A 126,858-nucleotide genomic window follows, 5' to 3' on the forward strand; every position below is an offset into this window, starting at 1 on the left:
GTCTCTCTCTGTCCCAAAAATAAATAAACATTGAACTGGGAGAGGATGACATCTGAAGTGGGTTTGGGGGTAAGATCGCTTTGGAACTGGCGACATTAAATTAGAAGTGCCTCTAGGACATCCAGGTGCAGATTTCGGTTGGCCACACAGGGGAGAGGTCAGGGCCAGCTGGGGATAGAAACTTGGCAGTGAACAGCCTTTGGAGGGTACTGAAAACCGGGACACCAGATGCCATTGGCACAGTGTGGAAGTGGTCCAAGGACTGAGGTCTGGGGCAGGTCAGGGTTGAGAAGTCAGGGAGATGAGGCGGAGCCGTGAGGTGGGAGAAAAACCACAGGCGTGTGGTGTTCTGGAAACCAGGAGAAGAAAGGTGTCAGGGAGGAGGGAGCCCTCATGGGATCAGTGGGGTCAGAGGCTGCTTCTGGGCCAGGAAGCAAGAGCTCTGAGAATTACTGCTGGATGCGGCAAGGCTGTTGATGACCTGGCAAGGAGCCCGGGTTGGGGTGAGGGTGGAGGAAGAGGGTAGGCAAGAGAGAATGAGACAGAAGAAACAGAAGCACTGAGTGTAGAGAACTGTCCAGAAGCTTCGCAGTAAAAGGCGGTGGGGGGAGGGGAGCCGGACAATGGGCAAGGACGCGGAAAGTTCCCAGAAACAGAAATACGTGTGGCTTTTAAACATATGGAGAGACGCGGAACTTCATAATCAAATAAACAACAGAGATGTCATTTTATACCTCTTAGACTAGGAGAAATTAACAAGTCAATACTGTGTTATTGGAAGAGCAGAGAAGCCAACTGTCATCCCTTGTTTTAGGACTTTAATTTTTTTTTTTTCAACGTTTATTTTTTTGGGGACAGAGAGAGACAGAGCATGAACAGGGGAGGGGCAGAGAGAGAGGGAGACACAGAATCGGAAACAGGCTCCAGGCTCTGAGCCATCAGCCCAGAGCCTGACGTGGGGCTCGAACTCACGGACCGCGAGATCGTGACCTGGCTGAAGTCGGACGCTTAACCGACTGCGCCACCCAGGCGCCCCAAGGACTTTAAATTAGTACAGCCTTTCTGGTTGGTAAAAATGCACTTACAGGGGCGCCTGGGTGGATTTCGGCTCCAGTCATGATCTCGTAGTTGTGAGAGGGAGCCCTGCATTGGGCCGCGAGCCAGGCATGGAGCCTACTTAAGATTCTCTCCCCTCCCCAGCTCGTGAGCACACACTCTTTATTTCTCTCTCTCTCTCTCTCTCTCTCTCAAAAAAAAAAAAAAAGTACTTACACTTCAGCTCAGTAATTCTACTCGTAGGAATGTCCCAATGCATAAAGTCACACAGATATTCAATGACCATGTACAGGTATACACACAGCATTATTATGTATGATATTTATAATAAAACCCTGGAAGCAATCTAGATGTCTATGAACTGGCCTCATGGTATAGCCATAAAGGGAACACAAGCAGCTGTGTGTACCAGATGGACTAGGAAACATTCTGGATGATCATTCTGGACTAGGAACCAAGGAAAGCAAATGTATATTGTCTCTCATTTGTGATGAAAAGAGGATGCCTACATTCATGCCTGTGCAGGTCTCAGAGATTTCTGGGAGCACACACAAGACACTGAAATCAAGGGTGACCCTGGAAGGGTGGTCTAGGGTTCAAGGTAGAGACATATTTTACTCCACATCCTTTTTCACTGTTTGAAGTTTTACCCATGAACATGTACTGTGTTAAGAATTCACTTTATTATTATTATTATTATATTTGAGAGACAGAGAGCAAGCAGGGGAGAGGTGCAGACAGAAGAGAGAGAGAGAGAAAAAATCTTAAGCAGTCTTCATACTCAGTTGCAGAGGCCCATGTGGGGCTTGATCCCACGACCCTGGGATCATGACCTGAGCTGAAATTAAGAGTCGGACACTCAACCGACTAAGCCACTCAGGCAGCCCAATAATTCACTTTGAAATAAAACTTCTGGGGTGCCTGGGGGCCTAGTCAGTTGAGCATCAGACTTGAGCAACTGGTGATCTAGCAGTTTGTGGATTTGAGCCCCACATCGGGCTTTGCACTGACAGTGCAGAGCCTGCTTTGGATTCTGTGTCTCCCCCTCTCTCTCTCTTACATAAATCAACATTAAAAAAATTTTTTTAGGGCTGCCTGGGTGGCTCAGTCGGTTAAGCATTCAACTTCGGCTCAGGTCATGATCTCACAGTTCGTGGGTTCAAGCCCCGGGTCAGGCTTTGTACTGACAGCTCACAGCCTGGAGCCTGCTTCGGATTCTGTGTCTCCCTCTCTCTCCTCCCCCACTCGTGCTCTGTTTCTCTGTCTCTCAAAAAATAAATAAATGTTAAAAGAAGTTTTTTTTTTTTAATAAAAAAAATCTTGTTAAATAAAACTTCTGCCGTGGAGTCATGTCATGCGGAGTTGGGGGGACTTTCAGGTGATCTAACCCAGTGGTTCTCACACCCCGCCCATGGTCGGGCTGCATCAGAATCACGTGGGGGCTGCAACGACACAGAGCTGATGGGCAGATCACATCTCGTGGGGTTATGTGGCGATAACGTGGGGATAACAGCTCCTCAGGCCATTCCGAAACACAGGCAGGAGAATGCAGTGGGCACCGTGCTCACCGCAGTGTACAATTCTCTGGAAAAACTGACGGCCTTACAAGCGTCAAACATCGTTCTGGCGGCTGTTTTCCCCACAGTGAAGAGTCAGGCAAGAAGATCCCAGCGAGCTTCCCCGTCAGTAAGAAGAGACCGGTGATAAAGCAATATAATGACTTGCACTAATGCCCTTAGCAGCCCTATGAGGACAGGCCCTATTACTATCCCCATTTTATAGATGAGGAAACAGAGGCACGGTGAAGTCACAAGCGAGAGTGAGTGGTCGAGCTATGATGTGAACCCCGACAGTCTAGCTCTTAAGATTAGAAACAGGAGAAAAAGAAAAAAAACACAAGGATTCGGACCGACAGCGCAGAAGCGCACCTCTGGTCGGGTCAGAGCAGCACTCCCCGCAACCTGAAAGTCCGGAGAAACCCTGGGAGTGAGAGACTCGAGGCAACTGCAAGGTCATTTGATGGAGAAGACAGGTGGGGGCACTCATGGGACAGGAAGAAGGTCGATGAGACTGGCTCTGCCGATTGAGAAGGACAGACCGACTGAATATCTGACCACCTTAAAGCAGTACTTCTTTCCTGGTGTGACGACTTCTTTTCTTTTTTTAACGTTTGTTTATTTTTGAGAGAGAGAGAGAGTGCGCGCAAGTGGGGGAGAGGCAGAGAGAGAGAAGGGACAGAGTATCAGAAGCAGGCTCTGTGCTGACAGCAAAGAGCCCGATGCGGGGCTAGAACTCGAGAACTGTGAGATCATGACCTGAGCTGGTCGGTTGTCCAACCAACGGAGCCACCCGGGGGGCCCTGGCCCGACTGCTTTTTTATGTTGTTGGTGCAACCTGGAGCTCCAGCCTGCTCTCTCCACAGTCCGGCTTGGCTAGGCTACAGGAGGAAGGTTGAAATATATCTGAAACCTCACACATGCTCTATTGCAAATATTAATGTGCGTGTGGATCCCTTGGGGCTCCCGTTGAGATGTGGATTCTGACCCGGCAGGTCTGGGGGAGAACCTGACATGCTGCATGGCTGCCCATGTTCCCAGACCAGCAGCCACACTATGAGTGGCAAGGTCTGTGCTTCTCTGCCTTGACTGCCCCTGGAAAACATCCGGGAGCTTTAAAAACTCCCAGTACCTGGGCCCCACACCCAGAGGTTACGAGTTATAGGGCTGGAATGTAGCCTGGCTATTGGCATTTTCTTTCTTTCTTTCTTTTTAAATTTTTAAGCTTTATTTATTTATTTTGAAAAAGAAAGCATGGGCAGGGGAGGGGCAGAGAGAGGAGAAAGACAGAATCCCAAGCAGGTTCCACACTGCCAGCACAGAGCCCAACTCCGGGCTCAAACCCACAAACTGTGAGATCATGACCTGAGCGGAAATCAAGAGTCAGAACTTAACCTACTGAGCCACCCCGGCACCCTTTGGCATTTTCTAAAGGGCCCAGAATTTAAAAAAAAAAAATTATTTATGCTTTATGTTTATTTATTGTTGACAGAGAGAGACAGAGCACAGCGGGGGAGGGGCAGAGAAAGAAGGGCTTCAGGCTCTGAGCTGTCAGCACAGAGCCCTGCCTGCAGCTCAAACTCTCGAGCTGTGAGAGCATGACCTGAGTGAAGTCGGATGTTTAACCGACTGAGCCACCCAGGTGCCCCTAAAAGAAAACATTTTTTAAGTTTATTTATTTAGGAGCAGAGAGAGAGAAAAAGCATGAGTAGGGGAGGGGCAGAGAGAGAGGAGAGAGAGAATGCCAAGCAGGCTCCAGAGCCCAATGCAGGGCTCAAACTCAGGAACAGTGAGATCATGACCTGAGCCAAAGTCGGATGCTTAACTGACTGAGCCACCCAGGTGCCAGTATTTTAAAATGCTCTCAATATAGATAAGAGGTGCTTTAGAATCACCCGGGGAGCTTTTAAATATGTAGGTTTGGGATGCCTGGGTGGCTCAGTCAGTTAAGCCACTCTCGACTTCAGCTCTGGTCATTATCTCACAGTTGGTGGGATAAAGCCCCAACATCTGTGCTGCCAGCCCACAGTCCGCTTGGGATTCTCTCCTTCTCTCTGCCTGTCAGGGCCCGCGCGCGCTCTCTCTCTCTCTCAAAATAAATAAATAAATGTAGGGGGAAAAAATGTAGGTTCTAGGGCAACCATCCCTAAAGCTTTTTTGATTTTTAAATCTTAAAAAAGGTCCCCAAAGAAAGTGTATTTTAGTAAGCACCCCTGGAGATTCTGCTGCAGGTAAATGGTACTTACACTTGGAAGCTTCCCCCAATGCCGATGTCTGAGGGCTGTGATTACAGAGAAAGGGTTGGAGGGCCCCATTATCAGAATTGGCAAGTGCCCCATTGAACCCCAGGCTCCTACGGCAGTAGGGCAACGGGGAGTAAATCACATTTAAAGAAATAATCTCTTTACCTGCCTTTCCCACTAAGGTTAATATACCTGTGTGATTATTTCTGTAGAACAGATCCAGAAATAGACCTGCTTCGGGAAGAGGAATTAGCTTTCCAATACAGACAGATACTGACTAGAGAATTCATTGAAATGCATCCCAGGTAAATCTTTTTGCCATCGAATACAGGAAAAACGGGATTCCCGTTGTGGCTTTCATTTGTATTTCCCTGATGGGTAGCGACGTTGAGTTCTTTGCGTTCATTCGTTCGTTTTAAAATACTTACAACTCACTTGTGATTTGCTTGATTACACCCACGGATGGGGTAAATCCTTAGACTTAGTAACCCTCACTTTCCTCCTCCATAAGACGCGGGCGATAACGTCTCCCAAGGTGGTTGTGAGGCTTAGGGTGCGATTTCATGAAGGTGCAGGACCGGGTGCGCAGCAGGTGGCCCCGAACCGTGTGCCACGGAAAGCCACCAGGGGCCCGTCCTCCCGCCGCGCAGCGCGCCGGGGTCCCGGGCGGAGCCGCACAGCTGGAGGGCGGCGGCGGACAGCGATTACCGACCTGCGAGGACCCGCGGCTCCTGCCACCTCCTCCGGCTCCCGCGCAGCCTCTCCCCCCGCCGCACGCCCCCTTCCCCAACGAGCACCGCCGGCCGCGGCCCCTCCCCCCACCCCACGAAGGGCCCGCAAACCCCGGGCCTTCGCGCGGGAACGCGGAGCCCCAGGCTTCCCCCGGTGTCTTGTCGCCCCCACGTGGCCAGTGTGAGCTCCTCTGCCTCCCGGGGCCGGGTTCTTCCCCGACCTTTCCTGGCGCCGCTCCCGGCTGCGAGCGAGCCAGACGTCCGGCCCCGGCCCGGGGAGTCCGGGGCGCATCCTCACGTCTTTGATCTCCAAACCCTCTGGCCACACCGCGCCCCGGCTCCCCGCGGAGGCAATCGAGGGAAGACTCGCCGGCTGCCCCGTTGACCGGCAGCTTGGGGTCAAAGTCCGGGAAGAAAGAAGGAATTAGCAAACACGAGCCCCTCGCCCTTGCCCTACAGGCAGCGCCAAACCGCCCAGGATAACAACAAAGGGCGCTCCTTGGTTGCTTTAATAATAAGCATACTTTCACATCAGCATAACACGTTATCCTCACGTGATCAAAAGCCAGCCTCTAGTCCTCGTCACACGCATATTCAGTATCTACCCTTTTGCAGACTCGTTTTAGTGCTACATATTTTACTGTGCAGTGGTTTTTCTTTCCTTCTTCACCTCCTGTTTCCTTCCTTTCTGCTCTTTGGGTACCCAACAGGAGTAGCCAGCGGTTCTTTCTCTGTCTTTCTTTCCCTCTGGTCTTACCATTATAGAGTTGCATATATGCACATATTTGTATGGCTCTAACCCACACTTCGGTCATTTTGTCCTTGCAATAAGTCTTGCCCAGTTATGCCCATTCTGGAGTTCAGGAAACTGAGGTGATGATTACACTTATCCATTTACATACTGTTTACTACTTACCAGTTTCTATGCTAAACATTGTATCTCTTCCTGCTGAATGTTCACAATGCTTGCACTTGAGGAAACAGCACAAGGGAAATCAAAAACAAGTAAATAGTAATGTGGCCCAAGGTGATGCCAGAGCCCGCTGAGGTCTTGTCACCTGTCACTCCCCTAAATGCCCTCTGGATTGAAGCGAATTCAGCCAAGTAGAATTGTTATGCTAAGGGGGCCGTGGTCTGGTGAGGGCATTATTACAAGCTTCCTGCTGTGTTCCTGTAGTTATCTGAATCTTTGTGTTCCTTCCTCACGTGCAGAACAGCAGTGAAAATATCTGAGTTGCAGAGGCCTTAGTAGAATTAAATGTGACCACGTTAAATCTTTCTAAACGATAGAGCGGGGTACAAAATGAGATCAATGAACATACGGTAAATGCTATTTATTGGTTTCCTTTCTCTAGTTAATTTAATAGTATTAATTCCGAAAGCAGTGTATCCTGTTGGAAGAAGTCAAACAATACAAAGGAGACTGAAGTTAATAATCTTCCCCTTGCTCCCCCTCCCCCAACTTCACTCTCCTGAGGTAGCCAGTGTGGCCTTGGGTAGGGTGTGGATACTCCTCTTTTTTAAGTTTATTTATTTTTAAAGATTAAAAAAAATTTTTTTTAACATTTATTGATTTTTGAGACAGAGAGAGACAGAGCATGAACGGGGGAGGGTCAGAGAGAGAGGGAGACACAGAATCTGAAACAGGCTCCAGGCTCTGAGCTGTCAGCACAGAGCCCGACGCGGGGCTCGAACTCGCGGACCGCGAGATCATGACCTGAGCCGAAGTCGGACGCCCAACCGACTGAGCCACCCAGGCGCCCCAAGTTTATTTATTTTGAGAGAGAGAGAGAAAACGTGAGCAGGGGCGGACAGAGAGAAGGCGAGAGAGAGGATCCCAAGCTGACAGTGCAGAACCCAACTCGGGGCTCCAACTCACGAACTCATGACCAGAGCTGAAAACAAGTCAGAGGCTTAACCAGCTGAGCTCCCCAGGCGCCCCTGGGTGTGGATACTTTTGAACTTTCTTTATGCCTAAGGAAACATTTCATTTTTTTTTTTTATTTTTTTTTCAACGTTTATTTATTTTTGGGACAGAGAGAGACAGAGCATGAACGGGGGAGGAGCAGAGAGAGAGGGAGACACAGAATCGGAAACAGGCTCCAGGCTCTGAGCCATCAACCCAGAGCCCGACGCGGGGCTCGAACTCACGGACCGCGAGATCGTGACCTGGCTGAAGTCGGACGCTTAACCGACTGCGCCACCCAGGCGCCCCAGGAAACATTTCATTTAAACAGATATAGAGGCTGCTGCTTTTGGTTGCAGTTGTCCCGGTCACACTCCTCTGCGACTTGCAGGTTTGTCGTTTATTTGCTGAATAGACATTTTATAACTCCACTTATGCTGCCGACTCATTTGTATAATGTCCACAGGCTGAATGTATTCTCACTCAGCCGCCCCCCCTGAGGATTTCTTCAACTGGAGAGAGAACATCCTTTAACCTTCATTACTTCTCAGTATCAAACCCCCCTCCCTGCCTCTAGGCAGGTTTGTGACCTTTCTGGATAGTGAGAATTTTCCCAGGATCCTCCCCGGAGGCACCTGAGCTCTGGGCCTGCAGACTCTCCGTTGTTCTTTAACCTTTTCCTACCCACATTCTTCCTGCCAGCAAGACAGGAGTCGATCCTGAAGTCGCTGTCATCCTGACGATGTTCTCTGGGTGCTCTCTAAAAGCTCACGGCATTTCAGATGAAGGCAGATAGGAAGCCAGGCACTGAGGCAGCCCCTTTGGAGAAATCCTTCAGAAGGCAGCAGTACAGAGCAGTGGCAGGGGTCCTCCCCTGGGCTATTGGGGGCCAGCACCGCTGTAATGGCCGGACAAGGGATGTCTTTCAGCTCCCACTGACCTGGCTCAGGGCCTCTGACTCTTGCTGGATGAACGCATCCTGCCTGGTTCTGTCTCCAGCCCCTTCTCCCTCCAGTCAACCCTCTTCCTCACTCGCCACGACGATCTTAAAATTTCAGCAGGTTCTTCTGTTGGTGGGAATGCAAATTGGTGCAGCCGCTCTGGAAAGCAGTGTGGAGGTTCCTCAGAAAATTAAAAATAGACCTACCCTATGACCCAGCAATAGCACTGCTAGGAATTTATCCAAGGGATACAGGAGTACTGATGCATAGGGCCACTTGTACCCCAATGTTCATAGCAGCACTCTCAACAATAGCCAAATTATGGAAAGAGCCTAAATGTCCATCAACTGATGAATGGATAAAGAAATTGTGGTTTATATACACAATGGAGTACTACGTGGCAATGAGAAAGAATGAAATATGGCCCTTTGTAGCAACGTGGATGGAACTGGAGAGTGTGATGCTAAGTGAAATAAGCCATACAGAGAAAGACAGATACCATATGTGTTCACTCTTATGTGGATCCTGAGAAACTTAACAGAAACCCATGGGGAAGGGGAAGGAAAAAAAAAAAAAAAGAGGTTAGAGTGGGAGAGAGCCAAAGCATAAGAGACTGTTAAAAACTGAGAACAAACTGAGGGTTGATGGGGGGTGGGAGGGAGGGGAGGGTGGGCGATGGGCATTAAGGAGGGCACCTTTTGGGATGAGCACTGGGTGATGTATGGAAACAAATTTGACAATAAATTTCATATATTAAAAAAAAAGAAATTGTGGTTTATATACACAATGGAACACTACTTGGCAATGAGAAGGAATGAAACATGACCTTTTGTAGCAATGTGGATGGGACTGGAGAGTGCTCTGCTAAGTGAAATAAGTCATACAGAGAAAGACAGATACCATGTTTTCACCCTTATGTGGATCCTAAGAAACTTCACAGAAGACCATGGGGGAGGGGAAGAAAAGAAAAAGTTAGAGTGAGGGAGCCAAGACATAAGAGACTCTTAAAAACTGAGAATAAACTGAGGGTTGATGGGGGGTGGGAGGGTGTGGAGGGTGGGTGATGGGCATTGAGGAAGGTACCTGTTGGGATGATCACTGGGTGTTGTGTGGAAACCAATTTGACAATAAATTTCATATTAAAAAAAAAAAAATTTCAGCAGGTTCTTTTTCAGCCCAGCAACTGTCAACGGTTTTGCATTTTCTCCGGAATAAGCCCCAAATTTTTAGCATTGACTCCTGGGGAACTCATCATTTTTCAAAGAGCACATCTGTCCCCAAACCACGCCCTTGTTCTTCTGGATTCTATCCAAGTTCCTGCACCCGAAATCTGGGAGCCATCTACTCCTTCGTCTGTATTCATTTAATTCCAGTGTCCTGGCCTTCCTGCCTCAAAAACAGTCCTCAGGGCGCCTGGGTGGCGCAGTCGGTTAAGCGTCCGACTTCAGCCAGGTCACGATCTCGCGGTCCGTGAGTTCGAGCCCCGCGTCAGGCTCTGGGCTGATGGCTCAGAGCCTGGAGCCTGTTTCCGATTCTGTGTCTCCCTCTCTCTGTGCCCCTCCCCCGTTCATGCTCTGTCTCTCTCTGTCCCAAAAATAAAAATAAAACGTTGAAAAAAAAAAATTTAAAAAAAAAAAAAAAACAGTCCTCAAATTCATCTGTTTTCTCCACTACCATGATTGAGAGCTCTCTTATTCCTCCCCTTCTCCATAAGTCTTCCCCTGGGCTGTTTCTGCTGCCTTCTCCAGTCTTTTCTTAGTGCAATCCGGGGCACAGAGCAACCAGAGGAAGCCACTCTGCTGCTCCAGAGAGGGGGTGCTCATGGAGGGATTAGGGATGCCAGGACTGTTGCAAGCAGTCGGCACATATTGTCCCCTGTTTATCGTTTTAAGCCATCGTGCACTTGAATTTAAAGGCGGCTCGTGGCAAAAGCATTGAGACATGCCGTGGTTGAACTTTATCATATCTGGTATGTTCTTGACGGTCATGCGTGGACATGCATGCTGTGTTGTTCTTGTAATGTGTTGTCTCTTTGGGGGGGGGGGGTGATACCCTTACAGGTGCAAGAATGTGTTTTATCCCCACCCTCAACAATTTGCTTCCTGTGGGGGAAAAAGGTGAAAATGAGCCCCCTAGTGGCAGCTACTGTAGTTGCATGGGTAGAATCTGGAGGAGGACGTCTCCTTAAGCAGTGCCTCGCAAATCTAGTTGTGGAAGGAGCAAATGTCCCCAGAGGTGGACTAGAAAACATCCAGCGTTTCTGCTTACTCCTTGACTTCTCCAGGAGTCAGACCGAGTCACTCTATGGCCCATGGTTGGATTGGAAACTTGTTCTGTCTCCACTTTGTTGTAGAAATAGAATTGCTTTTGGTGCAAAAGCATCCAGGGAGAAGGGATCAGTGAGCAACAACAGGGAAAAGGCAGACCACCCCAAACATCATCAGTGTCTGCTTTTTAGTGGACCACTGGGAGGCAGAGGGCAGAGTAGGTGGCCCGTTGATGAAGTTCTCACGTCTTCCCCACCTCTGGACCAGCCCTCACTGGAGTACTGTTGCCTTCGGGGAGGGCAGAACCTGAAAGATGTGCGTGAGCTTCCTCCTGGCTCCGTGTCAGCAGGCATGGGTGGCTCTCCCACCAGAATCCGTGCAGCCTCCCACCAGCCTCCCATGCAGGCTTGGCTGGAGGTGGTGGGTGCACTCTAGTGACAGCTGAGGAAGGAGCTAACTGGGACTGCATCGGACAGAGCCACAAGGTGCCAAGTGTCCCAGCCCATTTCTCCTCTCATTTAAAGCATAGGGCCCCCCCTCTTTCCGGAAACTTCCAGGAATTGAGACTTCTGTCTTTAGCGTTAGGATTGTTCCGCCATCTTGTCTCCATTTTTACCAAGTATTTATTGCAGTGACTGGTACGTTTCTTTGCCTCCTCATTTGGCCACTTCCCGAGGGCTGCAGCTATGCCTGTCATCCCCTTACATCCTCCAAATTCAGCGCCACAACTGTGTGATCAAGTGCCAAGCTTTGTGCCAGATGTTGCTGGGGTGGCGGGGAGGTGCGCCCCTACCCGTGGGGACCTTAGCTACTAAAGAAGGCGGATTTGCACCCGAGGACTGGCTCATCTGCGGCCTGACAACGACAAAGTGCTGGAGGGAGAGGCGAGTGTGGAGGGAGGGGCCCGGAAAAGCGCCAGAAAACACCAGAAGGAACAACTTGAAGGGAGAGGTAGGGTGTGGAGTCAGGACAAAGGGCTCTGGGTGAGGACGCGGGAGACTCTGTTCTGGTTACGCTGAGGACTTGCCAGGAGCCGCTGGCCCAGCCCCTAAACCCCCCATGCCTGCTTTCCTGCTGGTGGCCAACGAAGGCACACGCAGAACGAAAATGGAAGAAGGCCGGATTCTATCATAAAAGAAGTGTGCAAACCCTCAGACAGCTTGGTACAAGGGAGTAGACAAAACCCTGACTAGAAACCGTAATACCTGTGTTTGGTTCCCGGGCACCTAGGTCCAGCGCCTGTCTGGGACCTGAGCGTCACCAGGAGAGGGCACCGATGACAGCCGCCACGGCCAGCTCTCAGGGCTGTGAGGGAGGGAGGGTCCGCAGCTGGGACTGAGCGGCGTGCTGGGAGGATCTCAACAGGATCCCTCGCTGGCGTGAAGAGGCAAGAGGTAAGGGGACAACTAGGCCGGCCAAGAGACGAAGAAGCAAGAGGGCGGCGGGCTGGCCAGGGGCCAAGCGGAACCCAGGAAGGACGGTGATGCTCGAGCCGCCGCGTGAAGCACAAAGGGTTGAGGAGACACACAGATGCCCGTGACGCGCTTTTCCAGCTTACAGATGGCTCCGAACTTTGTGGGGCAGACATTATTTGCGTGCAGAACGGAAGTAATCCTGCATTTTGGCCCCTGAAAGTTGTGCCTGGCTGGCCGGCGCCTCATCTGCCCCGCATGCCATGCGCCTCCCCCTGCAACGTGCCGGACGGACATTCTGTGTCGCCAGCACAGCCGGCGTCTCCCGGGCCCTGTTCTCTGCGATGGCTCCCTTCAGGGCGGGGTCCTCTTTCTGTTCCCAGTGCCTGGCACAGGGTAGGCCCCGAGCAGACGTCTCCTAGTTATGAGTCCCGTGATTTCTGAAAAAGACTAGGTTTTGTCAAGTCTTTGGGAAAGAGAGAAAACACCATTTGAAAAAGGTTAGAGAAAGTTTTTTTTCTTTTTTTTTAACATTTATTTATTTTTGAGACAGAGAGAGACAGAGCATGAACGGGGGAGGGGCAGAGAGAGAGGGAGACACAGAACCGGAAGCAGACTCCAGGCTCCGAGCCGTCAGCCCAGAGCCCGACGCGGGGCTCGAACTCACGGACCGCGAGATCGTGACCTGGCTGAAGTCGGACACTTAACCGACTGAGCCACCCAGGCGCCCCTAGAGAAAGTTTTCTTGAGAGTAGGGCTATGACCCTTCCTAGACCTATGATCCTGTTTTATAAATTTGCAAAACTACCATTGGGAGGCAACTCCCCCGAAGAAGAGCCAACTGTAAATAAGTCTTTAAGGTTTTATTAAATCATTTAGACTTGAAAGAAGTCACAATACTTAACACACTTAAGTGCGTTCTGTACACCACCAACCCAAATGGATTGAGCTCAGAATTTTTATAAATAAAAAATAAACATATTTACAGTGAAAAATAAAAACATGTTAGCTAGTTAGATGATGAAACTGGTACCTATAATCAGTTTGGGGCAAGTACCAGCCTACAGGATTACACCTAAAACATCTGAGATTTCATTAGGTTTAAAAAGTCCATCATTGAAGAAGTTAGTCGTAACATACGATTCATGTCTCACTACAGCTGTTTCCTTCCCCAAACCGGAACTTGTGGCCAATTTACACAAAAAGCTTCATTTTCCCTTTATTGGAGGTAAAAGTACAAAAAGCTCTTAAACTCTCCCTAGAACCATCTAAGGCATAAAGCTGTTCAATACTACAAATGCCACTATAAAACTAGCTATGGACATAAACCATTATTATACAATTTGTGCCACTTGTCCTCCAAAATAGTGCAGATTCTTCATCCACCCACCAGGTCAAAGACGGAGTCAGCTTTTTTGGAAATTAGTTTCAAAATCACCACTGCGTCTCTAGAAAGCATATTTCTAGAACAATATAATTACCACATGTAGGAACTGTCATTCTTCTGAACTATAAAAATATTTCCCTTTAATTCTCTCTTTATATTTTAGGGATTGCTTCTACCCGCCCCCAGACAAAGACGAGGGCTATAAAGCTTGGCCAGCCAGTTTCAAGAGACCCACGAAGAACAAGGACCACACGTGATTTCGTGAGAGCCCTCTTCTGGAGTATAGCAGTACAGAGTTGGCTCAAATTAGGTTATGCCCCCAAATCCAGTTTAAATATGACTTAGAAAGAGCAGTCCAAAATAAGACTGAGCGAAGAACAAACTTTTCAAGTTCACAATTTCGGAAAGCCACATTCCTAAGAGGCCATTCTGTGTCACCTGTTAGGGGTGTGAACATAAGTTAAGGCTAAGTGCTTGGCAAAGGGCTCCAGGAGCTGCTGCAGTGTCTTGAATGTTTTGTTCCTGATGAACTCATGGAGCGAGACCTCTGCCTGAGTACAGTTTTTCCTAGAAATTCCAAGTCTTCAAATACAGCATTTTCAATAATGTTGGTAGCTTCAGGCCGTTCCATGGGGGATGGAGAGAGCATGTCTTGAACCATCACATACTGAAATATAAAAATTGTCTTGTCACGAAGGGCCAGGTTTAGACCGTGAAATAGTCTGCTAAATCAGGAATCAGAAAATGTTTTCTGTAAATATATTCAGTCTCTGGGCTAGTTTCTGACGCAACTTCTCAACTTTGCCAGGAAAGTACAAAAGCAGCCGCAGATCTTAAGTAAATAAATGGGCATGGCTGTGGCCCAATAAAACTTTATTATAAAATTAGACAGAAAGCTGCATTTGGCCCGTGGGACATAGGTTGCTAATCCCTGGTCCAAATAAGCACGGACCATTTCATGGTAATTGAATTGATTGTTTTCTAACATATAATAAAGGGTCTTAAATCATATGCTTGAAACACAGACATAACCTGTCTTTAAAAACAATTCCATCTTGGGGCGTCTGGGTGGCTCAGTTGGTTAAGCGACTGACTTCAGTTCAGGTCATGATCTCGTGGTTCATGAGTTCAAGCCCCGCATCGGGCTCTGTGCTGACAGCTCGGAGCCTGGAGCCTGCTTCCGATCCTGTGTCTCCCTTGTTCACTGCCCCTCCCCTGCTCATGCTCTTTCTCTCTCTCTCTCTCTCTCTCTCAAATAAACATTAAAAAAAAAAAAAATTCCATCTAGGGGTGCCTGGGTGGCTTAGTCAGTTAAGCGACCAACTGCTGATTCCAGCTCAGGTCATGATGTCGGGTTTTGTGAGACTGAGCCCCACGCTGAGCTCCATGCTTACAGCTCCGTGCTGATAGCACAGAGCCTGCTTGGGATTCTCTCTCCCTCTCCCTTGCTCATAGCTCACTCCCTTTCTCAAGATAAACATTACAAAAATAATTCCATCTTATAACTGCATATGAATGTACAATTATCTCAATAAAAATTTCAATTAAAAACAATCACACCAGAGGGGCGCCTGGGTGGCTCAGTCCGTTGAGCATCCGACTTCGGCTCGGGTCATGACCTCGTGGTTCATGAGTTCGAGCCCTGCGTTGGGCTCTGTGCTGACAGCTCGGAGCCTGGAGCCTGCTTTGGATTTTGTGTCTCCCTCTCTCTCTCTGCCCCAACCCACTCACATTCTGTCTCTGTCTCTCTCAAAGATAAATAAAACATTTAAAAAAAAAATTTAAAAAATCACACCAGAGATCAGTACCTAACCCCTTTTCTTGATTTTTTTGAGCTCCCTTAATGTGATTATATATATATATATATATATATATATATATATATATATATTATAACACTTGTTGGTGTGGGTCCTTTTCTTTTTCTTTTTTTCCTAAAGTTTATTTATTTTGAGAGAGAGAGAAAGTGAGCGAGCAGGGGAGGCAGAGAGGGAGGGAAAGAGAGAGAATCCCAAGCAGGCTCTGCACTGTCAGTACAGAGCCCGATGCAGGGCTGGAACTCATGAACCGGGAGATCATGACCCGAGCTGAAACCAAGAGTTAGATGCTTAACCGACGGAGTCACCCAGGTGTCCCAATGTAACATGTATTTTTCCAGGTGCCCCAATGTAATATTCTTATAAGCCACCTTGGAAATTGAATCATCAACTTTGAAAAATATATAACAAAGTAATTTTTAGTAAAATATATTTCATTTTAGCTTAGTGTATCTCTATATTATAAAGATCATTTTTTTTAAGTTTATTTATTTTGAGAGAGAGAGAGAGAGAGAGAGCGGGAGAGAGCACACGAGCAGGAAGGCGCAGAGAGAGAGGGAGTAACAATGCTAAGCAGGCTCCACGTTGCCAGCAGAGAGTATGACCTGGGGCTTGATCCCACAAATTATGAGATCACTACTTAAGCCGAAATCAAGAGGTGGTCAGTTGCTTAACTGACGGAGCCACCCAGACACCCCTATAAAGGTCATTTTTAAAAATTTATTTACTGGGGCACCTGGGTGGCTCCGTCGGTTAAGCGTCCGACTCGGCTCAGGTCATGATCTCACGGTTTGTGAGTTTGAGCCCCATGTCGGGCTCTGTGCTGACAGCTCGGAGCCTGGAGTCTGCTTCAGATTCTGTGTCTCCCTTTCTCTCTGTTCCTCCCCCGCTCACACTCTCTTTCTCTCTCAAAAAATAGAGATTAAAAAAAAATTTTTTTAATTTACTTATTATTTATGAGAGAGAGAGAGAGAGCACAAGTGAGTGAAGGGCAGAGAGAGAGGGAGAGAGAGCGTGGAGCCCAGAGTGGGGCTCGAGTTCACCCGAGAGGGGCTTGAACTCACGTCGAGATCATGCCCTGAGCCAAAGTGGAACACTCAACTAAGCCACCCAGGCACCCCTATAAAGATAATTTTTGAATGCAGTTCTTCACTGACAGATAAAGTTGGACTTTTTTCTAATTTGATAATTAACACCCAGTCTGATTTACTTCAGTTTAATTATTTAAGAAAATTCAAGATTTATAAAATGATGTGTGTGTGGACCAAATATATTATGAAATAAAAATAACAAAAGTAGCAAAAGCAAACTTCAAAGGTTCATTACATACAATTTCTTCCATCAAGACCAGCTTAATTTTCCCTCCCACTCTGCTGAACCATTTTACAGTGTTGCTCTGAGTGCTTTCACTCCAACACACATAATCAATGGAAATTAGTGACACCCCCCCCCCCCGCCCCCCCCGGTGCCCTGCTTTTTAAAGAAATCAGCCAGTTTTTAAGGTCCCTCCCAAATTCACTGAAATAAAGAGATTATTGGCACGGTCCCAGGAGCAGCTCTATGCCCGTGAGTGCGCTTAGGAGTTCAGCCTTACTCAAGCCAAAGGACACACAGGATGCACACACAGGACATCACCCAGCAGGGAACACAGAACACGGGGCTGAGGGCCCCACCAAGGACCCCAGACCCAAGTTCAGTCTGTGATTTTAACAAGTTGTGTACGCTTGGGATCAGGTCCCTTTCTTCTCTAGACCTCTGGCTTCCTCATCTGTAAAATGGGAAACTGATGAATTAATGGCTCAAGACCCTTTAAGTTCTGAATTTGATTCACAAGAAAATAAAAGATTAGAATTATACAAACCTCACGAGGATATTTCTGAGTAAACAGTGGTGGAAATTTGAGATTTCTCACATCAGTTAAGATCTATAAAGAAAGAAAAGTGTTACTGGTTTTTAAATCGGTTTTGACATATGGATTTATTTGTTTAAACGTATTTTTTGATACTCTCACAGAGTGACTAAGAAGAAAATTGAGTATTAAACAGACGGAAAATTTATCAATAGCTTTTCCTGACCTGACAATCTACACAGAAGTGCTTCCAGAGCACAGATCTTACATGCCATCAAATCATCAAAATCTAGAAAATAATTCAGATACAATTATGCTTGAATTGTACATATTATACTGACACCTCGATTTTAACTGAAAACACATTAATTTGTGTAAAAAAAAAACCTCAATCATTCATGAATAAATTATTTGTGACCTTACGTGGGTAACTTTTTCTATTTGTATCTAGCCTCTTTGTATTTGATATGAAAGAGTACATTCTTTCTTCCTCTCTCTCTCTCTCTCTCTCTCTTTTTTTTAGTTATCTCTATCCCCAACGTGGAGCTCAACCTCATGACTTTTGAGATCAAGAGTTTCACGCTCTGCTGACTGAGCCAGCCAGATATCCCTGTTTTTCTTTTTCTTATTTTTTTTATTTTTTATTTAAAAAAATTTTTTTTTTCAACGTTTATTTATTTTTGGGACAGAGAGAGACAGAGCATGAACGGGGGAGGGGCAGAGAGAGAGGGAGACACAGAATCAGAAACAGGCTCCAGGCTCTGAGCCATCAGCCCAGAGCCTGACGCGGGGCTCGAACTCACGGACCGCGAGATCGTGACCTGGCTGAAGTCGGACGCTTAACCGACTGCGCCACCCAGGCGCCCCTCTTATTTTTTTTTGAGTGAAAACAAAACAAAACAAAACAAAACAAACAAACAAAGTTAATTGTGCTGAATCCTGAGTATAAAACGAAGCTTTTCAAAGTTCATTGGGAAATTTTCATACATGTTATCACTCTCTTTATGTTCCAGAGAAAGACATAATAGAGAACAAAACTTTTAAAATAAGATTCTCAGATTTAAGAGAAGATGGTGAATCCACGTAAAAAGAATGGAATGTTCTAAAAAGGAACAATCTTGGACATTAAAAATTGGATTGTCAAAATAAAAACTTAGGAAATTGGAATAACGAGTTAAGGAACTCTTACAAAAGAACCGTACAAACAAATGGGAAATAGGAGGGAAAAAATTAGCCAATTATAGGATTAAGGCAGGAGTTATAGAAAAACAGAAAAGTGGAGAAGAATTTCTAAAGAACTAGCACAAGAAATTTACTAGAACTGAAGGGGTCACATCTTCTAACTGCAAGGACCTACCAGTGTTAAGTACATTAAGTGAGGGGAAAAGAGATCAATGAAAGGACTGAATTTCGTAAGAGCTTCCAGAAAGGAAAACAAAACGGTCCCAAAGATTCCACGTGAAAGAATCAGGTATCACAGAGGCACCAGCTCTGCAACACTGGAAACTGTAAGGCGGAGTCAATGCCCTCAAGGTTCTGAGGAAAATTATTTCCAATCCAGGATTAGAAGCTGGCCAATTCATCAATTACATTTAAAGACGGGAAAAATATTTTTTAGAAACGTGGAGACTCTAAAATTTCTCTCTCATACATTCTTTTTGAGGAATTGGCTGCAGAATGTGCTCTAGCAAAACAAGGGAGTAGTGCAAGGGAAGAGGGGAAACGTGGAATCTGGGAGACAGGGACCCAGGCGGGGAAGGGCAAGTGTGCCCTGGGTGACACCTTATAGAAAGTCCAGGGGGTATTCAGTTCAGATGGGAGGACAAAAGCTTTGAGAAGAAAGACTCTAAGAAAAGGCAAACAAAACAAAACCAAACCCCCAAAACCAGACAGATAAGCTCTACTGAGCACCGAGAAAATACCGTGTGATAGATATGTGACAGATTTTGAACACGTTAAAAATGACAATAAAGGTTCACAGAAAACGAAGCAATTGAGAAAAGGCCATTCTGGGGGGAAAATGTATCAGAAAGAAAACAAAGAGTATGTTATTTGGTGTAGCCCATAGAACAATTTTTCACGGTCAAGATAAATTCTGGCTTCATTTAACTCAAAATTTTTTTACATAACTACATTTTAAAAATATTTTTTATCGAAATAAAATGTAGTTTTAACCGCTTAAAAGTGCCTTCGGTGGTTTTTATTCTGTCCACAATGTTGGACAACTATCACCACTATCTAATTGGAGAACGTTTTCATCACCCCAAAAAGCAGCCCATTAAACAGCCCCTCTCCATCCCCATCTACCCCCAGGTCCTGACAACTACGGATATGCTTTGTCTCTATAGATTTACATATTCTAGATATTTCACATCAGTGGAATCCTACACCAGGTGGCCTTTTGTGTCTGGCTTTTCACTCAGTGTAACACTTTCTTTTTTTTTTTTTTTTTTAAATGTTTATTTATTTTTGAGACAGAGAGAGACAGAGCATGAACGGGGGAGGGTCAGAGAGAGAGGGAGACACAGAATCCGAAGCAGGCTTCAGGCTCTGAGCTGTCAGCACAGAGCCTGACATGGGGCTCGAACTCGCGGACCGTGAGATCATGACCTGAGCCGAAGTCCGATGCTTAACCGACTGAGCCACCCAGGAGCCCCTCAGTGTAACACTTTCGAGGGTCATCGGTGTTGTAGCATTTGTCAGTGTTTCATTTCCTTTCGTGGCTGAATAACATTCCATAGCACAGGCACACCACATCATTTTGTTTTTCATCAGCTGACTCACATTTGGGTTGTCTCTACTTTTTGGCTACAATGAAGATGCTACTGTGAACACTTGCATACAAGTCTGTATGTGGACCTATGTTTTCACTGCTTTTGGGGAAATACCCAGGTGTGGGACTGTTGAGTCACGTGTAACTCTATGCTTAACTTTCTGAGTAACTGACAAACTGCTTTCCCCAGTGGCTGTACCATTTTTCATTCCTACCAGCAAAAGCATGGGACTTCCAATTTCTCTATATCCTTTCTAACATTTGTTATTTTGTTTTGTTTTGTTTATTAACAGTTGTCATAGATGGTGTGAAGTAGTATCTCATTGTGATTTCGATTTGTATTTTTTGTTGCATTTGATTTGTATTCATTTGTATTATTTGTATCCCTTCTTTGGCGAAATGTCTATTCAAGTCCTTTGCTCATTTTTTAATTGAGTTGTCTTTTTGTTCTTGAATTGTAATAGTTCTTTGTATATTCTGAGCACTAGGCCTTATCAGATCTATGGTTCACAAACATTTTTGCCCATTCTGTAGGGGATTTTCACTTTCTTGACAGAGTTCTTTGATATACTTGTAACAACATAAATTTTGATGCCGTATGATTCTGATTCTTTACATATGTTGGACCTGTTTCATATCTTTCTAGAAGTTTTTAGAGTGTTCTGAAATTTAGTCATCCCGGTTTTTTAATTTTCTTCTTTTTTTCCCATTTATTATACAGAGTACTTGGTAGGTCCTTTTGGTTAGAAAATATGAGCCCTTTGATACTATGTGAGAACTATATTCCTCTTCTACCATGGACAGGAGTCAATAAATAAGATCTAAAACTGATATAGAAATGGTGATAAGAACAAACTTTAGAAATACGGAGGTAAGTACTGGGGATAGCAGTTAGAAAAGTTGAGGGTGACCACTTATGAACAATGGGGGAAAATGTGACAATGGCCTCCTTTTAAAAGACTTTCAGTAGTTGGGGCACCTGGTGGCTCAGCTGGTTAAGCATCTGACTCTTGATTTCGGGTCAGGTCATGATCCCAGGGTCGTGGGATGGAGCCCCTCGTAGGGCTCCGCGCTGAGCGTGGAGCCTGCTTGGGATTTTCTCTCCCTCTTTCTCTCTCTCTCTCTCTCTCCCCCTCTCTCACTGCCCCTCCCCCACTCGTGCTTGCCTGCTCTCAATCTAAAGCTTAAAAAAATTTTAAAGACTTTCAGTAGTCTTCCTTAAAAGCCATGGTCATGGCTTATTTTCAGAGAAAACAAACATTATTATGCTTAATTTGCCAGTTTTTAAGTGTATGAGTATGTGGCCACTTGCCCTCAGAAAAACTCTTTTCTGACCAAGGACCACCGTCACTCCCTCTCCGCCCCCATTACTCGTGGTCCTAGCTTTGCACTTATTACAAATTGACTGAGTGTAGGATATTGTTAATGATGAATTTAAGCAACAAGGAATAATCAAATAATTTTTGAAAACTGAGCTTTAAATGGAAGTAAACAGTCTACAAATCATCCCTGTAAAGCTCATGTGACCTTTTCCACTTACAGTCAACTAGTCTGATGGTATCCAGAATAAGTTACTCTCCTTTTAAAATCCTTTCTTTTGTAAACTTGAGTATTTTCTTCTTGCATCTTTTCTGAGTAGGGGGAACTTACCCTGACTCTCTCCATCTGAGTGCCGAATGGGTACAGCAGTTCAAACAGAATGAGGCCTAAAGAAAAGATGTCCACTTTATGAGAGTAGTTGCTTCCATGAATCTGCAATCCCATATAAAGAAGAAATATTAGAAAAAAAATGAACAGAGGTCGTACAAAATTCATATAGCCTTAGTGAATCCCAAAGTTGACCTAGTCACTTCTTGGTTTAAATGTAATCGTATGGGTAAAAACGTCAGCAAAGAGTTAATAATCACTCCCAGCCTCTTTTCTTCAACTCACCACAGCGAGAGTAATTAAACTACTCAGCACTACAGAAGGAAAGCCCAGGTACTGCTCTGAGATATGCATCAGTAAAATAGGCCCCGAAGAAACCTGGAGCCTTGCAGTGCTAAAAAAGTTTGTGGGAGCCAGTAAAAGCTGCTCAACTACCCTCGAGGTGAAGATTTTCAAAGCCAACACTATCTAAAGCAGATCTCTCATTTCGAATCATCTTAGACCTCACCCATTTTTATGAGAAAATCTTCATTACTCCAAACCACTAATCAACTGTGGTTAGCCCTCATTATGGTACTTAATTGTGGACGGCTTTGCATTCTTAGTTGTATTTTACATGCGTATATTTCTTATTGTTCACAACTAGATTATAAAGTCCTGGAGGGAAGGAAACTGCCGCTTTTGTGTGCTTTTGTGTTCTCACCATCAGGCACTGGGCTAAGTATAGAGAAGGCCCTCAATAAAAACTTATTTGTTAAAATGAACAGACGAATTACAGCCCAACTGCTCTATAAAACAAAGCCTCATTCAAATTAAAAGTGACCTCCCGGGACTTAGAAGAACCCTTTTACGTGTGAAAATTACTCTAGGCAGAGAACTTCACGTTTGGCAAACATTAGAGAAGGGCGTTACTCTGAAAGCACTCCATGGTGGCATTTTTTTTTAATTTTTATTTTTTAACGTTTTTTATTTATTTTTGAGACAGAGAGAGACAGAGCATGAACGGGGGAGGGGCAGAGAGAGAGGGAGACACAGAATGGGAAGCAGGCTCCAGGCTCCGAGCCCTCAGCCCGGAGCCCGACGCGGGGCTCGAACCCACGGACCGCGAGATCGTGACCTGAGCTGAAGTCAGACGCTTAACCGACTGCGCCACCCAGGCGCCCCCATGGTGGCATTTCTTAATGGGGGACTCGAAGCCCTCTCCCACCTCCTAAGTGGCAGCTGACACCAGACTCCCAGGCTCCTTCTACCAGCCAGCCTGCCTCTGTGTGTAAAGAGTGTCAGCTCAGGAGAGTGTCAATGCCAACACTGGTGACATTACCTTTCCCTCTTCCCTTCCCTCTTATCTTTGGGGGTTGGGAAGTATTCCAAACTCCCCAAACTCTTCAAAAACAGAGCTTCTAGGGCTACAGTGAAAAGGACGCCCTCACACACTATTTGGAAAATCACACACCTTCATGAAAAGCAACTTGCAGTAAACACTGACTTCCATTTAACAGTCCTATTTTATTTCATCCACCCAAAGGTAGGTGGAAAGGGGGAGATCTGTACACGGGGATAGTTATTTAAGTAATACTCCTAATAGCAAAACTTGTAAGTAAGTAACTAAAATGCCCAAAACGAACATTGAATAAATTGCTTCACAGAGAGAATACTATATACCCAAAGCGATTTTCTAAAAACATTTAATAATGTGGGAAATGCTTAATTTTAATATTTTATCCAAAATCTTATGGACTAGAATCCCAAGTTTCTTTTCCAAAATAAAGTATGTATAAATACGTGTTGTAAAGGGTGTATACATATACGGAAAAAAGAAATCAGAACCACTGTTAATGTTTTAGAGATTTTTTAGTAAGTGATTTAAAATTTTTCTTTATACATTCCTAGATTTCCTACATACAGAATAGATCGATATATAAGGAGGGGGAAAAAGTACGATTACGTACACTTAAAAAACAATGTAGCTTCGTGATCTCTACAAAAAGTGATCATACAAAGTGATCTCTACAAAATATCTAAAAATTAAGGAATTAAGTGTAAAATCTCAAGAGGGGTAGAATATAATATAAATATACCCTTTGAGAGTTTATCACTGTGCAATATTAGAACTTGGACCGTATTTCTTGGTAATTACAACCAAGAAAAAAGTAGCTGGTCTCTGCTCACTTATTTTCTCCTAGAAGGGCAAAAAAAATTGAGAGCTTTGATAAAATATATTTTAAAACAATTTCTTAACACAGCTTCTGAAACTTGGTTAAGACAGTTCATGCAAAGTATTCTGAGAGACTTTTAAAGGGACATTTTTTGCTTTTAAATTTTTTTGGTAACATTTATTTTCTGAGAGACAGAGCATGAGCAGGGGAGGGGCAGAGAGAGGGAGACACAGAATCCGAAGCAGGTTCCAGGCTCTGAGCCGTCAGCACACAGCCCGACGCGGGGCTAAAACCCACAAACTGTGAGATCATGACCTGAGCCGAAGTCAGACAGTTAACTGTTTTTTTTTTGTTTTTTGTTTTTATATATCTATAAAGGGACATTTTAGGAGCACCTGGGTGGTTCCGTGGGTTAAGCGTCTGACTCTTGTTTGACTCAGGTCATGATCTTGCAGTTTGTGAGTTTGAGCCCCACACGGGGCTCTGTACTGACAGTGTGGAGCCTGCTTGGGATTCTCTTTCCTGCTCCCTCTCTCTGCCCCTCCCCTGCTCTCTCTCTCTCACTCTCTCTCACAATAAGTAAATGAACATGTTTAAAAAAAATAAAGGGACATTTTATAAAGTGACAGTGTCTATATTGAAGAGTGTATAATATAGAATAACAACAAGGTAATTGTTAAGAGAATTAAGACTATTTTTAACTACCATATTTTCACTGCAGTGTCAATGGCAAAATTTCTCCGGCTATCCTTGATTTCTAGTATCTTCAACAACAACAAATATGGTATCATTTATGATTGATCTCTTCCTTTCTTAGATGGCAGCCCTTTCCTCCAACCAACACACACCCACACGTGTGCACGTGAGCACACGCATCAGCCGCAAGCCACAATCCAGTCACAGCACAGCAGTGTGGGGTTAGCTGAGTCCATCTAGTGTCTATGCTTCCACTGACGTTCACACTCACTCATTCTATCACGGTTGTAGGTGTTCGGGATAAAGCAAAACAAGACAAAAATTAGGTCTGTCTTCTGATAGCTCGTATTTTACAGGGGAGGAGAAAATTTCAGAGAGTTAGAAATGCTGTGAGAAGCATAAAGAGTACAATGGGATAGATCCTGACAAGGAGCGGAGGGAGAGTCATCTCTTTCAAAGGGTGTCTGGGGGCAGGGGTGGAATGGGATATTGTACAACAGTTAAATAAAGTCTTCCTTCTCAAAGGCAATTCCTATGACTGGTCTCTGATATAACCTTCCAAAGATCATCTAATCCACAGATTCTCAAAGTCTGGCCTACGGATCCCTGAGGATCCCAACATCCTTTCAGGAGGCCTGCAAGGTCAGGACTATTTCCATACTCCTACTAAGGCATGATTTGTCTCCTCTCTATGTTGACATCTGCACTGTGGGAAGCTTAGCGTGAATCAAGGCAGCCACACCGAGCTGTACCAGTGGTAATGATATTCTTCGGTGCCACATACAGTTAAACAACGACAAAAAAGGCAGTTTCCCTGAGAATGTCTTTGCTGAAGCAGTAAAAATCCTTAACTGTATTCCATCTCGACCCTTAGGTACCTATTTTTATAATGGTCTGCATGACAAAATGGGAAATATTCATAAAGCATTTCTGCTCCACATCCAGGCCTAGTGGTTGTCTCAAGAGAAAGCGACCGTGCAGTTGTTGGAGTTATAATATAAACTGGTTGCTTTTCACCTGCCTCCTTAGCACAGCAGGCAGCGCGTCAGCCTCATAAACTGGTTGCTTTTCCCATTTTTTTCACCATTTTGACTTGAAGCAACAACTGGTCGACAAACTATGGTTATTCCAACTTGGTTACCTGACAGGCATTTTCTTTCTTTTTTTTTTTTTTAAAAAAAAATTTTTTTTTTTTCAACGTTTATTTATTTTTGGGACAGAGAGAGACAGAGCATGAACGGGGGAGGGGCAGAGAGAGAGGGAGACACAGAATCGGAAGCAGGCTCCAGGCCCTGAGCCATCAGCCCAGAGCCTAACGCGGGGCTCGAACTCCCGGACCGAGAGATCGTGACCCGGCTGAAGTCGGACGCTTAACCGACTGCGCCACCCAGGCGCCCCTCTTTTTTTTTTTAATTAAAAAAAATGTTTATTTTTGAGAGAGAGAGAGAGAGACAGAGTGAGAGTGGGAGAGGAGCAGAGAGAGAAGGAGACACAGAATCCAAAGCAGGCTCCAAGCTCTGAGCTGTCAGCACAGAGCCCGACACGGGGCTCGAACTCACAAATGGTGAGATCGTGACGTGAGCTGAAGTCTGATGCTTAACCGGCTGAGCCACCCAGACGCCCGAGACATTTTCTTACAGGTGAACAAAGTGAGATTGGCACTTCAAGGAAAACTGACAGTGTTTGTGGCTAATGATAAAAACTGAGCTTTGGCATGAAATCAGAGTTTGGGAAAATTCATATTCACCATGGGGGCTTCTTAATGTCTAAAGCCTTTTCTAGTGAGACTGGTAGAGATATTAATCCAAGTGATTTTTTTAAAATACTACATAATGACTTGTGACAACTTTTGGAAAAGTTGCATAACTTAGGGAACCGACAGTTTTCTTTTTTTTTTTTTAAATTTTTTTTTTTCAACGTTTATTTATTTTTGGGACAGAGAGAGACAGAGCATGAATGGGGGAGGGGAAGAGAGAGAGGGAGACACAGAATCAGAAACAGGCTCCAGGCTCTGAGCCATCAGCCCAGAGCCCGGCGCGGGGCTCGAACTCACGGACCGCGAGATAGTGACCCGGCTGAAGTCGGAATCTTAACCGACTGCGCCACCCAGGCGCCCCGGGAACCGACAGTTTTCAAGTTACCAACACACAATGTGACAAAATCATGCAACAGCGAAAGATCCTTTCAAAGTACAAAAAGGACCAAGGACGTTACAGTAACAGAATACAAACATTTAGTGACACGGTTTTAGACTCCACAGGGCAGATGACTTTTAAGAAACTATCACTTACTAAGTTTTGATGCACTACCAAAGACAAACCCTCACAATTACCTGAAAATGCTATTAAATACTCCTCCCTTTCCAACTATGTATCCGTGTGAGGTCCGATTTTCATTTCCTTCAGCCAAAATAACACAGTGCAACAGATTAAATGCAAAAGCAGATTGAGAATCTAGCTGTTTTATGTCCGATAAGATTTGCAAAAAATGTACACAAATGCCACTCTTCTTGCTAACTTGTTTTTGTTTTGGAAAATACTTATTTCTCATAGAAATGTCTTTGAGATGCGATGGGTTCAATATTGCTATTTTTAGCTAGTAAGATTTTTATGAATTTCTCAATATTAACCTCTAACTTGGCAAATATTGATAGGTAAGATCCCATAAGAAAAACTCTTGGGTTCTCAATCACGTTTACAAGTATAAACAGGTATCGAGACCACAAAGTCCTAGGTCGGCTGTCGCAGAAGCATCTGTAAGCCTGTGAGTATGGTTAGCCTGATGGTGGTTGTGCATGCTTCTCTGATGCTCTCGGGATGCCCTGCTCCCACTACTCTTCTAGGCCCTGTCCGTTCTCAGTGCGTGTCCTTGGGAGACTAAGCATACCACAAGGCAACACATCCTAGCCCATCTACCACTAGTTCCTGCCCTGGTACATTCTAGAAGTTGCTTGTGAATTACTGGAATGAGCAGCCCAGTACAGTACTCTGGCTCTGGCTGGCTCTGAAACCAGTTTCTACATAGTTTACGCAAGACGAACTGGAGTTACGTTTGGGAGAGGGGCATTCCAAGTCTTTTTCTAAATTTCCGGTTGCTGTCAGGTTTTGGTGCAGGGGTGAGTGTGTTTTATGCGCTGTATTTTTCTTAATTCATCCCCAACTCAGGTTGTAGAAATGGCACCCTGGCTGTGCTGTCTGTGAATACTACTATCAGTTTCCATGATTTTCAGATTTTACTGTGTTGTATTTTAAGGAGAATGTGGATGGAGATTCCTGGGGCTCATCTAGTTTGTGGCCATTCTAACTGAAAATCCATTTTCAATTCGGAAAGAAAACAAAAAACTTGCCTGCTCTGGGCTCATATACAGTTTGGTCCCTACTTGTCCTGTGTGTCTGGCACACGCTGGCATTGGGGTCAGAACCATCTGCTCTTCCTCGTCCTGGTCCATTGCAGTCACTAGTCCAAAGTCCCCGACCTTGACCACATCGTCCACTGTAAAGAATATGTTGGAAGGCTGGAAAAAATAAGACAGACAAAGGCATGGTGGGTGTATATGGAGAAGAAGAGAAGTGAAGAGAATTATTTAAATGACTGTAGAAGATATATACAAGAAACTAGATAGTCTCAAACATGTTTCTCTTTAAAATGGACTAATATAAAAATAAAAGCAATCATCCAATGTTGAGTAAGGAAAAGGGAGGGGTGACAAAGGGAGCTAGTATTGATTGACCATCTATTTAAACTCTGAGAGATTCACATTCTCCAGGACCCAGTCCTCAATCTCAGTATTCTGGACTCTCCTTGGGCAGGCTTTTTATGTTTATGACTTAAGCCATGATAGTTAACAGTAATAATAACAGCAAAGGCATACATAACACTGGTAATGCACCAGTTCTAAAGCAGTTCATCACTACTGGGGTGCCTGGGTGGCTCATTCAGTTAAGTGTCCGACTTCAGCTCAGGTCATGATCTCACAGTTTGTGAGTTTGAGCCCCGCACTGGGCTCTCTGCTCTCAGCACAGTGCTCTCTGCTGTCCGGAGCCTGCTTTGGGTCCTCTGTCCCCCCTCTCTCTGCCCACCCACCCGGCTCATGCTTTCTCTCTCTCTCTCAAAAATAAACAAAAATTAAAAAAAAAATAAAGCAGTCTACCACTATTAACTCATGTAATACTTACAACCGTATTAGTCCTTTTAGACCCCCATTTTACAGATATGAAAACTGAGGCCCAGAACAATTCAGTAAATTGCCCAAGGTTACCCATCTAGCAAGTGGTGGATCAGGGATTCAAACCCAGGAAATTCAAGTTCAAGTTTCCCTAAGAAAAAGACTTTTGGGGGCGCCTGGGTGGCTCAGTCGGTTAAGCGGCCGACTTCGGCTCGGGTCATGATCTCACGGTCCGTGAGTTCGAGCCCCACGTCGGGCTCTGTGCTGACAGCTCAGAGCCTGGAGCCTGTTTCGGATTCTGTGTCTCCCTCTCTCTGACCCTCCCCCATTCATGCTCTGTCTCTCTCTGTCTCAAAAATAAATAAACGTTAAAAAAAAAAATTAGAAAAAGACTTCTGGTTCACTGCCACATGGCCAGCATTCAGGACAATCATTGCCCTATGGTAGCTCATCACTTCTATTTGATGAATGAATAAAACAGACTGACCTTTGGGTTTGTGTCTGAGAGGGGGAAGTAGGCTACCAAGGAGAATAAGAGCTCTTCACTACTACCTTGTGCTGCCTCTTCTAATACCCTAGGCTCCCATATATTCCCAGACCACTGTCCTGAGTTCTAAACCCTCACATACAACTATTTGTGGGATATATCCAACCAGATTTCTTGTGGGTTCCTCCAACTGCCCGCGTGAAATACATCATCGTTCCTTCAGCACCTATGCTAACCCTGGCTAACATAAACACTGTCGTAGCCCTTGAAATAAGGAGAAAGGAAGTCATTTAGCTCATGACATTGAATGTCACTGGGCCTCCAATACTGCTAAATAACACTTTACTCCTAAACTGCAAAATACGCTTCTACAGTTTCGACTCCGAAGCAGTAGGTTATTGCACAAAACCCAAAGTCTACAGTAATGGCATCCTGCTCTCCCCCAAATGACTCCATGTGAGAGACAACAATAGACTGTGCTGCCTTAGGTTTCATCTTTCTCCCTCCCTGCTTCTTTTCTGGGGTCAGTTGTTATTTACTAAACACTGTAACGGACTTTTTTTTTTTTTTTTTTTGGTCTTCCAGCATCTCCCCCTGTGCTTCCACCAGAAATATCCTGACTTGCCTTGGGGAACTCCCTTCTTCCCAAGTGTGCAGCAACCCCCGTGGTTCGTGTGGAAGTTGTCCTGAGGCTACTACCCCAGAGGTTATATAAGCCAGTCAGCATGGTTCCATCCCCTGGCTAGGAGACTGGGTTAGGGGTGGATATGTGTCCTTGGCTTATCAATTAGAAAGAAACCCAGGATTCTGATGAATATTGGGGGAAAGAGATACTTTTGTTCCCATGCCCTATGCAACGACCCTCAAAGACTTACAACATGAAGCCCTGAGAACTGCTGATACCTATCCTGAGACCGTGAAGGGAGACCATGCCTGAAAATGGAAACACGAAATGGCGATGGGGTAGGGCCAGGTTCCGGCTATACATCTCTTGATCCTAGATCAAGCTTTACCTGAACCTTGGATAGTTCAGTTATATGGCCAATACATTTCCTTTTTGGTTAAATCGGTACAAATGCTTTTTTCCCATAAACAAAAGAATATTAAAAATAAAATGGTATGAGCATACAGAATGTGCCAGACATTGTACTAAGGAACTAACAAGTGAACAAAACAGACATGGAAACCAAAGGATAAATAATACAAGTGTGATGAGAATTTAAAGGAGAAATACCAGGTTCTATGAGGACACAGTATACCTGAGGAACTGTGAAAAGCCCAGTGTGAAGCCCCAGCTAGAGAGAAGAGACTAGAAGCCTGGAGAACTGGGGGAAGGGGAGCACCAATGACAAAAACTGGGCAAGGAACAAAAGCTGGGGAGTGGAAGGGCCGCCAAGGTTTAACATGGCTCAGAGCCTTGGGTCAGAATGAACAGAACGCAGACCCTTTTACACGGGGAATAAAAATTGTGGGAGTAATTTTTCTGGCACACTGGAAGTCTTTAAAAACAGTAGGTCTTCACAAAGGAACAGACTTTTTGATTTCTAGAAAAACTAAGGGGAAATTGGAACTTTTTTTGGTGGATAGACAAACGCAGAAGAAACCTTTAGACAACACTGTGGCATTAAACAAATATTCACTAATACCTCATTAACATTATAAAATTGGCAGACGGATACATCATCAGTGAAAACATAATTACATTGCCTTTCAACTTGGCATCTTGTGTGTATAGTAAGTGCGAAGTACAAGAAGAATGTGTTTCCCACCAGATGATAAACGTTTACCGTATTCAAATAGCCAGCACCCTTTGGTTAAGGGGATCTGGCTTCCTGGAAGTTGTCTTCTCCCTTTCAACCGAAAGAAATCATCTCTGAACTTTCCCTACAGTGCAAAATAACTCCTGCTCATCAGTGTGGGCCCACCCTAAAAATCACTGAAGCACAGTGATTATATATACCTCAATAAGGATTACTTTGGAAAAGAGGAACTATTCCTAACTCTTATCCCTGTTATTCCAAACTCTTAAAACATATTCAAGGATTAAAAAAACTACTGGTGATTTGAGAAGAAAATAACTTGTCCAAGTAGCTACTTTGGTGCCTGAAACAAAAGTGTGTGGTCACGTGCAACGAAACTGAAAATGCCTGCAATCAATAATTTCAGCTACTTCGTCATCAGGAGAGTATTTACATATTCCCTACACATGTGCTGATGATCGCTATGAACGCATGGAATACGGCCGAAATTAGCCAGGTAAAAGTTCCATATACTTATTTCAGAGACACACGTTGAAGAAATATTGAGTATTTTAGCAAGAATCTTATATAATTTAGCATATCATATTGCCACAATATTCAATACCGTATATACCAAGAATAGAATCAAAAGTTTTAGAGCTAGAAACAATCATGTGGCTATTTGCTTTCTTTCCCCATCCAGCTTCTCACACCCTTCCCCAAATGGCTAATGCGGAACCTATGTCTCCCCTTCCTTCGTGGGTCCTTTCACCATGCTACTCTGGGGCCCTCTGGAACTTATGTCAGGGTTACCCAAAGCCATAGGAAAAACAGGGTATATCTGCTCAGGGTGGATTGGTCCTTTTCATCAGGAGGACCGGGAATACTTTTTACTGTAAAATGAACACAAGCACATTATAGAGGACAGGGTATGCTCTGCCCGAAGTTTTCAAAACACAGGACTTCTTTTTGCAGAGGTTCCTTCAGGCTATTTCCCCTGACCTCTGCTCCCTTCTCTGATGCCTTTACTCTCCTTTGCCCGAGGGCACTTCAGTTAGAGACCGACAAATATCGAAAGAAAGAACTGCTCTCAATCACAGAACGTCAGACTGAAACCCCTGGGCGGTGTTCCCCGAATACAGACCTTGAGGTCCCTGTGCATGAGCCCTTTACTGTGCAGAAACTCTACCGCCTCTGCGATCTGCAGGAAGATGTGCAGACACACGCTCCTCTCTCTCTCCTCTATGGTGCACCGACTGTTCATCCAGTCTTTGAGGTTTTCCTTTCTGCACAGCTGCATCTGAATGTAAAGATATACCTTCGGTGAACTGGGCTGGAGCTTTTCTGCAGTGTTTTTAGTGAGATCTAAACTCAAAGTGGTCGGTCTTGGAGGAGAAATAGAGAAGGTAGGTTCGGAAGAAGATTTGCTACTGGAATGCTTGAAAGGAGTCAGTTTATTAGCACAATGGTTGCCAATATGCAGGCGGTCAGTTTTGTGCTCTTCTTTCCTGGATGCATTATCGCAGCCAGAATCTTCAAACACTATAGAAGAGGATGTTCGCTCCCTTGACCTTCCATAAAGAGAAGCTTCAGAAGGACAAAGTTCAAAGGAGTGCCCCTCCTCATTGCCGTCCATGGTACCGTCTTCCATATCACACTCTGTAAGGCAACTGTCCTGGAGGTTGTAGGCTGCATCCACTGATTCACTGGTATCTCCGTGGTTCGTTCCTGATAATTCCAGTGGAGAGAACTGGCTCTCAGATGAACTTGTCAGGCCACAGGAAATCCCTACTGAAAAAGACCTCCTTTGTGAAGAAGGAGCTATGATCTCAATATGTTCCTTTGTAGAGAAAGGGTCCATTCTGCATATTTTAACGGATGGTCCATCCACTGGACTAGGAGAGCTGAGTGGCCAGTCTGTGCTACAAGTGGGAGAGATACAAAGGGAAGAGAGGGAGTATGTGCTGATTAAATTACGTGAACTATACTCTTTATTCTAAAAGCTTCGTCTGTAAGAAAGCCAGTTACCAAATGACAAACAACACACAGATTAAATAAAAACATGCTGTATGTGACAAAGAAAGGTCATATTCCATCCATTTCTTCTAAGAAATTTAAATTGGAAAGCTTCATTTTATACTCGAAGCCATTATCTGTTGTGCCAGAGCAGCCAAGGCCTTTATGCAAAACACAAGGCACTGAGGGCCCACCAAAGACAGGATTCCTCGGCGGCCGTGATTCTGAATCCCTCGTCCACACTGGGGCAGCAGCTCCCAGGGCCTTGAGCTGAGGACCACCTCACTGGGTCCTTCCATGGTTTGGCTACTGACTGCGTCTATAACAAGTGCCACCTGAACAAATGGCTTCATGTGGATCTGGGGCTGCGTTTGGCACACGTCGGCTGGGATTTAATCCCAGCTATTTGGTAAACAGTCTGTCTGCAGCCTGCCTCTTCTTCGTTCTCATTTAATCCTCTTTACAAGAGCCTTCTTTCCCAAGATATAGGAATTACCTTCAGTAAGTTTAAGTATTTTTAGCTGCAAATATGTATAACCTACTTCGAAAAAGAGTTGTGACTTGTTAACTACTGAGAAACTAAACATCTAAAATTAAAAAAAAACTGGAGACAAAAGCAGACAATCTCTCTTGATGAGAAAAGCCACCATAAATCCCTCAGTGATTTACAACGTGTAGAGCCCTATCTACAAAGAATTTCAAAAATTCAGGTTCTAAAAAATAAACTTTTCAATTAACAAGTGGCTAGAGAACGTTCTAAAACATGACAGAGAACAGCAGTTTTTCCTAAAACAAACAAACAAGACACATCTCTAGTTACAGAAATGATATTTTGTTCACAGAAGGAAAAACTAGCCTAAAAGGAAGTACTAGCTTTTAAGTCTATGTCTAACCAAGTTACCTTTCATCTTTCAGCCAGATTTCATCCATTTTTTCTTGCCACTTCTCTGGTGGTGCCTCCAACCAAGCATTGAAATATCTCACAATTCCTGGATGGTCAAGCTTGGCTAAGGCTTTAACTTCTCGCATTACCTTTTCCCGAGCCAATTCCCTGAAATATAGAAAAAAGACAACACTGAAGGTTGCTCTTATCTGAAAAAGTAATCATATCTAATAGTAAAAAAATAAGAAAATAAAAATCTCGCTTGAATGTAAAACTAGAAACAGAGGAGTTAGGGGCTCCTGTGTAGCTCGTCAGTTAAAAGTCTGACTTTTTATTTCGGCTCAGGTCACAATCCCAGGGTCATGGGATTGAGCTCCATGCTCAGCACGGAGGCTGCTTAAGATGCTCTCTCTCTGTGTCTCTCTCTCTGCCCCTCTACCCCATTCATGCACTCTTTCTCTTAAAAAAAAAAAGAAAAAGAAAAAGAAAGAAAGAAAGAAATGAGTTAGCCTAGTGGCACAATTCTAAAAATCCACGTGGTAGGTTTTGTATTTTAAAAAATACACGTATTTTACGGGCACCTGGGTGGCTCAGTCGGTTAAGTGTCGGACTTCATCTCAGGTCATGATCTCACAGTTCGTGAGTTCAAGCCCCACATCGGGCTCTGCGCTGACAGCTCAGAGCTTGGAGGCTGGACCCAGCTTCAGATTCTGTGTCTCCCTCTCTCTCTGGCCCTACCCCTGCTCATGCCCTGTCTTTGTCTCTCAAAAATAAATAAACATTAAAAAAAATTTTAAAAATACATGTTTTTAGGTTTTTTCTTCTAAAAATAAATGTTACAGACATATCTATTGTCTCTTGGATGACTAAAAATGAATGACTACAGACCGTTAAAGATTAATGTTTAATGTTTGTTAAATCAATAAAAAGAGGAATAGGTGTTAAGTATTCAGAAAAGGGAGCTCAGAATGGCAGCTCAGGAGGATGGAGAACAAACACACTGGTACATACATAATTGGCACAGCACATATTATGATGCAAAAAACCTGTATTAGCATGTTTGTTTGAGGCAAGTCTCACATACTGAATATCACAGGCAATGAAGTGTGTTAGAAAAGCGTCTGCTGGGTCGCCTGGATGGCTCAGTTGGTTAAGTGTCTGACTCTTATCTTGGCTCAGGTCATGATCTCAAGGTTTGGGAGTTCAAGCTCCGCATCAGGCTCTGTGCTGACAGCGCATGGGCTTCTCCTGCTTGGGATTCTCCCTCTCCCTCTCTCTCTCCCCCTCCCCAGCTCACGCTGTCTCTGTCTCTCTCAAAATAAATAAATACAAGCGTAAAAAAATTTTTTAAAAAGAAAAGCATCTGGATTCGATTTTCTGCTGTGACGGCTTTTCTGATGGATCTAATCTCACAAATCTAGGGATCCCACTATCACCTGAAACAACATAATGAATGCAAGTGACGTCCTCCTCCCTCCCCAGGAGATGGATGGCCACTCCCACTCTGCCCTCTGTGCTTGGCTGTTGTTGTCCTACTCTCCCAATCTGAGAATCCTGCTACATTTTTGAATTCTTCAACTTCTAGGTCCCCACCTTCAGTTACCAAGTCCTATCAGCTCTTCCTTTTCAATTCATTACACTCACTCGTTTCTCACCCGTCCCCACTACTGCGCACAAATGTTCCACATCTTAGGACTAAGCTTACAAAAAAAAAAAAACAAAAACCCAAAACACCCAAACCTAGAACCTAACAAACATTTATCTCTGACCCTTTCCTCATCTCAGCCACTTATACGTACCACCTCCAGAGCCACCTCCACTTTGATCGCGTCACCTCTCTACTCAAAGACCCAACTGACTACGAAACAAAGTCTAACCCCCCTTGCTTGGCATATAGGGTCCTGAAACCCACATCTTACATCTCCTCCACACTCCCCCATCCTTACCCTTCACTCCACCCACGCCAGAATGCTCACTGTTCTCTGTGCCACCTCCAAGTGCTTTCCCTAGAGCCCTTCTCGGGCCATCTGTGTAGTGAGACATCCCTCCCTCACACATCCGTCTACTGAGAGACAGGCTACTCTTGAACACCCAGCCCAGATGTCACCACCTCCATAAAGCTGGCCTTCCTTGATTTCAGCTACATCTGCACTTTTGTCATGGGAAGCTATTTACTAATCTAGGCCACCAGGTAACAGTCTTCCTTGTATTGTAATTATCTGTATATACACAAAATTATTTTGTATGTACACAAAAGCTTCAAAGAGTTATTGGTTCTCAGGGACAGAAGTTTTGCTTAATTTCATATCCTATGTGGTAACTTACACATATGAATATGCAAACTACTCAAAAATTATATATCAAAGAGAAGAATTAGTCACACAGTACACAAATCCATCCAGTCCTGTGTCCCTATCTGTTGGACAGAATGTTTAACTACCAGTTACAATGACACTGAGCAATCAGTGCACATTTAATCAAGAACCAATAGGAGCATGCTAAAATAGATGGAAAAGAAGGCATTACTCAAGGGCAATCATCTTAAGCATGACACTGTTCTGAGTCAGAAATCCTACTTCGAGGAATCTATCCTAAGGAAGCAGATGTGGTAAAACATTTATATTAAGGATGAACATGGGGCACCTGGGTGGCTCAGTCGGTTAAGCGTCCAGCTTCGGCTCAGGTCATGATCTCGCAGTTCGTGAGTTCAAGCCCTATGTCGGGCTCTGTGCTGACAGCTCGGAGCCTGGAGCCTGCTTTGGATTCTGTGTCTCCCTCTCTCTCTGCCCCTCCCCCGTTCATGCTCTGTCTCTCTCTATCCCAAAAATAAATAAACGTTGAAAAAAAAATTTAAAAAAAAATAAATAAACATTTAAAAAGACAAATAAATAGGGGCGCCTGGGTGGTGCAGTCGGTTAAGCATCCGACTTCAGCCAGGTCACAATTGCGGTCCGTGAGTTCGAGCCCCGCATCAGGCTCTGGGCTGATGGCTCTGAGCCTGGAGCCTGTTTCCGATTCTGTGTCTCCCTCTCTCTCTGCCCCTCCCCTGTTCATGCTCTTTCTCTGTCCCAAAAATAAATAAACGTTGGAAAAAAAATTTTTTTTAAAAGACAAATAAATAAATAAAGATGAACACTGCAAAGCTATTTTTAACTGCAATAAATTTGAAACACAAATGTTTAAAAAAAAAACAAAAAAAGGAACAGTTAAAATATTTCACATGTATCAGTTGGACTATCATCCAGCCATAAGATACTTTTAGTGTATTTTAGCATTTTAATAAAATACTCTTAATAACATGTAAAACACCAAGAATTAAATGAAGGAAACAACAGATAAAACTGTACTGTACTGGTAACTATGCTACTAAGAAAGTAAATTTGTGATCAGACAAAAAAATCAAAAGGAAACACCCTAAAATGGTAATAATATTTCTGGGGAGAAAAGACACAGATGAGTTTTAATACTTTCTCTATTTCCCACAATAAATAGATTATTTCTAAATGGTGCTATGTAGTAAAGTCTATAGTCATCATAATTCACTGTGGGAAAGCCCTGAGTGGTTAAGAATCGAAAACAAGGGCAGATTTTCTAAGTAGAGACAAAGCAATCTCAATAGATCACCCCAGGGCGTCTGGGTGGCTCAGCTGATTGAATGTCCAACTCTTGGTTTTGGTTCAGGCCATTATCTCACAGTTTGGGGGATCGAGACCCACACTGGTCTCTGTGCTGAAGGTGTGAAGCCTGCTTGGGATCCTTTCTCTTTCTCTCCCTCTCTCTCTTCCTCTCCCTTGCTCATGCTCTCTCTCTCTCAAAATAAACATTAAAAAAATAAATAGATCACCCCTTTTATTAATTTTTTTAAAATTTTTTTATTTTAATGTTTTATTTATTTTTTTTTGAGACAGGGAGAGAGGCAGAGCATGAGCAGGGGAGGGGCAGAGAGAGAGGGAGACACAGAATCAGAAGCAGACTCCAGGCTCTGAGCTGTCAGCACAGAGCCCGATGCAGGGCTCGAACTCACGAACTGTGAGATCATGACCTGAGCCGAAGTCAGATGCTCAACCGACTGAGCCACCCAGGTGCCCCTAGATCACCCCTTTTAGACAGCTGGTTACCTGGTAGCCCTCAGAAGCTAAGATTCAGAAGGTCAGAAATTATGTTTCCTATAGGATCTATCGAATATAGGAAGAAGGATGTATTGCCTGTGGGATGAGTAATATGGTCCTAGCTCCAGGTTCACCATCAGTGCCCCTCCCTTACCTGTTGGGGAGACGGATTCTCTTGATAGCATAATTGCAGTCATCAACTTTATTTCTGGCTTCAAAGACAACTCCAAACCCACCGCGTCCCAGGCACTGAACCGGCTCAAAATCTGTTAGGTATCTTTTAAAAAAAAAAAGAAATTTTAATAAGGTAATAGTTCAATCTTATTTTATGATGTATAAAAGTGTCTAAACTCTGTAAGTCTTGTAGAACTTATTTTAATAGAAAGTGTAGGGTTTTTTTTTTTTTTTAATTTTTAATTATTTATTTGAGTAAATGCTAACCCCAACGTGGGGCTTGAACTCATGACCCTAAGATCAAGAGTCACGTGGTCCACCCACTGACTCAGTCAGGTGCCCTCAGAGTGTAGTTTAAATTCTACTATTAGCATTCTTTGTTCTTCTGTTTATATAAATGAAGCAAACCCATTCTAATTTTTTCCAAGAAAATGTATAAAAAATAAAAAAGCTCCTGTTTAGTTGGGAATCACCTGTTAATCACTTGTTTTTATAGCAACCACACTACTGATCTAACCTGTCTGATACTTTCCATCACCTACCAAAATATTCCATCCTCAATTCTCTAAACTTCTGCCTCCTGTAGCATTCTGCACTCAATGAGAAAAACACAGTTTAATCCTATGTCAGTGCATTTTTATGGCAAAAATGTAATCAATCCTATTATATTTAAGTGTTTTTTTTTGTTTTTTGGGGTTTTTTTTTGCCAGAAATCTTTCTAGGAACCGAAGATGTCTGCAATTGGCTGGGATGCCTCCTGAGTCAGTGTGCTCATCACCGGCTAACTCAGCATCTGTGACTTAAAGGCCGGGCTGCACCCTGTAGTCTGGTCTCCCTTCCGCGCCCGACCTCACCGCTCTGTGCTGTGTTCCAGCCAGCCTGCACGAGGTCTCACAACTTCGGCACTTCTGCTTCTGCTATTTGCTCTGCTGAGATGGCCTACTTCTTTGTACTTAATGAAACTCTTGTTTTTCCTTCATTCTGCTCATCTCGCCATTGCCGTAGGGCCTTCCTACACCCCGTCTTAATGTTCTCACAGCACTGTTCACACAGTACTCTGAACTACTTAAACGTAATCTCGATATTTTGCAGTTATTCGTGCTCAGCTCACTCTCCCCACTGCCGCTGAACTGTGGCGGCCTTGAATGCAGAGAAGCGTTCTTGTTTCTCTTTGTATTTCCAGAGGCTGAGCTTACCTGGCAAACAGAAGATCTAACAAATATCTATCGAACAATATATGAAAAAATAAATGAATGCATGCATGCCTGCTATGAAGTTGTTCTCCAGGCAGATGGGGAGTAGTTGAATTAGATTAGATTATCTTTAGTGTCTCTCATAAGGCTAAGTTTATTACTTTATGATTTGCACACTCCTATTAATTTAGTAGCTGGCTCAGCTGGCTAGAGCATGGAGTTAAGGAGGAGAGGCAATTGATCCAAATCCTCCATGGGCCAATTACCTTCACAGAGAATGAAGAACAATACTCTGTATCCCTAAAAATAGCTAGTCAAGGCACTTTGGTACAAATCCATCTCCCCAGCTACAAAGCCCATGAAATCCATACCCTACTTCTGAAGGGCCAATTGAATTTTGCCCTATATTAAAGAAAACATCCATATGAAAATAAATATATCATCTGAAATGAGAGACATCTTATTTAAGACTATAGACTCTATAAAGGTAAGTATCATCATGCCTAAGGTCCCAACTGATAAATCACAAAGTTGGGTCTTGAACTCATGACCGGACCCAGAGCTCAGGTTCTTTATAATGCCTACAATATAGTAGGCATTCAATAAACATTAGGTATTATTATAGAGCTTATGTATTTGAAAAACAATCAGCTGTACTCTCCATATTGAATAAAGTTAAAGGAAAATAAAGACTAATTCAATTTCAGAGTACATTATTCTAATTCTCTTCACAACAGCCTTACAGATATATATGCTTATTCACTAATCCCCATTCCTCCCTGTGTTTACCTAATTCTTCCTTACTCACAATCTAAGGTTCAATGAAAATGTGACCATATGACATTTGGCCAATGAAAATGGTCGTTTATGACAACCTCTTCTCCACTTACAGAATCATCACAACCAGACTGAGTCATTTATAGTTCATGGCTTTTTTCTTGTATGTTTCCGTTTTGCCCCGTATTATCTTCTCTCATAGATTTTAAGCCCCTTCAGGATAGGACTAGTCCTTTTGTTTTTCCCAAAGCCTGGAATACTTTCCTGTGCTCGGTTGTTTAGAGTAAATGTTGAATGAACAACGAATGGCTTCAGTAGTGGACTCTACCGGATGAAGAGCTGTTGGGTCCCTAGTTCACTCCCTCTCTCTACCTGCTGGTGTTGCTGTCCACTGACATATTGGTTAGCATCTTTATTAGAAGGTTCTTCTTAGTCATTTCTTAGTCACCTAGTAAACTTAGAAGGCCATTTCTTAGTCACCTAGTAAATTCTCCTTTGGGCAACTTGTAGCTAAGACAAATTGATTACAGTCAATTCTCCATTTGTCATAATACAGTATGAATGCACCGTAGATCAATTAGGTCCACAGATAAAGTATCACATATTTTAGCTGTAATTTTCAATCTTTCTGTCATCAAATCATTACCCTAGGTATTCAACAGTGAGGTTCTGTATCTCTTCCTTGTTTCCATATTACCAAGTGTTAAGTATGATATCAAAACAAAGGGAAAACATAGAAATAAACCATGTAATTGAAAAATGAACCACAGTACCATTCCCTGTACCACAAAGCATAAAAAACTATATACCTGATGCTAACAGATTCTCTCTTTTATTTTACTTTCAAATTATTTGAATTGCCTACTTTTCAGGTGACTCACCTCCCTCTTCTATTTTTAAAAATGACCTATTGGTGTATTCCCCCCATTTTTCTATTTCTTATTCTAGACAGAATAAGGATGAAATAAATAATTGAGGATTAAGTAACATATAGAGATTTATACCATACTCTAATAACACAATAACAATTTGGTACTATTAATGACGAGCCCAGTACGTGGTAGATCCTCAATAGCTAAGTTAAGTTCCGGTAAGAACTTAATTTGGCGGCTGAAATTCTGAACTTCTATAACACTCTATTTTTATCTTTCTTAGGGTACATACCACTTTGAATAAGTTTAAGTTACTTGAGGGTTAAATCTATGTTTTACTTACCTGGACATTTGTGCATTAAAAAAAAAAAAGTTAGGGGCACCTGGGTGGCTCAGTGGGTTAAGTGTCCGACTTCGGCTCAGGTCATGATCTCACCGTTTGTGAGTCTGAGCCCCGCATCAGGCTCTGTGCTGTCAATGCAGAGCCTGCTTCAGGTCGTCTGTTCCCCTCTCTCTCTGCCCCTCCCTCGCTTGTTCTCATTTTCTCTCTCTCTCTCTCTCAAAATAAATACACTAAAAAAAAGTTAAACAGGATCTTAGTTTAGGGGTCATTTCTTCTTTGATTCCAACAGTTGCCACCAGAAGCTGCACCACACACACATATACTTTATGGTAAGACTTACCGCGATATATATCCGGAATTTTTTATGTCATTCCAGCTACTGTCCTTGGCGTCTCCACTTACAGAATCGTATTTACTTTCAGTCTGACACTGAGTTTCCGATTCCTTCCTTTGCTGGTAAGGTGGGGAGAAAAATCACTGTCAAAACTGAACTGAAGTTAGCTGACTATCTTAAACTATAAAGTAACATTAAAAAAGTAAACAATGTGGGCAAAAATAAGCGTATTGTGAGAACACAAAATACAGCATTTCCTTGGTCAGTGGGAAGTGAAACGGTAGGGGTGCAAGACAGATTGCAATGGGTCGAGGAGCGAAGGGGTCGTAGGTCAGTGGACAGCAAGGGATGGGCAATAATGATTTCATGGTAAACCTACGTAAATGCAGTACCCTCTTCCCCACCCCCACACATTATTTACCCCACACTTTGAGGTACATCGGAATTCTAAAAAAGGTCTTACTCTGTGAGGATGAGGATGGAAAAGCCTACGCACGATAAAAGTTGTTGCTATGATACAAAATAGAATAGTTCCGACTATTTCTTTCCACCAGTGTAAGAGGAGAACGGGATCCTTTCTGCGAATGTTCTTGTTGTAATTTGGGTTATCGAGAAATCGGACTGTGATCTGTGTGCTCCGCTTGCTCCTCTCCCTCTTGTAGTATGGTAGGTAATAACCATTATCTTCAAAAACAAATGTTAAAAAGTTTTTTTTTTAAAAGACAAACCAATATAGAGCCACCTTTAATTGTTAAAAAATTCTCTATTTTCCTGTCACTTCTATTACCAATTCCTTTTATTAAAGTTTCATCTCTTCTTTAACACATTGCAATAGCCTCATTACCCTACTTTTTCTTTTTTCTTATACAAACCTATTTTCCTTTATTCCATAAGCATCACAGATCTTCCTTGTACTGAATAATAAGACTAGAAAGAAAGCTTAAGGGCCACCCCATTCATTACCTCATTAAATAATTCAATTCTTTAAATTCGGGAGAGTTAGACAGTACTCAGTCTTCCTCCAAGGATTTTAAACTTTACTTCCATTTAGACATCAATGAAATACCATCAGCCATTCTTCGCAAACTGAAAAGAAAACATCTCCAACGCGCTCATTGGTTCATTGCACGCTGTCAGAATGAGGCTGTCCTGGGAAGCAACCTGTCTTTTTGGCTTCTATTTTGTACCACGTGGACAGACTACACAATTCTCTCTTACCTTGTGTTCTGATCAGCATCAGATAAAGACTGATGTTTCTAGGCCAGAGCCTTCTGTTTTTGTCAATTTAAATTCTACAATAACTTCCCAGTTCCAGCATCTAGGGTGACTGATGAGGAATCTATGCTTTGGCCTAATGCAGATTTGAGAGTTTTTCTTAACATGTAACTGTTGGGAATACTTTCATATCTAAATACATCCTAACTTTAAATACCCAGGAATGTAGTTCATGTCAAATTTTACCTCCTCTTACTTTTGCGCTAATTTCCCCTGTCGAAGGACAAAATGAACATCACCTCATTTTATAGCATTTCACACAGTATTATGGGAAACATCTGTTTTCTTCATTATCCAGGCTGATATTATGTAGTTTATATTAAATAGGCTTTTAACTAAATGAGAGCTAATCACCAGAACGAATGCTTATTGAATACTATTTGCAGGACACCATGCTAGCTAAGACTGTATGTGTATTCTCTATCTCATTTAGGCCTCATAACAGCCCAGTAGATAAATACTAGGATTACTATCCTCGCTTTACAGATGAAGGAACGAAGATGCAGATAAGCTGGGTGTGCCCAACCTGGTGTCAGGGGCAAAACTGGGATCTGAACCCTAACAATCTAACTACGGAACCCGTACCCTTGGCCACCATTCACACTATGCCTCCCAAGATATTTTATTTTCTACCTTCCAATGACTACCTTTCATTTGAATTGCAACCATTCATTTCAAAGGAATAAATAAATGCAAAGAAACACCTCAGCATTTTCAATGCAAGCTTCCTCACACTCACCATATGGGTATTGCAAGATTGAAAGTGCACCGTTGCTGTACTCTTCATGAGAAAACTTATCGTTGCTAAGACATTTGTCGAATTCATCAGACCCTACCAAGACAGGAGTTCTGGACGGGGAATCTAAAAGAAAATGGTAAAATCTTACATGTTAAGGCTTCAGGGAAATTGCATGAACCTCATTCATTCCAAACACAGATATTCAGTCACAGTTCTGTTCAAATATGTTAAGTCACACAAATGGCTCAAAGGTCTTTCCCCCCGAAAAGCACAGCCTTGTAGAGAAGCTGAGTCAGTTAAACAAGTAATTAAAATAGGACGCGATGTATGTGATAAAAAACTACACAAGCTACAGAAAGGAGGAAGGAAGGTGGTCTAATATCTGCATTCAACTCATTTAAGTGTCTCATAGAATATGCTGTAATAACCAGATAATGTCTCATAAGTATTCTTCACTTGATCTTAGCCAAAAGGCTGAGAAGCAATTTTTCATAAATATTCTTAGCGTAAATATGTTAAAAGCTAAATGATACTCAGTCACAGTCAGTGAACGGTTAAGAATATTTCTGTTGTCTGGAGAAATATCTTGGTAATGACTGATTTCTCTAGAAGCAGCTGTTATTTCAATGAAATCATGTAAAAGATAATTCAATTTCACTGACATCTCAAATGCCTTCCTAGTTTGTCAGAAAATAAAGAGCACCTATGAGTTGTAATCTCTGTGCTACTCAATACCAGGACAAAGACAGTCATGATTAGGCCTCTGAACACCTCACTAATATTACAAAAGTTCCTAATTCACTTACGAATTAAGGGCTTCCATTTGATTGTTGGCAAAGGAACAATTGCATATTCATTATTGACAGATTCCAAGGCCTTGGGACTTGTAGGAAACTTTTCTGAAATTCTGACTGATGACTGCAGATACAGCTGACCTCTGTACATTCCTGAGTCAATGAAAACAGTATCAATTATGTTGAGAATCAAGCACCAAGGATTTTTTTCCAAAAGGGTCATTTTGATTTAATAAAATTAGATTCACTCCAGGTATTTCTTCATGTGCTACAAAATGCTTTTCAAGGAATCAAGCCCGAAGCACTCAAATGTGACCCCAACAAAAATAGGGGCGGAAAGTTATAATAATTTTCAGCAATTACTGGAAAACTCTTCTAGTAGGGAAGTTCAAAGCAATTAATCCAGATGCAAATACAAACGTAGAAAGTTTTAGACTCAGGATATATGAGTAATTCACAACATACTGTATGATGGCAACATTTCTTTCTTTTTTTTAAAGTTTTTTTCTCTCTTTTTTTTAATGTTTATTTTTGAGAGAGCGAGCACATATGCCCGCACACGTGCACTCGAATGGGGGAGAGGCAGAGAAAGAGAGGGACAGAGGATCCAAAGCAGGGTCTGTGCTGACAGCAGAGAGCCCGAGCCGGGGCTTGAACCCACGAACCATGAGATCATGACCTGAGTCAAAGTCAGACACTTAACCAACTGACCACCCAGGAGCCCCAGCAACATTTCTAAGTCCTTTTTTTTTTTTTTTTAATGTTTATTTATTTTTGAGAGAGAGAGACAGAGTGCAAGCAGGGGAGGGGAAGAGAGACCTGGAGACACAGAATCTGAAGTAGGCTCTGGGCTCTGAGCTGTCAGCACAGAACTCAACATGGGGCTCAAACTCACAGACCGGACTGCGAGATCATGACCTGAGCCTAAGTCAGACGCTTAACTGACTGAGCTGCCCAGGTGCCCCTCTAACCCTTTCTGATATAGGTCTCAGAGGAAAAGAATATGCCATGGTAATTGAAAGTTTCAGAATTGGATAAATGGATGGGGCACCTGTGGCTCGGTCAGTTCAATGTCCGACTTCGATTCGGGTCATGATCTCACAGTTCGTGAATTTGAGTCCCACATTGGGCTCTGTGCTGATAGTGCGGAGCCTGCTTGGATCATCTGTCTCCCTCTCTCTCTGCCCCTTCCCCACTCATGCTCACTCGCTCTCTCTCTCCCCCAAGAATAAATAAACATTAAAAAAAAAAAAAAAAGAAGTGGATAAATGGAAAAAAACAGGAATGTAAATCAAAGTATAAATCTTAAGGGCAACCTAAGCCAGAGACTGTATTTAGGAATTACAACTACTATAGGCACCGCTGAAGTAGAAAGGAATGATGTAGGAATAAAACCTAAATGTCAGTATGTCCTGTCACTAGATAAGAGACATCTACTCACCCAAGTAAACGCTGTTTTCTGTGGCTCCTCGAGCAGCTTCTACAATGTCTTCTTCATCTTCTAAAACTTCATCATTTGATGCATAACTTGTATCATCAAAAAGACTGATGGGAATGACTTTTCCGTCCTTAACCAACCAGGCAGATGCAATGGGAGTACAAAACTAAACAAAAATGGACAAGAAATTTTATAGAATTTCAAGCAGTATTTACATAATTCAACTCCTAAAATGACATTTAAAAATCACAATTGTAAAAATGTTTCCAGCTTAATGAGGTATAATCGACAAATAAAAAATGTATATATTTACAGTATACAATGCCATATTTTGATACAGTATATACACTGTGAGACGATTAGCACAATCAAGCTAATTAACCTATCCATCGCCTCACATCATTATTTTCGCGTCAACATTTGAAATCTACCCTCATTTCACAACATACACATATATCAAATCATCACACTGTGTAGCTCAAATGTACATAGTTTTTATTCATCAATTATACCTCAACAAAGAAAAAAAATTTTTTTAATCTACCCTCAGCAAATTTCAAGTATATGGTACCATTAACTATAGTCACCACACTGTACATTACATCCACAGAACTTATTCATCCTGCATAACCGAAACTCTGTACTCTTTGACCAACATCTCTCGATTTCTCCTGCTCCCCAGCCCCTGGCAACTACCATTCTAGTCTCTGCTCTGTGTGTTCAACTTTTAAAATTCCACATGCAAGAGATCGTGCACTGTTTACCTTTCTGGGCCCGGCTTATTTCACTCAGCATAATGTCCTCCAGGTTCATCCACGATTTCACAAGTGACAGGATCTCCCCCCCTTAAGGCTGAATAATAGCTCACTGCGTATATACACGCACCCCATTTTCCTTACCCATGCCTTACTATGGACGCTTAGACTGCGTCTCTATCTTGGTTATTGTGAATAATGGTGCGCTGAACATGGCAGTGCAGATATCTCTTCGAGATATTGATTTCACTTCCTTTGAATATATTCAGAAATAGGATTGTTGGATCATATGGTAGTTTTCTTTTTAATTTTTCAAAGCCCCTCCGTGCTGTCTTCCATACGGCTGCGCCCATTTACGCTCTCAGCAGCAGCGCGCGAGACTGCGAACACCCTCACCAGCACTTGTTTTCTGTAGCCTTTTTCAGAGTAGCCATCCTAACGGGTGTAGAGCCGCACATTTCTTAGGGCAGAGAGAACAGGCTGAGAATCTAAAATGAGAGATATTTCCCTCTACCCAATAAGTTTGGTCAAACTGGGAAAGGAAAACAACGTATTTATAAATTCTCGGTGGGTTTAGGTACCTGGTATTCCCATTCCAGATGTCCTCCCTTCTTATTAAACGCCATAACCTTCCAGTCTGCAACCGACACCTTTATCACTGTGTCCATCATGGCAGCTTCCTGTTCTTCCACATCTGAAATAATTTTAGACCCTTCTTTGTTCCCACTGGGCTTTAAGGTGCTTTCAATAAATCCGGCTCTAGTTTCCATGTCTGGAATATACCGAAGTTCAAAGTGGCCAACACTGAAATTCCACCTTAAATTTACAAAGGTTTGTTTTAGAAATTTACACTTAAGGAAAGGGATCAAATCATAAAGAACTGTTCCAGATTCAAGAAGCAAACACTAAAATTTTGTGAGGAGACAAAGAGTAACTCAACACAATTTTCTGGGAGTGCTTTGCTGATTTATGCCACAAGAGGGCATCACCTTGTCCTGATCTGTTAGAAACCTGGGATCTGAGTTGTAAACTGACAATGGCTATGGGACAGATTTTCTCTCAGAAATTAACAAATGCTCACATTTCCAAATCAGAGCGATTTTCTCAACACACATCAAAGTTACCTTAAAATGAGGCCAGCAGCAGTGTGCTTTGTCAATTAAATTAAAGCCTGGACACATTTCATTCAAGTGCAGAGAAATTAATTCGTCCCAATAAATCAATGTACACAGCAAGATAAATGCATCGGTTTTGTATTTACATGAAAACATAGCCCCAAAAGGCAATGTAATTCAGTGTACCAAGACTGAAGGTCATACCACCTCAGCTCCAATCTCAAATCTCTCCCGAGATCTGTCAAGTCACTGAACCTTTCCTGAATTTCAGTGTCCTCATCCATAAAGTGGCAGTAACAATGTTTCTTCTACAATTAATACACAGATCACTTAACTTTTGACAGTATAATGACTTGTCACTGAGATAGAAAATGACCTAATAATCCTGACATCTATTAAAAAATAAACTTAAGGAACATGGATCTTAGACCCCAGAGTCTTCTTATTTTGGTAACTCAAAATTCTGTTGAGATGGACATCTGTTCCTGTCGGTGGCTGGACACCCAGCAAGCACTCAAACACTTAAGGAAACGAAATCCCAGGGGCGCCTGGGTGGCTGTCAGCACAGTCCGCTTTGGATCCTCTGTCTCCCTCTCCCTACCCCTCCCCTGCCTGCTCTCTCTCTCCCTCAAAATAAATAAACATTAAAAACATTTTTTAAAAAAAGGAAACAAAATCCCATCAGGAAAAAGAAGGTCAGATTGCCAGCAGATGCAAAGCCCTACTCACAGTCCAGTGAACATAGAAATACATTCTTAACTGATTTTAAGAAAACAGGAAAGGAAGCTGAATTATATTGCATCACATTAGATAATATCTGAAAGTCTGGTTCACTTTCAAAAGATAAAGATGAGATCTCAAATTATTTTTATTACAGAGGCAAGTTAAAATTTAAATATTAGGTAGGTTAAAGAAAAAAATCAAGCATGTGATTTAGGACCAACATAAGTAATCCAACCATCTTGGTTTTTAATCCCATATTTAAATGTAAAAATTACATAAGGAACTCATTATTTGAAAAGGGAAACAAAAAGGCATTTGACCAAATGAATTATACTTCAACGATTTAAGAAAATAGACAAAAATGTTATTTTAAAATTGGGTTGTCAAACACACTATGAAACTACTGACTAGAGAGAACTACAGGGTCAAAGAGGCCCAAGTTGAAATAAAGTGCATTAACTTTGTCTTAAGAGCTTTTCACTGATCTGTATGATCAGTGAGGTTGCTACATTCATCGTATGGGCCTTCCTCTGGTTATCATCTCCAGAAGCATATGGTGGGAGTCTCGATTCAGGATTTGTTAAAAACCACGAGACCATTTTCATATATTTATTATTATTTTTTAAATGTTTATTTTTGAGAGAGGGGGCACATGTTTTGCGCCCAGGGGAGGGCCAGAGAGAGAGGAGGGACAGAGGATTGGAAGCAGGTTCTGCGCTGACAGCAGAGAGCCCGATGTGGGGCTCGAACCCACAAACCGTGAGATCATGCCTGAGCCGGAGTCAGATGCTTAACCGACCAAGCCACCCAGGTGGCCCCCATGAAGGCCATTTTTAATTTAGGGCCTACATTTCTCTTAAAAGAGCTGTGTGTTTTTTGGGCAAGAAAACAGCTCAGGAAATTTCCATAAAGAAAAAAATCTGATAAATTTGGGTTTTGCTGAACTAATGATCAACAGCCACATCATCTGAATACATACTTCTCATTGCCACTGCGAGGTCCAACAGCTCTAACAGTTTTCTGGAGCGTTGCAGAAGCAGGATGTCTTCTTGTTCCATTTCATCATTATCCCACTGGCGACAACCCAGAGCTGAGCAGATATACCTCACCTGAAAAGACAGACAGAAATTTTGTAAAGAATACATAAGTTACAGGCGATCGGAGATATTAAAAGAATCTACATGATTTATAAAAAAAATTGTGGGGATCTGTAATACCCGAGTATTAAGAAACATCGGTAAGACTACCAATTCCAAAAATGAGTTACTTAGAACTACAAAAGAAACAATAAATATTTATTTCTGGAATTATTAAGGGAAAATCCTTATTTTAAGGATTTAGATAACTTTAGTTTTATTTGGGGGATTTTCAAGGATGATACACGAGAAGACATAAACGGTTGTGATCTCTTAGCAAGAATTTCATTAATAAAAGTCCAGGTGTATTAAAAAAAATTGGCCTCAGAGTTCCCATATGATGGAAGAATTTGGTTTTTAAAGACGTAAATCTCTTTTAGTAGCTATACTATTTAAAAGTACCTCCTTCAAACCTTCATTAGAAAAACAAAGAAGGACTCTTAGTATGATCTGAGCTAAAATCTTCACAGAAAGAAGCACATGTGCTAGAATACCCGAATTTTGCAGCAGCACATCAAATAGAGAACCAGACGATAGGGGTCAATTCCACTGTCTTAGAGATGAGAATACTGAAGGAGATAGAGGGTCACAAGGCCTCCTCAGTACAAAGCAGATGTGGGTAGTGGAGAAGGCAGAAAAGCATCTGCAAGAGCAAGAGGGGGCTATGGGCCTAACACTTAAATAAGGAATCATTAACATGTGAAAAAGTCAAGGGGCAAAAGGTCATTTTTCTATTCTTCCTTGTTCTAGTCTTAAGTCTATATACAAAATATTCACCTATCAAGGTTAAGAGTTAAAAAAAGGTTTTTACCTTTCTTTAAAAAATAAATTTTTTTAATGTTTATTTATTTAATGTTTAAATGTTTAATGTTTATTTATTTTTGAGCATAAGCCCGTAAGGGGCAGAGAGAGAGGGAGACACAGAATCCGAAACAGGCTCCAGGCTCTGAGCTATCAGCACAAAGCCCAACGTGGGGCTCGAACTCACTAACTGTGAGATCATGACCTGAGCTGGAAGTCAGACGCTTAACTGACTGAGCCTCCGAGGCATCCCAAGACTTTTACCTTTCTAAAAAGGATGTATTTAATTAGTTACTCCTAATAAGAGATTTATATTGTAAGACCAATCTTAGAAGCAGATGATGGTTATATCCTGAAACCTAACATTAGAGAGAGTCTGGGTCTTAATGGTATAACTTTTTCTGTACACAGACCTAAGTCAAATTGAACCTTGGAAATTTCTCAACTTTTAAAGTTTCAAGTTTTCTCATCTGTAAAATAAACACAACTTTCCTCTTGGATTACAGGATCAAACTAGATAAATAAGTAGCAATTATTCTTATTGAGATTATTATTAATATTTCGAGGGTTCTTCATCCGTCCAAATGGAAACAAGAATGTGTGACCTCTAGGAACATCATGAAGATTTCAATATAACGTATGAAAAACACAACTGACACACACTAGACCTTATTGATTCGTTCTCTTCCTCCTGCTTTTCCTGGCTCTGCTGTTTATTCTGTTGTCTCGGATACATTTAGTTTTCTTAATAATATTTTGCCCTTTCTACTTTGTAATTCATTTATTCAAACAAATAATATCCTCAGGGAAAAATAATAAACGTCAGCCAGTAATAGTATAGCTTATTAAGTTATTTCCTCTCACCCTATTTATTCTGATTCCTCCCCAAATAATCCAACATTTTCACTCACCTTTCCACTATATGCACTGAGTCCGTATGTAGTGAGAGACTTTCCTCCAACCAAAACAACATCGTCTCCAAATTTATAAGAAGATTCAAGAAGTGATTCAACTGTAAAAGGAACAGTTTCCATGCTCTCACGGTCCCGGTCCCACTGAAAGAGGTCTCCATCCAGGGAAGGAATGATCATCTTATTCCCAAATACCTAAAACAGAAGGCAAAATTTAAAGAAATATTTTTTATTTTAATGTTTATTTATTTTTGAGAGAGAGAGAGTGCAAGCGAGGGAGGGACAAAGAGAGGGAGACACAGAATCCGAAGCAGGCTCCAGGCTCTGAGCTGTCAGCACGGAGCCCAGTATGGGGCTCGAATGCACGAACTGCGAGATCATGACCTGAGCCGGTGTCGGCCACTTAACCGACTGAGCCACCCAGGCGCCCCCAAAACAGAAGGTAAATTTTAAAAGGGATCATAACTTTACAAGTAGTGACAAAGAGCTGGAGTCTTGAGCCTGATGTTCTCTAGCCTCCTTCTGAGCAGCATGTGGAGAGGCACAATTTATCAACCAAGAGCAACGTAAAAAGAGCTGCCAATCTCTCCTGGGGTCTACGCGTAATACTCTAGCATGGTTTTCTCAAACTTTGTTTGTGATGGGTGTCCCATAATGATACATGAGCTACCAAAAGAGAGTTTTGTGATCAAGTGAATTCAAGGAGAGGTTACAGCAACCCATATGCTAATATACAATACGTTTTTCTAGCAAACAGATAGTATATGCAGTATTTTCCAGACCTGTTTTTTCCAGGGCAATTACTATCATAGGCTCAGATCCACGGAACACAGGTCAATTCAAGCAGTATCCCATCTTTTATTTATGTTCTCAAATCTGCTATGAGCCGGAACCCTGGTAACAAAGCTTACTGATTTTATGCTCTTAGTTGCCCTTCCTTCTTTTAACAATGTGTATTGAGAGCCTACTATGAGCTGGGCATGAGTATGTTGCTTGGGGAGAGACCGCTGAGCAAAACAAATTAAAAAAAAAAAAAATCACTGCCCTGTGGAGTTCAAACTCTGGTGTCAGGAGACAAACGACATAATGAATAATCACAGTATATGAGGTGATAAATAACACAGGAAAAAAATAGAACAAGATAAAGGGAGACTAGAAATGTGTGTGGGAGGGGAGGGGGACTGTCAACAGGGAGCACAGGGTAGACCCTACTGAGAAAGTAACATGTGAGCAAAATCTCAACTTGGGCCAGTTAACCATGCTGACATCTGGGGAATAGCCTTTGCAAAGGCCATAAGGTGGAAGCACGCCCTCCACTTTGGAGGAAGCACAAGGAAGATGGACAGGCTATAGCGGGAAGGGCCGAGGCATGGAGAGCAGGCCGAAGCCAAGAGATGTGATGGCTCCAATTAGGTTGATAGCACCAGAGGTACTGCAGGGTGTCAGAACTGGAAGGCCAAGCCCAGAGGAGCTCATGGGGGGTTCCCTGTATAGTATAAGCAAAAGAAAAGAGTTCAGGGTAACTCTAAAGGTTTTGGCTATGAACACCTTGTTTCTGGAGAATGGGTATTAGTGCATGGCTTTGTGACACTGACCTTTTGGTATTTAAAATATATACGATTTGACTTAACTTCAGCTAAGGACAACACTGTTTTCCTGATCATCCAGGCCCAAAACTTTAGAAAAAGAGAATATAAAAGAAGTATGGGTTTAATCAACAACAACAAAAAAATTGCAAATAAAATGTTGACCTTAACTTTTTTCTAACAAAATTTCTCTTTGTATTTCTTTGTTCCTCAATCCTATCGTTAAAGAGATACTTACTTGAAAATGCCCGTACTGTCACTAAAAGTGCTCACACATCCTCCCTCCCTCTAGCTCGGCCCCACACCCTGGGATTCTAAAGGGCTGGTAGAAAACCACTATTCTAATCTACTTCTCTCTTTCATTTCCTAGTTCAAATCCTTGTACCTCCTGCCTGAACTATTATAACAGCCTCTTTACAGTTCTTAACTGGCAATTTCCTCAATCTCAACTCTACCTATCTTCTAGATTAATCTTTGAGTCAGAGTTAAGCTTGTTATGACATTATTCAAAAATCTTCAACAGTTCTGTATTATCTTATAAAGACCCCAAATCCTAAATCTGATATTCAAAGTTCTCTAAACATGACCTCAAACAACCTTTTCTTCCTCCTTGTCTTCTACTATTCCCTACATGGGCAGAAATTGGGCATCACCACTTAAGCATAATTGTTACTGTTACTGTTTCAGTTATGTCATTGTCAATGTCATTTCTTCTTCCTGGAACACCTTCCTGTACCAAAAATGCCCACTGAAATCCTATCTGGCCTTCAAGTTAGCTTCATTTATGTTTTTGCTTTGAAAACCAAGAAAATTTTAGCAGTGTAAGATTGCTGACAAAAAACTGCCCATTCCTTAGTACTGTACCTTGCTTTCCACTCTATGAGCTGAGACAGCACTACATTCTCAAGAACTGTTTATTGTACCTCTAAGAAATCTTACCCTATATGCTAATGCTTCTACGTTTATGTTTACAATGTGTATACAGTGGCTGTGAAAGCAATACACCCAAACCTAGTGCCTGGGTTGTGTTATCCAATTCTACTGCCCACCAAAGGAATCAAGGCTCCTCAGAGAAATGTCTGATTCCAAGGGCTGGGGCAGGGTAGGCACAAGATGAGACTTTAGAATCTTATTATTCTAGAGAGTAAGGATATGTTCAAACCAGATAGAAGTATACCATTCACCAAATCTGGTCACTGAGCAATTTAAGGACCAAAATAATTGAGTACTGAATTAAAATGTGACTGAAGAAGAAAACAAAAGAACTCGTGAGTCCAGACTGATAACAAATAGATAAATAATACATGGGGGAGAAGGGAGGGCTGTTACTGCAATAAAATGCTAAGTGTCTACTGGCAAATATGAAGGGAGGGGTGAAGTTAGAAAAATTAGCATTTTGCAACCATCACAGTAAAGACTGCATCAAGCAAAATTCAGCAATGGTGTTAAGTCTAAGAAGGTGGAAATTTTGATGAGGAGTAGGATATTTGCATGGTCTTAAAGTGTCTCTCCACGCACTGCTTATTAGTTACAAGAAACTAAACATAGAAACAAAAGCAAAAAACCTCCAATAATTATAGAGTGGAGAATTTAGATAATACCTTGACCAGATGATCAAAATTAACATCATCAATAAGTGACAGATGTGATTCCCTAGGAGAGGACACATCACCTACTCAGTATTCTAAGCCAAGAATGTACAATCCAAATAACCAGGAAGCACTGGATAAGCACAAAATGAAGAAATGTCTATTTTTTTTTTAAATAAAAGGGCAGAGAGACTGTATTCTTCAAAAATATCAATGTCAGAAAAGACAAAGTCTGTAGAAAAATCTAGATTAAGAGAGCCTAATGGGACAAATAAATGAACTACCTGACCCTAGACCAGAGGCTACACTAGAGGTTAAAGACACTATAAAAGACATCACAGGTATCTTTCAGAGATATTGTGGGTTTGATTCTACACCACCTCAATAAAACAAGTCAAGTGAACTTTTGGTCTTTCAGTGCCAATAAAAGCTATGTTCACATTGTACTGTAGTTTACTAGGTATGCAATAGCATTATGTCTAAAAAATAACATAATACCTTAATTAAAAAATACTTTATTGCTAAAAAATGCTAACCATCATATAAGCTTTCAGCTAGTCACAGTCACTGATCACAGAACACCATAACAAATACATGACAACGTTTGAAATATTGCAAGAATTACAGTAGTGACACAGAGACACGAAGTGAGCAAATGCTGTTGGAAAAACGGTGCTGACAGACTTGCTCAATGCGGGGTTGCCGCAAACCTGCGATTTGTAAAAACAGTATCTGTAAAACACAGTAAATGAGGTATGCCTCTACTAGGTCAACTGATAAATTGAAAAATACAGACATTAGATTAAAGTATCGACATAACTTTACGAAGTTGATAACTATGCTGTGATTATGTAAGAGAATATCTCTATCAGGAATACAAGTGAAGCATTTAGAACAAAAGGCCATGATGGATAGCTGATTTATCTCTACATGTTTTAGGGGGGAAAAAGTGTGTAGGAGGGGTAGGGGGAGGAAAAAAGAGAGAAAGAGAGACAACTCAAATGATAAAGCAAACAAGATTTGGGGTAAGTAAATCTGGGTATATAAAGGTTGGCCCTTTCTTTTTATTGTTATCATTTTTATTCGTGCAACTTTTTGTAGTTGGAAATTATTTCTAAAGAAGAGGTCAAAAAGAAAAGAAAGGTAATAAAATCTTGCAGGAGCTCTGTAATTAAACTCAGAAGGGGATACCATTAGCAAAGGTTCATCTTGATTCTGGGTATTTAAAGATCTCCAACTCTTACTCTTTATTGACAAACATTTGATTTTAAGTAAATTCTTGAATGGCACCAGTATGTATACCACCTCATATGACCTCAGAGTTTTCACATTACTATTTTATCCTTTTTTTTTTTTAAGTGTGTTTATTTTGAGAGAGAGCAAAGACACGGGTGTGCGTGTGACTAAGGGAGGGGCAGAGAAAGAGGGAGAGAGAATCCCAAGCAGGCTCCTCACTCACTGCCAGCACAGACCCTGACATGGGGCTTGAACCCAAAACCGTGAGATCATGACCTGACCCAAAATCAAGAGTCAGACGCTTAACCGACCAAGCCACCCAGGCACCCCTATTCTTTGCTTTCTTATTTTACTTTTTAAAAATCAAAACTTTCCTTTTTATCTTTTGTAGAATGTCCAACTTGAAGTTGTCATTAAGAGCGGATTTAGGTCATTAGTATACATACCCTATAAAAACAATATGTAGGCAATATGATCTCCCATTCTCCCATTTTGAATTACCTATCAGTTAGAAAATCAAGTATTTACTGTTGTCTCTCTTTCGTATTACGTTAGGTATTCTCTATCCTATTTACTAGAATAGTAAATTCAGATTATGATAAAGTTAAAAAATGGGTAGTTCGGTCGTCTGGTCAAGTCAACAGCAGCACTAGTTAAGGACAAACAGGAAAAGCAGGTGTGCATCACTACAAGAAAGAGGAAGAGGGGCTAGAAGGTCTGTAGTAAACAGATAACACTTATTTTGACTTGTTTCCTCTTCCATTAACAACCTCTTTTCTCCTAAAACACTAGCAGATCCTTAAGAAACACAATGGCTCCTCAGTGCAAAAAATCAAAAACTAAAAAACCGCTAACAAAAAACTGCCCAACTAATACAGATTAAAATTCGTTTCTGTTTTAAAGATGATCTATATATATGCCTCCAAATGTAAAAGAAAACAAACATCCTGCTATTAAAAATATGGTTTAGGGGCGCCGGGTGGCTCAGTGGGTTGTGTCTGACTTCGGCTCAGGTCATGATCTCACAGCTTATGAGTTCGAACCCTGCATCCAGCTCTGTGCTGACAGCTCAGAGCCTGGAGCCTGCTTCGGATTCTGTGTCTCCCCCTCTCTCTCTGCCCCTCCCCTGATCGTGTGCACTCTCACTCTCTCAAAAATAAATAAACATAAAAAAATCTTTAAAAAATATGGTTTAGTGCTCGCTTTGGCAGCACATATACTAAAAAAATTATACACATATATACATATATATATGGTTTAAACAACCAAGAAGATTTGAGGTGATTGACCATATTGAGAAGAGCTGCCTTATTTTAAAAGTTAGACGTTCAACAGCGTTAACTCAGTGAGAAAAGTGCAAAACCCAAAACAACAACAAAAAGCATTCTATGATTCAGGACATCATGTCGTATTTCTAGATCGTGATTTTAAAAGCTCACTTTGAAAGAGCTGCTCTTCACTAATTGGCTGCTGATGAGTCATACCCATGCCCGCTAACCTTTGCACTGATCTTTGTAGAGTCTTTCAGGCTGCATATGTGAAAGCAGATGGTGCTTTTCCTTGAGAGGCACAAGAAATGATGTATGCATGCGGTTCAGGTAGTGAGATGACATCACCCCTCACAAGAGCATTACCTCACCCTCCCAGCATAGGAATGAGTCACTCGATAGTCAGCTGCAAATCTCTTGGTAGAAAAAAATGTAGGTTACGGTGATGCATTTTTACATCCCACTGATTCGTCTCTGCAAGCAGCTATTTGTTCTGATTCGCTGCTCTGCTTCTCACACTAATTGCGTGACTTGCTTCCTCCATCAGTCACTTTTTAAAAATATAAATTCTTGTTGTTTTATGGTTTCCAACCCCCCCATTTGTTTTTTCCTGTGCATAATTTTAAAATGAAAGGTTGTCACACTGGTGGGCAAACTCAGTACCAAAGAGCCAATCAAGATCTTTATCCATGCAATCGCAAAGCAGTAGGGTGAAATAATTCAATTTCTATTTCTGAACAAAACCTAAATGGCATAATGAATACCAGTGGCACATGTAATCAGGGAGTGCTATTTGAAATCAGAATGTGAAAATAAGAATTCCATTTCCAAGTGACAGGAGGAACTTCAACCGAGAAAAATGTAGGAAGTGCTACTACTCCAGCGAATATAACCAGAAATAAAAACAAAAATTCTTCTAATTATATAAAATATATTTTTTAATTTGGTTCTTCCTTCTTTTTCTAGGTACCATGCACCCACCACCGCCACGGACACATATATTTTCTGGGGTACATTCAACTTTAACTTATTCTGAACATTTTGAAACATGTAAAATAGAAAGAGACTAATAACCCCCCATGTATCTATCACCCAGTTTCAACAATTACCAAATTTTGCCAATTGTTTCGTCTGTTCCCCACCCACCCACGACATATACTTGTTTACTAGAATGATTTAAAGTAAATCCCAGACATCATGCCATTTCACCTACAAACATGTCAGTATTTATTGCTGAGAAGTAACTACCCTGCCGATATCACATTTAACAGAATTGAGAGTAATCCCTTAAAATCATCTAATATTTAAATCTCCTTGACTGTCTCAAAGATGTACTATACAATTGGTTTGCTCCAACAAGGAACTCAAACTCCACATATTACATTTGATTCTTTTTTTTTCCCCCACAAGAACCCCTTAACTCCCTTTTTCACGCACTGATTTACTTGAGACACCAGACTATTATTCATCCTATAGAATGTCCCACAGCCTGGAGTTTGCATGTCATTTAATTTGTTCTTTTGTCCCATTTTCTGAAAAGTGTGTGATTAGACCTGGCGCTTTGATCTGATGCAGGTTGGATTTTTTCGATAAGAGTACTTCATAGGTGGTGCTACATACTTCCTATTATACTGAAGGCCAGCAAACTACAGCTTATAGACCAAATCTGACCCACTGCCTGTTTTTATCAGTAAAGCCTGATGGGAACACAGTCACACCTATTCATTTATGTACTGCTTTCTTACTACAACTACATAGACCATCTGGTCCACAAAGCCCAAGATATTTACTCTCTAGCCCTTTACAAAAAAATTTGCCAACCCCTGTGTTATGTCATATTTGTTACTATTATTCATCAGTAGATTTGGAGGAGTCAGCCTGACCCCTCCATTTTAAAGTGTTCAATCAACTTTTCACCATTTTAGTATCAACTGATGGCCTATTATTTCAATAAAGGGAATAAAACAATGATTTCTAATTTTATATTCTTTCTGAATTTATTAGCAAGAACTTTCCCTCATGTAGTTTTGGAAATGGGATTTACATGCACTACTACTTTCTCAAGTAGAGAACATTAAACACTTTCAAATCCAAAAAGTTGCATCCAGTATGTTCCCTAACTCAGAAAGAGGGAAAAAGAACATGCTGGCCCTGAGAGCTACAAAAGCCAAGTCCCAAGTACAAGTTTAAGAAGCAATAAAGTGAAAAGGGAGGAGAGGGTAAGCAAAAGGGGTGGTAAGAAGCATGTGGTAAGACTCAGGCTTATCAACAGTAGAGATAAGGAAGAATGAACACAGCCTGTAAGGGAAAAGGAAAAGGAAAAAACGATTCTAGAATATTCACTAAAAGGGCACACATCTCTCTCCCACCTCAAGAACTCCAAGCATCTCCAGAATAATGCAACAGCTGATGCTTCTAATGATGACCTCAAGGACTAAAAAGATAAAATTCACGAAGACTGGGAAGATGTAAAATACATGAAAAACACTCCTTTGGAAGCGTTAACTTGTTGACTTTTTTTTGTTATACGGAAACCCCTTTTTCCCTGAACAATTCCTTTCCTGGCCATGCTAGCTGTTTTGCTAACCTAGGTAGGGAGACAACAGCAGGCATCCAACATATGAAATGGAGCCGGGTCCTCGGGGTGATGAATGCACCTCCTCCAGCCTCATTCCTGGGTCCCTGCCTTCGCCTACTGCTTGCTACGTGACCTTGGACAAAAATTAACACTGCACCGTTTTACAAAACTTCTCACGTTAACTGACTGCACTTGATCTGCAAATTCAGTCTCCCCAGCTGTTTTAAAAGGTGTGCCTTTTGGTTCCCAGACCACTGATGTTTCTACTGCTTTGGGGATCTACAGGCCTCCTGCTTTTCCCCACTCCTGTCCCTGTTCCCCCCAGCTCCTCTACAGTCAAAACAGAAAGGGATTTGGACACTCTCTAGAATTCAATTAAGACCAAAGGAGGATGTCGTGGTCAATGAGGAACAGGTAGAGAGAGGAAGAGCAGGAGCGCGTTGACACGTGGTGAGTTCCCAGAGACTACTGAGAGGGCTCTCCAGGTAGAGATGTTAAGGAGGCATTTGCCTGAGTCGGTCTTCAGCTCAGAGGAGAGGTCTGAGCTGAAGAGAAAACTTAGAACTGCTGCTGTCATGGGAACAGAGGCACAACCCCCTTGAAAGAGAGTAGGGTGAGAAGATGACCCACACCCAAACTTCTAGAATTCTAACATTTAAAAATCCCGGCAGGGTGATGAGTCAGGGGAGACTGAGAGAAAAAGGTGCCTCAAGTCTACTGGCTTTAGTAGGATTTTAGGGACTCTCCTGTTTTCTTCCAGGTTCTGTTAGTTGGTGTGAATACTTTACGAATGTTTATATATATAAATACTTCCCCAGTTTGAGATGACTGGATTGAAATACATATGCCTCACTGAGACAACCTTTTGACTCATCAGAGTCTCACTGAAAGTCTCAAAGCAAAAAAGAACGTCAAGAAATGCTTTCCGTTTTGACTATGGAGGAATCTCTCCCACTTAAAATCCGTCAAGGGCTTCTGATGGCTCAGGATAAAATCCAAAATGTTCAACACAGCTTACTAGACCCAGTATGACCTGGCCCTGGCCCCGCTCAGCAGACTCATATCTCTGACTGCCCCCAACCCTTGTCTTTGCTGCCTTTCCTCTCCTCTCAGCTCCTTGAGCACACTGTGATAATTCCCACGGCAAGGCCACCACACAGGCTACTGCCTCTCCCAGAGCAGTCTCTCCCCACCCCTCTGCCCATCTCTTGCCTGGACAGCTCCTTGTCCTCTCTTAGATCTCAGCTGTAAACTGAGATCCCTTCCGGGGAGACTTCTCCGGCCTCCTATCCAGGCAGGTCGGGCACCTTTGCGAAGGCTCTCTAGGGTCCACCTTTCCATGTGGCAGTTACCACAACTCAATTACATTACTTATGCTGTGATTATTTCATATCTGTCTCCCCAGCTGGCTCCACAAAGTGCCACATGAGTTCCACGAGGGCGAGGGTCTCATCTATCCTGGGCACTACTGCTGTACCCCAGTGCACACCCTGTCAGGCTCCCATGGCACTAACGATGAGTTCTGTTTTGGATGTGTTAAGTTCAGGTACCTTTGACTTTTCCACTAGGGATGTCTAAGAGGCAGTTAAGCGCTCACAATCTGCTGAGCAGCTTGCAAAGTCTGCTACGTACATGATGTCTTTCAGCAATTATTCTGGATAAAGCACATTAAGAATTATGATTATTAGTACACAAAACACAAATACATTGGTAAGTACTGAAATATTTCAAAAAGCATGAAGCATCGGAAAGAGGGCAAGGAGAAGTCCAAAGATCTAGGGTTGAGTCTCAGCTTTACTACATCAGACACATCTCTGACCCATTGTGAGCCCTAATTTTCTAATCTGAAAAACAGAGGCTGGTAAGAGTATTTATTTTACAAGGCTATGTAAGGCTGAAATATGAATGGGTTTGGCATCACTTTGCAAACTACAAAGTACTAATCAAACAAGACTTGTTATGTAAACGTAATGTTATTTTGAACCTCTAATGTAATTCATGTGTGTATGCGTATATACGTATACTTATTAAAAGTGTTTAAAACAAAAATATAAACTCTTAATCTGAATACTTGTAAATTCATCCTGAACCTTCTTTTATTTTCTATAAATAAACCTCAGAAATAACTAAGGTTCATGAACACCAGATTTCAAAAGTTTCCAAAAAGCCTTTAGAATTTAAACAGCTGCTCTAAAAGTAAATTCACGGAGAAAGTAGAGAGCTTAATTATGCCATGTCAATTATTTCTTTCCCAATCCTGGATTTACAACCCCCATTTAAAAACAAAGCCTGGGTGGGGGGCGCCTGGGTGGCTCAGTCAGTTGAGTGTCAGACTTTTGACTTCAGCTCAGTTCCTGATCCCGGGGTCTTGGGACAGAGCCTCGCGTCAGGCTCCATGCTAAGCACGGAGCCTGTTTAAGATTCTTTCTCTCTCTGGGCGTCTGGGTGGCTCAGTCAGTTAAGCATCCAACTCTTGATTTCAGCTCAGGTCATGATCTCACAGTTCACAGGTCCGAGCTCCATGTTGGGCTCTGCGTTGAAGGCACAGAGTCTGCTTGGGATTCTCCCTCTCCCCCTCTCTGCTTCTCTGTGTTCTCTCTCTCTCTCTCTCTCAAAAGTAAATAAACATTAAAAAAATAAGATTCTCTCTACCTCTAGCCCTCTTCCCTGCTCTCTCTCTCAAATAAAAAAACAAAACCAAAAAACCAAAACCTCAAAACTAAATAAAGATGAATTCAATATAAGAATTAAATATATCAAACTGTTACCGGTCTTAAATTTACCAGAAATCTCTATCAACCCTAAAATTCTCTTTTATCACATAGACATTCTGAAGGACTGTAAACTACTTTATTGATCACAAAGATGAACAATATTAAAGTTAACAGGCATATTTTTGAATATTTTAATTCTTCAAAAATGATATACTATATATGGAACATAAAATGATAACTTTTAATAAACCAAAATGAGCAACCTACCAAATGACTAGGTACCAGAATTAAGTATTTGTGACTTTAAGAGAAAAAAAATGTTGAAGCATTGTGCTAAGGAAACACTTTTTTTTTCCCCCTGAAAATAATGAAATTGCTGTGATGGGGAGAATGAAGGAATCTTTTTTGCTGAAAGTGTTCCTGGGCATCGTACCTCACAGACTAAGGAAGGGGGCATGGTTAACAACTAATTAGATGATCTAACACGAGGGATTATGAGAACTTTCAGCAGATCTGGGTATTAGTCAGAGAAGGCATCCCACGTGACATGCTTAAGAGGAAATGTTTTGTTTTTTGCTTAAAAAAAAAAAAAAGGAAGGAGAAAAAAACAAATCCCGAAGCAATGTGTTATTAGTTATCATCAACAGTTGTGAATTAATGCCCAAGAGCATTGAGATACTACATAGATAATTATTTAATTCATTCATTCTTTCTTTCCTCAACCTATAGTGAACCTATAGAACAAAATACCTCAAGGAAAACTATCAGACTCACTTTGTAAGTGTACTTTTTGCATTCATGATGAAAAACACAGATTTCAGTAACTATCTCTGCCTTCATTTAGATCATTATACATTCATGAAGTAGATAATGTGCATGCAAAGTCAATTTCCTAAAAAATAGGGTCAAATCAATTTCTCACTCGGCAACATGCATGCTAGAGTAAACTAGTTTACTTCACAGCAATGCTTTCAGCCGTGCGAAGGGATTAATAAAACAAAATTGAATCAAAGCATGGTTTTATTTCTATAATTAAAAGAAAAGCAATTAACCTAAGCAATTATTTACATATTGGCTTGCTACATGACTGAACAGTGACTTTTCCAAATAAACCGCAGTCTTCAATGACACAGTCAGGCTCAAAATATGCTAGTTTGTGTACAAATGAAAAACTGCAAAATGACCAGACATCTTTCAGTGTAAATTAGAGAACCTTTAAAAGAGATCACCGATCCTCTTTTAATAAAGCACCACTCAAAGGGTCTACTGGTGGATTCTTTGTGAACAAATCAAGTTAACCATTAAAAGTATGCCTTTTCTAAAGGATCCCCCTACCTACGAAGGCCTTTCTCAATGAATGCATTCTGATGAGGGGCGGGGAGGAGGCTGGAAAGCTCCAGTATCATAGCTGTCTGTTTCTGCACCTGTCTGAAACAGAAAGGCGGTGTCCCTTGGGGAGAAACATGCCAAAAATAAGAAAAAACCCCAAACTCTAAGTATAGACTTATAATAGGGTTGTTTGTTCTTTTTAAGAGGGGGAAGAAAAAAGGCATTTTAACAGAAAACTGAAACAAAAAAACAAATATGGTATCTCTAAATAAAGAAAAAGTAAAGGTATTATCTAAGGAGAAACGAGTTACATGTATACAATTATGCATCCTAAATAAAGATAAGGAAGGTCTTTGTAATTAGGAATATGTTCCAAGACATAGACAAATAGATAGTTCAAGGATATTATATCTACTTAGATTTGGTGAAGTGTGATCCAAGTGTCACCCAGATACCCCAAAGCAACACTATGCTAATACGCTACAAAACAAAATTTAAGACAACCAATGAGGAACCACAGCGAAATCTCTTTAGTGCTTTTTCAAGGTTTAATCTGCATATAAATAACCAGAGGAAAGCAAATCAGACTTCACTTCAGGTGGTCCTTCGAAAAATTAAAAGCAAAATTCTTAGCTATTATCATAAGCATTAGGCTTAGAACCTAGGGCACAACTGTTAAAGCTGATGGAGTGAACTTAGGTTTACCATTTATTCCCTCTCTCTGTCTCTCTCTCTCTCTTTCTCTCTCTCTCTCTCTCTCTCTCTCTCACACACACACACACACACACACACACACACACACACACACACCAGTTTTAGCTTGGTTTATTATCAGTATTCTTTTGAGAAAGTTTGTAAATTACCTAGTCAAGAGGAAATAATGGTAAATCAGATCAGGCATCTCAACCACCCTGCAGCATACAGGTGATCCTAAATATTATATAATATTGTTTTTAATGGAGCTGTCAATCTCTCCTATCCTGTATGTTAATTTTTTCATTGACATAATAAAAACACCACTAAAAGAACGTAATATACTATTTTATATGCCCTTTACATTAGAAAAGTTTAAGGACAATATCATCAGAGCAGGCCAGGAGGCAATGAGATATGCACCTAATGGCAATTTCTAATGAATTTGTGCTTTATTTTTTAAAGCCTTAAATGTGGTTTAAAAAAAAAAAGGGGGGGAAGTTGAAAAGTTCCTCTCGATAATTTGGGAGTTTCATGTATCTGATGCTACCTGATTCCTGAAGTTATGACAATCTTTAGGATTTAGTGTAGTCCCATAATTTTACAGAGAAGGAAATTAAAACTCTGCTGAACTGAAGAATTTAGCCAGGCCACATAGTCAGTGAACAGAAGAATCCAAAGGAGAACTCAGGTCCCTGAGTCCCAGCCCCTCCTCCACAATCCCACACAGCATGAGAAGTTCCTGTGTGGCTTTATTTTATTATTCCAGCAAAAGTGCATGTGATTCATCACTGACTGCTCTATCATTAATAACTTTAAAATTATTTAAACAGTCAGGGCACCTGGCTCACTCGGTCGGTAGAGTGTGCGACTTTTGATCTTGGGGTCACGAGTTTGAGCTTCACGTTGGGAGTAGAGATTACTTAACACATAAAAGTTAACAAAAATTATTACACAGTCTATCAAATTCTCTTCATTAGATTCATAAGTAGCTTTACCGATTGCTGTACAGGGAATACACCTTCCTCGGCCTTCTGGGTTTCATCCGTTTCTTCTTCATACCACTCTTTTTTTTTTTTTTTTTACATTTATGTATTTTTGAGAGACAGAGAGAGACAGAGAGTGAACAGGGGAGGGGCAGAGAGAGAGGGAGACACAGAATCCAAAGCAGGCTCCAGGCTCTGAGCTGTCAGCACAGAGCCCAGGCGGGGCTTGAACCCGTGGACCGTGAGATCATGACCCGAGCTGAAGTCAGATGCTCAACCAACTGAGCCACCCAGGCACCCCTCCTTCATACCACTCTTGATGAAAGCTTAGAGAGACTGCCATTCTAATACAGGAGTCCCCACATGGGGTCATGGATCTATCTATTGTCACCTGGGTGGCTTTGGCTCTATCTCCAGGCCAGTTCCTTCCACCTGCTGTATCTACCCCTCCTCCCTACACTACCCTTCCCTACCAAACGCTGAGCTTCAGAAAGAGAAAATTAACTATTTCTCACAAAAAGTTAGGGACCTTCGTAAAATATTTTATCAGATGCATTTAAAAAGGTATAGTAACTCCATTGGTGTCATATTTAGGGCACTTCAAATAGCAGTTTTTGGGCCTCTTTTTGCGGTATTTTGTCCAACTTGTGAACACAACTTGTAGCTGTTGAGCAACGCACACCCTACTGAGTACCAGAGGACTCAAGCTCACGCTACATTCCTGTTTGCCTTCCAAATATTCTTATACTATTTCTATCATACACTAGCTCAGCAATTCTCAAACTGTGGCTTGTGGATGCTTTTACAAGTGCAGAGAGTCAAAAAGTTCTGCTGCGAAGGTGTTACTTGCTTTCTCACTGGGGTGATATCCGCACTGATGGTATAAAAGCAATGGTGACTAACACTGGCAGCGCCTTAGCACGCCATCGAGCACCCAACTACTGGTCACTGCGTTTCTCACCAGCACACACTTGCGGCAAAGAGAGAGAGAGAGAAAGAGAGAGAGAGAGAAAGAGAAAAGTTTCACTCAGGAGTGTTCTGGTGAAGCGATATAAAGTTGATTTCATTCATTTGGGACCTGAGTACACGTTTTCACTCTTCTGGCGTGACTGCCGAGGACACACTAGCACTTTAGCCACACGCTGAATGAAACACGTCTTGAGGAAAAAGCGCTCGTGTGACGGACTTTGGGGGCTGTTTGTTCACAGGGTGCCATTTCTACTCGAAAAATTGAGGGGATGTGATGGTTATGAGAGCTGGGTACCTGTCAGACATTTTCTCAAAAATACACAAAGTGAACCTCTCACTGCAAAGAGAACTGACCATATTTGTGGGGAAAAAAAAACCAAAAACCAGTTTTCAAATGAAAATTCGAATTTTGGAAAACCTGTATCTACCAATGTAAGCTCAATAGTTTCCCAGTACTTAACTATTTTTCTGATGAGATCAGTGGTGATAGTAACACATTAAAAAAAAATTTTTTTTTTAATTTTTTTTTAACATTTATTTATTTTTGAGACAGAGAGAGACAGAGCATGAACGGGGGAGGGGCAGAGAGAGAGGGAGACACAGAATCGGAAGCAGGCTCCAGGCTCTGAGCCATCAGCCCAGAGCCCGACGCGGGGCTCGAACTCACGGTCCGTGAGATCGTGACCTGAGCTGAAGTCGGACGCTCAACCGACTGAGCCACCCAGGCGCCCCTAAAAAAAATTTTTTTTAATTTACATCCAAGGATAATAACGAATTTGATCTTTAAATATTCTATAAAGAAATGTGTCAACATCTGGAAGATCTGTATAACTCACTGAATCAATATTTGCCAGATGACGTTAGAACATCATGCATGAGTGAAAGGCAAGACAGACAAATGGATGTTAATGTAAAAGAGTACAAAATGTTCATTGATACGGTTTCAGATTCTACAGTGCAACTAACCTTTAAGAGACTTCCATGTGTTTTGGTAGAGTATCAAAAAAGAATGACCCGATCATCTGAAGAGGCTTCTAAAATACATCTCCCTTTTCTAGCCACGTATATGTATGTGCCTGGATTTTCTTCTTCATATAGTTCAGCCAAAACAACAATGCAACACATTGAGTGCAAAAGCAGATATGAAAATCCAGTTATCTTCTACCAAACCGGAAAGTAAAGAGACTTATAAAAATACAAAACAAAGCCATGCTTCTTACCAAAATATTTTTAAACTGGAAACTATTCTTCATAAAAATATGTTATTCATGCTCTCATCCAATGGGTTCATTTTTTAAAATGATTTAATAACAACTCTTTTTAAAGTTTCTTTGAGCAGCCTGAGTCTGTAAAGGGGAGGTGCACACAGGATGGAGAAATGGCTCCAAAGCCCGAAGAATGGAGTATGGTCAGGCAAGGCTCGGTTTAATCCCAGCTTTATCGTCTAATCGGTCTGCCATTTCAAGCAAATAACTTCTCTGAGCTTCCGCTTCCTCTTCTACAAAATGACCCTAACACATCGGCCACAGGAGGATCTTTGTGAGGATCACACTGTGTGTAAAGCACCTAACGTGTATATTACAATGCCGGTAACAGTGTTGTTGTCATTAGCGTTATCTACATAGAGAACACGTAGTCTCAAGAAATGGTCTCAAGAACTTGGGGCAGCCGTAAAGTCTAGAAAACCTATTATGTTATCCCAGATGGGCAGTATCTTTTGAGTTTCTGTTCTCACAAAATAGAAAATGAAAATCTAGGTCTGAAAAGAGGCCTCAGGCTTCTTCCCCTGCATGGAAGGTGGCCAGTGAGCTTTTCATTTACTGTTTCAGGGTGACACAGTGAAACTTTGGGAATGTGCTTGAGATTCAACATTTCAAAGTATTTTATCCAAAGGGTCTAGGGTTTGGGGTACGTGGGGAGGAAAGCACTTAAAACAAGAGAGCCCTGATAAACCACAGGAAATGAGAAAGTTGAACTGTACCTAAGAAAACAGCTAACGTAACTTAAACCCACTCAACAGCACTCAGGGCATCATAACTATTTGCATTCTACTTTGTCATACCATGCAATTTATCTTTCGTTCGTGAGTATATTTTAGTTTGCAAACACACACATGCTTTGTACCACCACAACACACTGTAATATTACCTCAGATGTAAACAGCTTACAATCTTCTGATTTTGCTGATCATCTTTTTATGTCTAGTTTAAAAATAAAGCAAAACATGCATACCCAAGCATAATCCCAGCAGAACACAAATCAATGAATGTTTCGCTTGAGTAGTAATTCACTTGAATATTATACCCGATTCACATTATTGTAATTTATAATAAAATTGCTATTTATATTAATAATTCACAATACAACAGAAGTTCAGTATTCTCAGATTTTTTTCAGCACACTGTACCGTCTGATAAACGGTAAGCACTATGAAAACCCAGTGAGGGCTCGGCACACACAAATGTGGAGGCGGGGCAATTTCCCAAAGCACCTGCCTGGGTGCTCCAGGAAGGAATCCAGGCTGGGTTTATTAGAGTGTAGCTGGGTCGCTGGTAGCAGTTTTTTCATCAGAAAATTCCATCAACACTAATCAGGTCACTCTTAAGCCCCTCATGTTAGGTTTTGTCCTTTCCAAATTTGATACCAACTGGAAAGCTTTTTGAAAGGGAACAGTTGGTGACGAAAGAGAAAAAAGAACACCCACAGGGAGTGTCCCGGAGGAGCAGCCTGGTAAGATAGGAGGCTTGAGAGTATTCTGGAAAACAGAGGTGACTGCTCCCGTGTTGGCAGTCACGACTCAAGAGAGGGGCTTATTTGATTTGATTTTATTTTTTATTTTTTTTAATTTTTTTTTTCAACGTTTATTTATTTTGGGGACAGAGAGAGACAGAGCATGAACGGGGGAGGGGCAGAGAGAGAGGGAGACACAGCATCGGAAACAGGCTCCAGGCTCCGAGCCATCAGCCCAGAGCCCGACGCGGGGCTCGAGCTCACGGACCGCGAGATCGTGACCTGGCTGAAGTCGGACACTTAACCGACTGCGCCACCCAGGCGCCCCGAGAGGGGCTTATTTTAAATGACTTAAACAAGAGAATAAAGCTCTAGAAAAGGACAGAGACTTAATCTATCAGAGTCAAGACGAAAGGTGAGAAAAAGAAATTTCCCTCATTTAACCTGCACCGCACCCAACCTCATCAAAGTAAGCAGTGTCCTCACTTACTGATGAGGACACTGAAGCTCTGCGGAGCTGTGTCACCTGCTCAAGTCTTGGAGTCATGTGCCATAAGAGTTTCAGAAGCACGGTTTCTTTTTTTGTTTTTGCAAGTAATCAAATTTGTCTAAAATTACACTCAAAGAAAATGTCGTGCTTTCCATTAGCGTATACACTTGAGGGAAAATGTAGGGAATAATTTATGGGATTTTGCCGCATGTATTTCTAACTATTAAGATGCAGTTAAGATACTTTTATTTGTTATTATTCCTAGGCACCTTGTGATAATAATAAGGCGGAAGAAACGGTGATCATGTTATAGCTCAGATAAAGAGCTATAGTGATACAGCAGACAGTATTCTCAGTTACTCATTTATATGATTAACTCCTTTAATGTTCAAAACAATCCTAAGAAGCAGAAGACATTACCCACTCGTTTTATAGGAGGGGAACTGAGGAACAGCAAAGTTAGGTAATTGCTCCAAGGGGACACAGCTCGCAAAAGGCAGGTAGACCTCACACCCAGGCCATTAGGCCCTGAGCCCCAGCTCTCTAAGCAAATGCAGACTACAAGTGTCAGCAATCATTATTAACTGTTTCCAATCAATCTGTAATAGAAAATCCTTACCTCCGGTTTGCTGAGGCTGGATGAAACCAAGGAGCCGGATCCCACGTCCAAATCCCACTGTTTTTTACCACGATTCTCAGGATCCAAGGCAGCAATTCGCCCATCTAAAGTGCTGATAATCACTAATGATCTATAAATGTAACAAAATAATAAGACAAAGTTTAAAAGATGTGTACGATATTGGGCACTGACTGCATACACTGGAAAGAACACCAGGCCGTCTCAAGGCCTGGGGGAGGAGGGTCCACCTCCTCACAAACACAGTCTTGCTACTACTATCTGTCGAAAGCCCACCAGGCTCCCTGCAGTAGGTCCTCTATCTGTTTCTATCCCTTGTGAAGAGCTCCAGACTCCCAGGTCACCCCTCGTCCCCACACTGTAATCCCTACATGGAACTCAACGTTCCCGGTTTTGCCGTCTTTTTCCCTTCCCTGAGCCCTGAAAGCCTTAACCCCGAAACACAGTTCTCCCTGAATGTTCACTTGCCTTCTTGCTGGAGTAGAAAGCCAGCTCTTCCTGAGGACATTGTTTCCGGAGCAAAGAGCATTCTTTTTTCCAAAACCCTTGACCCTTGGGCCCCGTGACAGGGTAGGCGCACTCCTCGCGCCTCATTGCCATTTCCAACTATTTCTCTCCTCTCGAAAACTCCTCAGGATCAGACTGCCCCACCCATTACCCCTCCTAGTAATTGTCCACTGACCCTTGGGCCACTAGCCGCACTCTTTGAGGATTTTAGCTCCTGGTTTAACTGTCACTGTTAACACGTTCTTTGGGTTTTCATGATCTGTTTACCTTGCCTCAACCACTGCCAAGGTGAGACCCTAGCCCTTGGCATTACCAATCACCGCATCTCCCCTGCCCCACTGAAATTTCAAGCATTCCATCCTCTGCCACCAACCCCTCTTTCCTGCTTATTTCCTCTACTTCCCCGATTCCCACAAATCTCTGACCCCACCAGGGATCCTGTCACTTTGACCTTGAGCTTCACTACCATTATGCCCTCACCTCTTTCTTACCCAGTGTAAATTCCATAGTCCTTCATTTTAAGCACTTCCTAGCTTCCTAGCTCCCCCCACCTCTACTCCCTGTCCCCTCTCGCTTGTCACACTTGACTGGCAGAACTTCGACCCCGGTTAAATCCAACGTTTTGCATTTTCTCACTCGCTTCCGTGCAGTTGAATGTGGCCAAAGAAAAACACAACCATGCTGACTGGGCTCACTTTAATCATGACCACCAACGTGGAAGGGGCTATTAATGATGCTCTGCCATCACAGCACACTACTCTGGTCTGTATACTCACCCACTGTCCTAGGTTGACAATGTCATTTCTCCTTTCTCCTCAACTTCTAACACTAGCTCTTCTAAGCTCAGGCATCTCGGGGACAGATATAACCAAAAGAAATCCCACCATCACATCTCTCAGTTTATCAGCAAGGGACCCAAGAATTCTACCTACCCTGCTATCACTGCAGGTGAACTGTTCGTTCATGGTTCCACCCACTACCGACGTTTCTGTTTAGAAAACAGATCTCTATTTGCCGGTCCTCGCATCTCCTGTCTTGCTCTCACATCAGTCATTCCCCCTCTACCAGAGCATCCTTGTCCGCATTCAAACCTGGTATTATTTCCCCCAACTTAAAAATGAAACCAGTTAGGGGCGCCTGGGTGGCGCAGTCGGTTAAGCGTCCGACTTCAGCCAGGTCACGATCTCGCGGTCCGTGAGTTCGAGACCCGCGTCGGGCTCTGGGCTGATGGCTCAGAGCCTGGAGCCTGTTTCCGATTCTGTGTCTCCCTCTCTCTCTGCCCCTCCCCCGTTCATGCTCTGTCTCTCTCTGTCCCAAAAATAAATAAACATTGAAAAAAAATGAAACCAGTTAAACAAAATGAACCCTTTCTCCTCTCTAGCTTCCATCCACTCCTTGCCTGCCTCTGGAACAAAACTCCTTGAAAGAGTTCTTCTATATTCTCTCTCCAAATCCTCTCCCCTTTTTCTGGCTTAAATAATTCCTAATCAACATTTTGCCTCTGCCGCTCCACTTCAAAGATTCTTGTCGGGGTCATTAAAAACCTTCATACTGAAAAACCCCACGGTCAGGTCTCCGTTCACTTGACCCTCTAGCAGCACCCGACCAGCGCCTTCTCCTTGCCCTTCGTGAAACGCACTCTTCATGCGGCTTCTAAGATCTGATTTTTTTTCTTAGTTGTACGCTACTCTTCCTCGGTTTCGCGTCCTGGTTCTTTCTCATCTCTTCTAGCTCTTAAAGTGTTCTCTACCCCCATGTACTTCATCTGATGGTCTCATCCAGCCTCATAGCTTAAAATACCATCTATATGCCGGCAATTCCCAAGTTTGTATCTGTCCCTGAACTCTGGACTTACATGTCTAACTGCCTGCCGGATTCAGGTGGTCTTACAGGCTTCTCAAAGTTCGCACATCCAAAATCGGTACCCCCGGAATGACTACCCCAATTCCTCAAACTCATCCTGATTTTCCCTCAGGGCCTTTGCAGCTACTGTGCCTTCCGTCTGGAACATACACTCCCAGATCCAGAACCGGTCTTCAATAAATATTTGTCGAATGAAAGACTGTGTTGTACACTTGTTTTAGGAATTTGTTAGGTATGTTTGTCTGCTTCAAAGGCCATGCAAATTCCACCTACAGATAGTTATGTTCCACTTTAGGATTATAAATACAAACTTCTTCTTTTCTACTTCACTTGAAGGACAAAGCATACAAAATCAAAGTGAAGCTAGAAGTTGACCATGACAAAAGAGTTCAACTCACTGGAAACCTTTCAAAGCACTTAATTGTTTATCAAATGAATAAATGTATCAAGTGGATAAATAAAATTGTTAATTTATTTCCCAAACTATACACCAATTCTCATTGTGAATTTTCCAAATGGTAACTCATAATCTAATTTATGAAAATAAAGATTTTTGCTGCATTACGAACGCTAGTGACTTTAGATAACGAACCAAAAGAAAGAGAACAACTTAACTCCCCTCCCCACACATTACCCTGCTTTTGAAAGAGATCTGTTGGGAACTGGGGGAGAGATGGATACTACGAGGAAGAATATTATTTTATAGTAAAGGGTATAAAAACTCCATACCTTAGATGCGCCAATTTACAAATAAAAGCAAGAGAATCTATCATTAAGCCAGCATTCCAAGGTTCACAGCCAAGTTACCTCGTTCCTAGTGCCATTGTAGAAATGTCTAATTCTGTTCAGTAATCATTAAACACAAATAAATAGCGGAATGAAAGCCACTCTAATTTAAACAAAACTTAGTATAAGCAAACAGTGTTAACCTTAACCCATGAAAAATTAAGGAGACCACTGGAACACTTCAGACACTATTTTTAAAGTTCAGAACCAACATTGTTTATCACCCCTGACATTCTACTTTAACAACAACAGCAACAAAAACCTTTATTTTTTGAGTATGTAGGTATTTGGGCTAGAGGTATATAGACAAGAATGGTAAAATTCTAGGTCTCATCTTCAAAACAAAGAAAAACCCAACAATAAAATATGCATATGTGTATCTTAGGTGGATATAAAAATACACTTTAAGAAGTCACTTGGAGTTTAACATCTAACTGTTCTTTCACTGAAAACCTATCATATGAGGTGCATTTTAACTGAGTCAAAGATTCTGTTTTAAAAAATTTTTTTAATTTTTTTGTTTATTTATTTTTGAGAGAGAGAGAGAGAGAGAGAGAGAGAGAGAGAGAGAGATGGAGATGGAGCAGGGGAGGGGGAGAGAGAGAGGGAGACACAGAATCCGAAACAGGTTCCAGGCTCTGAGCTGTCAGCACAGAGCCGGATGTGGGGCTCGAACTTGGGAATGGCGAGATCATGGCCTGAACTAAATCAGACGCTTAACTGACTGAGCCACCCAGGCGCCCTGATTCTGTTTTTTTTTTTAAAACAAGATATTTTCAGATTATATACCGTATCCAGAGAAGAAGTGTAAATTTGGGCAATAATTAGAAGAACTACAAACCTGTGGGCAGGAACAAATAAGTATATCACTTTCTTAACTGCCTTTTGATATTTAATGTAATCTGTTTCTTCTATGTGAATGCAGTACCCTTAATTATTTTAACCTGCTTGATAGAAATAACAGTAAATCCCCTACCAACTCTGTTAAGTGTCAACACACACACACACACACACACACACACACACACACACACACACAAAGTCCTTCATCCGCTCGTCTGCAACCCGCTAGCCATAACATTAACTATGGGCTCCTTCCCAAGCATGTCTCTGGAAGCAAGTATCCCCTCTGCTGTGGCTGAAATTGAGCAGCACTACGGGGCAAAAAGGAGATGCTATCCTTTGGACTATTGTATCTAATCACATTCTAAGAGAGAGATGCTCATCCATATACTATCGATTGAGAAAAGCATCCAGTAGACGGATAATGCTGAACGCACGATAATCAGAGAACAGCAGTAAGCATTTAGAACAAACATCAATCAGAGCTGCAAAATGAATATCCTCCCCAAATAGGGAGAATATAAAGCCATTTTATCTCCCCACAATTCACTCGTGCTACTTTCAGGTTTCTGTGAACAAGAATGATAACCCCTTAACTTATTCAAGAATTGAAGGGAACTGCAGACGCAGCATTTCCTGTGGGAAGAACTGGAGCTTTTTCTTCTTCTTCTTTTTAGGAACGGGAGCTTTGTGCACATCCCCATGGCTCTGCTCTTCTGCTCTCAGCTTCATTCCACTTGCTTTTTCACAGGTAAGATACAGCTATTTCACCAGTTCAGAATAACTCAGACTTGCCTGATCATAAAAATAATCTGGGGGTGCTTGTTAAAAGCCATTAAACATTCATGGGTCCCATCCCCAGAGGGCTTGGGAGCTATAGCTTGACAAGCACCCCAGGTTGAGCCTTGCTATAAGGCCAGTTTGGCAAACACTGACTTCCCTCAAAGGGCTATTTCCTTAGCATAAAAAACTAATCTATGACATGGATGAAGAAGGTCTATTGATCAACTTTGTCAATTAATTCTCTTGAAACTTCTATCCCTCACTTACACCTTGCTTTAGTTTACAAAGGCATTTGTTTGGAGGATTCAACCGCAAGCACTGTTCTCTTATGCATCACCCAATCCTTGGAAGCCACTCTTTTTTTTTTTTTTTTAATCTTTATTTCTTTTTGAGAGAGAGAGACAGAGTGTGAGCCGGGGAGGAGCAGAGAGAGAGGGAGACACAGAATCTGAAGCAGGCTCCAGGCCCTGAGCTGTCAGCACAGAGCCCCACTCAGGGCTCGAACTCACGAACCGTGATATCATGACCTGAGCCAAAGTCGGATCCTCAACCGACTAAGCCACCCAGGCGTCCCACTTGGAAGGTACTCTTAAGAGAGGTTTTCAACAATCTCCTCCTAATGCCAGACCCATTCTCCTCATCAAGTCTGTCCTGCAGCAGCAGCTGAAGGCCGGGTCTTGATTCTGGACCTTCTCTTTCCCTGGCTTCCACAAGGCCACTTCCCTTCACCCCATCATTCCTGGTGCTCCCAATCTCCAGCAAGCAGGCCATGGAGTTCTAGCTTTAGCCAATGCCCATGGCTTTGACTTCACGTGGAACATGACGGCTCCCAAACCTATATGGTATTTACCATCCACCGTCTCTCTACCTGCTCTAATTCCATTTCCAGCAGGGCGCACCTGTTATCGCCACAAAGCGTTCAGATGAATCTTCTCTCCCACATCCTTCTCCATTTGCCTTGTCACTTAACACTTACATGAGACATCATGTCTACCTTCTCCCTCACGTTCTACATTTAGACAACAGTCAGGTACTATTGATTCTATTTCTGAAGCTTTTAAATCGTCTTCTTCTTCTTCATTACCGATGCCCTTGTCCCAGAACCGATTCTCACTTGTCATCAGAACACCTTCAAAAGCCTTTCTGACGTATTTTCCTGCCTCAGGTCTCTCTCCCCTGTGCAGTTCCAACAGTTTTGTTTCTATAATAGAGATCTGATAAAGTCCTGAAGCTCCCTGCGCTCACCGAATAAAGGCCACACTGCTTGGTATAGCACATACAGCCTTTCATAATCAGGCATAACCCCCCATCCCACTGCCACGTGCATGCACGCACACACACGCACGCGTACACAGGTTTCTAAACTTTCCAACAAAGTTCCCTTTTATTCTTTATCTTGCATCTTAAATGATTTCATTTGCACAATAAACCTCATTTCTAAGAAACTCCCCCATTTGTAGAGGAAATACTTAAGTACCAACCAAAATACCGAACATTTCTTGGGGCGCCTGGGTGGCTCAGTCGGTTAAGCGTCCGACTTCAGCTCAGGTCACAATCTCGCCGTCCGTGAGTTCAAGCCCCGCGTCGGGCTCTGGGCTGATGGCTCAGAGCCTGGAGCCTGCTTCCGATTCTGTGTCTCCCTCTCTCTCTGCCCCTCCCCCGTTCATGCTCTGTCTCTCTCTGTCTCAAAAATAAATAAACGTTAAAAAAAAATTACAAAATACTGGACATTTGTTAAAAGTCATAGGTAAGATTACTATCTTAAGTTTGATACAATTCTAGTTCAAAGCCAAGAAACCTGACTGTTTAATTAGGCTTCTCCTCACTGGATATCCACTTCCCATTTAGTTATTTAAAAATACTGATAATTTCATGGATCTCCACTTTTGCCTTGGAGATCCAGGAGCCCTGGCTTGAGAATCACTGCTCTGGGCTTTGCAGCCTAGAGCGGCCTTGACACTTCACATTCAAGGACTCACACACTCGATATCCCCATTGGCTTTATTCTCCAACTACTCTTATATCGCTCACTATCCATTCTAGTGTAGTTAATTCTTCAACACAATGATCCCCCTGTCACAGCTGGGACTTACAGGCAAGCTGAGCTGCCCATGCATCCACCCGTGGGCCCTAACAGTGCCTGGCCCCTACATGAAATGCAATGTTTGTTGAATGAAACATCTTCGCAGGCAGCCACTATTATACATATAAAAGAAACACAAAACAGAAGCTGAGAAAGATGTGACTTGCGTAAGGTCATGCACCAAACAAGAGGTTTTGGACAGAAGCATGAATTTAGGTTTTTAAACTCTATCGTTCTGTTAACGATAAGTTTTCATAAATAGCAACTACTATATTACTATAATGTGCAGCTTTTACTCATTCCAGAAACTTCATCAAGATGCCGTCTATCCTGTTATTGCTCTGATTTGCCCTCAACTGAGCAGAAATGACCTTACGCCACAATGAATATCCAATTTTGAAAAACCTTTTGCTCTGACTTCAGACACCCAGAATACCTGCCTATTTACAATTAAGTTTATCAGAGTCTGGTAAGTAGATGCTAAATTCTTTCATACAATAATTTTAAAGGAGGCTTACTACCTGTAGACATTTCCCATGCGAAAGAGAAGCAGGTGACAGGAGAACATTATATTGAGTGAATAGTTTCTACATTAACAACTGCATTTTAAAAAAAAATTTTTTTTTCAACGTTTTTTATTTATTTTTGGGACAGAGAGAGACAGAGCATGAACGGGGGAGGGGCAGAGAGAGAGGGAGACACAGAATCGGAAACAGGCTCCAGGCTCCGAGCCATCAGCCCAGAGCCTGACGCGGGGCTCGAACTCACGGACCGTGAGATCGTGACCTGGCTGAAGTCGGACGCTTAACCGACTGCGCCACCCAGGCGCCCCACAACTGCATTTTTAAATTGCACATTTCCTTTCTTTGAGGGAAGGGAGAGGGGGAAAAAAACTTTACAAAATTAAAGATGCAATTTGGCTCTCTCTTTCTGCCCCTTCCCCACTCACGCTCTGTCTGTCTCTCTCTCAAAAATAAATAAACATTAAAAACAATTCAAAAAAAAAACAAACAAAAAAACAAAGGGGCACCTGGGTGGCTCAGTCAGTTAAGCGTCCGACTTTGGCTTAGGTCATGATCTCAGTTTGTGAGTTCGAGCCCCGCATCGGGCTCTGTGCTAACAGCTCAGAGCCTGGAGCCTGCTTCGGATTCTGTGTTTCCCGCTCTCTTTCTGCCCCTTCCCCACTCACACTCTCTCTCTTTCTCTCTCTCTCTCTCAAAAATAAATAAACATTAAAAAAAATTAATAAATAAATAAAAATGCAATTTGGTTAAATCTGCTTTAATGTAGCCAGGAATCTTCACCTAAACATATGCTCTTATTCAAGAAAGCATAGGTTCTTGTCCAAACACAAACTAGTACTAATTAGACTGTACTTCTTAGTCCTCACCTACTAAGTAAATCTTCAAATCAAACCTCCTTTATTTAAACATACCACAGGACTAGCCCTGCCCCAAATGAAAACAAACGATGTCAAAAATCACCTGCTATACTTCATAGCTTTGCCACATCAGCTAAACCTTCAAGAATACCATTTAAGTTTTCAATGTTGCAGACAACATGAGTACCAGATATCCTTTCTCTATGAGATTAGAACATTTTTGGACACACTCTTTCTGCTTTGTTCTAGGAGCCATTTTTAATCAAAATGGCCATTTACAAATGGAAAAGGGTGAAATATAAAAAAATAAAATTAATCCCCCCCCCTCACATTTAGTTCTGTAACCTACAAGTTCTCCTCTTTGTATTTTATCATATTTTGTAGTAAAAATGTCCAGCAGCAGCTCCTCTCTTACAAAAAGGGGGAAAAAAAACAGATGAAGTTCCCAGGCAGTATTTAGGAAAAGAAGCAGCATGCTAGAGTCACAGCTCAGAGCAGCTGATGAAAACCCAGGCCCTTTCTGCAAAATGCCTCAGTGTGTAAAGGCTTCTGAGTTCAAATAAAGAAGAGTATCCTCAGGGCGCCTGGGTGGCTCAGTGGGTTGAGCATCTGACTTCGGGACTTCGGCTCAGGTCATGATCTTGCAGTTTGTGAGTTTCAGCCCCCCATTGGGCTCACTGCTGTCAGCCTGTCAGTTTAGAGCTCGCTTTGGATCCTCTGTCCCCCTCTCTCCCTGCCCCTCCCCTGCTTAGGCTCTATCAAAAAATAAATAAAACATTAAAAATGTTTTGGCTACTTTTCAAAGAAAAAAAAGTTTATTTCCTCGTCTACATGCTCTTGAGATGGAGAGTAAGCAGTTTGGATAAAACCAATGAAAACTCCACCAAGAGAAAAAAAATGAGCCTGTGGGTCTCATATTGCTTCTTGGGCATCAAAAGACAACAAGCAAAAATAACAACCTTAATTCCCCACCTCCCTCTTTTTAAAACAGTTTTGCAAGTACCATACTTCTTCTTCACAGCTGTTTGTAATAAACGCTTGGTTAATTCAAATCTGTTCCTCCTCCTTTAAATAAACAGGATATTGGTCTATTATTATGCAACGCCGATATTGTCTGGTTTTTCACTTTTTTAAAGAGCACTTAGGAAGAAGTTTTATAGACCTGGCATATGTCTCTTTTGTGGACTCTATCAATTTGCTTCTCCAAGGCTTCTCCAACTTTCCACACTATCTCAAGCTACCAGGAAGACCCCTAACCACGGGCCTATCTCTTCCTAGAAGATTCTGTTTGCCCAAGAGCACTTACTCTCTGCCAGGCAAAACTCCTCTATTTTCACTCTCCTTGTGTCTGAGAAAGAAGTGGTCCTCCTGTTTGCCAAGTAGATCCTCTCCAACGACTTCCATCTCCTCCTCTATTCCTTTCTCCTCCAACCTGTCTCTACAGGTTCCCTCCTCTGAACGGATAACCACTCCTAGAACTTGCCTGCAGTCAAGCTGAGCAGTGCAGGAAGCAGGGAGTGGGGCTGAACACCATAGATGAATCCTTACCATCTTGCAATCTGAGCACTCTGTTGCTTGACTTAAATTCTTTACGCGTGCTTACCACCAAATCCCTCATTCTTCTCGGTCCTCACCCTACACCTCCAACCCAACGCGTGGGATTTGTCTCCTCTGCTGGCTCATCTTCTCTAAAAGATAAGGCATTTCTTTTTTTTTTTTTTTCAATGTTTATTTATTTGAGAGAGAGAGAGAGAGAGAGAGAGAGAGCAAGCAGGGGGAGGGGCAGAGAGAGAGAGGGAGACACAGATTCCGAAGCAGGCTCCAAGACTCTGAGCTGTCAACATAGGGTCCGACGTGGGGCTTGAACTCACAAACTGTGAGATCATGACCTGAGCCGAGGTTGGACCCATAACCAACTGAGCCCACTCAGGCGCCCCAGATGTAAGGCATGTCTTGAGGTCTATCACGAGCCTCCTCTTTCTTACAGCTTCAACTCTGTACTCTGATTTCTCTCCAACTACAGGCCATCATTTTTAGCTGCTTCCCAAATTACTCCTTCTGGGTGGCCTGCCTGTACCTCCAAGTCACCATGCCCCAACACCATGCCCCTTACCTTTTCTTCCCTGCTCTCCTCAATTTCCCCACTTCCCCACGTGTACCCCCATCTTCTGACCACCCCGTCTCAACTCAGTCTGTGGACAGGGGTGCCCAGGGAGGAGGAAATCAATTCATTTGCCAGGAACCAAGATTCTGTCTCAAATCTCTCAAATCTCTCCCCTCTGTTCTATATCCACTTAACAACAAACTTAAACAGACCTGGCATTCAAGATACTCAACACACTTCTCCAACTGTAATGTGCATGGGAACCATATGCCGATCATGTCAAAACCCAGATCCTCCTTCAGTGGATCCGGATGGTGCCTGATTCGTATTTCTAGCATGCTCCCAGGGCATGACGACGTTACTAGTGTTAGACTCTACATACACAATCTGGTCCCAACCTATTGTTCTAGCCTCATCTTCCACAACTCTCCACCCAGCACACATCATATGTGCATGTCTGTATCTCCCTCATACACACAGGACACACACACACACACACAGATATACAGACAAAAATGTTCCCTAAACATCCTTTCCAGCTTCTGTGCCTCTTCCTGTTTCCTCAAGCCCAGTGTTTGTTCACCATGATCCTACTCACATTTCATAAACCAATTCACTCTGCCATGGCCTCTTCTGAGCTTTTTACCTACTTCACCCCCAAAACTCCACCCACTGAACATCACAAAAACCGTGGGACACTCGGGGCACTCCTTCTGTTCTGTAATGTCATTACGGGTCTCCTCATCTAATCCTCACTGCTAGACGACACGCACCTCCTGGAAGACAAGGACTATCTGCCTCTGACCTCTGTTAACCCCAGGGCATCCTGGGGGCTGTCAGTGCCAGTAAGCACCTGCTGCAGTGGACCTGTACCTAAGAAAAATGAAACATCTACTTTACTTCATGCAACTTACTTTGACCAGGTGCCTCAGAAGTTTAAGGAAAACAAAAACACTCTTCCAGGAAAGGTAATTAGCAAAATCTATGAAAATTTTGTCAAATGTTTGCTATTTAAAAGGAAAAAAATCTACATACAAATGTTCCAATAGTGCCCAGAAAATTGTGGTACTATCCCAGGCGTATAGATTGAGGTTCTGATATTTAACTGAAAATGAAATCTAACTTGTTAGGATCTAGCAATTGCTATATTACAAGCTTACAATACTTTCTAATACAGTTCCTCGCCCTCTCTGGTTTAATTTACCTAACGCTCCTTCTATCACTAGGTTTGTTAGAGGGGACATCACTTTGTCCCCCACTTGTGCTGACATTAGCTGCCTGCAAAATACGTTACTATTAAAACGTCTTACATTTGTGTCCAGTCTTTCAAAAGTGTTTAAAAAGATGTAGCCTAATGTAACATTTTTAAGGAGGCTAAGCAAATCAACCAAGACAACCGTATCTTAAATGTTTACATCTCTTAAACCCTCTAAATATCAAAGAACTGCCAAAATTCAACACCTACCCACAGCTCTTAAACTTTGGTGCGTGCAAGAGTTGCCTGGAGTGCTTGTTAAACCTGCAGATTCCAGGTTCTTAGCCCAAGAAAGTCTAATTTGGTACAACTGGGGTGGGGCCTAAAAATCTGTACAGTTAAGCAGCATCCCAGGTGATCTGATGCAGATGTTCTGCAGATCTCAATTAGAGCAACATTAACCTCACCCCCTGGTCCAGGGGCCAGCCACTACAGGGGTGTGTTTAAAGGGAATTACAGAAACCTCTTTGTAAAGTCCTTTCCCCGAACAGCTATCATCCCAGCAGGGATACTGGGGTGATCCACAGAAGACAAAAAAGGGGAGGGAGTCCCTGCAACATGAATCAAGTTCGAAAACAATGAAAGAGGAAGAGTGCTGTTTCTTTCCCACCTTTGCGCTCCATTCCCTGAGCATCCCCCAGACACCTTCGAGGATGCTGCATTTGCTCGCAAGCGAGGACGGGGGAGAGGCCAGTCGCTGGCCGGGGGGATGGGAACGTGGCTCTGCGCTCACCCCTCCCCCCCGGGTCACCGCACGTCTCCGTGTGCTAGTGGCCACTGCCGAGGGGGGAACCACGGACCCCACAGCCTCCGCGAAGCGCATGCGTAAACAAGTGGACTCCCGGGTCGCAGTCCAGGGCGCTCAGCCCGCGCCGCTCACCTGCCTCGCGGCTGTAGCTCGGCCTCGTCGTCGGGCTCCGGCTCCCGCGGCTCCTGCTCGACCGCGGCCGCCGGCACTGCTTCGGCGTCCTCCACCGTCACCTCGGCCGCAGCCACGGCCCCCGCAGCCGGCACCCGCGCTGCTGAAGTGGGAGCGGCCGCGGCGCCCAGGCCGAATGCCGCCTCCACCTTCGGCGCGGGGAGGTCGGGGGCGCGCCCTGCGGCCACCGTGCCAGCCGCGAGCCCCAGCAGCAGCTGCAGCAGCAGCAGCGCCCGCACGAGCGGCCCCGGGCGGGTGGCGCGCTCCATCAGCGTCCCACCCCGCGCGGGGACATGGAGGTGCAGCCGCCGGCGCCTGCTTCTCCCGGTGCTAAAAGCCCCTGACCAGGACCAGGACGCGCTAGGGACCCCGCCGCCTCCCCGACCGTCTGGGCTGCCGAGTGGAGCTGGCCCGGCCACGTCTTAGCCCGGCCTCCGCCACCGCCACCCGAGTGACAACCTCCCTCAGTCATCGCCCATTGAACAAACTTTCGGCGCGTCTCTTCTCTGATTGGCTGCGGCCACCGCCACTCTGGAGACCTAGGTTTGTCCTGTTGGAGAAGGTGGGCTTTTCCCGGATGTCAACATCACGCCTACCAATCAAATCGTATTGCCGTCTTCCGGCGCCCGGCCCCCTCCCGGACACGGTTACCAATGAGAAAAGGCCCTTCCCGCAATCTTCTTACCTGATTGGTAGATCCCTCGGTACCCGGAATACATTTCCCCGGAGCAGATTGGCCATCGCTGTGGTTGGCCTTGCCCCTCAAAATGAGGCGCTAGAGCAGACTTGAAGATCATTGGTAGAAGTGGATGCTCCTCAAAGGTCTGAGATAACTTCTTCTTGATTGGTTGGAAGCGGCACTTAATACGTGGCGGATTCTGACTGTGGAGAGGCTGGTCCCAAGTGAAAGGAAGAGTGGGAAGCGAGTCCCTGGTGGCCGGGAGGCGGCCGACCTTAAAGGAGCTGCCACTGTGGCTCTTCTAAAGCCTGGTCTGTTTGGAAAAGCAAAAGCGAAGTAGGGAAAATGAGTGGCGGTACAAGACGTGTGGTCCCCAGAAGTGGAAGGGGCAGGACGGGCTCAGCAGAGTATCCTGCTTGTGGTCGTGATGGTGCTGAGAATTACTGCCTGCTAGAGATGCCGGCCTATAGAGGATCCAGTCTCCCTGACACGCCCCCCTTCCTTGTTATAAAGGAGAAGGAGTCCAGGCCCTATGCGGCGACTAATTTGTCTAAAGTCACACACCTACTACTTGCGAAACGATGACTTTAATCCAAGCCTTCTGACCCTGGTCTGGCATGCTTTGTACCTCGTTTATAGGGCTCCGACGAAGAAAGATAAGACTGCAAAAGGTCAAACTGGAGAAAATTTGAATGTTCATCTCAGGCGATGGACCTTTTCATACGGCAGTTAAAGAGACCCTGAAAATTTTTGAGCAGATTGAAACGGTAAGATGCGTCCATCAGCAGTGTATTCAAAAGAATAACATCAAAGATGAGGAAGGTAGCTGGGAGGCTGTAGCTGGGAGGCTATTGCCTCATCAAAACTCTGAAGTTTTTTTGAAAAATATTGGCATACAAACATTCTCTAATTTCTTCCGTCCTAAAGCAAAACAAACAAAAAGCCCGCTTCCTCTTCCACCTCCTGCCACACTTCCTTGCTCTTCAATACAGCAGAACTCTCTAGCGTTCTAAACATCTTGTCTTCAATTCTTCTCTTCCTCCCAAACACACTACGGTCAGGCTTTCAAGCTCCAGTCCACCAAAACTGCTCTCACTGAAGCCATCATTGCTAACTTAAAAGGACAACTCTGTCTTCATCTCATCATCTGTATTTAACCCAGTAACTCAGTGTTTCCTGTGTAAAAAACACTTTTCACTGGTTTTCCTGCCCCACAGGCCAGGTTATGACCCTCATTAGGCCTCATTTTATCTGAATCACCTCATTAAAGGCTGTATCTCCAAATACAGTTACGTTCAGAGGTACTGGGGGCAAGGGCATCATAGGAATTTGGAAATGGGGGAAGGTACACACTTCAGCCCCTAACACTCGGGTGCTCAAAAGACTTGTTCCTTCACTTCTTTCAAGGCTCTGTTACCTTCCCAGTGAAGCCTCTCTGGACCACCCTTTTAAATATTGAAACCCCTCCCACAGGTCACTTCCTAAACTCCTCCCCTGATTTATTTCTCTCCTTAGACCTTAAATACTGTCATCTTTTTTTAAGTTTATTTATTTTTGAGAGAGACAGAGACAGCATGGGTGGTTGAAGGGCAGAGAGAGAGGGGGAGAGAGAGAATCCCAAGCAGGCTTCACGCCATCAGCACAGAGCCCGATGTGGGGCTCGAACTCATGAAACTGAGAGATCATGACCTGAGTGGGAACAAAGAGTTGGACACTTAACTGACTGAGCCACCCAGGCACCCCAGGACTATCATTGATATATCTGTTTTGCTTATCATCTGTCTCCTTCCACTTCTCTGTAAGTTCTAATGAGGATTTGCTCTTTGATATATTCCTAAATAGAGCCTAAAACGATGCAAGTTGTTTAGTAAATGTTTAAAAAATATTTATTGAATGAATGAATGAATTCATTCAATAGAAGGGAAAGAGACAAATGGACAGGAAGAGATTGTAGTTGCTGTAGATAGAAGGGAGTCATTAAGGAAATCCCAGAGTATCAGGGGAAGCAAAGGTGTGCCTTCCATGGTGAAAGGTGAAGAAATACCCCTAAAGAATAACTTATTTTGAAAAAGAAAATAGATGAGAGAGTTCAAACTAGCTGACCATGGTTTACTCAACAAAACAGGAAATAAGATCTCTTGCCAAAGTGAGGAAGGTGTGAAAAAATTAACTTGAGATGAAAAATGATCGTTGACTACTTGTAATGGCCCATTTGAAATTAGCTAGTGTATATATGTTAGTGAACCTTACCTCCATGGTTTTGTAACTTTTTCAAAAAATGATCATGGCATGAACAGTAATCCAAGCTAATGAGTTAGGAGTCTGCTTGCCACCCGCAATTGATGTGGAACTTTTGTTCCTTCACTTCTTCATTACTATTCAGGGAGTACCATGGGAGTAAGGGTGTGAGCAAAATAGGCATGGTCCCTGCCCTTCTGAAGCTTAACATTTATCTGGTTAGGGAGACAGCCACTATTTTAATAATCACACATATATTTATATGATGAAAACAGGATAAGTGCCAAGATGAAAAGGCACAGACAGAAGAGCACAGTGGTGGAAAATGCCAGGAAGGAGGGTCAAGCTTTATACTCAGAAAAAAAAACAACAAAAACCCATGGAAATATTTCCATTTTGGAAAAAGAAGAGTCATGATCATGAGTCATGGTCAGCTGACTAGGAAAATCACTTGAAGGAGGGAAGAGAATAGCTGCCAGTTGGGGGAGAGCATGGAGAGTCATGGTCGCTGCCTGGGAACCTTGGCCTATAAGTGTGAGTTCCTCAGGGAAGTGTAAGAATATTTGGGACCAGGAAGGATAGCTGATCAATAAGTCTGAGCCACAAAAGGAAGCTGGTGTGCTTAATTAAGTATCGTAGCCTGGGGTTGCCCAGTTTAGAATTGACATTCTAAAACTGAGCATGGTCCAGAAGGTGAGCAAGGCAGGCCAGCGATTTGGAATCCGAGGCTCAGTCTGTTAGCAGAGAAGCCTGTATCTGGTGCTGCCTGAATTTGCCCTCTGTCCAGAGCTTTCCTAAAAGCCCCACTGAGGGACTTCTGCTTACCTTTCCCAGGCCAGGACCATGACAAATCGTCATCTGGAGCCACAAAGGAGTCCTACTGGCACTCTGAACAAAACTGGGGTTCTGCTAGTGAGGATGAAGGAGAGAATTGGTAACCCACTTCATCAAAGTATAATATGTGTACTTATGGAAAGTGCCTGCTTGGGTAAGTTTCAACAGGTGTATACGCCAGTCAAGATAACCGAACATTCCCACCTTGCCTGAGAACTTCTTCGTGTCTCCTCACAGGGTCCTTCTTCCACCCACCCCAGGCTGCAGGTAATCAATGATCTGTCTTCTGTCACCGTAGACTTTCTACAATTTTTAATGTAATTGTACAGTATATACTCTTTTTGTGTCTGGCTTCTTTCACTCAACATGATGTTTTCAAAGTCAGGCGTGTTCTTGCATGTAGCAACATTGTATTCATTTTTATTGCTGAGTAGTATTCCATTGCATATTGTTGTAACATTGGGAGATTTCCAATTTGGGGCTACTGAAAGTAAAACTGCTATGAACATGCATGTAGAAGTCTCTGTGTACATAGGTGTAGTTTTTATTTCTCTTTAGTAAATGCCTAGAAATGGAATATTGGCTCATGTCGTTGATGTATGTGAAGTTGGTAAGAATCTGCCAAAGAGTATTTGTGCTCTGGCTAGATCAATCAATCCCCGAGTGAAGGATGTGAGAGTATAAATTCTTGTTTTAAGCCATTGCATTTTGGGATGGTTTCTTACACAGCATTATTATGGCAATAGTCAACTGATATAGCACTGTATAGTTCACTGTGTGGCAAACTCTGTTGGGTGCCTACCCGTATAAATTCTTCTCTTTGCAAATGCTTTGACTAGCAATTTCACTAGAGAAGATGTGTCAATGTCCAGGGCTGCCTGGGTGGCTCAGTTGGTTAAGCGACCGACTCTTGGTTTCTGCTCACGATTCGTGAGATCTAGCCCAGCATCGGGCTCTGTGCTGACAATGCGGAGTCTGCTTGGGATTCCCTCCCCGCCTTTCTCTCTGCTCCTCTCCCGCTCTCACTCTCTCTCAAAATAAATAAATAAACTTAAAAGCAAAGAAGATATGTAAATGTCCAATAAGCCAAACTTATTCCACCGTGGTTTCACTTTATACTCCTACCGGTGGCATACGAGATTCCCAAGTTGTTCCATATCCTTAACAACACTTGATGTTGTCAGTCTTTTAATTCTTGCTTTTCTTGTGAGTATGCTGTGATATTTCATTGTGTTTTTGGTTTGCATTTCCCTGATGGCTAATGATTTTGAGCGTCTTTTGATTTTGTGCTTGTGAAACGTTTATACTCATATGGAACTCATGCCCTTCACCTGGGGGTTTAATCTAGCCAGAACACATTTTTCTTCTGGCCATGGCAGAAACACAAGAAAGATGAGTGGACATTACAGGGCCTCTTAAAACTGGAGTCAGGGGGCGCTTTGGTGGCTCAGTTCGTTGAGTGTCCAATGCTTGATTTTGGCTCCGGTCATGATCTCAGGGTTTGTGGGTTCGAGACCCACCTCAAGCTCTGTGCTGTGTCAGAATTCTATCTCTCTCTCTCTCTCTCTCTCTCTCTCTCTGCCCCAACCCCACTCATGCTTTCTCTCTCCCAAAATAAATAAGTGAACTTAAAAAAAAAAACTGGAGTCAGAACTGCAGTACTGTTGGGCACATGGGTGGCTTAGTTGGTTGAGTACACAACTCTTGATTTCAGCTCAGGTTATAATCCCAGGGTCATGGGATCGAGTCCTACATTATTAGGCTCCACACTGAGCATGGAGCCTGCCTGCGTGGGATTCTCTCTCTCTCTCCCTCTGCCCTTCTCCCCTGCTTGCATTCTCCCCCCGCGCCCCTCCCCCCCCCCCCCCCCCCCCCCCCCCCCCCCCCCCCCCCCCCCCCCCCCCCCCCCCCCGCACCTCTCTTTCAAAAACAAAAAATAGGACTGCAGTACTGGCACTTCCACTCTCATTCCATTGGCTAAGGCAAGCATATGGCCAGGCCCAGTATCAATGAGGCAGGAAAATACGCCTCTTGTGAGAGAAACTGCAAAGTCACTGACAAAGGGCATGGGTACAAGATTTCAGAGAGCAAAAATCCAATCTACCACAAGTGCTGTGCCTGAGAGTCATCAATTAGATCTGTGCCTGAATCTAGCATGAACAATTGCTTCAAAGCAATACACACAATGTAGATATCACTCCGTATCTATTAGGAAAAATACTATTTGGAAAAAACGTATCAAGTGCTGGTGATGGTGTAGAGGAACTGGAACCCTCATCGTGGCTGGTCTGAAGGCAAAAATGGTGAACTATTTTGGAAACACTTTGGCCACTTTTTATACAATTAGACATACACTCACCAAAAGACTTAACAGTCCATTCCTAGGTTTTTACCCAAAAGAAATGAAAACATTTGTTCACACAAAGACCTCTATGTGAATGTTTCTATGGGTTCCTCATTAATTTCCCAAACTGGATACACTGAAAATGTCTATCAACTAGTGAATGGATAAACAAGCTGCAGTTCTGCCTTGTGATGAAATGCTACTTAGCAGTAAAGAAGAACACCACACATGTATATTTCAGATCTCTGCTTTTATATGTCTGCTAACATCCCTGGACCCAAAGTATGCCACGCTGCCAAGTGCAAAGTCAAAGGGCAGAGAAGCAGCATAGCCATATACCAAGAGGCCACCACTAGAGTGGAGATGTGTATTACTACCGCAAGGCAGAGAAGATTTGTGACCATGCTTTATTCTACCACACCCACCATGAGTTCCCTTATCTGAGTGACTGAGTCTAAAGAAATGCGTTGAGGCTTCAGCGGGATAGTAACTGATAATTATCAACTCCTGAATTTACACAGTTCAGTCCAGTCCTGGACAGATATAAACTATCGTTTCTGGGGGCGCCTGGATGGCGCAGTCAGTTAAGCGTCCGACTTCAGCCAGGTCGCGATCTCGCGGTCCGTGAGTTCGAGTCCCGCGTCAGGCTCTGGGCTGATGGCTCAGAGCCTGGAGCCTGTTTCTGATTCTGTGTCTCCCTCTCTCTCTGCCCCTCCCCCGTTCATGCTCTGTCTCTCTCTGTCCCAAAAATAAAATAAACGTTGAAAAAAGAAAGAAAAAAAAAAAAACTATCGTTTCTGGTCCCCTTGGAGATCTTTCCAAAAGTGGGATCTGCAGGCATGTGCACATAAACGCAGAAACAAATCCCTACATATATACCCACACATGCAAATGTATATGGGCTGTGTGTGTGTATATATGTCCAGTGTCCAGTTATACATGCCTTTCCTCTAAAAAAAAGGTGAGTCTCAGATTTTCAGAGGCTAAACTCTTGAGAAAAAGGAGGGGCGCCTGAATGGCTTAGTCGGTAAAGCGTCGAACTCTTGACTTTGGCTTCAGGTCATGATCTCATGGTTCGTGGGATCCAGTCCCACGTTGGGCTCCATGCTGACAGTGCAGAGCCTGTTTGGAATTCTCTCTGAGCTGAATTCAAGAGACAGACTCTTAACCACCTGAGCCACCCAGGCACCCCGCATTTGTGTTTATTGAATTGGCACCAAGTAATCCTATTTTAATTGTTATAAGCAACAGAGAAAAAGTAAGTTTCATATATATATATGAAGTTTCATATATATATATCATTCATTCCTGTCAAATAAAACCCAAAAAAACATAGTATCCTCTAAGAGCAAGTGTTCTACATGGTTCAAATAAAGAAAAATGATGGGAGAATCAAATCCTCATACCACATCTAATTTTATGAGTGGGCCAGACTGAAAACTGTATCTTAGCTATCAGTATTTGGTCAAATGCTTCCAGCTGTGATCTAAGAGCTGGTTTTAGACCACATCTCTCACTGAGAATGATGGTAAATTAGATTAAAAAAAAAAAAACCAAAAACCTTTGAAGGTATCAGAAAGCAACCAAGGCATCTAGGACTCAAAGGGCTAAGAATAGGAAAGGAAGAAAATATGAGATCAGAGTGACATTCTCCATCATTCCCCCCTGAGACATTTGCTGAAATTATAAGCAAAAAGTGCAGGACCTAGACCCAAGCAGAGAGGCGCATCTTAGGGAGCTTTTAGGAGTCTCAAGGCAGAACACAACGTGGAGTTCAGGGCTAACAAGAGAGCCAGGATTGGAAGGGCTCAGATTTCAGAGAAAAGAGAATTATTGAAAAGTGAGTTAATATTCCACCCCCTTTTCCCACCAAGGCATTTGCTGGTTCCTTAGCCATGCACCGTGCAGGTAAGGTATCAAAAGCCTGAGCAGAAAGAAGGAGATAATAGGCTGACAAGTGAAATGGTCTCATCAGGCTTAGGGAGTCAAAAAACAGAAGCCAAGGCCCAGCAAGAAGTGGGAACTCCGAAAAACACCTCCAGCAGAGACTCTGGACAGTCTGCAGATGGAAATAAAGATAAAGTGGAAATAACTTGCCTTTAAAAAGTAGCCTCAAAATACTATATACCCTTATTGGATTAGGGTGACCTGCCCCTATTCTTTCTGCCAGGAGAAAGTTAAATGATCTCTGGAGAAGGAAAACATATAGAGCTCCTACAATTACTCGTACACAGTGGTTAGCATTTGAACAAAAAATCTATCAGCTATGAAAATAATTATGATTAATATCCTACATGCTGTTGTTTCCTCCATGTCATTTCATGGTTCGATAAATAGTTCGCTTCTTTTTTCGTGCTGAATAATATTCCATTGTCTGGATGGACCACAGTTTATTTATCCATGCACCTACCAAAGGACATCTTGGTTGCATGTAGGTTTTGGCAATCATTAACAAAGCTGCTGTTAACATCCATGTGCAAGTTCTCGTGTGGGCATAAGTTTTCAACTCCACTGGGTAAAAGGTAAGAGTTTATTTAGTTTTGTAAGAAACCAACAAACTGTCATCCAAAGTGGCTGTACCGTTTTATATTCCCACCAGCAACGATTTAGAATTTCTGTTGTTCTGCTTCCTCACCCTTGCCAGAATTTGGTATTGTCATTGATTTGGATTTTAGCTGTTCTAATAGGTATATAATGGTATCTCATTTCAATTTGCGTTTCCCTAATGACACATAATTTGAGCACGTTTTTATATGCTTACTTTGCCATCTACATATCTTCTTTTTTTTTTTAATGTTTATTTATTTTTGAGAGAGAGCAAAAGCGTGGGAGGTGCAGGGAGAAGGGGGACAGAGGATCCGAAAGCAGGATCCACACTGACAGCAGAGAGCCGATGCGAGGCTCCAACCCATGAACCGTGAGATGATGACCTGAGCCAAAGTTGGATACTCAGCCAACTGAGCCACCCAGGCGCCCCTGTATATCTTCTTTATTGAGGTGTTTGTTCAGGTCTTTTGCCCATTTTTTTATTGGGTTATTCTTTTTCTCTTTGTCGAGTTTAAGATCTCTCTGTATATTTTGGATAACAGTCATTTCTTAGGTATATCTTTTGCAAGTGTTTTCTCCCAGTCTATGGTAATGACAAGTTTAAGGCACGAAAGATTACTAAAAAAGAAAGGGGGGCATTTCATAATCATAAACGGGCCAATCGCTCTCCCTCTCCCAACGTGACAGCCCCAGCAAAAAAAAAGAGTAAGAAGGGGAAGACTGTCTCCTTAACAGACTTTCTGGCCGAAGATGGGGAACTGGTGGAGGAAGCACCTATGTCCCCAGACCAGTCGGCTGGGCTGAGGAGACAGATAACCTGGAAGGAGATATTTCAACCACTCGACACAGTCATGATGACCATATGTATAGGATTTCTCCAATTGACCATTCTATCTGCCCACTGCTCCAAGAGCTGCTCAGGAACCCAATATCAAGCAGGCCCATCTTCCCAAATTGCCACCTGCACTGTTTTTCTAGGGAACTTGCCCTGTGCTGTGACAGAAGACTCCATTAAGGAATTCGCTGGAGGATTCGATATCACTGCTGCTGTACCTTTACCATGTGAACCCAGCAACCCAGAGAGGTTCAGAGATTTGGGTTATGCTAAGTTTGAGAACCTGAGTTTGAATTCCTTGCTCAGTGCCCTGAGCCTCAAATGAAGAGTCTCTGTGTAACAGGAGAATCTGAGGGGATGTCACTGCTCAAACGCAGGCTAAAAACAGGAATGGCCATTTTTGGGGTGGAGACAAAAATCAGGATTCTGACAAAACAGGTACACACTGGAGGGCCCGTCTTGCAACAGACAGCTTTGATGACAATCTGCCTAGAAGAGGTGATGATAGCTTTGGAGACAAATGTCAGGACTGTTATGGTGCAGGCCAGTATTGTGATGGGCATTGGGATGTGGTACCGTCATGGCCCGCACCAGGATGTGGATTGATAAGGGGCTGGCATCACTGTATCACTATGACGACGGAAGCACCGGAGACTATGACGGAAGCTATGATTCCAGGATAGGCAGGACAGAAGAGCATTTGGTAGTTGGCACCATAGGGATGATATCCACTGAGGAAGAAGGGACCGCTATGAAAACAGATATGACAGAGGAGATGATGGGTCATGGGGCTCCAGAGATTATTGCTCTCAGGATGGTTATAAGCATGGTGCCTTTAGGCACACAGGTCCCCCCAACAATCTGAGTCAACGGCCGTGGGGTACTTCCAAGGAGGCTAATTCCTCTGCCAGCAGCGCACAGTCCATTTGAACAGCCTATGGGATGGCAAAGCCTGTCGACATAGGCGCTAGAGAAGTGGAAGAGTGGCTACAGAAGGGGCAGGAGAGAGAAGGAACAGAGGAATGTCAGCTGGATGAAGCAAAACTAGAATGTCAGCCTTGGGAGAGATTCCAAGATGGCAAGGTGAAGAAACTCAAGAAGGGAAACGGTTGTTGAAGACAGGAAGTGAGTCATCATGGACTGGGAACTTAGCCCCATTTGGCAGACATGCGCAAAGAACAGAGCATGAGAAGTCTCTAGAAAACAATCAAGAGGAAGACTGTCACTCTCCAACTTCGAAACCTCCCAAACCTGAACAGCCTCTGGAAGCAGAATGTTCGAGTGCAGTGAAGTTCTAGCCCTCCTGCTCCATCTCAGAGCTCAGACGCCGCAGCAGTCCCCTACTGGGGGGGGGGGGGGAGGGGGTTCCTGCTCAACCATCTGAGAAAAGACCACCATGGAAAGATGAACTTGAAGTACATGAGGTGAATGTCCCGAAAGGTCAAAGTGGGAACTCCAGCTGTGGTTCAGGAGATGAGGGAAGAAAGACCACTGGAAGGAGTCACATAGGAAAGACGGCAAAATGGATCAAGTTCCCCGATCTGCACCTGAGCCAAAGAAACTTGAAGAAAATCTGGCCTCCAAGTTCAGTTCTGCTGTCTCTGTTGTCTCTGTTGCTGCTGTCTCTGTTGATGGTGGAGATGAGAATGAGGGAGAAGATTACACGGAATAGACCTCTACATTCTGTGCTTCCTCCTACCCTTTCTCCACCCTGGGACATTCAAGAACAAATCAAGCCTCTACCTAGAAAAGATAAAATAAAACTCACCATTTCCTGGGGAGAAAAGAAGGGGAATCAACTTACCAGGATGATTTAATATTCTGGGACTGGGGGATTTTCTGGGAGTTGGGACTTCCTGTTTTAACATAGAAAGTCTTGGGGTGCCTGGGTGACTTTGTTGGTTAAGCATCTGACTCTTGATCTTGGCTCAGATCATGATCTCACGATTCATGAGATCGAGCCCCGCATTGGGCTCTGTGCTGACAGTGTGGAGCCTGCTTGGGATTCTCTCTTTCACCCTCTCTCTCTGCCCCTCCCCTACTTGCCTCCTCCCTCCCTCCCTCCCTCTCTCTCTCTCTCTCAAAACAAACAAACATTAAAAAAAAAAAATAAGGGGCACCTGGGTGGCTCAGTCAGTTAAGCGTTGACTTCGGCTCACGTCATGATCTCATGGTTCGTGGGTTTGAGCCCCACATCGGGCTCCATGCTGATGGCTGAGAGCCTGGAGCCTGCTTCAGATTCTGTGTCTCCCTCTCTCTCTGCCCCTTTCCTGCTCACGTTCTGTCTGTCTGTCTATCTCTCTCTCTCTTAAAAATAAATAAACATTACAATTTTTTAAAAAATAATAAAATAAAATAAAATAAAATAAAATAAAATAAAATAAAATAAAATAGAAAGTCCTGTGCAAACTGGGATATGTTGGTCACCTTTTATGGTGGCAAAAGACCAGGGAGCCTGGGTTCCAAGCTAAGCAAAGGCTTCCCTGCAGTCTCTGGTTTCCTCTGTCTTCCATCCTTACATCAATACAGCCTCAACTCCGCTCACCCTGCCTAGTAACCCAGCTTACAGCTCTGGTGCCTGCCTGCCCCTCCCTTCAATGGCCACACGGCGGGTACATCTACTGTCCTGGCAGCTGGACTCTATCTGTCTCTCAAGGGTTTTGTATTCAAAAGAGGGAGAAGGTACAACCTTCTCCTGCTTAAAAAAAAAAAAAAAAGGAAAGAAATATATGTATATATTTCTACGCCTCTATTTCTGTATCTCTATATCTCTGGAAGAAGAAAACTGGTCACAGTTTTTGTTTCTGGGAAAACAAACAGGGTGGCCAAGGCACAAGGGTAAGAGATTAGGAGGGAGGCTTTTCCCTTTTTTAGTAGCTTTATTGAGATATAATTCACATTCACCTATTCACCTATTTTAAGTGGACAATTCAGTATTTTCTAATTTTTGACAGATCTGTGCAACCAGGAAGGAGACTTTTTAAAAATATATTTATTTTGAGAGAGAGAGAGAGATAGAGAGGGAGAGGGACAGAGAATGAGTGGGGGAGGGGCAGAGGGAGAGAGAGAGAGAAAGAGAGAGAGAGAATCTTAAGCAGGCTCCACACCTAGGGCGGAGCCTGACACGGGGCTTTGATGCTTCCGGGATACGTGCAATGAAAAGTCACATGGGGCGCAAGCCACACCCCAAACAGCAAGACCCCTCAGTGTTTTCATTGGTTGGGTAACTTTTGTTGCCAACCATCAGAGAACGGAGGGGAGCTCCTCCTATGACTGGGATCCAGTCTTCCCCCTCTTGCATCTCCAGGGACCTGCTTCTTTGCAGAGCACTGATTTCAGCACAGCACTAGGTCAGAATTTTCAGGTGCTTGTCACCAAGCATGGCTTCCTGAGATAGCACCGTGTACAAGGGGGTGATCATACATTCGGTCTCACAACTCCCTCCAACACGGCACAAGTTAGAACATCATCAAAACAGTGTTTATGTTTATCTGAAGTGTTCTTTCTAAATTCACTCTGATTTGCAACAGTGAATCTATGTTACCTGTGCATTTTTTAAGTTAAAAATAAGTTAAAATTAAAGGCCTCCTACGGGAAGCCTTCCTGACTCCTCCCTCATTTCCTCATGATAGTTTTGGTTCCTTTAGTTTCCATAAAATCCACCTCTAGCTCACCTCTAGCACAGAGCTTATTCGAAGGCATTTTAATCACCTGTTTAATTACCTAGGTCCCCTTTAGACTGTGATTTCCTTAGGGCAGGTGCTGTGCCTTTCATAACTGGGTCTCTAGGGTCTTGCATGGAGCCTGGTGCACTGAGCCCTTCATCTTTCCACCTCCCCTAAAGTGTCCTGCTTTTCACACCCAGCTCTGTCAACAACTAACCTTACCACACACGATTCTCAAAGAACCCAAAGAAGACTTCTTCTCTTCAACCGGCTGGCATATCTTACTAAGCCCTGAGTACCCAACTGTATGCAATAATATGAGAAAGTGAGGATTCCGGAGGGACTTGAACACACCCATCTTAGGAATGCTAGAAATTAAGGCAAGTCCCAGGCATGTTATTTAGGTGGGAACCATATTCATTCATACGTTCATACCTCTGGAATGAAAGTTAAAGGAAGGGAAGAGGGTGGTGAGTTAGGGGCTGGAACTAGATCTTGAGACAAGATAAAAATTGGAGGGAGGAAGGGCAGGGAAGGCACAAATCTCTGCTTTGGAAAACAAATTGTTGGAGGGACAGAGCATCATACAAACACTGAACTTACACAAATTCCATTAGGTATACTTGGAAGAAAGGAAGGGAGGAAAAGGGAAAGAAGAAAAGGGGGAAAGGGTGGAAAAAAAGATACAAGAGGAATAAATATTTAAATGATACAAGCTTTCATAATTTTTTTAACATACCCGAGATCCCATACAACATTTCACACAGTTGTCTCTAAAGAGCTTGAGAAGGAAGACGTGACATCTATTTTCCAGTAGTGTGTAAGGATTCAGCTTTGACCACTTGGATTATTAGAAAAGGTTTTTTTTTTTTTTTTTAAGTTTATTTATTTTGAGAGAGACAGAGCGCGAGTGGGGGAGGGGCAGAGAGGGAGAGAGAGAATCCCAAGCAGGTTCCATTTGCGCAGTCAGCACACAGAGCCCGATGTGGGGCGCTAATCCATGAAACCGTGAGATCACGGGTTGAGCCGAAATCAAGAGTCGGTCACTTAACCGACTGAGCCACCCAGGCAGCCTGGGGATTATTAGGGGAGCTTTAAAAAACAAAACAAAACAAAACAAAACAAAACAAAACAAAACAAAACACAAATGCCTGCATCCCACCCGCAAAAATCTGATGTAATTAATTGGCCAGAGGTGCAGCCTGGGCTTCAGACTGGTTAAGAACTCCCAAGTAATTTTCTTTTCCAATTTTAAAAATTGTGGTAAAATGCACAGAACATAAAATTTAACATCTTAACCATTTTTAAGGCTATGGTTCAGTGGGGTTTAAATATACTCATAGCGTTAGGCAACCATCACCACCATCCATCTCCAAAACTCTTTTCATCTGTAAAACTAAAACTCTATACCCATGGAACAATAACTCGCACCCCTCACCTCAGCCCCAGGAAATCATCATTCTACTTTCTGTCTATATGATTTTGGCTATTCAAGTACCTCATAGATGTGGAATCATACAGTACTTGTCTTTTGCGTCTGGCTTAGTTCAACTAGCATGATATCGTCAAGGTTCGTCCATGTTGTTAGCATGTGTCAGAATTCCCTTCCTTTTTTAAAAATTTTTTTAAAAAAATGTTTGTTTATTTTTGAGACAGTGAGCAGGGGAGGGGCAGAGAGAGAGGGAGACACAGAATCCGAAGCAGGCTCCAGGCTCCGAGCTGTCCGCACAGAGTCCAACACGGGGCTCGAACTCACGTGCCACGAGATCATGACCTGAGCTGAAGTCGGACGCTTAACTGAGCCACCCAGGCACCCTGGAATCCCCTTCCTCTTTAAGGCTGAATAATACTCCATTGTATGTATATAACACATTTTGCTCATCCATTTCACATTGTAACTATTGTGAATAATGCTTCTCTGAACATGGGTGCACAGATATCTCTTTGAGACCCTGCTTTCAGTTCTTTTGTGTATATACCCAGAAGTGGAATTGTGGATCATATGGTCATTCTATTTCAAGTGTTGGAGGAACCTCCGCACTGTTTTCCATAACGGCTGCACCAATTTACGTTTCCACTAACAGTGCATAAGGGTTCTAATTTCTCCCCATGCTTGTCAACACCTGTTATTTTCTGGGTTTTTGGTAGTGGTCATACTAATGGTTGTGGGGTGGTGTCCTCTTGTAGTTTTGGTTTGCATTTCCCTAACGATAGTGATTTTAAGCGTCTTAAGATGTGCTTAATGGGCATTCATATACCGTTTTATGAAAAATATCTATTCAAGTCCTTTCCTTGTTTTTGAGTCAGGTTGTTCAATTTTTTGGCTGTTAAATCTTAGAAGGCCTCTGTATATTCTGGATATTAATCCAGATCCCTTATCAGATACATGATTTACACATATTTTCTCCCATTCTGTGGGTTGCCTTTTTATTCTGTTGAATAAATCATCAAATGGGGGCACCTGGGTGGCTCAGTCAGTTGAGCATCTGACTTCAGCTTAGGTCATGATCTCACAGTTCATGAGTTCGAGCTCCACGTCGGGCTCTGTGCTGACAGCTCCGAGCCTGGAGGCTGCTTCGGATTCTGTGTCTCCCTTTCTCTCTGCCTCTCCTCCCCTGCTTGTGCTCTGTCTCTCTCTCAAAAACAAATAAACATTAAAAAAATTTTAGGGTGTCTGGGTGGCTCAGTCAGTTAAGCATCCTACTTTGGCTTAGGTCATGATCTCACAGTTCCTGGGTCCGAGCCCCGCGTCAGGCTTTGTGCTGACAGCTCAGAGCCTGGAGCCTGCTTTGGATTCTGTGTCTCCCTCTCTCTCTGCCCTTCCCCCGCTCTCTCTCTCTCTCTCTCTCTCTCTTTCGCTCAAAAATAAACATTAAAAAAATTGTTTTTAACTGGAAAAGGTGGGGGGAGGGTGTGAATCAAGCATTTCAGTACACACTATACCACTGAGTAATCAAACATGATGAAGGAGCTTCTCTTTATAGAAGTATTCTACTAATGAAGAAGTAAGGATAGAATTAGAATTCTGCCGTTTTGTACCTCTGATGAATTAATGGGTGTAGACCCTAGAGCCAGGCAGTGGCATCACAATAGATAGACAACCATATGTGATATACCACCGGCCAAAAGTATATGGTACTACTTATGAAGTCATCTTGCTACCAAAGAAATGTTAAAAACCAATCCTAAATTGCATCAAGCCTATAGATATAAACTACCAGTTCATGGGAAAGACAAGGGACAGAGGAATATTTCAACTAACTCCACGGGGATGCAATAAGCAAAATCTGAACTATGAGAAACAACAAACAAATTACAAGGGGTAAAAAGAGATGGGGGTGATCCTGTAGATTAAAAGAGATTAAGAGGGGCGCCTGGGTGGCTCAGTCAGTTGAGTGTCCAACTCTTGGTTTCGGCTCAGGCTGTGATCTCACCTTTTGTGAGTTTGAGCCCTGCGTTGAAACTCCCCATGAGGCTCCGCGCTCATCATGTGGGGTCTGCTTGGGATTCTCTCTTTCCTTCTCTTTTCTTTCTGCTCCTCCCCTGCTGGCGCATGCGCACATGCTCACTCTCTCTCTCTCTCTCTCAAAATAAATAAACTTAAAAAAATAAAAGAGATTTAAGAGATATCAATCAGTTGCAGTGTGTGCACCTGTGGAGAAAAGAGTTAACACAGCAGGCCTGAGCCTGCTACCCTAAAAACGCCTGCTCGCAAGGATGGCCCTTGGCTGGCATCTGGGAACTTAGATTGGGGTGGGTTCTCACCATTCCCTAATAAGAATGTCTCACTTTGCATAAACTATAAAAACAATGCAATTTGTGCTGAATACCTGCTTTCCTACTGGGAGTCTGGAATTTTGGTACATGCCAAGCAATGGGTGCCCATATATGATCAGCCCTGAGTAAAATCCACAGTCACTGAGTCTCTAGTGAGTTTCTCTGGCAGACATTTCACATGTGTTGTCCTAATTCGATGCTGGAGGAATGAAGTGCATCGTGTGTGGCTCCTTTGGGAAAGGACTTTTGGAAGCTTCCTTCTAATTTCCTCTGGAATTCATTCTGCACGCCTTTTCCCTTTGCTGATGTTGCTTGTGTCCTTTCTTTGTAATAAATTATAGCTATGAGCATGACCATATGCTGAGTCCCGTGAGTCCTCCTAATGAATCACCGAACCTAGGAGTGGTCTTGGGGACTCTAGACATAGTACCTTATTTGGAGGCTGATAAAACATACAAAAACAGGGGCGCCTGGGTGGCGCAGTCGGTTAAGCGTCCGACTTCAGCCAGGTCACGATCTCGCGGTCCGTGAGTTCGAGCCCCGCGTCAGGCTCTGGGCTGATGGCTCAGAGCCTGGAGCCTGTTTCCGATTCTGTGTCTCCCTCTCTCTCTGCCCCTCCCCTGCTCATGCTCTGTCTCTCTCTGTCCCAAAAATAAATAAACGTTGAAAAAAAAATTAAAAAAAATACAAAAACAAACAAATAAACAAACTAACAAACAGTGGGGGGGTGCAGAGGATGGGAAATGAGAAATGAGGAAAATCTGAACTCAATATAATGACACTGAAGAGTTAATTTTTAGATAATGTAATAGTATCATAGTTCTGTTTAAGAGATACGTATGTTAAAATATTTGTGGGTCAAACGATATGAAGTCTGAGATTTGCTTCAAAATAATCTGGAGGGAAGGGTTGGAAGTAGGTAAGCGTATAGATGGAAAAAGATTGGCCATGAGTTTAAGGGTCTTGAAGCTGGAAGTATGTCTATGGCATTTCATTGTGCTATTTTGTCTACCTTTGTATATGTTTGAAATTTTATGCAATAAGAAGTTTAAAAGATATATATCTTGGGGATCTTTTAATTTCAGCTCAAAGACAGCTTCCTTGTTTGCTTGTTTTTTTTCACTGCTGCAGAATATCTCCTTATATAGGGTGGTCTCAGTTCTATGTGATTTGCCTTGCCACTGTCTTTAGGACCTGACCCTCAGGTCACACGCAAGAAGGATGTTGGATATTGGATAGCTCACGGAATTAAAGGAAAGGCTGAATGAACAACCAAGTCTCTGAAAGTACAGGAACTGTGGCAGTTTTGGGGGGACTCGAGAAAGGAGATCCCCATGGACAGGCTCTTAGAGATAAGTCATCAGGAGAGAGCACCTCAGTCATTTTTTTCTGTGGAGTCACACTGTCAAAGTTCACCTTCCTTGGAGAGAGGGATCTTTGACCGAGCTTGGATTATGAGTCCCTTCTCAGCTGGAGAAGGGCAGGGCCCCTTGGTCAGCAAGCCCCTCAAGCATTCAGTGGGTGGGAGAGGGGTGCGTTCCTACAGGGAAATCAGAGTTCCTCTATCAGCGGATGGTGGGGATGGATGCTGGCTGAACAAAACAACAAACGTCTGATACTGAGGAGAGGAAGAACTCTGGGTGGGGCCTTCGCATGGCCAACTAGGGAGCTGGAGTTACCAGAAGATTGGGTAGGCGGTAACAGGTCAATCTCTTGGGCTATAACCCAGACCCTTGATTTTCTTTTCATTGGCGTAGCCTGAGAAACAAGGGCTGCACTAGAGAGGTAGGGGACCAATGACTTTTAAACAGGTTTTAAACACCCTGGACATTAAAAAATATAGTTCAGGGGCACCTGGGTGGCTCACTGGGTTGAGCATCGGATTCCGGCTCAGGTCATAATCTTGCAGTTTGAGAGTCTGAACCCTGCCTCAGGCTCCACGCTGACTGTGTGGAGCCTGCTTGGGCTCCTGCTCTCTTCCTCTCTCTGCCCCTCCCCCACTTTCTCTCTCTCTCTCTCTCTCTCTCTCTCAAAATAAATAAATAAATGTAAAAAATATATAGTTCAAATGAACCAAAGAGAAGAAACAACACAAAAGATTCCTGAGCAGGAGGACTCGCTGTATCTCAAGGCAAGAGTTCTGCTATGTGCTGTTGACAGAGAAGTTTCCATTTGTCAGTCCAGTCAGCCAGCCTTGTGTTTAGTTCCTTCCCAATTCACCTGTACCACCTTCTCCCACAGATCCCACTGCTTGAGAGTCTCGTATTGCCCGCTGAGGGTTGTCTTCACTGGGGACGCTGAATTGTGAAAGCAGAGAATAGTAACACTCCTGATCACAAAACCAGAGCATATAAATAAACCCAGGAGAGTGGATTTAGGGAAAGTTAAAGAAGTTGTTAAACAGTGGAGTGATTTATCCAGGAAGCTGTGGAATTCCCTTCCTGAGATGTCTGTAAATACACAATAAAATACATTTGTAGCTAAATACCAATTTAAAGATGGCTTTTCTGGGTGCTTCCGGTCCTAAGATTTTATTCTCTCGAGAGCCAAAATGTAAAAATAGAAAATATAATGTGTCTTGGGGCGCCTGGGTGGCTCAGTCGGTTAAGCGTCCGACTTCGGCTCAGGTCAGGTCACGATCTCGCAGTTCGTGGGTTCGAGCCCCGCGTCGGGCTCTGTGCTGATAGCTCGGAGCCTGGAGCCTGCTTTGGATTCTGTGTCTTCTCCTCTCTCTGTTCCTCCCCTGCTCACGCTCTGTTTCTCTCTCTCTCTCTCAAAAATAAAGATTAAAAACAAAAATTAGGAAAAAAAGAAAATACGGTGTGTCTTTCTATTATCATTTTGGTGCCTCTTTGGGCACATTGCATAATTGCTGGCTTCCACGTTCTGAAGCTTGGTTGCTGAGATTTGGAGAACGAGCAGCTGTTATCTCTGCTCACCAGTTTTCAGAAAGATCTACATAACCTTTGGCACAGTGGTTACGAGAGGCCCAGGAGGTAGCGTTATTAAATTCTAACCTTGCTTCACTCACAGTGGCACTGAGTCTCTCTGGCAAGTTCCTGACTTCTTTCTTAGTAAGCTCCACTACTTTCTCCTCTTCCTCCCTGCCTTTTTGCTTCCTATCACTTGTACATTTATTTTGATCAATCCAAGGCACTAATGGTATTAGGGACATTATTTAATTCTTGGTTATCTTTTGAATGTGCACCGCCGGGAAAATAAACACTTACCCTCCCTGCCTCTATTCTATTGGTTATAGAATAATTCCCATTAATTTTCTCTCAAATGAGTGTAGTCGGGGGGCACCTGGGGGCTCAGTCGGTTGAGCGTCCGACTTTGGCTCAGGTCATGATCTCGTGGTTCATGGGTTCGAGCCCCGCGTCAGGCTTTGCGCTGACAGCACAGAGCCTGCTTGTGATTCTCCGTCTCCCTCTCTCTCTGCCCCTCCCCCCCCTTCAAAAATAAATAAACATAAAAAAAAATTGAAGCGAGTGCAGTTGGCTGGTGAAAAGAGTTTGAATCAGTGCTGATCCAGCACTAGAAAAATAATTCAGCGTTCACACTCTTGATCATGAGTCAGTCAGTGCCATTTTCCTGGGTGGAATAGAAATAGCACCGGTAGCTGGAAAATGAAGAAGGCAAGAGGCAATCCTGACTGGCTGGTGACTGGGTGGTGCTGTCCGGTCTCCTGCTGCCCCCACCGGCGTGGGGGCCCTCTGGCTGACTGCCATCCCACAGCACCTGTGCCCGAGCAGGCACATGATAGGATCTCGGTAAATATCAGCTAAATGACAAGTGAATAAGTGAACGGTTGAACGAGCAGTGTTTGCCTGGACTTGTTCTCTGGCTGGGACCGTAGGGCTCTCCGCCCTCCTCTGAGTGCCGAGTCTGGACGACTTGGAGGGAAGGGAGCTGCTGGGTAAAGGCCAGTGCCAGCCCATGCCTCACCCTTCCTCCACCAGCCGCGTTCCGCTGTCCGCCCGCTAAGTCTGCCCCTCTGCTCTGTCCTTGGGACACAGGCTTCCTCTCCCGCGGCTGCACTTGGAGGTGAGAAGATGTTTCCATACTTTGCGCTTGCCGGCCCTCCACAGCTCCCTTATTTCTCTTTGAAAGCAGCTTCCTGGCAGGGCCTGAATTCGAGAAGCAGGTAGTGTGTGCTGATGATAAGCTCTTCCTGTTGGCTTGGTAATTGTGTTTCCAGTGGGGTGACAATCACCTGACCTCGGAGCCCAGCCCCCCAGTTTCACTCAGAGCGGCCAAGAGTGGCTCTGATCTGTATCTGCTTTTCTGAAACCCCAAAGGCAGAAGCGGCTGTGGCCTGGCTGCTAGTGGGTGGGGCCTGGAGGAGCCGTGCCTTTATTTACCAGTTTGTTCTGGGAGAACGGGCAGGACCTGGAAAAGCCAGACTGTGAGGTGGAGGAGTGGCCCTTCGGCCACCTCACTGATGACCCTCTCCCTCATTGCTAAATTAGGGGGCAAAAGTGCTGTTTAAATTTATTTTTTTTTTTAACGTTTATTCAGTTTTGAGAGAGAGCGTGAACAGGGGGAACGGCAGAGAGAGAGGGAGACACAGAATCCAAAGCAGAAATCGGGCTCTGGGCTGTCAGCACAGAGCCTGACACAGGGCTTGAACTCACAAACCGTGAGATCATGACCTGAGCTGAAGCTGGACCCTTAACCAACTGAGCCACCCAGACGCCCCAAAAGTGTTGTTTAATGGAAGAATCTTGATCTTGGTTCTGAAAAGAAGGTAGACAGAGAGGCATTTAAAAACATTTTTTAAATGTTTATTTTTGAGAGAGAGCGAGACAGACAGACAGACAGACAGACAGAAGGTGAGCAGGGGAGGAGCAGAGAGAGAGGGAGACATAGAATCCAAAGCAGGCTCCGGGCTCCAAGCTGTCAGCACAGAGCCTGACGTGGGGTTCGAACTCTCAAACCGTGAGATCATGACCTGAGCTGAAGTCAGAGACTGAACGGACTGAGCCACCCAGGAGCTCCAAGGCAGTTTTTATATATAGCTCTGGTCTCCCACATTCCTCAGAATTGTTTTTTTTTTTTTTTAACTTTAAAGGCCAAGTACACCATGAACTTGAATGTGCAATAGGTAGCCGTAAACTGCTGAGCTCAGCGGGGAGGAGAAGAGACAACCCCCAACTAAGGGTTCTTGGAGGATGGCAGAGAGAGAATGTTCTCTCTGAAAGGAAACTCTTGAACTGTAGTACTGTAACAGGTCATCAATGTATCTACTTAACTCCCGGCCAGCCTAACCACATGGTACCACCATTCTGCACAGGCATTTGAGTCTATTTCTCAGCTTATGGAAATACCAGAGACTCGTTTTGTTTTGTTTTGTTTTGTTTTGTTTTGCTTTGCTTTGCTTTGCTGTGTGGCTAAAGGAGGAAACTCTAATTGGTCCTCTGCATAACCAAAGCCTATAAATAACCAAAATCATACAGAAAGGAAACTTTCAGAAAAGCCCTTTCAATATAAACCCTGGCTGCTATGACTGGTTCTTAGTTCGGATTCAGTTTCTCAGAGGTGTAAGGGCCTCAAAGAACTTAGTAGCTCCTCACTTTTCTTATTTAAATCCAGAAGGCCCTTTGTGCACACGCTAGGAAGAGACCTGTGGACATAGGCCTTTATTGTCATAACAACACAACAAAGCCTCTTCAGTGAATGAAAGATGGGCTGGGACTTGATGGGTTCAGGAAGGGGGAGTTTGGCTGAAGAAGCCCATCACTGTACAGAAAGTGTGGGGAACATGCCTAGAGAGGAGGGGGCCAGACTGCAAAGAAAAGAGCCTTCCACATCAGACGAAGGGATTTGTTCTGCAAACAAAAGAAGCCGAAAGGTGGGGAGTAATAGGAAAAGCGTGTTTAAAAAAATTTTTTTTAACGTTTTATTTATTTTTGAGACAGAGAGAGACAGAGCATGAACAGGGGAGGGTCAGCGGGAGGGAGACACAGAATCTGAAACAGGCTCCAGGCTCTGCGCCGTCAGCACAGAGCCCGACGCGGGGCTCAAACTCACGGACCGCGAGATCATTACCTGAGCTGAAGTCGGCTGCTTAACCGACTGAGCCACCCAGGCGCCCCAGGAAAAGCATGTTTAAATTTTTGTGGGGTCGGAAGTGCCTGGGTGGCTCGGTCAGTTAAGGGATGGACTTTGGCTCAGGTCATGATCTTGAAGGTCGTGAGTTCCAGCCCCATGATGGGCTCTGTGCTGACAGCTCAGAGCCTGGAGCCTGCTTTGGATTCTGTGTCTCCCTCTCTCTCTGCCCTGCTTGTGCTAATGCTTATTTATTTTTGAGAGAGAGAGAGAGAGGAAGAGAGAGAGAGAGAGAGCATGCACGTGAGTAGGGAAGAGGCAGAGGGAGAGGGAGACACAGAATCTGAAGCAGGCTCCAGGCTCTGAGATGTCAGCACGGAGCAGACGTGGGGCTGGAACCCACGAGCCACCATGACCTGAGCCGAAGTTGGATGCTTAACCGACTGAGCCAACCAGACACCCCAAGCACATTTGTTTTAAAGTCTCTGAGAAGTCACAAGAAACTGACTTGACTCTGCTTAACCCGGGAGGAGATTGTATTGCTGAGAACCTGATTCCATTTTTCTAGACAATCTCACGACAATGAATTTGTAAGTAGCTTCTTCGTACCAGAATACTATCAATCAATTTAGCACCAGGCAAACCCCACTAGCAAGTGACCTCAAAGTAAAGCCCCACTGATGGTAATGTTACAACGCTCAACACTCAGTGCTTCTAACACAGTCTTGCACAAAAATTCCTGGGCTGCTCACAGGTATAGTCCCCATGCTCCCTAGGCTTGGCCAGTCTGCAGTTCTGGTTAAGTTTCTTTCCTCTATAGTTTGAAGAACGAAGGGGCCGCCTTGCTCAGACCCACACCCTGCTCACGTGGTCCTGTTTTGTGGGCTGCCGCTGCTCCCCGCTGCTCACTCACTGCCTGCCAGCATTCATGGAGGCCTTCTACACGTCTCTCCATCAGGTTTGTCTCCTCTCTGGCCAGCAAGGAAACTCATTTCAGAGGGGTTGCTCCTCAAAGAGCTGCGGGGCCCCTGTGCCGTGGTTTTCCCTTTGATGTTACACTTCTCCTTTTCTCAAAGCCCAAAACCCGCTAGCTCACTGGATGTGTGTCATGGGGAAAACTGGACCCGGTGGGTAAGTCACCTCCTGGATTAGCCAGGGTTCTCCAGAGAAACAAAACCAATAGGAAGTGAGCATATGCGTGTGTGTGTGTGTGTGTGTGTGTGTGTGTGTGTCTGTGTGTGTAGAGACGGAGAGTAAGAAAGAGACTTATTTTAAGGAACTGGCTCATGTGATGGCAGGGACTGGCCAGTCTGAAAATTTTAAGGCAGGCTGGCAGGCTGGAGACTCAGGGAAGAGTTGATGTTCTGGTCGCAAGACAGTTTAGAGGCAGAATTCCTTCTTCCTTGGGAGACCTCGGCCTTTTCTGTTAAGGCCTTCAACTGATTGGATGAGGCCCACCCATGTTATGAAGGATAATCTACTTTACTCAAAGTCTATTGCTTTAGATATTAATCTCATCTAAAATATACCTCACCATGACATCTTGGCTGGCGTTTGATGAAAAACTGAGTACAATGGTGTAGCCAAGTTGACACATGAAATTAACCATTACACCCAGGTGTGCTGTGGAGTTAGGCTCACTCTGCCAGTCTCCGGGGTCACTTGCAATGCCTTTCCTCTCAAGCTGCTTGTCCCTCTGTGCAGTCTGGGTCCCTGGGGCCGGGCCCTGACTAAACACTTAACTCACGTACAGTCACATTAGTGTGTAATGTGGACAGAGCCCTTCTCTTAAACGTATCAAACCAGCTTTAGTTTACATGGCATTCTATAGTTTTGTCTTTAAAGTCCCCTTGCCAAAGAGTTTCTCCATCCTTCAGATACTAAAAGCTTTAAGTACAATTATTTAAATTTTTTTTTAATGTTTATTTATTTTTGAGACAGAGACAGAGCATGAACGGGGGAGGGTCAGAGAGAGAAGGAGACACAGAATCCGAAACAGGCTCCAGGCTCTGAGCTGTCAGCACAGAGCCCGATGCGGGGCTCGAACTCACTGACCGCGAGATCATGACCTGAGCCGAAGTCAGACGCTTAACCGACTGAGCCACCCAGGCGCCCCTTAAGTACAATTATTTAAACACCGAACAGAATGACAGCATGGAAATGGAGAGTTGCTGGCTACCAGACAACAGAGGGAAGGCGACTATGCCATTCAATACCTTGATGGTCAAAGGACTAGATTTGGAGCCAGGGAAGAGATTTGCGGATGTTGATGTGTGGTGGGGAAAGATGGGTTGCACACAGTCAGGGAACTTATGTCATGCTCTATGGGTCCAGATGAAGGCAGAGAATATTTGCAGCCATAGTGATTTGGTTACGCCTACCTAGACCCAGCCTCAGATTCATTAAGACTTACTTGTCTTTGTTTTTGCGATTTTATGGTTTCATCTACTAAATAGCTTCTAAATTTCACTCTTCTCTCTTCCCGTTCTGAAATCTTACCCTTGCCTTTTTTTTTTTTTTTTTTTCATCTTTCCTTTTTAGAGATGTCAATACTAGGACTCTTTTGGAAGCTAGGCTTCTGTGCCCAGTGGTACCTGGTGACTAGCCATGCAAATAGACTTTGAAACTTTGTGTTCATTTTACACAATAAACTAGCTCAAGGGTCATAGCATTGAGAAATGTTAACTTTTCTAATACTAACAGTGTATAAGAGGGGTCTAGGTGGGTGGGGCCACTTAAGTCTTGTCAAAAATGAAAAACTGTATCTAATCCAAGATGGCCTCATTACGGACTGTGGAAGCCATGGCAATGGGAATGCCAGAAGGTGGAAGGAGAATGCATATACACTTTGGGAAATGAACAACGCTGCTGTTCATGCCTGTGGCTAATTTTTCAGCCTTTGTAGGTGGGATATATCCAGCTCTGAATGAAAAAGCATATGTACCTAAAGCTGGAAAATATTTTTGGCATATAGCCTAGATAAGACCCTCTATTCATATACATATCCTATAACATATAACACCGCATATCCTTGAATGCCATTATGTTTACATTTTTTTGTTATCATATGGGTCCATCTTGGAACTAAACCAAGGATTTATCTGCTATAGAATACCGTGGACCACACTAGGCCCCAAGATGTGGAGCCTGAGAGTATCATCATAATGAACATTGCTCTAATCCAAAAGTATAATTGTGTGTACAATGCATATGCTTAGGAATATGACTGGTCTGAAAGCATTCGTATCCATGATGAAACAGGATGTCATCTATATCCAATTCATTTCTGTGACCACTTAATGAACATGTGTAACATGGTGGCCATTGTGTCAAGTATCTAAGAAGGAGACTTTAAGAAAAGGGTGTAGAGGAACCTGGGTGGCTCAGTCAGTTAAGCATCTGACTCATGATTTCCACTCAGGTCATGATCTCACAGTTTGAGAGATCGAGCCCAGCACGGTTCGCGAGATCGAGGGATTCTCTCTCCCTTTCTCTTTGCCCCTCCACTGCTTGCATTCTCTAAATAAATAAATAAATAAATAAATAAATAAATAAATAAATAAATAAAATTAAAGAAAAGGGTGTAGTCCAACCTGCAACTCCCTTGTCTTAGAATATAATCCTCATGGTAATTTGGAAACGTTAGTATTTAGCACCATCCTGATTTTCATGGTCTCTCCAACTAAAGAGCAAGTCCTTGAAATAGTATCATAGGTCTGTGATCGCTTGAGACCCTTAGCAGGGTAAGAGAGTGGGAATTAGCATGTCATCTCAGTGAGGCCAGTACAAATGCTCAGCACTGGCCAAAGCACAAAGCACAAAACGAATGTTTCTCTTTTGGGGGGTTGGTAGTTTTCTAACTTTACTGTATATTTGATTTTTAAAATCCTAATGCTCAGACTATACCCTAGATCAACACAATCTGAATCTCTGGGAGTGGGAAGGAGGCATCAGTAATTTAAAAATCTCCCCCAGCGATTCCAATGTATGGCCAAGTTTGAGAACCAGTGTCTGGCCAGCACTGCTCAAACTTTAACATTCATACAAACCACCTGGGGATTTTGTTAAAGTGCAGCTTGTAATTAAGTATGAATAAGGCTTGAGATTCTGCATTTCTAAAAGCTCCCAGGTGATGCGGATGCTATTGGTCCATAACTCACTGGATTAACGAGGTACCAGAAACTCTGAGGAGGATACCAAGACTTCCACTGGGGGTAGAGTCAAGATGAAGTGAGACCAGGTATAGTGGATGCTGTGGATTGTGTCCCTCCGTGTCTGTTCCAGCCTCTTCTAATGTGCCTTCCTGCACTATAGAGGCAAGAAACTAAAAAACTTCATTTCCCATTGCATCTAGGGCTCTGAATCTGATTCCCATCCCACGAGTTGTAAACACTCAGGTGATATTTGAATTCAGGACTGAGGATGGTGGCAGAATACGAGGTCCCCATTTTTCTGTGTGGATTGTAGCGAAAGTTCTAGAGCTGGATGGATTGGGGCGGCACCTCCCAGTGCAGCAGAGCTCCTGGTAGACTATGTCCTCAGTATGGGCTTGGGGATTGTTCCTGAAGGCTCAGCCTTCTAGATTCTGTGTCTTCAAGCCTTCCCACGATGCCATAAGTTTAAGGACACGGAACTCTCTTATATGTGAAGAAAAGAACCCATGTTTTGTTTTATTTAGGTTTGTTTTTTACTAGCCAAAGCCAAAGTCCTTTGAACTGGCATCCAACCTCCAAGAACTACTAGAATTATTAAATGCTTATTTGGAGGACTTTGAAAGAATGCCTTTCTGGAAGGGTGGGGGGACTCAGAGCTGACACTGAAGGAGGAGTTGAGGGGTTAAGAGAGGGAGACTCCCTTATTTTCCCAGGATCCCAACTGAATGGGAGTTTCCCGAGTCTGGGGTGAGGTTGTACCTGGGGGCCAAGCTGCCTTCTCTTTTGTAGCATGTCGCATCCCAACCTTAGGGACCAAGGAATCACTGTAAGGTGTCTGACAACCCACAAAGGCCTTTTATTTATTTATTGGGGGGGGGAGGGGCAGAAAGAGAGGGAGAGGGAGAGAGTCCTAAGCAGGCTCTGCACAGTCAGTTCGCGGGGCCCAATGCAGGGCTCCAACTCACGAACCGTGAGATCATGACCAGAGCTGAAATCAAGAGTCAGATGCTTAACCCACTGAGCCACCCAGGCGCCCCTACAGTAGATTTTTAATTATGAGTTTTGTTCAGTCAACAAATACTAGAAAAACAGCTGCTAGCTAGTAGAGGTCTACAAGATGTTTTCTCACATAAGTTAAACAAAACAAAACAAAAAAAAGGGCGCTCATACTCAGAGATTGGGTATCCCTGCCCGGTCCTTCTTGAAGTAGAGATTGGATGTTCCCGCTGTGATACAGGTATAAGAAGAGTTTGTTCATAGCTGGGCAAGCAAGGGAAACCTCACAGCCCCTCTGCCCTCACTTCGCGTGGAGATTCTGGGTCTGCTGTTCAGTTTGGGGGCTCTGGGTTTTGTTTTTATTAAGAAGCCTCCATTCTCGGGGCGCCTGGGTGGCGCAGTCGGTTAAGCGTCTGACTTCAGCCAGGTCACGATCTCGCGGTCCGTGAGTTCGAGCCCCGCGTCGGGCTCTGGGCTGATGGCTCAGAGCCTGGAGCCTGTTTCCGATTCTGTGTCTCCCTCTCTCTCTGCCCCTCCCCCGTTCATGCTCTGTCTCTCTCTGTCCCAAAAATAAATAAACGTTGAAAAAAAAAATTTTTTTTTTAAAAAGAAGCCTCCATTCTCCCTCTGATTCAAGGTCACAGGGGGAGAGAAGTCCCACTTGGAAGCAGTCTGTGGTAGCAGCGTGAAAAAAGCCAGAAAATTCCGGACCCGTCGTACAAGTATTCACTCATTCAACAGTTCTTGACTCTCAATTATGTGCCAGGAAAAATACTCGACTCTGAGGGTGTTTGCTACCAGCCCCGTCCTCAGGAAGCTCCCAGCTGAGTGAGGGAGACATGCAAATACGTGGGTGACCAAATGCAATGGTAAAAGTGACAGGATGGGGTGTTTTCAGTCAGGACCATGCTGAAAGTGATGGTGGCCCATCAATACAGAGAGTCAGTCATCTACCCTTCATTTTATACAGACTGCACCTCAGACTTTACCAAAGAGTCAGCAAGGGGAAGCTCATCTTTGTAGACATCTGTCTGTCCCCTCAGAGCCTACCCCCCTAAGGCTGGAGGACAGAACAACACTGGCTGACCATGCCTTGTGATTGGCTCAGACGAGGTTTGGGCCCCCCACCCCCACCCCCATGCTCACCTACCCTCCCCCACTGCTGCCCTTCCCAGGTGGCCCCGTTCTCAGGCACGGTCACTAGCACAGCTCTGAGTCATTACCACGGGACGTCTGTCTCTGCTCCCACCCTGGTCCTGCCAGATCAAACACACTGGCCACGGAGGCAATTCGCCGAGGAGCCCTGAGCCCTGTTTGCCTTGACCACTTGTCACACTCGCCGCCCCGTATCCGTGATTGATTTACGGGCCGTGTCCCAGGCCACAAGCCGGACTCCACGCTGGCGCCTGGGTTCCTCTGCCCCACTGTCCCTCTTTGTTTCCAGCATCGCCCACCCAGGTGACAGCCTTTCCGGCCCAGGAGGTCTGCCTTTGTGCGATCCTCCTCGCTTGTTTTAAGCCCTCATTTCGTGGCTGCTTTAACCACGCTGGACCAAATGCTCTTCACAACAGAATGCAGAGCTGTGTGTCTCCCGTGCTCCTTGGCCCCGGAGGGGAAGGAGGTGGGGCATTGCCGAAGACTGACTGCTTGTAGTTGAGTGTTTTCATTAGCACCCCCTGACCCGCCTCTGTCTGCCCCGAGTTTCATTCCCGAATCACGGTCCGTCTGCCTAGGCCCAGTCCAAAGGTGAAATGGGGTTTCCAGAAACCTATAGGCAGCATGACCACTTGGGGAACCTGCTACGGTTCGCTCGCTCTCTTACAGCTCTTGCCTTTGCTCCCCAGATTCTCAGCGCTGCCCTGCGGCTGGGGGGTGCCCCGTAGGCTCCGCTGCTCTCTGGAACCTGACCCCTCCAATGGCACATTGGGGCTGAGTATCTGCCGTGATGGGGAAGGCTGGTCTTGTGTGCCCACCCCCGTTCATTTCAAGGGCTATGGCGGTTGCATCCTGAGATTTTACAAGAAACTTCCATTGGTTTTCTGCTCGGCTCCTGCGTCACACGGGGCAGAAGGGGAAAACTGGTGGGATCCGGCAGCGAGTGTGCATGTCAGGGCTGAGAACGCTACAAGTGTTCATTGCTTTCGTGTTTCTCTCGTTTTTCCGCCACAGCTCCTCACTGTCTCGTCTCTCTCATCAGGGTGAAGTAGTGTGGACATGTTCCACATGCTTGGCATCTATCTCTGGGGGCACCCTCCTGGGGCCGCACCGCAGACTCTTGGTGAGGTCGCAGGCTGGGCGACTCAGCTGCTTCTTAGCTACAAAGTAGGGAGTGGGAAACCAGGGTGAGATTCTGGTGGAGGAGATGTCCTTGGTGGCGGTTCTCTTTCCTTGGACCATGCTCTGTGCTTCACATGGCAGTGGGCAGGGGGTGGGGGTGGGGGGTGGGGGTGGTTCTTCCCTGTCCAACACGGTGAGTTTAATCCAAACTGAATGGTTTCTCCACTTCTGCTCCAGCTCCCTCACCGTCCAGTCTTCCCACAGCAGCCAGGGAGATCTTTTTACAATGCAAACTGGGTCATGTCCTCCCCCCGCGTTAAGACTCTCCCATGGTTTCACTTTATCAACGACAAAATCCAAACTCCTTCCCAAGACCCATGAGTCCATGCCTGCACTGGCCCCTGCCTGCCCTGACAAACTCACCTCTTTTCCCACTTCCCTTTTCACTCTGCTCCAGCCGCACTGAGAGGATTTTGCTTTCACCAACACTTGTGTCAGGGTCTCGGCACATTGTCTGTAACGCTTTCCCCCAGAACTTTCGATAGCTGCCTCCTTGGCTTCATTTGGGGCTCAGCTCAAATGCCACGTCCTCAGAGTGACCTTCTTCTGGCCCGACTGCATTCTCCTGGGCTTTGCTGTCTCCGATTTTCGTGTGGACGCTGCCCCAGGATTCAAAGTGTAGCTTAGGTCTACCGACGAGCTAGATGTGGTGCCGTGGTTGGCAGGCTACCTTGTAGGACTTTACACAGGGGGATTTAATAGAAAAACACCTTGCAGTAAGCATGCACACACAACCTAAAAGCAAATGTGCTGTATAGCATGATCATTTAACATGGCTCTGGTCCCCAGCCCTTCACTGGTATCTGTCATATGAGCCTGGATAAATATTTGCTATATTGTTAAATCAAGTTTAATTGAGTACATTATTGGACAACATTCAAAGCCCCAGGGCCAGAAAATCTGCGGAAGTTGGGCTGTTCCAGAAATTCTTCACAGCAGGAAACAGAAAGACTTCATAATCTAAATATAGCTGGTTACCATCGCCTCCAGTGACTAAATTGACCCTTCAAGAGAGAGGATGGTCTGCCACCTGGTGGTCCCTTTTAGCATCGCTCCCCCGTAAACCACCATGAATTCCTGCGTTAGCTCAATGTATCATAGAAGGTTAAGAGCAGAGAGAGTCCCTATGTTACGACTATACTTCTAACCACTAAAATAGAAAAACCTGACAAAGAATTAAAAAATTTTAATTTCTGTATAGTGGACACACAATGTTACATGAGTTTCAGGTGCACAACATACTGACTCAATTTCTCTGTACATTATGCTATGCTCACCCTGAGTGTAGCTATTGTACAACTTTATGACAGTATCATTGACTATATTCCCTATGCTGTGCCTTTTAGCCTCGTGACTGATTCATTCCATAATTAGAAGCCTGTGTCACCCACTCCCCTTCACCCATTTGCCCATCTCTTTACCCCCCCCCCCAAATATCTTTAAATGATTTGTGAATTCTTTTATATGAGGTATCTCATAACAGGGTAAGGAAAGAAGGGACACAAAAGTCTATGGAATATATATGTTAACTAGAAATTCCACATAGATTGCCTCTCTTCACCACAACCTCGTGGTATAGTCTTGTATCTGTTTTACAGATCGTGAAATGGATACTCAGGGACTTTAAGACATTTCTCTGAGATTAAACAAGAAAATGAAGGGCACAGCACAATTCTTTACAGCTCCAAAGATGAAGTCAGGCTTTAATATTGCATCTTCCCGCTCATTTAACAGATCACCTGCTAAAAAATTAACTTCATTGCTGTGTAGTTTACATATAATCTAATTGTATGTTTTAACGTTTTATGTTGAAACATTTACACATATAATATAGGAACAGGAAGTTGCAAATTTTGGAATTTGGAAAATTCCAAAACTGGAAAATTGATATCGGTACAGTGTTTGTGTGTGCTATTTTAGCATATGTGTAAATTCATGTAACCACTACTGCACTCAAGAGACCGACTGTTCCAGCACCACAAAGACCCCCTTTATAGTCACACTGTTTTGTGCTAGTCTCAGCCTGTCGACAGCGATGCTATTGGCTAGAAATGCCCGTATCCCCCGTACTGTGAGCCCCCGCAGACATTTCCCCTTTTGGAGCCGATGATGTGGCTGGACTGGCCCTTGTGGTTTTTATTATGATCATTGGACACACCTCATCAACAATCACTAGGGAACTTTGAAAAAAACAAGGTTTGTTACTCCCAAGTCCTGGAGGGTACCCTGCTTGTCCGGGGCCACACAGTGAGGTTGTGGGTAGAGAGAAACAGCATGGACTTGGGGCTCTGCCTCTATTGGGGTCAAGGGTGGCGTGCCTGGGGTCTCAGGTTCACCCTTTGGGGGAATGAAGACGTGGAAAGGGAAAGCAGGGTCACTCAGATGGTCAGTTATCTGGGTCAACCAGGGCTTTTTAAAAGGGGGACTTCATGGGTGGGGCAGTTTGGCTCTTTATCTAGTGGTGTAGTTGGCAATGTGTTTATTGGAGATGGACGTCTCTGAAGTGGAAAAGCTTAATGGCAGGCACTTACATTACAGTAAAAAAAAGGTGTTAGGCATCGACACCACACATCCTCACACCTCTCTTGCCCACCATTCCTAAAGCCCGTCACCATTAACCTGTTCTGTAATGTCCTTTGACAATGTTATTTAATTGGAACCAGGCAGTATGTGACCTTTTGAGATTGGCTTTTCTTCACTCAGTATAAAGCTCTGAGGTCCATCCATGTTGTTGTGTGTGTCAATAGTTTGTTCTTTTGTAGTGATGAGTCTAGTGCCATGGAATGGATGTACCACACTTTGTTTCACCACCCACCCACTGAAGGACATTTTAGTTGCTTCCAGTTTTTCTTATTAGACATAAAACTTTTGTTGGGTGCCTGGGTGGCTCAGTAGGTTAAGCGTCTGACTTTGGCTCAGGTCATGATCTCATGGTTCGTGAGTTCGAGCCCTGCATTGGGATCTCTGCTGTCAGCATAGAGCCTGCTTTGGATCCTCTGTCTCCCTTTCTCTCTGCTCCTACCCTGCTCATTCTCTCTCCCCTCCCGCCCCCTACCCCCCACACATACAAATAAACATTAGAAAAAAGAGAATGCTTTTGTGAATGTTCATGCCTAGGTTTTTGTGTGTGGACACGTTTCCATTTTTCTGGACTAAAAGTCTAGGAGTGCAATTGCCAGGTTATATTATAGTTGCATGTTTAGGGTTTTTTTTTAAAGGTTTTTTAAAAATGTTTATTTATTTATTTTGAGAGAGAGAGAGAGTGTGTGTGTGTGTGTGCACACACGAGTGGGGAAGGGACAGAGAGAGGGAGCTAGAGAATCCCAAGCAGGCTCTGCGCTGTCAGTGCGGAAACTGATGCAGGGCTCAATCTCAAGAACCATGAGATCATGACCCAAGCCAAAATCAAGAGTTGGACACTTAGCTGACTGAGCCACCCACGCTCCCCACATGGTTAGTTTTTTAACTAAAGTAGTTTGCCAAACTCCTTTCTGGAGTGATGTACTATTTTATCTATTAGCAGCATAACAGAGATCCACTTTCTCCACATCCTTGTCAACGTTGGGTATTGTCACCCATTTTTATTTTGGCTGCTTTAATAGGTGTAAAGTGATAATTCTAGGGAGGGTCTCAATTTGTGTCTCCCTAATGGCTAGTGATGTTGAAAATCTTTTTGTGTGTTCATTTGTCTTCAGTATATCCTCTTCAGGTAAATGACTTTCATGTTTTCTGCTCAGTTTCTAATTGGATTGTTTGTTTTTTTTCTTCTCTCTCTCTCTTTTTATAATTCTTAAAAATATTTATTATTTTTGAGAGAGAGAGAGAGAGAGAGAGAGAGTGCTAGCAGGGGAGGGGCAGAGAGAGAGAGAGAGAGAGAGAATGAGGCACACAATCCAAAGCAGGCTCCAGGCTCTGAGCTGTCAGCACAGAGCCCGACGCGGGGCTTGAACTCATGAACCGTGAGATCATGACCTGAGACGAAGTCGGACACTTAACCAAAATGAGCCACCCAGGTGCCCCCCCCCCTTTTTTATTGTTAAGTTTTGAGCATTCTTTTTTATCCTAGATATGTGTCCTTTTTCAGACTGGTGGCTTGCAAATATTTTCTCCTAGTCTGTAGCTTGTCTTTTCATCCTTTTCATCATTAACAGCATCCTTCACAGAGCAAAAGTTTTTAATTTTTTTTTCAACGTTTTTATTTATTTTTGAGACAGAGAGAGACAGAGCATGAACAGGGGAGGGGCAGAGAGAGAGGGAGACACAGAATCGGAAACAGGCTCCAGGCTCTGAGCCATCAGCCCAGAGCCCGACGCGGGGCTCGAACTCACGGACCGCGAGATCGTGACCTGGCTGAAGTCGGACGCTTAACCGACTGCGCCACCCAGGCGCCCCAAAAGTTTTTAATTTTGATGGAAATCAATGTTTCGATTTTTCTTTTATGGATCATACTTTGGTATCACGTTTAAGAACTCTTCACCGAGTCCTAGGTCCTGAAAGTGTTCTCCTATGCAATTGTGGTATTGTGATATAATAGGAAATATATTTTGGTCTTTATCCATTGGCACACAACTCCTAAAACCCTTGTGATTTCCCAAGTGATAAGAGCTATAAGAGCAGCCTTTGTCATAGTATTTAACTTTTGTTCCCAGCTCCTGAAATAGCTTGAGATCATAAAGGTGAAAGCAATGTCTTGTGTTATTCATTACAATCCCCTTTCATCAACACCTGAGGTCAGGTTAATGAGGTGACTTTTAGAAAGCCCTTAAAGATGGGGTTGGGGGGAGCAGGGATGGGGAGAAGCTGGTTGCTGGGGGGAACCAATCTAGTGATTAGAGAGTTGTAACTTTCAGCCTCACTCCCACCTTAGGGAGGGAGACTGTTTAATCACCGATGGCCAGTGATTTAATGAATCATGCCTATGTAATGAAGCCTCCATAAAAATCCCATAAAATAAGGGGTTTGGAGAGCATCCAGGTTGGTGAACAAATGCAGATCCTGGGAGGGTGGTGCCCTGGAGATGGCATGAAAGTTTGGAGCCCTTTCCTGCATACCTTGCCTTATGCATCTCTTCTATCCGTCTGTTCCTAAATTGTATCCCTTTATAAGAAACTGATAGGGGCGCCTGGGTGGCTCAGTCGGTTAAGTGTCCGACTTTGGCTCAGGTCATGATCTTGCGGTCAGTGAGTTCGAGCCCCGCGTCGGGCTCTGTGCTGACAGCTCAGAGCCTGGAGCCTGTTTCAGATTCTGTGTCTCCGTCTCTCTCTGACCCTCTTCCGTTCATGCTCTGTCTCTCTCTGTCTCAAAAATAAATAAATGTTAAAAAAAATTTATAAAAAAATAAAAAAACTGATAATCTAGTTTGTAAATTGTTTTCGTGAGTTCTGTGAGCTATTCTAGCATATTATTGAACCCAAAGAGGGGGTTGTGGGAACCTCCAATTTATAGCCAATTAGTAAGAAGCTTAGGTGATAACCTGGGACTTGTGATTGGCACTGAAGTGGGGGCTGTCTTTTTTTTTAAGTAATTTTTTTTTTAGTTAAATTTGTTTATTATTTATTTACTGAGAGGGGGGAGGGCACGAGGGGGGAGGGGGCAGAAAGAGAGGGAGAGAAAGACTCTCAAGCAGGCTCTGAGGTACTGTCAGCACAAGAGCCTGACGTGGGGCTCGATCCCGCAAACTGTGAGATCATGACCTGAGCGGAAATCAAGAGTCAAATGCTTAACCAGCTGAGCCACCCAGTGCCCCTGAAGTGGGGGCTGTCTCTTGGGACCGAGCCCTTCACCTGGAGGGTCTGCGCTTACCCAGATAGATTGGGTCAGAACTGAATTGAATTATGGGATGCCCAGTTGGTATCTGCATAGAGTCAAAGAACTGGTTGGGGTAGGAAAACACCCACATATCTGGTGTCAAAAGTAAGTATTGAGAGTGGCAGTAGAACAGAGAGGAAAAAGGAGTTTTTCTTTTTATCTTTATTTTTGAGAGAGAGAGAGAGAGAGAGAGAATACAAGTTGGAGAGGGGCAGAGAGAGAGAGGGAGACACAGAATCCAAAGCAGGCTCCAGGCTCTGAGCTGTCAGCACAGAGCCCGATGTGAGGCTTGAACTCACGAACCACGAGAACATGACCTGAGCCAAAGTCAGACACTTAACCAACTGAGCCCCCCAGGTGCCCCACTCACCTCCCATTCTTAACCACCTGGCATCACGCTCTTGGCCACATACTGGCCCCTCAGACCTGATGGCGGGTGTGAATGCTCTGGTTTTGACCTGGGACACGAGACTGCATGGGGTGGGTGGCAGGGGAGGGGGCGAAAGGAGTTTTCCTTTTAGTGATCTTTTAAACAAATTGTAGTTGTATAATTTACACTTAAATCTATGAACCATTGTGAATTAATTTTTTCTATGGTGTGTGAGGGTTAGATTGAGGGTCTTTTTTTTTTTTTTTTGTCTTTTTGTTGTTGTTGTTGTTTGTTTGTTTTGCTTAGGTTATTTGTGATAGGCTGAATAGTGGCCCCTCCAAGATGTCCAAATCCTAGTATCTGGGACTTGTGAATGTTACCTTATATGGCAACAGGGATTTTGTAGATGTGATTAAGTTAAGGTTCTTGAGAGGGGGTGATTATCATGGATTATCCACGTGGGCCAGGTGTATCCACAAGGCTTCTACAAAAGGGAAGCAGGAGATTAGAGTGAGCAGTAGGAGATGTGACTATGGACCAAGATGTTGGAGGGGCACCTGGGTGGCTCAGTTGGTTAAGTGTCCGATTTCATCATGGGTCATGATCTCACGGTTCATGAGTTTGAGTCCTGCATTGGGCTGTCTGCTGTCAGCACAGATCCTAGACCCCATCTTGGATCCTCTGTCCCCCTCTCTCGCTGCCCCTACCCTGCTTACACTCTCTATCTCTCTCTCTCAAAAATAAATAAACATTAAAAAAAAAAAAAAGATGATGGAAAGATGTAGGAAGCAGCCATAAGCCAAGAAATGCAGGCAGTCTTCACCAGTGAGTACAAAGACAGGACTAAAAATTAGTTCTTCTAACTCAATTCCTTTTTCTTTCCATTACATCATATAGTTCTGTATGATGTTATATGTTAATCATATGTTATATATGTTAAATCGTATTTTAATAAACTGTAAGCAATTATAGAATTTCTGGGTTGTACAAAATTTTAACATGTTAATTTTGTTAACATCCATCCATTCATCCATTCACTCATCCAATAACCATACACTGAGCGTCTACCTTGTGCCAGCATAAAGCCCTGAGGATATGGACATAAGAAGGGCAGGCTCCAGGCTCTGAATCAAGAAGCTTGCCCTCTTAGTGGGCAAAAATAGGCCTAGGCATGTACTGTGTTTCAGTGTGAAAAGTAGTGATGTGGTAAGTTTATCCAGGAGGCAAGGCCTGAGCTGGGTCTTAGAGGATGAGTAGGAGTTAGTCAGATGACAGTGCAGGCTGGGGGGATGACAGGGCTGTGGAGAGGACACTCTAGGTGGAAACACCAGTCTTGTAGAGGCATCGTGGCATGACAGAACGTGGTGCCCTGGGGAAACTTTGTTGGCTGGCTATGATGGGCGCTTGGTCACTGAGGATGCAGTGAGGAAGGACAGTGCTGAAGGAAAAGGCAAAGGTCAGCTCATGGAAAGCCCCTGCACACCTTGTCAGGAAGTTTGGAACTTAACGTGAGCACAATGAGGGGCCATTGTAAGATTTAAGCAGGGATAATGTGATCAGATTTGTTTTTTTGAAATTGCTCTGATGGTCGTGGAAGGGAGTTGAAACTGGGGAAGAGGACAGAAGTTATGAAGCTGCTGTGGTGATCTAGAATTGACAAGAGCCTGAACTGGGGGTGGGGGGGGTGGCTGTGGAACATAAAGACAAGGTCTGGGCTGACAGTTACAAGGGAGGCAGGACACATAGGTAGAAAGTGATTATTTGGATATAGTGAAAGAGGGGACTGTTCCTAAAACCCTGGCTTGGAATTTGTTCATTCATTCATTACAATGGTTCTGGTTTGTTAGTTGCCTAAGTGTATCATCTGCAGGGAAATAGAGACATTTCCAATGATCCGGTGTTGGTTATGATAGTACTTAACTAGAATAGCATTGTAAATCAACTTTCCCTTGCTTTGTGTCAAATATCTAGAATGAAAATTGCCCACAAAAGTATTTTTATTCCAGCAATTTTTTTTCCTTTACCACATTGCTCACTCACAGACCGTGTCCCTGACAGTGGCAGAGGGTAGTTGTGTAAACAGTAGCTGCCGACTCATTTTAATATTGTATTGATTGTTTAATGTATTTATAACCCCACCTGTTTCCAGGAGGAGCTCAGAACAGTCTACTTTGAACCACAAATACAGTAAGGGTGAACGCGATAGCAAAAGATGGACAGTCTTGGTCCTCCAATGCACAAGTGTCCCTGTGCTGTTTTCAGCTTCCTAGCATCCATTTCTTCCTCCCACCCAGTAACAGTACCCAATTTTTATTCTACCCCTCCTTTCCATAGTCCTTGGGCCAAGGTGACTCTAGCTTCTAAGGAATTTGAGGTTCGAACTAAATAAAATCCACCCCACCTCCCACCTCTACCCCCATTGGTTCTGAGTGGGCATATTCCCTAAGTTGGTCTAATTAAAGTCAAGCTGAGGGCTTTTGCTCAAAGGGTAGGAATGTCTGGAGACACCACTGGTCACAACTGCAGAGTGTGGGGGTGCTACTGACCTCTAGTGAACAAAGACCAGGGATGCTGCTGTTCCTTAAAACAAATAATTGTGTGGTTCAAAATGTCCACAGTGTGCTGAGTCTGAGAAATCCTGTGCCAGTTCCCCATAGCTTTAGAGAGATAGCATCCATGGGAGCCTTAACATTAGCATTGTAGGGAAAATTTTGTGCTTCGGTGGAAAACTCTGCATTGTCTAGATGGCAGAGGACACTCCTCTGGGTTATCTGATTCTATGAAAGCTATTTCAAAGGTCTGTAAGCTATAGATAACCAACAGCAATACAAAATTGTTCTTGATGGTAGTCTGCTCGTCTACATTCATTCTTCTCTAGGGTCATGGGAAGTCTGTCTAGCAGAGGTTCAATTGACATCCCAGTCCCGCTGTGGAATAAGTTTGTTTTGCCCCCACTGGCGTGTTCATTTCAATATCCCAACTCCATATAAATACATGATTTTTTTTTTTTTTACTTTAAACTGGTTGTAACACCTTCCTAGTTTCCCTCATTCACGAGCGACCTGAAACAGTAAACAATGTGTTCATTTTTAACCTGTGTAAGAGTCCTGCTTTGCCTATTTTTGTAGACTTCTCTTTTAATAGCATCATCTGCCTTTGAGGTGCCGAGGGAATGGGGTCACTTCCATGGGAAGATGCTCTGGTCTCCGGAGTGGAAGCGGGAACCTGGACTTCCATGTGAGCTTCAGGACAACAGGTGTTTGTCTGTGTGGCCCATTGCTGTAGTCCTGGTGCCTAGCATGGAGTAAATGCCCCATAAATATTTGCGGAATGAATATATGAGACAACTGAGTGGACACTTTCTGCTTGGGCTGAGTAGGTTGAGAAGGAAAAGGGTAAGGGAAGACATGTTCTCTATGGAAACAAAGAAGGGGAGATTTCTTGAAGGAGAGGGAAAAATTGATAATTTGTGTTAAATTTTGTAGGGTGTTAGCAAATTGGGGGCTCCTTCCGTCGCTGGTGGCTGTCTTATTTGGTACATATTGAACGATCCAGTCTAGGTAGTTGAGCATAATTTGAAAGAATAGGTGGTGACTTCTCTCCTTAGTGGATAGTGTGGCTTTGGGATAAATGTATTTCTTTCAAGGACTTCTGGTGTAAAAGTTAAAGGCATTCATAAAATAGATAAGGTGCAGCACTGCCTATATTTGGTCCTGCTGAATATATAAGGGGACAATACAAGGTAAACTTAAACATGCTTGACTAATAGGAAATGTGCCAAAAAGTAGGAAAAACTTCTTTAAATCCACCAGCTGTGTTCCGTTACTGAAAAGTAGAAAGTTTGAGCTTCTGAAAAGTCTGATCATAGCTTTTGTTGCCTAATAGCAGGAACTTTTGCTGTTAACCAGGAGGAGTACACAGAGATTTCTTGGGACCTTGGCTCTAAGAGAATTTGTTACAGTTAGTTCTGGAACATGCAAAAATTAATCTAGACACAGACCTTATAATCTTCACAAAAGTTAACTCAAAATGGACCACAGACCTAAATATAAAATGCAAAACTATGAAACTAGGAGATAACATAGGAGAAAATCCAGAGGACCGTGGGTTTGGCAATGATTCTTTTTTTTTTTTTAATTTTTTTTTTCAACGTTTATTTATTTTTGGGACAGAGAGAGACAGAGCATGAGCGGGGGAGGGGCAGAGAGAGAGGGAGACACAGAATCAGAAACAGGTTCCAGGCTCTGAGCCATCAGCCCAGAGCCCGACGCGGGGCTCGAACTCACGGACCGCGAGATCGTGACCTGGCTGAAGTCGGATGCTTAACCGACTGCGCCACCCAGGCGCCCCGGCAATGATTCTTTAAATGCAACACCAAGAGCATGAGCCATGGAAGAAAGAATTGATAAACTGGATTTCATTAACATTAAAATGTTCTGCTCTGTGAAAGACACTTTCAAGAGAATTAGGAGACAAGCCACAGTCTGGGAAAAAATATTTGCAAAAGACATATCAGAGAAAGGACTGCTGTACAAACATACACAGAACTTTTAAAACCCAACAATAAGAACACAAACAATCTGATTTAAAAATGGGCCAAATGCCTTAACACACACCTTACCAAAGAAGATACACAGATGACAAATAAGCATATGAAAAGATATTCCACATCACATGTCAACCAGGAAATGCGAATCAAAATAACCGTGAGATACCATCACGCACCAATTAGACTGGTCTAAATCCAGAATATTGACAACGCCAAATGCTGGTGAGGGTGAGGGGTAGCGGAAATAATAATTCATTGTTGATGGGAATGCAAAATGGTACAGCCCACTTTGTTTGTTTATTTAGTTATTTTGAATTTAAATTTTACTTGGCTAACGTGCTATGTTAACCTAGTTAACATGCAAAATGGTACAGCCACTTTGGAAGGCAGTTGGGCAGTTTATTACAAAACTAAACCTCCTCTTACCATATGATCAAGCAATTGTGCTCCTTGCTATACCCGAAGGAGCTGAAAACTTATGTCCACACCTAGATCTGCACCCTGTTTATGGCAGCTTTACTCACAATTGTCGAACCCTGGAAGCAACTAAGATGTCCTTCAGTAGGTGAATGGATACATGAACTGTGGTACGTTCAGACAATGGAATATTATTCGGTTTTATTTATTTATTTATTTATTTATTTATTTATTTATTCAACGTTTTTATTTATTTTTGGGACAGAGAAAGACAGAGCATGAACGGGGGAGGGGCAGAGAGAGAGAGAGACACAGAATCGGAAACAGGCTCCAGGCTCCGAGCCATCAGCCCAGAGCCCGACGCGGGGCTTGAACTCACGGACCGTGAGATCGTGACCTGGCTGAAGTCGGACGCTTAACCGACTGCGCCACCCAGGCGCCCCAATATTATTCGGTTTTAAAAAGAAGTGAGTTATCAAACCACAAAAAGATGCGGAGGAAACTTAAATGCGTACTTTTAAGTGAAAGAAGCCAATCTGAAAAGGCTACATAGTATATGATTCCAAGGATGTGACATTCTGAAAAAGGCAAAACCATGGAGACAGTAAAAGATCAGTGGTTTCCAGGGATTAAAGGGGAGGGAGAGATGAACAGACAGAGCACAGAGGATTTTTAGGGCAGTGAAACTACTCTGTATGATACTTCAGTGGTGGATACATGTTATTATACATTTGTCCAAATCCAGAGAATGTCCAACACCAAGGGTGACCCATTATGCACGCTGTGGACTCTGGGTGATAGGTCAATGTAGGTTCATCAACTGTAATAAATATATTGCTCTGGTGGGGGATGTCGATAGCGGTGGAAAGCTACGCATAGGTGGGGGCAAGACAGTATATATGGAATCTCTGTACTTTCTTCTCAGTTTTGCTATGAATGTAAAACTGCTTTCAAAAGTAGAGTCTAGGGGTGCCTGGGTGGCTCAGTCCGTTAAGCGTCTGACTGCTGGTTTCAGCTCAGGTCATGATCTCATGGTTCGAGAGTTCAAGCCCTGAATTGGCTCCTGCGCTGACAGTGAAGAGGCTGCTCAGGATTCTCTCTCTCTCTCTGCCTCTCCTGCGCATTTTCTCTCTCAAAATAAATAGTCAGTCTATTAAAATATTATAATCAAAACATCTGAGCCATAAACCCAATAAATATTTAGATTATAATTTAGAAAAAAATTGAAGCCTCGGAGAGCCTGGAGTTAACCAACTTAAGAAAAACATGCTGATGGGTGTGCTTGGGTGGCTCAGTTGGTTAAGCATCTGACGCTTGGTTTTGGCTCAAGTCATGATCTCATGGTTTGTGTGTTCGAGCCCTGGATTCTTTCTCTACACGTGCTATCTCAAAATAAATAAACTTAAAAAAAAAAAGTGCTCATTTCCTACAGCTTCTTTTCCCACTAATAGAACTTTATGTCAGGCCACTTAAATGGTACTCAGGATGTAACCTTTTCCAATGGGGTGGGGGTGGGGCACAAGCAGCTGACCTCAGGTCTGTTCCTCTCCTGCTTGCACCCTACCCAAGTGTGGTACTACCAGGCCCAGGGGCCTCTACCTGAAGTCCCTTTCCTTTAAGCTGTGGCTGGGCCTTGAGTCAGGGAAATCGGCAAGGAAACAGTTGCTGTAAAAGAAATCAGGAATGCCTGCAGTGTGCTTCTTACATAGCCAACAGCTCCTGAGAGACAGGAAAAACAGTTGAGAGGCAGTTATTTGGGTCTGTTGTTTTATCATTGTTTCTTAGTGAAACTCGTTCTTAAACTCTTAAAACTGCTTGTAAGCTAATCAAAGCGGGAAATTATTCTGTGCCATGCCTGAGGTGGAGTGGGGGTGAGGGTGGAGAGTTGGTGGATGAGGGGAAGGAGGAGCCAAGGGCTGATGCCCTATATTCATTCATTCCGTAAATTCAGGCATCTAGTAGTGAACAAGAAACACAAGTTTTCTGTTTCTATTCTTGAAGTGGGAAATACAGGCAATAAACAAAGAAACAGGTTATTTAACAAGATGATGTTAGAGCAGAATAGGAGATGATGGGCATGAGGTGGGGACTGGGGGGCTGAGGATTGGGACAGGGGTACTTTATTAAGCGTGTGGGGAAGACGACTGAGCAGGCAGAGACCAGAATGAGGTGAGGGTGCCAACTGTGTGAGGGTCTTTAGCTAAAGGTGCGGTCAGTCTTAGAAAGGGCCCTTCTGCCTTCTCTGGATAACTCATTTATATACCAAGGTGGCAGAACAGGTTATTTTCTTTCTTTCTGGCCTCCTTCTTGAAATGAGACACAAATCCATTCCTTCTTTGGGGCTGGGTACCTGGTAAATCTGACTGATGCTGCTCAAGGCTTCACAGAGAAATTCTTGGCGTATATCAAGACAAATGAGGTCATATGTATATATGCCAGCCTAAGCTAAGGAATGGGATAAGTGCTGTGGAGTTCAAAGGGGAGAAGGGCAATTCACAGGGCAACAAGAAAGATGTTTGGTAATTAGATGTTTGCCCTGCTATACAGATGTTAGATAAAATTTATCATTGGTAATAACTCTCATTCTAGACAAGACACCCAATTTAGATACTTCTAGGCAGTTAAGGGAGGGGCAAAGTTTCTCTTGAGTTCCTCGGGGTCTGGATTGCTTTCAGTTCAAAACAGTCCACATGACAAAGTGGCACATTTTGG

The 126,858-nt window shown here is 43.5% G+C and overlaps 1 protein-coding gene and 1 pseudogene across 1 annotated transcript; one reads left to right on the top strand and one right to left on the bottom strand.

Moving 5' to 3' along the window:
- Positions 1-12,960: 12,960 nt before the first annotated feature.
- On the bottom strand, positions 12,961-83,000 carry EIF2AK3 (eukaryotic translation initiation factor 2 alpha kinase 3). The gene is given in 18 exon segments (XM_043603945.1): positions 12,961-14,166; positions 17,178-17,240; positions 21,589-21,690; positions 27,784-27,951; positions 31,973-32,750; positions 33,746-33,895; positions 37,991-38,113; positions 41,536-41,648; positions 41,993-42,213; positions 43,544-43,666; positions 44,350-44,490; positions 45,779-45,941; positions 47,112-47,346; positions 49,348-49,393; positions 49,396-49,477; positions 51,217-51,411; positions 70,004-70,133; positions 82,507-83,000. Coding segments are annotated over 18 exon segments (3,342 nt in total). The 5' UTR covers positions 82,815-83,000; the 3' UTR covers positions 12,961-13,965.
- Positions 83,001-91,647: 8,647 nt separating this feature from the next.
- LOC122467009 lies at positions 91,648-93,929 on the top strand (annotated as a pseudogene).
- Positions 93,930-126,858: the final 32,929 nt, after the last annotated feature.

The sequence above is a fragment of the Prionailurus bengalensis genome, chromosome A3 (genome assembly GCF_016509475.1).
Source record: "Prionailurus bengalensis isolate Pbe53 chromosome A3, Fcat_Pben_1.1_paternal_pri, whole genome shotgun sequence".
In the NCBI taxonomy this organism is placed as follows: Eukaryota; Metazoa; Chordata; class Mammalia; order Carnivora; family Felidae; genus Prionailurus; species Prionailurus bengalensis.